The 144,179-nt window shown below is 42.4% G+C and overlaps 1 protein-coding gene across 7 annotated transcripts; it reads right to left on the bottom strand.

Moving 5' to 3' along the window:
- Nucleotides 1–33,872: 33,872 nt before the first annotated feature.
- fgfr3 (fibroblast growth factor receptor 3) lies at nt 33,873–109,075 on the bottom strand. Of its 7 annotated transcripts, none has more exons than XM_034111315.2 (18): nt 108,992–109,075; nt 104,189–104,408; nt 79,902–80,165; nt 76,900–76,965; nt 67,511–67,683; nt 55,629–55,752; nt 55,304–55,494; nt 50,048–50,192; nt 49,228–49,400; nt 46,451–46,599; nt 46,021–46,142; nt 45,158–45,310; nt 44,882–45,072; nt 44,224–44,346; nt 43,728–43,798; nt 40,483–40,620; nt 39,788–39,893; nt 33,873–39,101 (listed from the first exon to the last, which is right to left on the bottom strand). In XM_034111315.2, exons 2-18 carry the CDS (start codon nt 104,328–104,330, stop codon nt 38,937–38,939), a joined length of 2,496 nt encoding a protein of 831 aa, XP_033967206.1. In that variant the 5' UTR covers nt 104,331–104,408; nt 108,992–109,075; the 3' UTR covers nt 33,873–38,936. The 7 variants fall into 7 exon arrangements, with proteins under 7 accessions (XP_033967206.1, XP_033967208.1, XP_033967211.1 ...); XM_034111317.2 differs by having other exon boundaries at nt 67,511–67,680; nt 76,912–76,965; XM_034111320.2 differs by having other exon boundaries at nt 45,158–45,268; nt 67,511–67,680; nt 76,912–76,965.
- Between the last annotated feature and the right edge of the window lie 35,104 nt (nt 109,076–144,179).

Below are 144,179 nucleotides of genomic sequence, written 5' to 3'. Positions count from 1 at the left end.
TCCATCTTTCTACATTGTTACAAAAAGACAAGGCTAAGAGACGTATACTTTTTAAGTTAATTATTTCTACTTTTATACTCTACATTTTGTCTCCAGTAAGCTGATAATAACCCTCATAGTGAAAGTACCACCTGTCAATCAAACACCATGGACGGGACTCTTTACTCCATAAATGAGAGGGGTCTGCCTGCAGACCTCCACTCTCAGAACAGTTCCGGAAGTGCACGCTAAGAATTCCAAAATAAAATCACACAGTAATAAAACCGGGGAAAAGTGAAAAAAAGTGTCCGAAAATAGGCACTCGTGAGGCGGGCAGAGTCCCCTGTCAACTCCCGTTACATTCCTCCATGGTGTCATTTGAGCGGGGGGGTCAAAAGGGCTTGACCAAGGCCGACCCAAAGTACGGTGGGCGGACTCATCACCTCCGCCAGAGGCAGTGCTTTAGCACTGGATATGTCCATCGCGCGCATGCGCAGCTCGAGTACCAATAACAACAAAGTCACCTGTGACCCACGTGACACCGGCTATATCAGCCGATGTCATCAGAGGATCTGTTCCTTTCATCTTCTCGCTGCGCGAGGGTTCCGTGGCTACATTTTTGTAGCCTACAGCGTTCAGGTTTGAACGTTTGATCTGAGGGATTTCTCTGCAAACAGCTGGCCGCGTGCAGCTTCACGACTGACAGTCGGAGCTACGGGTCGTTAACGCATCCTCCAGGAGCTGTGGCCGGCTGTGCGCTGTGCAGAGCCTCGACAGACAGGTTTGTGTCAGCTTGTTGCTGGTGATGGCTGTGTTCCCGCACCCTCTCCCAGCCACGTTGTCCTGATTACCGTCTTATTTTTTGTGGCTTAGACTTTCTGGTGACGACAGTGTTCCCGCTTCCTCTCCCATAAAGTTGCCCTTATGCTCTTTTGAAAGTTCTGCTTGTGGCGTTGTGCCCGAGCTATCATTAGCATTTGAGTCCCAGCTTTGGCTGCGTCCCTCATTCAATTTAGTATGGAAGCCCAGAGGGTCATACTTTAAACCCGTTTTTCGTTTAGATGCAGAAAGTAAGGTAAGTACTTTCTATTTCTTAGAAGCTATTATTTGGTCTTAACATTTGTGTTCTGACTTGGTCGCTTGATTGTTAGCAGCAGCCGCTTGGCTAACACCTTGCTGTTGAGCTTAACTATTAACTCAGGGCAGTGCTCCCGCTCCCGGTAGCATAGGGTTTGATTGCAGTAGCGCTAGATCGTTGTATTACTGCTCCTAGTACTAGACTCCTAGCACTAGGATGATATGCAGAGAACATCTTCACGGCGGGTGCTGTGTGCTCGGCATGTGCGGTTACTACTGTAACCAGGCACGGTTCTATGCGGGCTGTTCTCTTTCTTAGAAGCTAATTATCTGGTCTTAACATTGTGTTCTGACTTGGTTGCTTGATTGTTAGCAGCAGCCGCTTGGCTAACACCTTGCATGTACGGTTAAGCTTCATTATTTAACTCAGCCGGTGAGGGCAGTGCTCTCGCTCCCGCTCCCAGTAAACGCATGGTATGGTTGCAGTATCTCAATCTCAATCTTTATTTATTTATATAGCACATTTAAAACAACCTTCGGTTGACCAAAGTGCTGTACAGGGCAGACAGTAACTACAATAGTGAATAACCCAATGGGAGTACGATAATAAAAACAATAATTAAAAACATAATAAAAAGCACAATAACTAGAAACATATAAAAAATAAATAAATAAAAAACACATACAAATATAAAAATGTAATGCTCAACTAGTATTAAAACCCAGTGCAAAGAGGTGAGTTTTTAGCTGGGATTTAAAAAGTTCAATAGACTCAACAGTCCGGATATGTGCTGGGAGGCTGTTCCACAGTCTGGGAGCTGCAACACTGAAGGCCCTGTCACCTCTGGTTTTTTTCCTGCTCCGAGGAACCACCAACATATTCTGCTGAGCTGAGCGCAATGCTCTAGCAGGAGCATGGCGGTGCAACAACTCAGACAGATAATGTGGTGCCAGTCCATGCAATGATTTAAAAACAACAAGTAAGTACTTGAACTGGATCCTGTAACTGACAGGAAGCCAATGAAGGTCTGCCAGAACGGGTGTGATGTGGTCATAACGTCTCTTCCCAGTAAGAAGGCGTGCAGCCGCATTTTGGACCAGCTGCAGGCGACGGATCAAGCACTTGTCAACACCAATATAGAGGGAGTTACAGTAGTCTAAACGAGACGTGATAAATAAGTGGATTAGCTGTTCAAATTCCTTACTAGGAAGATAGGCTTTTACCTTCCCCAGAAGCCGCAGCTGGAAGAAACTTGTCTTGACAACTGAGCTTATCTGTTTGTCAAATTTAAAACAGTTGTCAAAGATGACTCCAAGATTTCTGACAGAGGGACGGCTGTAGGAGGCTAAGGGGCCGAGTACACTATTAAAGCCATCCAGGAGTTCAGACTGTCCAAATATTATAATCTTTGTCTTCTTTTCATTAAGAGTCAAGAAGTTGATTTCCATCCATGATTTTATGTCTTTCAGACAGCTAAGCAAGGCAATCCTAGATTCCTTATTTGCTGTTATAGGCAGGTATACCTGCAGATCATCTGCAAAGCAATGGTAAGAAATGTTGTGCTTTTTAAAAATGTACCCCAGAGGTAGTAAATACAGACTGAACAAAATGGGGCCCAGGACAGAGCCTTGTGGGACCCCATATGCTAGTGGGGCTGCAGCTGAAGAATACTGGCCAAGATGCACAGAAAAGGTCCTTTCTGACAGATAGGATTTAAACCATTTTAGGACGTTACCTTTAATACCGACACACAGTTCAAGGCGTGATAACAAAATGTGGTGGTCAATGGTGTCAAAAGCAGCAGACAAATCTAAAAGCACAAGCACAGCAGAATTCCCAGAATCAGCAGTTAGAAGAAGATCATTCAAAACTCTTAGAAGAGCAGTTTCCGTGCTGTGGCGTGATTTAAAACCAGACTGAAACTTCTCTGATATGCAGTTTAAAACAAGGTGTGACTGCAGTTGTGCTAAAACCAATTTCTCTAGGACTTTAGACAGGAAGGGAAGCTTAGAGATAGGTCTAAAGTTGGAGAGAACAGAATGATCAAGGTTCTGTTTTTTGATAAGAGGCTGCACTACAGCATGTTTAAAAAAGGTTGGAACGTAGCCTGAGGTGAGAGAGATATTTATCAAAGTTAAAATATATGACCCAATAGTATTAAAAACGTCTTTCAGTAGTCTGGGAGGAATACTGTCAAAGGGGTATTGTGAAGGTTTCAATTTTCTAACCACCTCAGATAACTCGGACAGTGAAACCAGGTCAAACTGCTCGAAGATAGCTGAGCACACAGGAGACACTGCTGGGTCTAAGGTGAGAGGAGGAGGTGAAGATCTGATGGCCAAGACTTTATCATTAAAGAATGAAAGAAACTTTTCATATAGAGTAGGTGATGGCACAACACAGGGAGAGTTACAGGGATTTAAAAGAGAATTAAGAGTGGTAAAAAGGAACTGGGGCCTATTTCTGTTTTTGGACACAAGATTTGAAATAAAACGAGTTTTTGCACATTTAACAGCCCTCTGATATTCGCTTAAACTGTCTCTCAGAATCCCCAAGGAGACGTGAAGTTTATCCTTCTTCCATCTCCTCTCTGTCCATCTACATGCGCGTCGCAGAGCGCGGGTAGAGTCAGTTAACCACGGTTCAGTCACAGGTTTAGGGTGTCTGGCCGTGAATGGAGCGATCAGGTCCAGAATATCCGTGCAAGTAGAATTAAAAAGGCTGAGAATCTCCTCAGCACTAGCATCACAAGAGTCATTTAACGTGGAAAGCACAGAGTCATTAAAGGCAACGGAAAACTGTGACGCTGTCAGAGGATTCAGCGCACGTAGGCGTCGCTCCGGAACGCACGAGTCAACTTGAGAGCAAGGCAGCATCATAGTAAATAACACAGGCAAATGGTCCGAAATACCAGTGTCACAAATGTCCCTGATACAAACATCTAAACCATGAGACAACACAAGGTCCAGTGTGTGTCCCTTCTCATGTGTCGGACCATTAACCGACTGTGTAAGATTAAAAGAGTCAATGAGATTCATAAAATAAACAGCACACATGAATATTAAAATCGCCAATAATTAAAAATCGATCAAAGTTCAAGATAACCCCCGCTACAAAGTCTGAGAATTCCTGAATAAAATCCTTATTGAACTTCGGAGGGCGATAGATCAAAGCAACGAGCACTGGAAGTGGTAAGTGTAGTTTGAAAAGTTGCAGCTCAAAGCTGGAGAAGTTGTTCAACGGAGTTTGACGGCAGTTAAAGCTGGATTTAAAGACCGACGCCAGCCCTCCACCTCTACCGGTGATCCGCGGGGTGCTGATGAATGAACAGTCAGGTGGTAGAATCTCCGAAAAAGCTGTTAACTCACCAGCAGGAATCCACGTCTCCGTCAGAAACATAAAGTCCAAATCCCGGGATTTAAAAAAGTCATTAAGCAGGAAAGTCTTGTTAGCTAGCGATCTAGCATTAGCCGCGTTCACACTGCGGTACTTTTCCCACAAAGGTTCATGCGAACTTAGTTCATGATCGCGTTCACACCAAAAAGAGCCGGTACTAAAAGTAGTTCATGCGAACCTTTTTACCACCTCGAAAGTCCCTGCTATGCGGCTTTCACACCAGCGCTTTTCAGTTTCTAGCTCCGAGCGGGCGCTTTTCTGGTTCAGCTCCGGTTTCCCTTTTCAGCTCCCGCTCTGTACACACAGAGCTGCCCCTGCTGCGTCATGACGTCACCGTTTACATCAGGGGTGCCCAACCTTTTTTGAACCGAGAGCTACTTTTAAAGTTGCCAGTCTGCCGAGATCTACCAGTCCAAATAGAGAGGAGTAGCCATTACTGACAGCCTACTACCAGGTAAATACACACTTCTACTTGTATACAACTGACCTTCGTACGATTAATACTTCATAAAATACTGCAGATCCTTTATCTTACCTCTTTCTAATCTACACACATACAAGTATTTAACTGAAGTTACACAACAGAGTTGTTGATACAGAGTTGGAGTTTATTCACACGTCACTACAGTGGGTAATGTTTTCAAGAAACATTGAACAGTGCTGCCACATATGACACAGGGAAAAAAGAAAAGACTCTGAACCCTTTCTTTGCCATTATATAAAAATAGTGTTGCTACAAAAGTATAAATGAGGCTTACTAATAAGACAACTCAGATCTGAAGCTACTCAGGAATCTGCTGCCAAAGTGCAATAAAAAAGACAACATTAATAAAATCAAACCCTTTTTTGTTGCATTTTAGTCGAGTATAAAAAGAAATGCCTTTTAAAATAGGATGCAAGCAACACTAGTTTCTAACCCTGAATTGATGGTAGACTATAATCAATTTAAGTTTACATTCTAATACCATTTTGTACAATAATTATAATGAATAAGTTCAAACAAACTAAAACTTACAGCTGATTAATAACGGTATCTAACTTGAGTTTTTATTATATCAAAAACCTGTTGAAATGCTACTGTTATTTTCACTGTCCCCAAAAAGCGCATCGCAGCCTCCAGGAATGCTTCTTTCACAACTTCGCCGTCTTTGAAAGACTTCATGTGTTTCGCAAGAACGTGACTGACACGATAAGATGCTCTGGAGCAGCCTTGCTCTTGTTGTTGGGCCTGGTGAAAATGGACTGCTGTGCATTTAGCTGTCTTCTAGTCCTTTCCGGTCCCTCACCTTTTGGGAGCGTGGGGCAGAATTGGGAGGGAATTCCGTCTCGTAGCGTTTGTGCACTGTTTTGAAATGCCGGTCCTAAATGACCCTTCTTCGATAAAGCCACGCTCGCATTGCATTAGAATAGATACAAAAATAATCATCCTCCCACTCGGAGTGAAAATTATATATTTTGGGCTCTTTTGCTTCTGCCATAATTGCGGTCTTGTGTGTGTGTGCGGACTGTCACTCCTGTTGACACGGACAATGTCAGCGAAATAGTGCCCACTGCCCACCAGCCACGCCCCCACACATGGGGTCACGCCGGCCAATCACAAAGCTTTGGTGCGTTCAAGTGCATTATTCTGGCACGGGAAGATTATGTTATAGGACATTAAGATCAAACAGAATATTGTTGTTCTATTTTTAGACACATCTCGGGATCGACTGGGAATCTCCCCGCGATCGATCGACTGGTTGGGCACCCCTGGTTTACATCTCTGATTTGCTCCTCAACGGCAGCCATTACGGCGCTCACAACAACAACAACAACTGCATCGGGTCGATGATCGTGTTGCTTTTAATCACACGAAGCCAGAATAAATTGAATAACGACTTCTCCAACCTTATACTTTGCTCCAGAGTGCCGTGGTTCATTGTTTATTAATGTGTTTCTGCAGCATTTACCGACCGCTGCAGTATTGGCTGCTCTTCCACGGGAGTTTATTCTCCCGTTAGCTCCCGGTTAGCTCACACTGCAGCGGCCGCTCTAATGTATTCACTGTCCGACTCACACAAGCAGCTGGTGCATATCCCCAGTTCCCCTTAGCCTAAGTGAATGTGTGTCAGTCTGAATTGAAACTGTTTGGTATCACAACGCTGTTATGAAAGTTTCTCTGGTATACAACGGGTGATGTTAGCATAGCAACCGAAGCTAAACTGACTACTTGCATCCGATAGCTCCAATAATACAAAACAACACGTCTGCCTCTCTCCACAATGATCGATAACAGTGAACGGATGGTCAAAGTAAGGTACAAATAAATAGAATCACACGAAGCCTGGTTAGTGTTGCCTGACTTTATAAAGTGTGTTTATAGGCACTACTGCTTGTAGGCAGGCATAACAGTGTTCAGGGGAGGTGGGTTTAGTTTCCTGCACGCCTCGACGTAAGAGAGACGTAAGCGACGTCGCCTCTTAGCTCTTGCCTCTGGACCGACAATTTTTTGGAGCTGGAAATGAAGCGGATTCCGGAGCTAAGAGCCGGCGCGGCTGCGGTGTGAACAGGAAAACCCGGCGCTTTTCAGGCTCTAGCTCCGAGCCGGAGCTGAAAAGGCGCTGGTGTGAAAGGGGCACTAGAGAGCAGGGACTTTCGAGCGGCTCTTTTTTGAGAAAAGAGCTATATTTCTGACTGGCTGGGCGGATTGCAAACCACGCCCCGTAAAACTCCCAAAAAGTTTTGTGAAGCCGCCATTTTATTATCCTCGCATTAGCATTATTAGCATTAGCATTAGCCCAGCGCAGAAACGCAGAGAGACTAATTTATGGCAACACAAAATAAAACATGGGAGCGGTGGAGATGAGGAGGTGTCGGCGTTCTGGCGATTTACTCGGAAGGCTTCAGTAGAAGCTGCTGGGACTCCCAGCAGCTTCTACTGAAGCCAGTCCCCAACTCCGGGGACTTCCGACCGGGGACTTTGGGCGGCAGTATACGCCGTGAAGTGGTTTGCAGCCTGCCAGTAAACCCAAAGCAGAAGAAGAAGAAGAAGAAGTGACGTCAGCGGCTTCATTTGCCTAATCCACCACCAGGGACTTTTTCTGGTGTGAACGCGATCTGTACTTAGTTCATGCGAACTAAAGAGTTCGCATGAACTAAGTTCGCATGAACCTTTGTGGGAAAAGTACCGCAGTGTGAACGCGGCTATTGATGAGTGCCAGGCGGAGAGTAAGCTCCTCTCTTCCCGGTTTTTGAGTAAAATCCAGTGGGCGAAGGTGTCTGTGATCCACGCCACCCCTGCGTATCCGCCTGGGGAAATTAGCCTGCTCCGGTAGGCTCACTGAGCGGCCATCCGGAAAGATGTGGAGGAGCCATCTCTGCCTAGTCATCGGGGCAGCGTAGCATCCACTGCTATTGAGGCCAGGGGGCTTTCCACGTAGAGAAAGCAGGTAAGCCCTGATCCTTACGGCTTCTCCGCCCCGCTTTCCCCTTCGTCTTGGGCGCTTCCTCTGGGGGATGGCATATACCTGGTGGCGCAGGTATGTCGGTATGCTTGAAAGAAGTGGAGGAGGAGGATTCGAGGTTGGCTCTCCCAAACATTGCTTTAATACCCCCTCCTGAAACGCTTTGATTTCCATAAGCGACTGGCGGTCGTAAACTAGTAGAGCAGAGACATTTTGACAAAAAACACAAAACAATAAAACTACTAGAACTAATAAAAGGCCGAACAGGCCTGGGAGACGTCTCGCCGTGCACACTGCTGGCGCCATCTTCCTGTTTTGGAGTATCCTGTTTTGGAGTATCCTGAATGAGGAGCAGTAGTGCTATATCGTTGTATTTACTGCTCCTAGTACTAGACTCCTAGCACTAGGACGATATGCAGAGAACAATCTTCACTATGTGTGCTGTGTGCTCTGCATGTATGGCCATTAAGGAGGATTTCATCCTCCCAATATTATATTGTCTAGTGGGCAGCCGTTGGCTGACACTTTTAGGCACCGGCCACAGTTACTATTGTAACTAAGGTGCTAAGCCGTAAGTACTGGCCATAATTACTACTGTAACTACGGTTCCAAGCTGTGTAAGTACTGGCCATAGTTAATACTGTAACTACGGGGTTAAGCCGTAAGTACTGGCCATAGTTACTACTGTAACTACGGTTCCAAGCCGTGCAAGTACTGGCCATAGGCAATACCGTAACTACGGTTCTATGCTGTGTAAGTACTGGCCATAGTTACTACTGTAACTACGGCACTAAGCCATGTAAGTACTGGCCATAGTTACTACTGTAACTACGGTTCCAAGCCGTGCAAGTACTGGCCAGAGTTACTACTGTAACTACGGCTCTATGCTGTGTAAGTGCTGGCCATAGTTACGACTGTAACTACGGTTCTAAGCCGTGTAAGTACTGGCCATAGTTACTACTGTAACTACGGTTAGATGCCGTGTGAGCCCTGGCCATGGTTACTGCTGTAACTACGGCTCTGTGCTGTTCTCTTCTTTAGAAGCTGGTTATCTGGTCTTAAACATGTGTGTTATTTGACTTGATCTCGCTTGATCGTTAGCAGCAGCCGCTCGGCTAACGTCTTGCGTATACTGTTAAGCTTCTTTATTTTACCCAGCTAGGTGAAGGCAGTGCTCTCGCTCCCGCTCCCTCTACCGGTAATGCGGATGTAGCTACATCCCTTTTTCTGTTCGGCGAGTAGTAGCACCGCTCTACTCTTCCCGTTCAGTAGGTAGCTGGTGAAGGCTGTGTTCCCGCACCCGCTCCCGGTTACACTGCATCTGGCGTTCGTCTCTAACTTAACCAGTGAAGGCAGTTCTCGCCCACACTCCTGGTAGACGCCAAACGGCCTCGTTTTTCCGTTAAGCAGGTAGCCAGTGAAGGCTGTGTTCCCGCACCCGCTCCCGGTTACACTGCATCTGGCATTCGTCTCTAACTCAACCAGTGAAGGCAGTGTTTTCACCCCTGCTCCTGGTAGACGCCAAACTGCCTTGTTTTTTTGTTAAGCAGGTAGCTGGTGAAGGCTGTGTTCCCGCACCCGCTCCCGGTTATGCTGCATCTGGCATTCGTCTCTAACTCGACCAGTGAAGGCAGTGTTCTCGCCCCCGCTCCTGGTAGACGCGGAACTGCCTTGTTTATTCCGTTAAGCAGGTAGCTGGTGAAGGCTGTGTTCCCGCACCCGCTCCCGGTTACGCTGCATCTGGCATTCGTCTTTAATTTAACCAGTGAAGGCAGTGTTCTCGCCCCCGCTCCTGGTAGACGCTAAACTGCCTGGTTTTTTCCATTAAGCAGGTAGCTGGTGAAGGCTGTGTTCCCGCACCCGCTCCCGGTTACGTTGCATCTGGCATTCGTCTTAGTTTAACTAGTGAAGGCAGTGTTCTCGCCCCGGCTCCTGGTAGACGATAAACTGCCTGGTTTCCGTTAAGCAGGTAGCTGGTGAAGGCTGTGTTCCCCCACCCGCTCCCGGTTACGCTGCATCTGGCACTCGCCTCTAGCTCAGCCAGCGAAGGCAGTGTTCTCGCCCCCGCTCCTGGTAAACTGCCTTATTTACTAATCCAGCTAGGTGAAGGCAGTTATCTCGCTCCCGCTCCCTCTGCCGGTAACGTGGGTGTAATTACATCCCTATTTCTGTTGGGCGAGTAGCGGCGCGGCTCTACTCTTTCCGTTAAGCAGGTAGCTGGTGAAGGCTGTGTTCCCGCACCCGCTCCCGGTTACGCTGCATCTGGCATTCGTCTCTAACTCAACCAGTGAAGGTAGTGTTCTCGCCCCCGCTCCTGGTAGACGCGGAACTGCCCTGTTTTTCCGTTAAGCAGGTAGCGGGTAGGGTTGCCAGATACTGACCATGATCAAAATCGATTATTCGGCAGCGCTGGCGAATAATAATTGATTATTCGAAACCCCCCCATGGGAGAAAAAAAATAAAGGAAAAAAAAAAAACTCAGACAAAAGGAATTCCGTTGTTTTCTTTACTGGAACATGTTTAACAGTACAAACAACAAACAAGCATGTCATCACAACGACGTGGCCTTGAAGTGAAGTTGGTAATGGGTCTTTCTCTGTAACCTCTTTGGCGTGCTTCGCACTCAAATGCGAACGCATTGTTGAGGTTGAGTTGTGATAGACCAACGTCTTTTCGCAGAGCTTGCATTTAACTTCCTTTGGACTTGTATGTTCGAAGTAGTTCCACAAGGAGGAACTCTTTTTACCTGCCGGCTGCCGCTTTGTTCATCTTTAGTCGCACGTGTGAGGGAGAGGGGGGGTGGGGGTGGGGTCGGTGTGTAGCGTGCTGCAGCAGCAGTCTGCTCTGCACGCAGGCTTCCTCCAAGTTTACAGTAAAACAAACTGGTGGTGTGACCAATGGCCATTTACAATTATTAATACTATTACTATTATTAGCATATATATATTTATATATATTTTGGTTGAAACTAAGCAAGAAAAAAAAAAAAAAACATAAATAATAAAAAAAAAATATATATAAATAAAATCGATTTTTAAAAATAATATTCGATTATGGAGACTGTAACGAATATTCGAATAATCGAATAATCGCTGGCATCCCTAGTAGCGGGTGAAGGCTGTGTTCCCGCACCCGCTCCCGGTTATGCTGCTTCTGGCATTCGTCTCTAACTCAGCCGGCAGTGTTCTCGCCCCCGCTCCTGGTAGACGCTGAACTGCCGTGTTTATTAATCCAGCCAGGTGAAGGCAGTGCTCTCGCTCCCGCTCCCTCTGCCGGTAACGTGGGTGTAATTACATCCCTCTTTCTGTTCGGCGAGTAGCAGCAACGCTCTACTCTTTCCATTAAGCAGGTAGCTGGTGAAGGCTGTGTTCCCGCACCCGCTCCCGGCTACGCTGCATCTGGCTACCTACAGAATGGTTCATTCATATAGCGCCTGTATGGCTTCTCTTGAGCCCGAGGACGGCCACGACCGCTGCCCCTCCTGCCTCGGCCGCCTCTGGCGGTCAGTGGGGACGAAATTCGAGCATCTGAGGGAGGTTCTCACGGTAAACGCCTGCATGAGCTGTAGCTGCATGCCTCGGGTGCTCAGAGTGGCTAGAATCACTGAGGTGGAACGTCTGGCAGCAGCCAACAGACACCTCTCCTTGTCACGTCCTCCTCCAGATCAATTCGGCCGTTCCCGGCTCCCCCCAATAGAAGGACTAGAAACAGGCTGTCTTCTAAAGTGGATCGGCTAGCTGCCGATAGGGGCATGATGTAGGGCCTTCAGCCTGGGCCCGGTGTAGGGGCTGCTAGCGGGCCGCCTGTCCCCCCCCCCCCCTCCTTCTGTTGGCGCCCCTCCTTCGGTTGGCGCCCCTCCTTCGGCTGACGCACCTCCTTCGGTTGACGGAGAGTCCTCCGTAGCGTACCAGTCGAGCCAGGGGAGCTGTTTAGGTCAGCTGCCCTGGAGGCACTGGAGCGTGCCGCTCAAGCTAGGCAGACCAGGCAGCAGCACTCGGGTCCTCGCAGACCTGTGCCCACTCCCAGCAGGCCCAGGGGCCGCTCTAGCAGCCGCACTCAGCCGCCGGATTACAGGGGTGGTCTGCAGAGGTCTTAGCGGCCCACTCAACCGCCTCCCAATGACTTTCGTGCCCCATGTCGCCCGCCTTCCAGGCGGCCTCGTGCCCCAGAGCCTTACCGGAGCCCCCCAAGAGGCTCCAGGGTCCGGGGGGCTGGGCCCTGAAATACCGGGGGTGGTCGGCGGCTGCTTTCCCAGCAGCAGCTCAGTTTCTGGGCAGTCTGGACTTCCGTCCCTTGGGTGGTTTTCACCTTAACCCAGGGGTACGGACCACAGCTCTGGCCCCTAGCCTTTGGCTGGGTCTAATTGACAGTCGTCAGCGATCCGGCAGGGGCCCTACCTCTGGGCCAAGAGTTGTCCGTCCTTCTATCCAAGGACGCAATCAACCCAGTAAGACCCTCTGCTTAGCCAGGGGGTTCTACTCGGCATACTTTCTCGTGAGCAAGAAAGTCGGCGGATTTCGCCCGATCTTGGACCTCAGAGGAATCAACAGATTCCTGAAGGTGCTGCCATTCTATATGCTGACTACTGCATACGCACAGGTGGAGTGGTTCTCAACCGAGGGATGCCTACTTCCACGTGGGCCGGGCAAGAGGGTGCCTTATATTCTGTTCCTCCGGCCCTTGGGCAGACTGGCAGCTGCCTCGGCTGCTGGGCCCTTAGGCCCGCTGTCGTTGCGCCCCATGCAGATGTGGCTGAATAGCCTTCACTTGGACGCCAAGTGGCACAGGCACAGGGAAGTCAGGGTGTCGCAGCATTGCTCCACTCTCCGTCACGCTGGAGGGGCAGGGCCTATCTCCTGGTAGGCGTGCCCATGGACGCCATCCCATCCCGCCAGGAGACCATCACCATAGGTGCATGTCTCTCAGGGTGGGGTGCAGTGCGGCAGGGCAGGACCGTTCAGGGTCAGCGGTCTGCCCAGTAGAGTGCGCGCCAGGTCAACGTGCTAGAGCTTCGGGCCGTGCAGCTTGCACTTTCTACCCCAACTGGGGGGCAAGAATGTGCGTGTTCCTTGGGGACAGCATGTACATTGTTGCTTAGACAACAGTCCCTTCTAGATAGTGGACGTTCTCACTCCACTCTGAATTTATGTGGCTGCGATTCTGCCCGACATGTTCGGGTCGACGGCGCCACGGCGGGGTGCCACAGGTCGGTGTCCCTCTTTATGAGAGGGGCTTTACGGCAGCGTCCCCCTTGCACCCCGAGGGCTCCGGCTTGGGACCTGCCCTTGCTGCCGGATGCCCCATCATCTCCTCCCTTCGAGCCCCTGGCCCACGTGGGGCTTAGGTGGCTGCCCACGAAGGCAGCATTTCTGCTTGCCATAGCCTCAGGGAAGCGAGTCGGGGAGTTGCATGTCCTCTCCATAAACAATACATGCCCGAGGTGAGACTCTCAGGCGTTGCCCTTTGGGCAAATGTGGCATTCCCGCCCGGGGTCCTTCCACAAACCCACTTCAATCAGCCTGCCCAGCTGGCACGCTTTGACATTCAGGAGTACGGCACGTCGAAGTTGCTGTGCCCTGGGGGTGCCCAAAGGGCGTATATCAAGGCTACTGCCTGTATACGGCAGGAGGAGCAACTCTTGATTTTGCCCTGGCGGCACTAAAGGAGGTTAAGCCCTCTAACCAGTGGCTGCCCCACTGGGTTGTCGATACCATCTCACAGGCTTAAGGGGCCAGTGGCCGCCCCCCTGCCATCAGGCTGAGATGCCACTCTACAAGGAGCATCTCAACATATTGGGCTGCCCTGAGAGGGGTGCCCCTGGAGACCATCTGCGCCGCGGCGTCGTGGGAGTCTTCTGGCACATTCTCCAGTTGTCATCAGGTCAATGTCGCCACTCCCCATTCTTTGGGCGTGGTCCTTTTGCCGAGCTCCGCTGCTTCCAGTGGTGAGCAAGGGCTTGGATTCTTCATGACATTGTTGGTATAAGTCATCCAGTGCTAAAGCACCGCCTCTGGCGGTCAGTAGGGACGAAATAGAACGATAGTTACGGCTGTAACTACGGTTCTATGAGTCCCGGATGACCGCCAGAGTTCCCTGTCACTCAAAATTCTTGTGTGCTCACGAGAAGATTCGGGGAACAGATCCTCTGACGACACCGGCTGATATAGCTGGTGTCACGTGGGTCACAGGTGACTTTGTTGTTATTGGTACTCGAGCTGCGCATGCGCGCGATGGACATATCCAGTGCTAAAGCACCGCCTCTGGCGGTCATCCGGGACTCATAGAACCGTAGTTACAGCCATAACTATCGGTCTGCACTGGAACTGTCCTGAGCATAGATATATATAAACACTAGATGGCTCATGGGAGATTTTCCAGCGTAGCTGACCGGCCGCCATCTTGCCACAGTCAACAGTTACTCTGATTCGCGTTATGGTAGCTGTTGTAAGGTGAGTGATCTGCACAAAAATACTCTTAACTCGCTGAAATCTTGACTGATTTACAAACGGTTTGGTTTATTATAAACATTATTAGCATGGTTATGATACAGGATGCTTGGACATGTTGAAATTGCAGCTTTTCTTTGTGTATCTGGTTGTATTTATTAGCTAGCTAATAACAAGAGGCTGTGAGTGAGACCTAGTATTACAACGTTGACCCAGCAACTTTACACCAGTGGGAGAGGCAGCACTGCTCTTTCTTTTCAACATAACTTAAGTTACACATGATTTCAAGTGGTTTGGCTTGTTAAAAACATCTTGCATTATGATACAGGAATTTGCTGGCTTTGTGTTTACAGAAGTACCTGACTATGCCGGACTTTTGTGCAGCCTACGGATGCTCCAATCGCCGCTGTCTGCAAACAAGAACCCGTGGGATCACCTTTCACGTGTAAGATATGACAATATTATGATAATCGTTAATTACTTAGTTGATGTATGTACATTACAAGTCCTGCTACACAGGATCAGTGGGGCTATGTGAGATAATAGTATTGCAAGATTGTTGTTGACCCAGCCTCTTTAGAATATGTTGTTACCATTTCTTTACACAATTTTTTAATGTTTCTTTTGGACACCTTTTGTATTACTCTTAGTGTGGTTGTCTTATTCTTAAAGTAGGCTATACATACATGCATACATACCAAAAATATGATAATTTCGGTGTGTATTTTTGTCCTTACCCTTAATGTTAAAGGAAAGAAGGGAGGAAAATGTTGACAATAATTTATATATCTGGCTACCTTTCTCATGTTTTTAAGGTTTCCCAAAACCGAAGAGAGGAGGAGGCAGTGGGAACTCGCCCTAAGAAGGGACGGTTTTGTTTCCTGTGACAGGACACTGCTCTGCAGTGAGCACTTCAGGAGTGAGGAATTTGACCGGACAGGGCAGACTGTCCGGCTTAAAGATGGTGTTGTGCCAACAATATTCAACTTCCCAGCTCATCTTCAAAGGGTATGTGTATCATTGGCCAACAACAATTCAAGGTGTATAAGATTGATATATAAATATGTGATTAAATGTCACGCTTTAGTTTTTCTTTCTGCAAGTTTTGGAATAAATAATGTGTTGTGTATTACAGCACATTTTAAACACTCAACATGTCTTTAATCTTTATTTTAGCCGGAAGCAACAAGAAGCACAACCACTTCAAGAAGAGCGGAAGATGAACCTCAGCCTAATGTTGTGAGGATTCTGAATGTGGCCAAGACCAGAGAGATGGTCATTGATTTCAGGAGGGTGAGGACGTCTCCTCTACCCCTGTGCATTCTGGGAGAGGATGTGGCTGTTGTGGAGGACTACAAATACCTGGGAGTGCACTTAGACAATGGGCTGAACTGGAGGATCAACACTGACGCTGTGCACAAGAAGGGATATTAGAAGAAGGATATTAATTTCCATATTACTATTATTTATATATTCGTATATTTTGCCAAAGCAACAGGGAGCCACTGGAGAGAGGCGAAAGAGCCGCAAGCGGCAGGGCACTGACCACCCATATGCATTGCCTGCTTGCCCCGAGGCTATAAAGGCCAAACTCAACGGAGCCTCAGCGAGTTTGAGGAAACTGCAGCGGGAGAAGACCAATGCCTTGGCGAGAGAAAGGAGGGCCAAGAAAAACATGCAGGCTCTTCTGGAGGAACTGAAGGAGAAAAATCTCATAAACGAAGAGCTGAAAGACGAGCTTGAATGCTACTCAGGTAAAATAAAAAATATTGCATTGAATATTTTGTGTATTTTATGTTCTTTGTTAGACTTCCTAGTTACTATTAAAAGGAGATATACTAAATCACTTTTGCTAATTGAATTTCAGATCTTCCCGTTCACCTCCTGTCGAGGCAGGGTGTAGAGTACACCAAGGCCCAGAGAGATTTTGCTCTTACGCTCCATCTGCATGGTCCAAAGGCATATCACTACCTGAGAGACACTCTGCATATTCACCTCCCACATCCCAGTTCATTGCAAAGGTATTCTTCATGATGTCTAATTTTAAACTACATTAAGCACTACAGACTGTATTATCAGGAATGGTTAAACTTACTGATATAACAGCTCATGTCTCATGCTGATACATTTTGATATTGTAGCTAGTTTTAGTATGTCCAGTGTCTACAATAGGGACTGGGTAAGTGGTTAAATGGCTACTTTTTAATTTTACTAAGGTGGCTGAGCTCTCTTGATGCCAAACCTGGTCTCAACCAAATGATGTTGGACATGCTGGAAAGACGGCGTCAGGAAGATGAGGCCAAGTACGGATGTGTCACTCTGATGCTGGATGCCATGGCCATCAAAAAGCACGTCCAATATGATCCTCAGACACAAACAATGTCTGGATTTGTGGACATGGGGGATCGAATGAATGAGACTGACATTGCTTCTGAGGCTCTTGTGTTTATGGTGGTTGGGCTTCAAGGTTATTGGAAAGCTCCAATTGCTTATTATTTGACCAAGTCCCTCACACCAGAAACACAGAAAGAAGAGCTACATCATCGTCAGATAAGGGTGGTGTGCATGACAATGGATGGTCATGCATCCAATGTCAGTATGTGCACCCAACTTGGGTGCCATCTAAAAGGAAACCCATGTGAGCCCTTGAAGACCCATTTCCCACATCCAGTAACCCATGAAAAGGTTTTTGTTATGATGAACGCTTGCCACGTGCTGAAGCTGACACGCAATATGTTGCAGGTACATGCTGATTATTGCCTATTTTCTCTGGTTGACTCTATTCTGCTTTTTATACATTTTGATGTATGTTTGTATTTACATCATTGTTGAGAATATGGTGCTTTACATTTGACGTGTGCTAGCAGTGAATACATATTCTGATTCTGCAGGCATACAGCCCAATTAGAAGCATCACCGGCAGCATCAATTGGAGGTACATAGTTCATCTGAACAATGTCCAAAAGAAAAGTGGACTACATGCTGCCAACAGAGTCACAGATAAGCATGTGGACTTTGCTAATCAGAAGATGAAGGTATGTTTGTATGATGATTTATGAATAGAGGGCCGCAATAGAAATAGGCTCTAAGACTTTATTGTGTTTTTATCTATGGTGATGATGTTTGTATCTTAGCGCTAATGTGCTCTTCATTTGAACTATCTCCTTATAAACTCAATCAAGGTCTCCCTGGCTGCTCAGACTTTGAGTAACCCTGTGGCAGTGGCGCTCCGCACCTTGCGGGAGATAGGCTATGCAGAGTTCAAAGACTGTGAGGCTACTACAGAATTCATTGAGGTAATACAGCTAGGGATTTGCATCATTGACCAAAATTCATTTCCCAATATTCTACTGTTCTTAACAACATTTGAGCGATTAATTGAGATATTTCAGATTTTAAGTTTTCACAAAAACGTGAAAACACACCGCTTGTAGATCTTCTGTTTTTGTTATTCGATATATAACACAACATTAATACATTAACATTTTAATTTAATGGCATCGAGAATGATTAAATATTTATGACCATCCTCAAATTCAACAATATGCAGTGCAGCAATTTCATTTTAAAAAGCACAGCCACAGAGGAAATATAGTTCTATCAAGCTATTCCTCATACTTGGATGTTTACTATCTGATAGCTGTTGACACCCAGTTATGGTGATGATTTCAGTGCTTCCAGTTAATTTAGATATTTGTTTATAGATAACGGACAGGCTGTTTGACATATTGAACAGCCGCAATCCCAGAGCCAAAGGGTTCAAAGCCCCCCTTGGTTCTAGGAATTGGACAAGCACCAGGGAGTTCTTGTCAAGAGCCAAGGGGTACTTGCTCACTTTGAAGATGGAAGATGGCACACCCCTTTACCGAACAAAGAGATGTGTTTTAAAATAGTGAATGTTCTGTTGGTGATGCACTGATACCATTTTCGCCCCACACAAGTATAAGTCCAACTACTCAACTTTTCAGTAGTTGCCAATACCCAGTACCATTTTTGTATTATTGATACCAATATATAATAATATACCAATAACTCAACTCTACCGGTTTCAGTGCATCCCTAAAGTCCATGACATAAGTTCACGAGATGCTCTGTTCTCTTGTTTATCATCAAGTTTATGTGATTCTCCACTACTTTCTGCATCGAGTTGAGATGCTCTGTTGTCCTGTCTGCATCGAGTTCATAAGATGCTCTGTTGTCCTGTCTGCATCGAGTTCATGAGATGCTCTGTTGTCCTGTCTTCATCGAATTCATAAGATGCTCTGTTGTCCTGTCTGCATCGAGTTCATAAGATGCTCTGTTGTCCTGTCTGCATCGAGTTCATGAGATGCCCTATTCTTCTGCATTGAGTTCATAAAGTGGTACGTATTATACACTATCTTGCTCCAATGTGTTTGCTGTCAGCAAATTTGTCTCTGTTCCTTTGTTGTGTTCAGTTTTTGTTCCCCCAGATGCAGGTGTCAAAATGGTATGTATTGCATGGTCTGTATGTTCAGTGGTGAATTAATTTAAGCAGGTTTAGTGTCCTAAAAGTAATTTTAAGCATCCTAAAACTCACATTGATTATACTTTTAAGATCAGGGATGCAAACTAGTCAGCTTTAGGGTACAGTTCCCTTTCCCCCCCAAAATGTAGCAATTAAGTGAATTGTGTGAAATGTGTGATACAGTCTGAACTGTATGATAATGTCATTCAACTTAATTTATGTGGAAAAAGATCATTCAGGCGTTGCTGGTTCTAATTTGTCATTTATTTATTTTTAAGCATAAAGATATATTGAATATCTGTGTAATATACTTGTATATCTTGTGTTTTTTTAAGGTGGCTGGAATAACAACCCTAATGCCAGCCAGTTCAAATACATCTTCCGGAAGCTGATGGCCCGGTGTGGGGTTGTTAAACCAAGCAGCAAAGGTAATGTGACGGCACAGGATGACACGGAGTCCCTACCAGCTGTAGCAATGTCCTCTGCTGCCCAGTCCTACCACATCGACATATCTACAAACCTGTCAGCTGTAGATATGTCCTCTGCAGAAGAAGGAGAAGATCTTCCATCCCCGTTTGCTGACATTCCTGCCCTTGTACATGACCACAGCTACCTTCCCACCCGCTTCGATGGTCTTGTGGACAACGCTCTTGTGTACATTTCAGGTAGAGGTCGACTGATAATGTATTTAGCTTATAACCGATTGTGCCAATAGTCAAAAGCTGCGGTGAAAACGATGGGCGATTAATCGGACAATAGTCCAAAAAAAGAAGTATTCACAGACCGTCAAATTCTAATTTCCCCATGCTTATTAATTATTATTAATCAGTCTACCTCTAATTTCAGGATTTGTTGTGCGACGGACTTTCAAGAAGCTGTCCTGTGATGTCTGCCATGCCAGCCTGGTGACGGACGCTGCATCAGCCAGTAAGGACAAGAGCTACCACCTGCTTACTTTAAGAAACAATGGAGGCCTGGTGATTCCGTCTGAAGGCACAGTGAGTGTTGTCAGGGCAGCAGAGTGGGTAATTCGCCAGGCATCAGCAGATTCTAGACCAGGGGTCGGCAACAGGCGGACCGCGGTCCGGATCCGGACCCAGACGCCGACCTATACGGACCCGGAGCTATAATCAATACATTAATAGGGGATTTTTCGGCTCCTCCCGCTTTTTTAACGCTGATTTGGGTGACTTGTGTAATTCGTGGAGAACCGAAGAGTTTTCGTTTTGGGGGTGGGGGGGGGGGCGAGACCCTCCGTCAGTCTGACTGACGGACAACTTCTCACTTCAAAAAAGAAGAAGACATCTAGACCGCAAAAATAATTAAACAAGCGAGAAGGCCTACCTGTTTTTCCTGGCCAAGGACAGGTTCCTTGAACACAACATGAGCGTAACGTGTCTTCACGTGGTATATGAAAGGAGTGCTGACAGAGAGCACCGGAACGCCGCTCCAGCCCTTAACATATTGCAATACCCATAAAGAGCCGTACACATGCCGCAGTGTTTGCGTGGCTGTGTCTTTAGTTGTAAGCACAGTGGCGATCTGTTGTTATTAGCATCTGGTTAGCTAGCTATGCTAACGAATTTAAAGCGCAACCAGGTGGAAGAGAGCTCTCTCCTGAGAGGCTCAAATAACCTCAGCTCAGTGAGGTTAAGGCACACCTTGATATGATCAATAGAGTTATTAATGAGACTAAATGAAAAACAGGTATAAAATACTATATGACAGTAACAAAAAAGTTGTTAAAAATAACAAGAATAGAGTTTAAAATGGGAGTGATTTGTAAAATATCCAAAAAGAAAAATATGCTTACAGTTCTGTTTTATATGGGTGTTGAGAGATGTATCCATAGATCTCTTAATGTTGCTCTCAAAATGTACCAGATTGATGCTTTTAACTTCAATATTTAAAAAAAAATCTTCCCGGGGGAGCATGCCCCCGGACCCTCCTAGAGGAGGTTAGGTCCCACCCACTTAAATCATGTTCACATGGATAGGATACTAAATACATTTGCACACATCTTGTGTCCATATCTTTCTGTTTTGGTGGTCATGCCACACCAGCACATGCATGCATGCATGCGTGAGTCATGGGGAGATATCTGGATTGGTTGCTTTTTCTTTGCACAGCATGAAAGAAAGGCCAAATGAATGGGCTGTGATTTTTGTTTTTTTAAGCAGAGGTTGAGTTCAATCATTTGTACGGCCCTCAGAGGATGTTGTAAAAATTGAAAGGAAAAAGGTTCCCACCCCTGCTGTAAATAATAATAAAACCCCTTGATTTATAACTTAACATCTCTGTCTCCTATTGATCTGAGTATATTATAAAGAATAGCCAGTTAATTGAAGCATTATAGCACAGGCCTTTGTCAGATGGTATATTACGCTGTTTTTTTTCTGCTTCGAATAGTTCTCTCTTTTTTCACCATACCTGTGTTTGCATCACTGTAACCAATGAGCACCTGCAGGTGTATGAGAATGGCCCTGACACCATTTCAGCCCAGATTTACAAACTCCTGGCAGGACAAGCTCCAGCTCAATTCTTACACTGAATTTAAAAAAAGTGAGTGAGGGACTGCAATATAAGAGGGAAAGAAAGCGAAACTTTAAAACTGTTCAATTGTTATGATGTGTAAAGACTGATATTGTTCTATAATCGTCTGAAACTGTTAAGTCAAGATGTGAAACGGTTAACAAAGAAAAAGGGACTCAAGCTGCTGCTACACTTTATTTTATTTATCTAAAATTAAGCACTTTTAAGATGCACATATTTTCAAAAGCTATTTTATTTATTTTCTCTATTTTATTTGTAAATGCATCCCGAGAGGAACATTACACATATCCAGAGTATTTACTGTATAGTTCAATGTTAATTGACAATAAATATTGTTATTTTTGAATTGTACTTTATTTGATTGGCAGTCAGTTGTTGATTACATGCAGACGTTGATAAAGCTACAGCTACTTCAATATATATCACACTAATTCATGAAGCAAGTTAGACATGTTGATGTTCCGGACCTTTGCATGGGGAGATTTTCTCTAACTGGACCTCGTTGAATTTTAGTTGAAGACCCCTGTTCTAGACGATCACAGCCCATCAAACTGCTAGAGGTCCTCTACATTGTGCGGAAGAGGATAGGTCCAGAGGATGTGTTTTTGCTCGGGGAGCACATTGTCGACACACAGTATGGCATTGACAGTCACCACCATACACTGTTGCCATTAGTTGTGTCCCTGTGTTTTAAGCTAAGGCTGCATCACATTGCAAAAATAACTACTCTGAGCTTTCAGAGTGGCAGCATGAGACAGAAGCTCACAAAAACAGTCCTTTTCAAAGGGCATTAGCTCCAACTGTGTGTGCACATGTGTTACGTGCCGTAGTGGGTGCTTGTGTGTCTCCCTCTCTTTCCCCCTGATGTTTCTTCTTCTTCTTCTTTGTTTAATGGCGAATCGCTACCACTAGGAGCATATATCGCCACCTACTATGTATTTATTAAATCTTCATGTTCCATGAGACGCAGCACTATGTTCCCCACATATGTTTATGTTTGCTCAGTCTAATAAACCCTTAACATGGTTGTGAAAGAATACCAAAGCTGAGGCTGGACGATGATTGATTGTTGGTGTGCCATGTGTCACTGTGTGTCTTATTGGTTTTGTGTTATACTGTATTTTATTGTGTGCAGCTGGTCCTTATCTCCAAGACACATTTAAAACAAATAACCTTGAACCTTGAAGCCCCAGCTCTCCCCACCTGCTGCTTCCTACATCCCCTCCACACCACACCAAGTTGTTCTTCTTAATAATACATTTATTTTGGGGGGCCGCCTTTCCCAAGGACCCAAGGACACCTTATAGGGAACAATTTAAACAGTGGATTTTGTGATATATCAGCCGGGGTGAGACAAGACAAACCACAAATGGACTACAGAAGGACACAAAAGGACACATGGTACAGTTTATATTATTCTTGGTCTTTTTTCAATAACATATTTCAAAGGTTCTGGATTTGTTTACAAATCTAGAAACTAAATACAAAACTAGGATGATATGAAGATCTCATGTCAAAAATAATTGTGATAAATGAGACAGAACTGGCCTGTCTGTGAGCACATTTTATGTTGGTTTGGTTCTTCTGATAAAGGTGTGAATATCTAAATAATATACCAACATATGCTATTGTCATTAGTTGTGTCCCTGTTCTTCAAGCTAAGGCATTGCTAAATTAACAACTCTTGGCTTACAGAGTGGTAACATGAGACCGATTTTTATATATAAAATATAAATGTATTTTAATTTTATAATTTATTTTAAATATTAACAATATAATAAAATTAATGGAAATATATACACCGGCAAATATTTAATATAAATACCTTGTGTGTGTGTGTATAGCTATTGCTTTATCTGATTAATGTTATTTTCATATGAAAGTCCATGATTATAAGTATGCAGTATCATAACTACATCTTTGATGTTTATAAAAAACCAAACCGTTTGAAAATTGGTTGAAAATTGAGCAAGCTATGGTTATTTAAATAGTAAACCATAATGTTATGAATGAGAGAACTGCCTGTAGCAAGATGGCGGCCAAGTGGCAACGTCGGTCTCCATTGGCCAGCAGCGCGGGTGAGTCATCTAGTGTTTATCTATGGTGGAGGTGTCCTGAGAGTGGAGGTCTGCACCGGAACTGTCCTGAGAGTGGAGGTCTGCACAGGAACTGTCCTGAGAGTGGAGGTCTGCACAGGAACTGTCCTGAGAGTGGAGGTCTGCAGGCAGGCTCCCATGCCATAAATGGACTTCCCGTCGATGCATTTTTTTCCCCTTTGTTTTCTTTTGTTATTGTCCTCATTATGTTATTATGTTCTGTAGAGGGCTCAAACTAATTTAAATAAACCTTTAACTGAACATTTATTTGCAAAACATCACATGGTAATATTTTTTGTTTTGTTTTTAAGAAAGAAAATGATTGATCAAGAATATAATCGAAAACCAACTGTTGCTCCTCTGACAAACACCCGAGAAGACCCCCGCTGTCAGAGGGGCAACCAAAACCTAAGCAGCAAACAAACCTATGTTGGTCCCTAAACTATCATCAGGTCTATTCCTGCTGCTCATTGGGACTTGGGCTCTCCAAGGAGCACTGAAAACCGGATTGTTTTACACACACCTGTTCCTGAATGTCACTCGGCTACACGCCTGTCTCAGAGGGAGCGCAGTTAATCGCTGATTTGGCACACTTACAGTCACAACATACCAAGGTCCAGTTTCAGGAGAACACACACACACACACACACACACACACACACACACACACACACACACACACACACACACACACACACACACACACACACACACACACACACACACACACACACACACACACACACACACACACACACACACACACACACACACACACACACACACACACACACACACACACACACACACACACACACACACAGACGTCCGGCAGTGGCTCAGTCAGTAGGGGCTTGGACTATGAGCCGTAGGGTCGCCGGTTCAAGTGCCCGACCAGACCTAAAAATATGGAGTGTGGACTGCTACTCGGAGAGGTCCCAGTTCACCTCCTGCCCTGCTGTGGTGTCCTTGAGCAAGGCACCAGACATCCAAGCCCGCCTTAACCTGCCATCAGGCCCTGGGGCTAACAAATCAAAGTCATTTATAGCCGGCAGGCTCTGTGATCGCACTTCTCCACTTTGCTCTACGCGTTCCTGGTCCTCTCCTCCAGATGAGTGACGTATCGGGCCTCCCTCATGTATTTGTCCGGTTGCCGTTGGCTCCCCTCCACGTAGCAAGTCCTTGTCGTCTTCTCCATTTCCTCCAACAGATAATGTGCCTCCTGTCTGTTTTTCCTCTCCCACTTCTCCATCGCTATCAGAACCAGACGGCCTACTTGGCCCCGCGGCCGGCACCGCTGCCACTCGGTACAGAACTAATCTGTCCTTCCTCCTCATCCTGGCCTACAGGTTTAAAATAACCTGTAGGCTTCGGCATTTGTTATAATAGCTGCTTGTCTCGAAACTCCTTTTCCCTCAACAATTTGTTTTTCCGAGTGCCACTCTCAAACTTTTTCTTCTCTGACATTTTCTCCTAAACAACCTTCATCTGTCACTCAATCACTCACAATTTGAATAAGTCACATGTGAAACATATTCTCATTCTGATTGGCTGTTAAGTGGTGCCCACGGACTGTTTCGGAGTCATCATTTTTGAGAAAAATCGATCTGATTGATTCGCGGAGCAAATGATCAAAATAGTATGGAGGGAAAGATATTTTCGTTTGAATTACTGGTCTGGGGGAAGTGTGTGTGTGTGTGTGTGTGTGTGTGTGTGTGTGTGTGTGTGTGTGTGTGTGTGTGTGTACGTGTGTGTGTTTGTGTATTTTTGCGTTTGTGTGTATTGTGTTTGTGTCCCGGGGAAAACACTCACGAGAAACACCGGCTGTTGTTATGCCTGCTGTGACGTCAAGTTACTCCGTTCTCCGCTTGTAATTATGCCGTTACAAGCTGCAAAGTTGTATTTATCATCTGAATTTGCTGAAACAAGTTTAATATTCTGAAAGCCAAGACTTTGTTTATTTGAAATCAGATGAAAACAAACTGTAACGGACCCTGCCGTGTGATTACTATACGCCTTACATTCATAATTTCAGCGGAGGAAGGGGGAGCGGCACTGTGGAAGAGCAGAGTGGCAAGTGAGAGGCGAGCTGTCATCTTCCCTTTACAAGCTTCAAAAATGTATTTATCGTGTGATTTTGGAAATAAAAGTTTCATATTCTGAAAGCCAGGACTTTGTTTATTTAATATTTGTAAAAAACACACGAATGATTTGTTTTTTGGAATTTTTGTATTGGCTCATGATAGGCCCCTGGGCTTCAGCCCAGGTCAGCCCGTGCATTAAGGCGGCCCTGCGGACATCCCCCTCCCCCCCCTCACTCCCATTGCTCCCCGGGCACTGTACAATAGCTGCACACTGCTCCTAGTACTAGACTCCTGGTATGGGTTAAATGCAGAGAACACATTTCACCGTGTGTGCTGTGTGCTCTGTATGTGTGACCATTACAGAGGGTTTCATCCCTCCCAATTGTATTTTCTATGATGAGACAAGCAGTCCAGCAGCCATATTTGATTTTCCACTGAAAATTGCCTCACCAAAATAACTTTAAACTGTGCAAAACACATAAAGCTGCGTTTTCAAAGCCAGGCTGAAACTTGCAATTATTTTCAGTTGTCTGCAAAAAAAAAAAGGGGGTAATAGTTTGTATATACTGGAACTCTTGCAGCTTTGTGGCTTTGACTGAATGGGAAACAATTAAAGTGCTTTTTGGCAGCACATGAAGCCAGACGGCGATACCAATGGCAGAGCTTTTCAGCGAGTGAGGCCCCTCAGCTCGGTCTGTCAGGAGGCATGACTGAGAATCTTCCAGAAATCTCTCCTCCTGGACTCTGGGACAGTTTCTGCTCCTCCGTTTCTCATTTCCTCTTCAGTTCAGCAGCACAGTGTACTTAGCAACTTTCACAACGCTACGTTCCTATCATTGGGAAGACAGTAAGTACATAATACTTGTTACAGAGAACCAGTATACTGCCCACAAAGAGGAGACTGATGATGGACCAATACAACTTTGATGCAGCTCTTAGGTGACGGATGGCCAGTGTTTCTGTTCCAAGGGCCCTACTGTATATTACCCAGCTTTATATCCTCTCTTGTTAAGCCCCGAGCCTGTTTTTCAGGTCTCAGGCTCGAAAATGACATTCCCAGAACAAATGACCATATCTTCCCTTCTAAAAGGGTTAAATTAATAATCTTGTTTCTCAAAGCAAGGTTACACCTGTGAGTTGGATGTAGAAGTGTCAGAATCAATATATATGTTTTTATTTGAAAGTAAATTCAGATTGAACACAGTAAAAAAAATGTAAATTATTGTGTCCGTCCAAAAAAATAAAAATAATATTTATAGTGAAAACCACCCTTGAATGATGGGATGGTAGACTAAAAGCTTTAGCAATCCAAACTACAACATATAATAAGTACCCTGTATCAAGATTGATGCAAAACAAGTGAAATGTGACCTTTTTAGAGAGATTTAGCAAAATAAAACACTTCTGGGGTCATTTGGGTGGATTTTCCATATCTCTGGCCCCCCTTGGTCGATTTTGCTGATTGACATCTCTTTCTAACCGTCAGAGCCAATGGAATCGAGGGGAACTCCCATATACTCCTTATTTGGTAATGTGTGTGTGTGAGACTGCCGCATAGCCAAGACCGGAAGCTGCGATAACTCTGGTGCTACCATTAGCAGCTAACTTTTACTCTCCGATTTTTACATACAAATGTATATGGATTATAAATAAAAAAGATTATTACCCAGAAACATTATCAACCTATGGATTAACCGATTCAGCCGCGTTTTTTCTCGTTTTAATGCCTTTGAACCAGTCTTTTGATCAGATTGACAGCTACGGTGAGACGATATCCCGTAAAAGCTCCGTAAAGGTACGTGTTGTGATGTCTGTGTTTGCTTCTCCTGTCAAGAGTTCGGATCACTCAGTGATGATATATATACCTAAATAATCTGTGGAACCTCAGCTTTAATCGGATATCTTGTATGTGCAGCTACGATAAGTAATAAGGGTATCTTTTATCTTGAGTTCTGTGCCAAAGTGCATTAGCATTTTTCGCTCAGGGGTAATTTAGATGCTTCTTATGAGACTTGTGTTTTGTTTTGGTAAAAATGGTTTGTATCGTCAGTTAGCTGAGATTATTCCCGTTAATCTGGTATAACACATTAATAGGTTCTTAAATATTAAGATCCCCTGAGACACAAAACAATAAATACCCGCTGGGGACATTGGGGCTTATTATGCAACCCAGTCTCATGGCATTTCGTGTTCACCAACACGATTTTTAATCTATTGATTCGTGTTCACCAACACGATTTCCCCCTTTTTTTCGTGTTGCACAGCACAATTTTAAAAGCAATATATTTCTACTGGTAATGTGTTTCGTGCCTGCAGCACGTCTTTTTCTCCGGTCGGGTCATGTATGACCGGAAGCTGTGTGGTTCATAAAAACATGTTCTTACTCAATATCAAGCCACAATCATTGCTTTTATTTTAAATCGTATAATTTCGGACCTTTTTTGCCATCTGTGAGGAAAATAAATGGGGCTCAGAGCCTCAGAATACTGAAATCTGTATTTGTAAATCTTTTTTTCCTTCTAATTTGTTATTCTTTTCAAAATAACACACTGTTATTTACTCACCAATAACACACAATTATCCTTGCTTTTATTTATTGGTTTAATTCCATAATCTCGGGCTTTTTTGGCGTCCGTCAGGAACTGAATTTCAAAATAAAAATAACCGGAAACAGACGTAGGCCTATAAGGGACATTTCGAGCATCATTGCGATTGTCAACATTTCTGAGTTTAGGATGGCCGAAGACACTACACTACCCATAATCCCCAGCTATCGTTTAGAACTACAGTCCCCGTGATTAATCTTCAAGCTCTGGGATTGGCAGTGCGCCAAGTTTACGCCGAGCGTCAAACAGCTGTTTGAAATGGAACGAAACCACGCCAGACTATCCAAAACTGGAATTGAACGCCCCCCCCCAGAACTACACATGCTGGCTATTGTGTTTCGCAAAATGTTCTATGGGACGTCTCCACTGAACGTTTTCGTTTTTCCCACAATTAGAAGTTGCCAGTATTAAACACATTGGTGTTAAATGTAAAACATATAATTAATAAATGGGTGAAAATCGCTTGTGTCCATAATGCGCAGCATTAATATATACCCACATGACAGCTCATTGTTACTTTGTAATTCTACTCCACTACAATTCAGAGGTTAACCTGGTAGTTTTACTCCACTACACTTATTTGAGTTACTTTGCAGATTCTGATTAATGATGTGAAATATAAACAACCCTTAAATCAGACTTTAGTTACACCTGAGTAAAATTCAGGTAAGGTGATTGTCAAGTGCCAACAATCAGGAGAGATATTTGATAGTTGGTGCTTGAGAAGACTAAACATGTATCTGCAATTGACATGAATGGAAACGAATAATAAAGTATATTCATTACTCGTTATTCTCTACTAATAGTTAATTAAAGACTGTATATTATGGCTATTTTGCACATCCCTTTCAAGATTTCCAAAGGTTTATTGACATATCATATACACAACTAGGTGTAGTTATGCAATGAATGAAAAACTTGGGTCACAGCCGGTTCCTCAACAGTGCATTACAAGACATCTATCACTATGTGTGTACCACCACCATTAAACTGTCATATTCTGCACATTTCTTATTCTATCTACATACATAAGAGTATAATTCATATGTATATTAAAATAAGTGCTTCAACATAGTTAACATTGCAGGAAAGCAATATATTAGACGTTAAGTACTTTGTCAGGCTTAATATTTATCTGTAGATAGATACCCCCAACGTTTTTTTATTATTTAAAAGAAGACCTTAATCTGTTATTCAATGTTTAAATAAAGGTTAATTCGTTTTGCACCTCCTCCTATTAATATCTTTGTACATCCTGCACTAACCTGTTTTATTGTAGAGATCAGTTATAGTATCTTCTTGATTTTTTATATTCTATATTTCTATCACAGACCTTCTACTTTCCCCCTATGAAAGTATGTACTCTTCATATTTTTTTTCAATAACGTGCTTTAACCACTAGGAGGTGCACACAAGGTACACACAGCCATAATAACTTTGTATTATTAGTGTAGGACACTTAAGTATGTACAACATCTGAAGATGTGTAGTTTTATTCATGCTTTCACATAATTGTACAGCATATTGCTATACTATTTCAGACTCAGACTATTTACATTCTTACATTCAAAGAAAATCAGTAATATCTTTAAAAACTACAAGTCCTTTTATATCAGCTGTGCACCGTTATGGTGTAAATATAACCTATCTATGAATTAGATCAAATTTAAAAGTCAGCCGAATTAGTGTTGATACTGCAAGGAGACGTATTGTGTGAAGAGAAATTGAAGATGTTGTTTAATTGTTGATATATTTATGATCCACGTCAAGTATTCAGTTTCGGCGGCATTTCTTCAGTTTTTTCAAAGGTCTTCTCATCAGGGCTCTATAAATACAGAACTACGGCAGATCTGTAATATGTAATGCAGCCGAACCGTGTATTACAATGCCGTTATGTGATGACTTTCAAAGAAAAGAGCACTCGGAATTAAGTATTATTTTATTCTTTTAAAATGTTTTCCGGATTTCATATAATATAAACACCAAATCCCAGCATGCATTGCGGCTAAAACATCCAATCAGCGAGCTTAAAACCATAGCTGAGGATCTTGGGTAATCGCTCGAAATGCCTACGTCTGTTTCCGGTTATTTTTATTTTGAAATTCAGTTCCTGACGGACGCCAAAAAAGCCCGAGATTATGGAATTAAACCAATAAATAAAAGCAAGGATAATTGTGTGTTATTGGTGAGTAAATAACAGTGTTATTTTGAAAAGAATAACAAAGTAGAACGAAAAAAAGATTGAAAAAATACAGATTTCAGTATTCTGAGGCTCTGAGCCAGAGTCCTGCATCGGGTCGGGTACCCGCGGGTACCCGACGGGTGACCCGCAAAAAAGGTGATTCGCGGGTGGTATTTTTCCAAACGCTTTTTTCCGGGTTCGGTTCTGGGTAAAACAAAGATGATGCGGGTCGGGTCGCGGGTGTTGCATAATAAATATATTGAAATAATGATAATTTAGTTTAATGTTTAAATCCTCAGACCTCTCCCCCGCGGGACCGTGCATAATCATAACCTCTGCAGCACATCAATCTGCTGCTGTGCGCGCCACATTCTAAATGGCTGAGGTGAAGCTCTCTAGCGGAGAATACAGCATTTTCAATAACACTTCCTCAAGAGCGAAACCCAACGTCTGGGAGGCTTTTGGTTCCTAGATGAGAAAATAACCAACATCCCACGCTTTTTGAGACAAATATGCAACTGCGTGTGTTAATAATTGCACGTTTTCACTGCTCATATATAGGCTATGCGGGTTCGGGTCGGGTCGCGGATCTTGTGCCGACGGGTCGGGTCGCGGAACTAATTGGCAATATGTGCGGGTAGCGGGGCGGGTTCGGTATTGCACGTCGCGGGTGTGGGGCGGGAGCGGGTCTTGAAAATTAGACCCGTGCAGGACTCTGCTCTGAGCCCCATTTATTTTCCTCACAGACGGCAACAAAAGTCCGAAATTATACGATTTAAAATAAAAGCAATAATTGTGGCTTGATATTGAGTAAGAACATGTTTTTATGAACCACACAGCTTCCGGTCTTCCACGACCCGACCGGAGAAAAAGACGTGCTGCAGGCACGAAACACATTACCAGTAGAAATACATTGCTTTTAAAATGGTGCTGTGCAACACGAAAAAAAGGGGGAAATCGTGTTGGTGAACACGAAATGCCATGAGACTGGGTTGTAGTATGACACATTAACAAGACCTGCAAATGGTTTTATGTTCTCAGCAATGTTTGAAGGACGCATATTTGCAGAGGTTTGGCTTGCTAAAAATATTTTCTGTTTGTTTTCTCATCATTGTACATTTGCATTGCTTTCATTGGTGAAAGAAAAAACAAATGCAGCCTTTTGCTATAAGCAGCCCGTGTTGTCATTTCTTGAATAAATTGACAGGACACAGCAAGAAGAAAGTACCCCTAAACTTGGTGTATCATTAACATATCAATTTATAGTTACTGTGGAGCCACACCTCCTCCTCTCCAGCTCCTCCTCCTCTGGTCAGCTAGAGGTGGTTTTAAGGTTGAACAGCAGCCTAAAGAGGGAGTTTGATACCCGGCAGCCAATGGGTAGCAGAAAGGGGAGTGGGGAGGAAGAATTGGGGGAAAAGAGAAGGAGAAAAAGGGGGAATGGGAAGGAGAGAGGAGAAGGAGGAGGAATGGAAAGCGTCCACCAGCGCAAACACCTCTGAAACAGAAACATCCATTTAGGAGGGAAAACAAGCCCCCCTCACAAGACCTCCATGAATGGACCACTTCAGCCGGCAGAGGAAGTTCCAACGAGGGGCAGGATGTTCCCCTCCTCAGGACACACTTGAGACGGGCTGAGGGCCAAAAGCTTGAATACATAGACCCCTCTCTCTCCCTCTGACACTGTCCAGCTTTGCACTCCCACCCGGGGCCGAGTGGCTTCAGTATCCCCACAAATACCCCCTCCCCGCAGCCTGCTCCTTCCCCTCCCACCAGCCGTTTACTGAGCCGCAGCCAGCGAGGCGGCGAGGGAGGGCGTGGAACTGTACTCAACAAACAAAGACGGAGGGGTAAAGACTTTCCGTGATTAAAGAGCAGTTAAGACGCTATGAGAGGCTAATTTGTTCACTGTGGGACAGAATCAACAGGAAGTGGGGGCAAAAATCTGTGCCGCCTGCATTTCCTGCTGCAATTTAAAGGAGAATACTGCCTCTATTTAGAATTATAGCTCCTATACCTATATCTAAATCCAATTCCGGTTTTACCTCAATGCATCTTTTATGAATGTCATCATGTAATTGCATAATTATTTTTCAATTGAAATATGATGAGCAGGAAGGAGAGCTTAGGGAAGTGATGAGCCATTCGCAGGCAGGTGTGTGTGAAACAGAGAACCAGTAGATTACCCAAGTATGCTAAATGCCTAGAGATTGATAACAACATTTTTTGTTTGAAGTGACTTTCATAACACACCCACATGAGACTACAGTACTGAGTTAAGAAAATACTTGACTTAAAAGAAGATACTTGGCAGATCAGAGGAAGTATTTTTCTGGAGTTCTTTCTGGTTGCCTTGAGCCCAGTCGTGGTTCAGGTAGACAACTTTCAGCTGCAAGTTAAAGTCTTTATTCAGGAAATAAAGCCTTAATGTGGCTTCCTTTTGTTTACATGCACGGCCAGAGAAAGATACGGTTGAACGTTCTACTACTAAGTTGATCTTTGAGCCAAGGTTATTTTTAGTCATACTACTTGCATGGCTCTGGGGATGGTCCGCCCACAACTTTATACCACACTCAAAATATCTCAAAAACTATTGGTTGGAGTCCTGTGACAATTCAGTCCCCAGATGACGATTCCTAGCATCTTTGGGGATCCCTGGACGTTAACTATATCATCACCATGAGGTTGACATTGAGGACATTTGGTTCACGACTTCTAGTCAGAACTACCTCAGGAAAAATTGTTATTTGTCCAAGACTTTGGCTTTGGACTAAATTAGGAAATTAGGAAACGGTTTTTTTCCTACCTAAACGAATACTTCACTCCCAAAATGATCAATGAGTAACCCTAACCCTTTATAGAAACAAATAGAACACCTGCACAAACAAAAACGTTTTCAGAAAGTTCAGTAAGGTTTATGACGCAGATGCATGTGTTTGAAGAGTAGAGAGCAAACGATCTGCTTAATGAGGCTAGGAATATGTGGACCTATCTCCATTATTTACTGTGAAGTCATGGCAGAAAATCTAAGTTTTCTTAAAGAATTCAAAGTAGCACGAGGTAAACAAATGATTTACAAATGGTTGTTTTGTTGATGAGGTATTCCCTAAACATTAGCATGTTTGCATTTAGCTCCAAGCAGTGCAATGTCTAAGCAGTCTCACATTACAGCAAGCACGTAGACAGTTAGTCTTGTTACCATGTGTGCCATCCATGTCCAAAGCTTGTTTGTATTCAGTTTCACCCACAGTTAGTTTGTGTAGAAGGAAAACAAGCTGCCAACTCCACGGCCACGCTGACAAATAGTTCAGACAAAACAAATCGAGACACTTTTGCAAAATAAACTCACTGTTGTGTGTATTCTGTGGTATTTGAGTTTCATCTCATTTACATAAACTTCCAAAAACTTCAGATTTCTTCACCAAAGTGTTTGGGTTTTTGTTGGACTTGTTTCCGTCACAGGATATGTTTGTTTTTCCAAATGCATGCATCTCAGTGATAGACAGAGCAATGACAGCAAACGCTATTATAACATGTTTATTGAAAACCTTTGTGACAGCATAGTTTGTCAGGCACAGAGAGAGATAGAGAGTGTTGTGAAATTGTAGTTTGTCCCCTCAGTGGGAGATGTTTGCAGAGAGGGTTCTTCGTGGTGGAATGTTACAGAGCATTCATCATGATCAAAACAGGTACATTGCAACAAACAAGCATGAAGCTATGAATTACAACAACTAAAAAACTCACATAATGCCAAATGGTTAGTTTCACCTTTCTATGTTAGAAACATGAGTTCAGAGGGACGGACAATTAATTGTGTGGGGTTGGGGGAAAAAGGACAAAACCTGATGTGGATTGCAAAATGAAATAAATGTATATGAAAATCATTTCCTCTCTATAGTTCTTTCAAAAATAGCTACATAAAACTCTAACTCAGCAACATAAAAGCATATTTCAAACTATAAATTAATCTGCACTAACATTGTTGGGTCAGAACGGCATGACAAAATGAAAATGGGATGAAAAACCGTGTGAAACCAAATAAAATCAATAAAAACATGTGAAATATGAATAGTTGATATCCCTGGAAGGACAGGTGTATATCTGTGACACCAAACGAAGCCGAGATAACAGCCCTCTCCTCCCAATTTCATTTTCAATCCTGATTTTTTTCTTTTGTTGAGCAGAAAGAGAATAAATAAGTCAGTCAGAGTAGAGACAACAGGTGGGTAAAGGCCGATGTGTGACTGTACATACAGTAAGAGTCGCTCCCTGCTGAGGCCATGCTGTTTAATCATTCGATAGCAAAGAAAACATGTTCACTCATAAAATAAATGTGTTGTTTTTAACATCTGTCTGTTGGGCAACACGATACTGACATATTTGCACCAGACTCAAAAATTAAACCTCCACATTTTCTGTTTTAGAAATTGGTTAAGCATCAACTTAACTCAAAGGAAATGTTTATATATCGCTTAATATATTTCATTTTCAAGAACACAACTGTATCCTGTGTTTCTTTCTGTCCGATTTCAGTGTCGAAATATCATATATCAAAACGAATACCGAGTGTGAATCAGTGCTAATGTTAGAAAGCTTCCGATTGGAATTGATTGGCCGTATCTTAGCAACACTGGCTTTCAATCGTTAGCAACAGTTGGGAATAGTTGCCATGGGAAAGCCATCGGACGCTTGAAGATCTTTATTTCATATTTCTTTACATTTTGGCAAATTGGCCCAATTAAAAGTATGACGAATTGGCTCAGTTCTAGTTTGTCATGGATGTACGTTAGAATAGTATTACTTTGTTACTTAATTAAACTTAAAAACAAGCCAATTCTTTTGGAGCCATGAGGGATGTCTTTTATCAGGTTTTCTAAGCAGATTTATGTAAATGTCTGAGTCTGACATGCGGAAAAACCTACGCTTCATATTCAACTGTATTTCCTTCTTCCTTAGTAAAAAGCTGCCACTTTGGAGATTTGTGATTTTAATAGGACGGCAACAATCCATAAGCCAGGACATCCTTTAAAGGCTCAAGATAAAGTTTCATTTGTTTGAAAATTGCTTTGAATTACCTCGAGGAAAGTCCATCATTTCAGGTCTTGGCTGCGATTTTGTCTATTATAAAAGATAGAATATATTGCATTTTGGAAAATACAGTGCTTTACTTTTGCTGCCATTAACAACACAAATGTTAAAAACAACACATCCTTTTAAAAATGAAGAACAGAGAGACAGAGGCTCAGAGTCAAAGAAAGCTTGATAGAATAAAAAAAAAGGCAAAGGAGGGCATCCAAATAAAAATAAAATAAAAGGATAGATGAAGACGGAAGCAAAGCCTGATGGGGGGCATCAGTATCTGATAAAAAGACTACTCTCATCATCATGTTCTGGCTCTTTAATGAAAAAACACTGAAAAGCTATGAATAACAAATACTTTCACCATAGGGAAAGCTTTTACCCAGCATGGAAGAATAAATAAAACAAAACAACGTTTCATTAGATCCATCCAACCTTTACACAAGTGCCTTTTTGTCTTTCAAAGGCTAATACTTACATACTTCCAGAGAGAACTGCTTATTTTATCTTTTGCAAATTATACAATCAAAACATGGTCAAAATAAATCAATCTCCTTTTTGTTCGCTAAATGATTCCAGGCACTTCATAGATTTGGGCCAAAACTGCACTCAAGACAGAAGTAACAATAACTGGGTGTAACCTTTCACTTCACAAAGGCCTTGTTTTTGTGCATAAACCAATGAAAAATCACATAAATTGGTGCTAAAAATTAAAAATCTCCCAGTGTAGGAATAGAAATAAATACAGATTTTTAAGTACTTTAAACATTGGTGGGGATTTCATTAAGTACTGAGACAGTCTTGTTGGGTAATTACAATAAATGTCTCTGCAACAATTCAGTTCACACACTAGAATAAGGCCATTGCACAGTAAAGTGTTGCCACCGTTTCCATTTAGCAGCGAGTGAATCGTGTTTCTGAACCCTTCGAATGTCTGCTTTTCCAAACGTCGCTTTCCCTTTTGTGACTAAATTCAGACTCTGTAAACGTTTCAACCCTTTCACTTTCTTGGGGTCAGCTGGAGAAACGACTGCATACAAAGAAGGGGAGATATCCATTTGGCAATCCTTCCCTGCACATGTAACCTCCGCCCGCCTACATTCCACAGTGCAGCGTTCGGTTCAGAGATCTGATGAACTCGGAGAAATAGACTTTTAAGACTAATTTGGCACTTTTGCAAACTAAGCTCAGGATCCACCACATACTTCAGGGTAAACAAACTGATATATACTGTTTATATAATATATATATTCTGCTGTTTGACTCGTAAGTCGCACAGCATGCCTTCATTTCAGTATTAATACTATAGAGCAGCGATAAAATCTCAAGCGTATGGGCAGGTTTTTCTCTCTCGAACAAACGGACATAACAGCTTCACACCTCTGCCTTCAAGCTGATATTCTAATCCACAAGTGTTTTGCTCAAGGGCACCTTGACACCGCATGCAGCTTGTTAGAATCCACCCTGTGACCTTTCCGTTAGAATAAAAGAGTTGGAAGCCTTCAGAGCTACCTTTAAAAGAAAAATATCCATCTATCAATGCTTTAACTCTGTAAAAGATAATTGTGAAGGTGCATTCCTGGGTCCTTTTTGTCATATAATGTATTTTGCAGGTCTCCCTCGAAAAAGAGATCAATGATGTCAATGGGATTTATCTGTATAAATAAAGGTTTGAAATGAAATGAATTCTTGGGTGTTAAAGGTCAATGTCAGAATGTGGTGTTGAGGCTCAGAAGGAGCGATAATCATCAATTATGTGTGATTCTCAAAAAGGAACAGATCACGGTTTGCGCCACTGACTGGACTCAAAATCCCAGAATGCATAGCACAATAATGCAGATTAGGTTCGGGGAGAGCCATGTCATGGTCAATTTTCTTTGTAGTTGGTGGCTCTTACAACAATGTGGGTAAAACTGGCATGTTTTCAAATTTCTCTAAACGCCACAGGTTCAAACATCTTCTTGACTAACGGCTAAAAATCATTCTGGGAAATGCAGTTATAACTAAAGTTGTGTCTATTCTCAAATGTAATGACATTACAATGAAATGAAACATTAGTCGAAGGATTTTTCCTTTAAAAGGCGGCTGAGGTTCTCTGAAGGCTCTTCATGTTTCACAGCAAATTGTTGTGGGTGTTCAAAATGTCTTAAAGTACTTGATTCGTACTAAAAGGCTTCTCTGTACATATCTTGAAGCGCTGCCATTTCTTGCCCAGCAAGAGCTAATCGTTGCTTGATATTGCAAACGTCAACTTTTCGAATCAGAATCTGAACTCAGCGGAAACGTCCGGCTGCCCTTCAGCGGGAGCCTTCAGTTCCCCAGTCCTCCTCTGGCGGTCGAATCACTCTCCCGCCCAATAACCATCTTCTCTTCTCTTATACATTCTTATTTTCTTTTCAAAAACTGCCCAGAAAAATAATAACAAAGATGGATCTAAAACCAGAGGAGTCTGTGAAGAAACGTTGCAGTTCTGTTGTAAAATAAGTTACAAAAAGAAATAAAATCTTTGCGTACAGTACTAAAATCCTAAACTAGACCTTTCCAACTTAAGAAACCACATGTTAAGTCTATAAATATCTTTACAAATATACACGTTAATTATTCAAATAAACCTTTTCTGTATCACTTTAAATGATTAAATGTTTTACACTTTCATGACAGTGTCTTCTAGATTGCTTCCTAAAAACAATACTTTAAGAAAATGTAATTTTTTGTCTTTTAAGTACATGGCTGTAAACAGCAATATGATACATATTTGCATTTATATATTTACAATAAATCATTTTTCTACATACATAAAGAACAAACTCCAAACCTTATTTGACTAATTACTGAATGGCCCTGAAACTTCGCCTCACGCTTGATGAGGACTTTGTTTCATGATCATCACAAAACCTTTTTTGTTTGTCGGGATGCTAAAAGGTTGGACAGATGAGAACAACACGTTACATGCTCATGGGATCCTCTCTGTCGTTGAGCTCTTCTGTAATAGAAAAGGGTCTTGGGAGGAAAGAGTCCCATCGTGGAGTTGATTCTGGCTTTGCTGGTTTCTTGTCAACGGATTCCCAAACCTTTATCACGATTCGAGGGCTCCGCGCAGACGAGGGGATACAAATCTGAGGTCCTCGCCTACTGGATCGCAAAGCAGTCACTGACCAATGCCCTTCACTTCCTCCTCTTATATCCATTTTTAAAAGTCAATCTCAGGAGGTCTATTCATCCCAGTAGGCACGGAATGGTTTCACCCAACAGATTGTCCGTAAGAAAAGACTGGCCCGAGTACAAAAATATAATTTCAGAACATGGTTCAAAAAATAATCCTTCAATGTTTCCAAGAGTCTGTTAGGGAGGAGGAGGAGGACAAGTCAGTCAAAGAAGATTTAAGACGAATCGAAGAGCTGAAGCACTGTGGAAGTATTGCATGCTGCAAATCTCGAGGAGTCACTGAGAGGTTAATCGCAAACTGTGAGAGGAGGTGAAAGTCCAACCCCCTCCCCAAGCTCAGATTTTATGTCCTGATAACCCCGTTGCTGGGGAGCTGTTTGGGAAGACAGGGCTCTTCAGGCAGCACTTCGTGGGCGAACACAGAGTCGTCTCCCGAGGAGCAGGTGCTGTTCGAGTCCTGGCAGGTGGGCGAGTACTGCTCGAAGGGCACCGCCAGGTCCAGGTACTCCTGTCAGAGGAGAGGGCAGAGGTTAGACCGTCAATCCTCTCTGTGGTCACATAAATAAGCGAGGAATTAAATAATATTTCCGAATCATCACCTTCTTTAGAATGTTAGTGGGTTCAACAGAGCATGATACTAAACTCTCACCACCGTTTTATGATTGTATTTCCATGCGTTTCTTTCTAAACTAAGTTGCATATTTATTTGACATCAGTGTTGTTCTACAGTATGTGTTGTTTTTTAACCCTGACTTGTTTAAATAACACAATACTGTTAAACAAAAAACCTCCCGTTTTAAAGACACAGCTGAGCATGTGTTTCAAACATGTTGAAGTCTTCATCGATCAAAATCCCTTTCTTTTCAGTTTTTATAAAAATATTTAAAAAAACATTCATGTTGAAATTGGCGCAATAAATGAGTTCAATCAAATACGATATTAGGCAAATAGATCTCAAAACATATTTCTATAGAGCTAAAACCTTTCCACATTTCCAGAATATATGGCTGTTCTACAATTGACTAATCCTTTAACTCCTGAAATAACATGAATAAAGTTGCATGAATGACTTTAAACGATATAACGTGTTAGGTGAGGCTTTATGAAAAAGTTACAATGGTCCAAGGTGAAACTCCAGGTACATTTTGTGTCCTTCCTGTTGTGAGTGAGCAGCCGCTGTGCAGAGAGACTTACGTCGGTGGAGGTCATGGATAAAACCCGGTCGTGATCTTCTACCAGCTGTCTGAAGGTCGGTCTCTGCGACGGCACCGCGTGCCAGCACTCCCTCATGATCATGTACCTGAAACAACCAATATCAAGCTTCAGTTTCTCTGCATTAAATATAAAATATTAATCTACAACAGGCTGATCGCAGATGGACAGTTTCCAGCGTGTAGGTCTACTTGATCTGCAGCTGGAGGCTGATGCTCTGCAATTACGGTTCAAGCAAAGTAAAGGCTCATCATTTTTGGTTTTTACTATTTTTCATTTTCTCCAGCTGCAAGACGACACCGCAGTTTACAGTAATATAAGACATCTTACGATAGCCACAGAAATAAGGAGAAACAGAAACGAGCTGCTGATGTATGGTGATCGATGGATCTCAAAGTACTTATGTCATGAATAGCTATGCTTAAGCATTTTAAATCAGATTTAATTTGACATTTTAATGTCTCCAACCTCAAATTCATGGGTAATTCAAATGTACTAAACGTTTTTGCACATTTTGAAGGTAAGTTGTTGCTAGTAAACAAAAATAAATGAGTACAGAATGCATACAATCTCCTAACGTTAATGCACCGAGGTATTTAGAGGTCAGGTTTATCTGCACTAAGCGCCTCCTGCTACATTTCTTCCTATAACTGACTATAATTCAGAAAAACACTTACAGTTCATGCGTGCAGTTGGCAGGTTTGTCCATGCGATGTCCCTCCTTCAGCAGCTTAAACAGTTCTTCTACTGGGATACCGGGGTACGGCGAGCCTCCCAAAGTGAAGATCTCCCACAACAGCACCCCATAGGACCACCTGAACACACACACACAAACACACACACACGATGAATACAGATTTAGAGGTCAAACTGCACTCATGCCCTGAAGCAGTCAGGAGGTGTGTTCCCCAGATAAACAGATGAATCTGGTTTGGGGGGAAATATTGATTCTCAATAATGTTTACTGCGCTCAATTTAAGATTGAAGTTGACATTCCTATTGTCTCGGGCACTCAATATACAATATTTGTAGAAACTCGTCCTTCAAAACAAAGGAGAAGTAAAAAAAAAAATGAAGAATTAGAATAGAGATTTTCCTTTTTTTAATAGATACAGAGGTGAGATGACTTGTCCACACAGCGTTGAAGCTTGCCGGCGGGCGTGTCTGAAACTCGACCAACAACCAATCACATGAATCTCCCGCCCCTGACACACAAGCAGCGGTTTGATTGGCTAGAGCTTGTACTGGCATATGATTCGATTGGCTGACGCTTCTGCCGAGGCTTCAAAAGTTGAACATTGCTCAACTTTTGCAGCGAGCCATGCCAGCAACGCTCCGCTACGCTTCCCACAATGCAGTTCGGCAAAAAGTGACGTCACCCCATTCAAAGTGAATGGTGAAGCTTTCAACGCACGCCGCTGTGTGGACGGGCCGTTACTCAATTTGCTAATTACTCTATTTTTCATTACAAACTATGAATTAAAATATTGTTGGAGACTATTTTCAGACCGTGTGAGTATTGTGTGCAGAAGGACGTGGTAATTATGGGATTGAGGCAGAAATAAAGTGAGTTATAACATACGTGACCTAGTTCTAATGTGTTATCAATACTTTTTGGAAAACAATGGAGCTCTATGGAACAGTCGAAGAAGATATAAGGCTATCAAATATTGCCATCTTTATTCATTAAGGGCTAATCTGCACAAATGTATACAAATAATACACATCGACAACTGTATACCAAATGAAAAAAGCTCATAGTATACCAGCAGTATATTTGCTTTGATGTATCTTGCTGGTGTTTCATCAGTTTAATAAAAACATCACTGTCAGCATCCTTTGAAACTGGGCCAGTATGAGCTGCAGCGTAATGTGAAAAACACATGCACACATATCTCCTTGTTTTTAATTAAATCCACTGAGTCTCCAAATGTGGATGTAAAAACGTGGCTTTCATGCATTTTTTAGTACCTTAATTGGCCATGCTTGCTCAAAAGGACAGTGCACTCCTAAGAAAATATATTATATATATTTGGTTTTAAAAGCTTAGTTTTAAAAAAATTGGAAAAAGTCTTTGGCAACATAATGTATCTCGAGGAGCACAGTGTTTCCACAAACACCTACAAGCAGTGACCTACATTGAGCACAAAGCATGAATAGAGGAACTTATTCTGCTGTATCTACAGTTACAGTCCAGCTGCTACTGTATGGTGCACCTCTAACCCGAGCCCTCCTCTCTCTTTCTGTCGGTCTTTGTGGCAGCAGCTCCAGTGAACTGCTGCATTATTCCTAATCAGATAATGGTGGTCTATTAACCCAGTGTACTATTGTTCGCCCGTTAGTCCTCTGACTCAGAATCAGACCCCTCCTCCAGGAGCCCAGTGGACTTAATCTAATTTTCCACGCTTCGGTCCAGAGGGCTCGCTAGACCTCCATCCAAACGGCGAGAGTGAAAGAGAGACATCAATATTCAGAGGTAATAAAGGGGACTGAGGAGAGAGTTGGGAGTTAAGAATAACCGCCGATGCAACTGAACTCGACGTGAACAAAGGACATCTTGAGGGTCAGTTTAGGTTCAGGACCGTTTCAGAGGCGACCACAGGAATCAGTTTCTGTTCACTGCTAAAAATGAATTTTCATCATCTATCAGGCGGCTAATAGTAACAGGCAATCAAGATGTAAACACTTCATTATTCATTGGCAGCAATAGACTGAAAATGAAGGAAAACATTTGTATAGGACATTTACATTAGGGTCATATATGAATATAGTAGAACTTTAAATAAGCCTGGTATCTACATTTTTAAAGGGAACTCGAGTCTAAATTGTGTCTCGATCGGAATCATAAAGGCATGACGCACATAACTTTCGGATGCACAGTTGCTTTGCACAAATAAAGTGTAAATTCCCCAAATAAATGGCTCCGTGAGAGTTCCTACGGCAAGTTCTGCCTCGAGAGCTGCCAATGCTTGGGAAGCGGCATGAGCCGAGATGCCAATGGTGCCCCGAGAGCTGCAGTACACACACCTTATTGTTGTGATTGTGTGATAGATTTAAGTTTAAATGTGTTTTAAGTGTCTGCCGTCTGCTTCAGAGTAACATATTTCAGGAGAAACGATCACAGGTCAGAAGTCAGGGTCCCCCGGGGTGTGTGAGAGTAAACTGGCTGCGGAGTGACTACTGTATAAAGGGAGGAGGAGGTTTGGAGGCAGGGCTGACTGCAATGCAGACCTGCTGAAACAACAGAGCGGGCCGGACTCTCCGCTCGGCTTGTTCCCAGTCTCGTGTAATCACACAGCGAGCCCGCGTTGACAGGGGCCCGTGTTTGGCTTGGATGGCTGCGCTGGGGACACAGCGTCTGGCGAGGAGCGTTTTAGCTGGGGGGGGGGTTCGGCTACTGCAACACAGATTGACTTTGTGACCTCCTCTCCTAATCGCGCCTTTATTCTCAGAGGTTGTAAAAGGTGAGTTTGTCTACATTTGAATTGCTGCGGAAAAACACCCCCCGATTGAACACCTTGTGATACATCCACGGATTGGATTTACTCGTATCAAACGTGATGACTCCATTGACCCTCTTATCTGCCTCTGTTCTCTGGATTTGCGCTGACAAAACAACAGCAAGTTGTGGAGGCTCTGTTGTGTTTCTGTCTCCCTCTGATCTCCAGTGGGCGAGGAGAGAACAAACGCAGTGAGGAATGCGGAGCCACAAGAAGCTCAGGATTATCAAGTGAGTGCAGGTGACAGCGAGCAGCAGATATTTGGTAAGGGAACGCTATGGTTCCATATTCACACGCACAAACTCAGACTTTTGATGCTAACGTGCTCAGTCACGATATTTCAACACCCGGATTCCTTCAGTGTACAGCAGCTCCACATGACTGGGCTGGAGGCATGCGACGGCTGGTTTGTGCAAACTCACACATCGCTCTGGTGCGTGTAGACCCGGTCGAACAGAGCCTCGGGAGCCATCCATTTCACGGGGAGACGACCCTGCAACAACAGAGGCACAACAGAACCGCTCGGTCAGCAGAACCGTTCTGTACAGAGCAGACGCAAAAACATGGACCCAAAATCACAGAGTTCGGCTCCGTCCTGCCGTGACACCTTGAACTTCGGCTCGCCTGTCTTAGAAACCACAGTCATTCACAAGGTTTAACGTTTTTAGAATATAAGAGTTTTTTTATAACTCTTTGGACGCATCCAGCCTGGTAAACTGAACTCTACATGCTTGGAAATCATATGAAAAGTTTATTTTAAATCAAACAAACTATTTATTTTAAGAGCTGTAGAATATGTATTGCTAGGCAACATATCCCTGATCTCACAATCCCTTCTCTTTGTGCAAGGTAAAGCTTAACATAACTAGCCATTTCTATTTTCTTTCTGACAAAGAGGCATTCAAGAATGACACTCACGTTCGTGGTCTTTTTGTAGTAGTCTATATTGTGCACATCTCTGGCGAGACCGAAGTCGGCGATCTTCATAATGTTGTCCTCTGTCACAAGGACGTTTCTGGCCGCCAAGTCTCTGTGGATACACTGAGGGAGGAAGAAGAAACGCATCAAACACACGGCCACACAACAAATTGCACAGACGCAGACACACTCCTACAATTGGAGGAGTGTGCCATTGTCTGACAACTGAAACAGCATGCTAACCAACAACCTTGAAACTTTAAACTGTGACATTGTGTCTCTTTTTAAAGCATCTGCGCAGTAATTTTCTTCCGTTTGAAACTCTGAACTTTAAAACAAAAAATTCCTAACCGTGGTTACGACCTTCAAAGTGTTTCAATCATTGTGATTCAGAAATGTTTCCTCTCATTTTAGCTAACCCTAACCTTACCTGTCACTCATTCTTATTTAACACCATACACCAAATCATTTATAACAAGCTCAAATAGATTAAGTTACAGTGCAGTGTAATATATACATTGTTCTTTTGATTGATACCAAAAAACTTTCTAATTTCTGTATTTTCTTAGGATTAGCATTCCTCCAGGCACAGATACTCAGCTCACTGAAACAGCATTTGTCTATCAGCATTAGAAAACACAGCGTCATGGTGGCTGACCTTCTGCGAGGCGAGGTACTCCATGCCTCGGGCCACCTGGTAGGCGCAGGACACGAGGTCTTTGAAGGTGAGCTGCTCGTCGGGGATCTTACAGGTGTCGAAGGAGTAGTCCATGCCCGGCGGCCGCCTCGCCCGCAGGTACTCCCTCAGGTTGCCCTTAGAGGCGTACTCCACCAGGACGTACAGAGGCCCTGAACGCAACACAGAGCACAGTGTCACTTTCAGCACTTCATATATTGTGTTAGTTATCTCCTCTGTAATGCGCTGTGGTCTCACCGTCCTGTGTGCACGCTCCCAGCAGGTTGATAATGTTTTTGTGTTTTCCAATCATCTTCATCATCTCCATCTCCGACACCAGGTCTGACAAGTCTTTATCCGTGGCGTCATCTGAGGAAAACAGAAAAGGAATAAAGAACCCATGATGAGGCACTTTATCCACAGGGACAAAGGATAATAAGTCATTCATTGTTGTCATCGGTTCATTCATTGTTTTTTCCAGTAAAGCAAAGACAAGCAGCGCAGAAATCAACAGAAGAAGACAGGAAGTAAACACTAACAGGAACAGAAGAAGAAGACAGACAGGAAGTAAACACTAACAGGAACAGAAGAAGAAGACAGACAGGAAGTAAACACTAACAGGAACAGAAGAAGAAGACAGACCGGAAGTAAACACTAACAGGAACAGAAGAAGAAGACAGACAGGAAGTAAACACTAACAGGAACAGAAGAAGAAGACAGACAGGAAGTAAACACTAACAGGAACAGAAGAAGAAGACAGACAGGAAGTAAACACTAACAAGAACACAGTATGGGCTCTGACAGCGTTTAGAGACTGGTGAATGGAAAGGTAAACTTGAACAGATTTGGACAGTTACAGAAAACCTCAATCAGTGCTGCCGTCATTTTAAGTCATGTTGGTTTTACAATTATTTGATATCAATACAATTATTTTTAAATCAATATTGTGAGTCAAGTCAATGGTTAATTTAATATTTAACCGTGTAATAAGTAGGATAATTTGCAGCAATGCAGTCATCAATGAAACTGCACATTAACCCTTAATTAAGCAGACGTATGAGATCAGACAAAGCTAATTCATATGTGTACAAAGATCATAACAGAGAGGTTCACTAACTAACCTTTCAGCATCTTCACAGCAACATCCAGCGGCTTGTTGGGCTTCTCTTTGTCGATGCCGATAGCCTCGGCCATCACCACCTGCCCGAAGCATCCCTCGCCCAGAGGTTTGCCCAGAGTCAGCCTGAAACACAAGAAAGACAGTCTTAGAGCTTTGATTTCTGCTGCTGGCAGTGTGGAGGGTTTTCTCACATTTTTTGTTTATTTCTGGATAAGCGAGGAGGAAGGTGTCGTGTTGACCTTGATGAAATGCGGCTCAGATGTTTTCACAGTGCATGATGTTTCAAGGACAACTCCACAGTGTCTGTTAGCTGTGAAATATGTGGCTTGGCAGCATGAAAAAAGCCACAACGCAAGCACCGTGTTTCTTTCTTTCTGACAGGCGTCGAGACAACAGTGATGAATGTAGATCCGTGGAAGCATTTTTCTTACCGTGTGCGAGGAAACTCCCATTTGGGGTCGGAGGGCAGCTCCAGCTCCGAGACGTTGGCCAGCATCGGTCCGTCGCTGGAGGAGAGGCGGGCGATCCGCACCAGCGGGGTGTTGGAGTTCATGGAGGAGTTAGAATCCAAGGACACCTGCTTGGGTGCAAAAGACAGACTGTTATAGACTCTGAACAGGACGAGATGATGTGTGTTAAAACAAACAGACAGAGGGGAAAGAGGAAGCCTTACATGACCTCTGAGCCAAAACTGAATATTTTATTAAAGTATAATAACCTTGATATGAACGTTTAAGTTAGCATCAAATCTTAAACTGGATAGTAGTTTTAATGAGGTAAAAATATATAAATATTTATCAATATGGGTAATATTTCAGTGAAGTCTTTGGATCACAAAATATAACAAAATTCTCAGTTTTTATATAAATATGCCAAGATTATCTTATTCAATACAAGTATATGAAAAATACTTATTTTAAAGTTAATCTAATGCCATTGCCAGTGCATTTTTCACTTTTTTGTTTAAGTCTTATTGGTTTTATAAGGGGCCAATAACCCAGAAATTGCAATAATAACTAAAACAAAAAATGTTAAATAGTAAAATACTAATGTTTTTGAATGTAAAACGGGCCAGAGTTAACCTCCATTTAAACTTCAACAAGTAATCACATTTAAAAACTGCATTAATGATTGAGTAAGTTTAAGATGGAATGATTTTTCGGTAATGACAGACTGCAAACGTCCCGTATCTCAGGACCAAAGTCAGAGCACATTCGGCAGCTCTGAGTTTTTCTGAGAAACAGCCTCTGACACTGGCGGTGACTTTTACAAACAGCCGGCCCGTGGCAGTGCAGGAGGAAGCAGGCGGAAACAAAGACGAATGAAGGAGGGAGCAGAGGTGGGCGAGCGAGAGGTGGCGTGGACGTCTCCATCCATCAGCCAGAGCCATTTCCAAACTGCTGCCAAGCTTGCGGGCCCGTCATCCCACCACCATTTATCTGACTGCTGAGGGGGGTTGAGGGGGGGGGGACTTTTGATGAATCTGTTTGTGTCTGCCAGCTTGGCCGCTTCAGGTGGGGTCCTCAAACAAACATGTCCACTTACCAGACCCCTTCGTACACTTCTCGGAGCAAAATGAGAAAAATGCTGTGAAGCTTATACAAAAAACAGCCCGACCACAGTTTTCAGAGGCATGAAAAGTAATATCTGATAGAACATGCCAGGGGGTTTACGGGAGGTTTACTCAGAGTTATGAAAAAGAAAGGAGAGAACCGGGAGATTAGCTTTACAAAAACGAAGCAAAGATTACAGAAAAATGCAATAAGGCCTTTCAATGCACTACCTTATAAGAGCATGTATATAAAAGTAGCGGAACAGAAAGATTTAGAGGTTACAATTAGAGCGTCTTAAAGTACCTACTATAACCGGCTATTATGGAAGACATAATTAGAAATATGGATTATTTTTAAACTTTCCAGCTAAATCCTGACTTTTAACCGCCGTGTTTGTTTTCCAAGAACTGTGTTATGACTTTCGGCACTATTTTCCTTTCTAAAAATGCATCTTTTTGCCATTTGAGGAGCACAACCCTTCAATTATGGAGCTGGAAAGCTGGAGCTCACACAGAACAACCACACAGTGACTGAGAGACTCCAGCAGGGTGGAGAAACTCGTTATATGCATCCGCAGTGCAAATGCAAGATAGACAACTTTCTGGATCACAAAGATTGCAAGAACCCAAAGAGTCACTCGGCACTGCCTGAAGACGTTATGTTTTCACACTGTACCGTATGCGTTTCAATGTAATTTAAAACTGTATTACTTTGCTAACCAATATTGTAAATAGTACACAGCGTTGACATTTTCTCAGTTGTAGGCTGGCCTGCAAATAAAACATGTTTTAATATTCTGATTCAATAGAGATAGTTTATTTTCTATTTAGTGTAATTTTCAATTCAAGTGCAATACACTTGTCTAGATAATGCTGTGACAAAATAATTTCCCAAATTGGGATCAATAGAGTATATTTAATCCAGTCTATAAAACAGCGATCAATGGCACAGATGAAAGTCCTTTGATGAGAGTTAAGCGCATTGAATAGAGGTGAAGATGAGGATGAAGGTTTATTAATTAATGTGGAGCTCCAGCAAGATTTTAAAAAGCACTTTGCCTTTGTTGGACATTTCCTAAAATCCTCAAGACTTTCGTTTATTTCCTATTTTGGTCTTGAACAGGGCTCGATTGATCTTGTCCTAGTTCTGTTTGGACTTGGATTTGATCGTGGTTCATCCTGAACTCCCGAGAGACAATGCCGTGAAGACTTCTGCCGTCTGTGGCGATGCAGCTGCTCCGCTTGATGTTTCTCGCCAAACAGTTCAGGGCCGAGTGTGCATTACACAGTGAAATCTAAAGTGAAATCTAAAACTAATACTGACAGTCACACGAGGGCATAAATATCCCTTAGCTGAATCTGCTCCAAAATAAATGTGAACACATGTCAGCAGAGTGATGCCTTCCAGCGTCCGCACAACGTCATCAAACCAGCGGGACAGCGAGACTCAGATAGACGCACAACAACATTCTCGATTTATACTCTGAGCTTGTGTGAGTCCTGAGCTGCACTCAATTCTTCTTGGAGAATTACCGAGATTTCAAAGACAGAAATTGCAAAGTTATTACAAGTTAAGCTAAAAGCTAAACTAAACAGACAGGTAGAGAAAGAGAGGGGGGGAAAGTGTGTTCGAATCTTGTATCTACTTTCTGTTACCTGTCTCTTAAGGGGGAACTTTGACAGTTTCTGCACGGGTGGCGTTAGCAGCGTCTTCTGTGTCGTCATCCTCATGCGGCAAAGCACAACGATGACCAAGGCGAGGATGAAGAGCACGCAGCCCGTCACGTAGATGAGGATGTCTGCGTAGTAGTCCTCCTTTTCAGCGCTGACTGCTTTGGCAGGAGGAGGTCAGAAACATGGGATGTCAGATCAAATACAAGCACTGAATAATGCTAACAACTATTCTTACACTTTTTATTGTTACCCTTTCCCAAATCTAACCTTAGCAAAAATGACTTCTTATTGATTGAAGAGAAATGTTGCTGTGCTTAGTAGCATACTTCACAACATTATTTATTTTGTATGAATAAGATCTATAAATCAAACAGAAACAGATCAGTCAGCTTGTAGTTTCATTCTGCAGCAGGTAATTGCACCTGTGAAATGCTTCTTCGCAGGGAGGTAATTACTGTGTTGAACACCTCACAAAACAAAAATGTCTTTAAATTGCCCCGTTGCCTTGAGACATTTAAACAGATGATCTGCTCTGATTAAAAAGCTCCTTTCAATGGAGGCTAGATTACATGTTCTGCTCATGCAATTAAAGGGGGCAATGACACAGTTCTAGTGCGTTTAAAGTGCGCCAACAAGTAACAATCTTTCACAATGTACGATAATTACATAAAAAAGTGAACGATTGTGCTACTGAGAAAAGCAACATAAAAGTACAGTTGCAATCACAATTTCAGCGAGTTTTTAAACATTTAAGGTGGAAGAAATGGACGAGAAAAGACCCGCAGAGAGAAGAGGAATATACCTGGAATCACCGTCAGCCAGGCAGAGTGGTAAGCATAGCCGATAGAGTTCCCTGCCAGACAAGTGTACTCGCCCGCATCCTCAAAAGACACATTGCTCAAGAAGAGAACCTCTAGCTCCTTATCTGTAGTGTTAATACCGGCCGTCTGTGGAGGATCAGAGGGGGTAAAAAGATGGAGGGAGAGAAGAAAGAGAAGAGATATCATGAGCCCAAAGCTTCTTAGAGGAAACACCAAATACAGGGTGCAGGAAAGGAAAGGACAGGAGTGCAGATTTGAAGGCAGTGCTGCTTTTCTTCTGCTGACACCAACACCTGAAAAACACCCAAGCTGCACCGTCACCAAGCTGCGAAAAAAGCCTGCTGGTTTAATCTAAATCCACACACAACCTGAAAGTTGTCACACTGCGAAACATATCCTTCTTATCAAAGTAGTCTTTTAAGATCTGAAAATGAAAATGTTTGACATTGCAGCAAGAAAAGTTTTGAATTAACTAGTTCCAAGAATTGTTGTTAAAATTCATTTTCTTGAATCCAGTACAACAATCTGCTTTATTCTGGCTTCTTACAAGAAACTGGCACTAGGGTAGAAAGGTTTTGTAACATGTTGAATTATCTTGAAAACTGTTTTTGATACTCTTACCCCAATGCCAGATGTTATCCCTTATTTAAGAAACCATACATTTAACACTCACTATCAAAAAAATACTTATTTAAGACGTTACACTTTGCAACAGACAATGGAGATTGATAGTTTTCTCTTATTTGCTGCTTAAACACGAGTGAGTTCAAATCAAACCAGCTTAAATTCTGCCTGACACCAAAGCAAAGCAGATCCCTTCACCAGCAATTATGGCAGCTCAATGGTGTAACGGCAACATCAAACTTGGAATATAAGATGTTATTTTTCAATGTTTTTTAGCTATATGCATTTGTATCTTTTAAACTTTAAGACTTTTCTTCTAGGGGTACCGCAAGGATCAACTCTGGGCCTATTGCTTTTATGTAAAATGTAATTGAAATGAACTACCGTGAATAGCTTGTCCAAGATTTTTGTTCACTTACATAAGAAATAATATAAACATTTTTAACAAACATATGTTTAGTATTAAAAAGACAAATACTTACAACCACTAAAGACACAGTATGGTCAAATAACCTTGAAATTACTCTAAAATGAAGTCCCTGCTGTTGTGGCTTTTCCCCTTTGACTAATGGTTAGTGCAATGACCAGTGGGGGAGTTTCAAACCAGTGTCTGATTTGGCTTTGTAGGGGGTTTGGTGGTGGGGGTCTCTTACTCCCAAGGCCTCAGTAATTAACAGTGACATCCAGACCCAGTCATGAATCAGAGTCCTGCTGCATGCTCTCATATAAGGGCACATTAATACAACTGGAGAATGCACTCTCAGTGAAATCAATACCACTGTGTGTTTGGTTGTCGAGTTTTTTTTTTTTTTACATGGGTTTTATATTATGCGTGTGTAAAAGTGGTGGGCCGGAGAGCGGGAGACTTTTTTTTTGTCGCAGTATTTAAAAGGTGTGTTTGTTATTGATTGGGGAGGAAGACAAAGTGGCACTGGATGTTAAAATGGATCGGAGCTACTAACTAACAGAACGGGAGAATATAAACTTAATTCCTAGCAGAGGAAATAGTGTGTGTGTCAGTTAGCTCAAGTGTGTGTAGATCTGTTTTGTTTTTTGTCGCAGTGATTAAAAAAAGGTGTGTTTTTTGTATTGATCGGGGAAGAAGAAAAATTGCCACTGGATGTTAAAAGGGATACTAACTAACACAATGTGAGCATATAAACTCAAATCCTAGCAGGGTAATGTGCGTGTGTACAGTGTGTGTGTGTGTGTGTGTGTGTGTGCGTTGTCCTATTAGCAAGCCAGTAAGTCTATCAAACCCACAACCGAGAAGAGCCCCGCAGAGAGGAGACACAGCATAGCATCAAATGTGCTGAGGTGGCAGTCCTTCGGAGCTCAGGATTTACCTGGTTTGTGCACCATGAGCCAGAAAGCGTTTTCCGACCTGCCTACAAAGTTTGAGGCGCGACACCAGTACTTCCCGGCATTTCTCTCTGTCACGTTGGACAGTTTCAACTTACTGTGGGCCTCAGTTTGTCTACTGTCAAAACTCTGTAAAGGGAAAATGTAGAGGCACGGTGAGGCCTTTACAGCAAATTCCTGCAAGAACGCATGTAGAGAACATAGATGCAAACCTGGAGAAAACATACACACATATACACACACACACGGTGCCAGTTTGCGAGCTTAAAAGCATGAAACACATACACAACGTCTAATAATCTATTTGGAGATTAAAGGCATTACAGTATGTCAATCTTACCGAAACGTGTGCGCTACGTTCCTTAACACACACTTAGACTTGCTCACACACACATTGCTCGTGACAGGCACTCCGATAGAGAAACTGCAGATGAATAATTAAACGGGCTAAGCACAAAAGGAGAAAACATATCATGTTTTATGGTTGGTTAATGAACATCCAGGGCTCGGCTCCAGACGCCCTCCCTCTCCCCTCCCCACGCTGGGCCGAGCCGCTCATCGTTAACTCTTTTTCCAGGCATCAAAAGAGCGATTCAGGCATTTCTCAAAAAAATAAAATCACGCATGACCCCCTCCTCCCACCCCCAGCTGTATTTAAGTTATACGGTGTATGCCACACATGAGATGTCGCTGAGAGTCTGAATGAAATGTGGTGAGAGTGTAGAGAGAGGCACACACAGATCTCAGTAAATACTGTTTCAATTATGTGGTAGTCGAAAATAGAGCGTGGAGCCGCGGTCTAGGCTTGCTTTCCCCCCTCTTTCTCTCGGCCTGTCTCCCTCCTCCTCTTTCTCCCCATCTCTCCTCCCTCATTTTGCTCTTGTTTGAGTCACTTTTTTTTTTTTTTTAAAGTCGCGACGGTAATCTGATTTAGAAAACATTTGAATAACACTGCCAACAGGGCTGATGACGTCCTGATCACATTTTTACTTGGAAGCTTTATCAAAATGATATTTACTTTAATTTAAGTGTTTAATAGCTCATTCTGGTAGTTTTATTTAGCTAAATACTGTGAATAAGAGCCTTTTAAAGGAAAAGTTGGTATTCTAGTATTTTTACCTTTACATTTTTTCAGTTGCTATGCTATGCTATGCTAAGCTAACTGACTGTCAGCTACCATGGCAATACACTTGATTAAACATATTTCAAACTGTTCCTTAGAGTTGAGGTGGTTCCTCTAACGTCATGTTTAATGTGTTTTCCTTGATTATTGGGAAGCGACCTTCTACTTTGGTGCCAACCGTTCACATTATAAATATATTTGATATTCTTTCTAGTAAATGATTTTCTGAAACAGATTATGAAGCCAGGATCTGCTGGGGCGATGAGCGTCACTCGTGCGCATGAAGGTTATTAATTAAGGCTTCAACAGCAAAATAATCCATCATTGATGCAGCCAGGTGTATAACGGAGTACTCTATTCTAACTTGATATCATTATTTTTTAACTCGCTTCAAGTCACTGCTGAATAAAGTAAACCTTTGTTTGAAAGCTCAATCTATCTTTTAGGAATAGATGTTATGTTACTGATTTAATGTCTCCTGCTTCGCTCCTTTTGTTATTTTTCTGTCTCTTTCTCCCTGCTCGTGTTTCTATTTCATCCCTTCTTATTTCTCTCTCATTCCTTCTGTCTCTGCCTCTCCATCTTTACCCACCGCTCTGTCCCACATTCCCTCTCCCTGCTGACTTTGCCCTTCCTTGTATTCCTTCACTCATTTTTTCCATGGCTTTTTTGGGTGCCTCTTCCCTCTCTCCTCCTCCTCCTCCTCCTCCTCCTCCTCCTCCTCCTCCTCCTCCTCCTCCTCCTCCTCAAACCACGCGACGCAGCACATCTGACGGCAGCGCCGGTTAACATAACCCGTCTCTCTCCCTGTGTTGCCGCCACCACGGCAGTTAACTTAGTCCAAACCAGATGTTTGTTTTATTCCCTCGCTCTCTTGAGAGGCAAAAAATAAGAAGAAGGGAGACGCAAAATAAGAAAGCAAAAGGCCTTTTTTTTCGATGGGAGTCTTCCTCTGTTCACCCCAAATAAAATAAAAACACGCCTCGCAGTGGGTTTAGGGTGGTGTCCTCCTCGGTGAGGAATGCTTTCTACTCTATTCTTGAACACCAACACAGCCTGAAGAGGTGACGAGACCTCCAGCAGTTTCTCTTTAGCAGGAGCAAACCCTCCTAAGTCTATATGAAGCCTTCCCCACTGTGTTTATTTAACCTTTATTTCACAAGGGAGTGCTTGGGATTGAGAAATGCCTTTTAAAAGAGCAACAAGATACAGCTCCAGGACAACCTGAGAGGCTGCAGACAAACAAAACATGTATGACAAAACATCTGAAAAGTTTACCCAAAAACACTTGATTAATGCAAAATCAATATATAGATAAACGTCAAACTCTTTCGCAAACTTGTGTATGTATAATTGAAGAGTTTATTGTAGGAAAAAGTGAACACATCGGGTTCAATCAACAACACCAATCAATCGAAGTTGATTGAAGCAGGTCTAGCCTCAAAATGTGACCTTTAACGTGGATTAAGGCTTTTTTAAGGGTGCTCCTATATCATAAATGTTAGCTTTTGTTTGTTTTGTCTTCTGCATTTTTTTTAGTTTGCCCTTTGGCTAATCTTGCAGAAAATCGATATAAAGCTGTTTATGTTTTTGTTTCTCCTATTATTTGTTTTGAAATCCAATAAGTAAAGTTCAGGACTTTTAACGTAACACATATCTGATGAAATACATTTTTAAGAAATGTAAATGTATAAAATTAGTGACATTTATCATGTTGGTAATTCTGTTGTGGTCCTGCTATGGAAGTCAAAAGAACAAATTCCAGCTTTAATGAATTTAATTTACATAAACGAGTTGCCTACATTATTCAGGGCAGTGCTACGATTAGGTGTTAAAATGCAGGATCTCCTGTCAAAACTGAAGCAGTACAGGTGCCACGATCAGAACATCTGTAGTGTGATTTACGGTCATGTTTTTTGGTTAATGAGTGAACGTTTTCTCTATATGCTGCAGTAAGTGCAGGTGAGGCTTTTCCTTCCCATAATGAAGGTGTTGCAGGAATGAGCTCTTCAATTATACGCTGCAGTGAAAAGAGCCTGCGGGCCCTGCAGACCCTCCTACTGTAAAACTCATTACACGAGACATTTAGGAGGGATTCACATTAGAGGTGTGTGCGCCGCAGACCCACCTTCAGGATGTTGACGTAGGGAACGCCGTCGGCGCCGTAGCGGCTGCCGTTGACCTCCATGTGTTTGAGCCACTGGATGTGCGGCTGGGCGTCGCTGTACACCTTACAGTGAAACTCCACGTCGCTGCCCACCACCACCGACTGATTGGCTGGGAGGCCGGCCTGCAGGATGGGTCTGTGGGGGGAGCGCTCTGTCGGAGAAAGCACGGAGTCATGAGTCATGCTTGGGAATTATGCTGTAGAAACTTCTCTCTGGTGTGTTTTTAGCGCATGCTAATGTATTCCTTGTTTACAGAAGCAGAGTAAATGAGTGAGGGCTGTTTACCGAGCACATCCAGTTGGTAGGTGTGGGTGATGGCGCCGTACTTGTTCTGCACCACACAGGTGTAGTTTCCCCGGTCTGACGGCACGGCGCTCTCCATCACCAGACTCCACTGCTGGTGTCTCAGCTGGGGGGGGGGGGGGGGGGGGGGCAGAGAGGAGGGGAGATGTCAGGATTTGTTGTCATAACACAGATTGATGTGTGAGGACACGGAGCTCTTTTTTCAATAAATCTCAGGGTGAGCTTAGTGTGTCCGGACTGATAGAAGACTGCTTATTATTCCATCTATGATAACATGCAGTATCAAGTCAAGGTTATTAATAAGATTAGATGAGATGTACTTTATCCAAAATTGGGATTTTTCTGTGTTACAGCAGCATAAATACATTGCACATGAATAAAAAACATTAAAGAAGCTAGAAAGATGTCAATCTATAGAGTACGTAATATAAAAACATACAGAATAAGTCAGAAATATACATTGAATACATAGTATACATTTTGGGATTTATAATCCTTAACAAGAATAACACGGGAGCAGTTTGGAAGATTAGGAAATATGCAACCAAGATACACTTAGCAGATCCAGATCAATACTGTATACTAATTCACGAGATGAAGCTGAAATATAAGCAACTCTTTCCACACAAAAAACCCAGTATAACAACTTAAAATAATTGTGTACTGGTTGACGCAGGATAGACGTGATGAGCAGACTTTTTTTTTTGACATGGACAACGTCTTGATGGGAAACATCTCGGTGTGCCCACAGACAACTGAGATCAAAAGGATTCCGTGTGGAGAGGAAAGTCCACTCTGGATCAGATTTTACATTTTACACTGAAGAAATGTGACAGGATCTATTCAGTAATTCTCAAGATGAAAGATTGCTCAACACGCTGTAAAACAAAGATGGACAGGAGCCTTAAAAAAGAATGCCAAATATTTGATTTAAACTACCGTACTTTTTGGACTATAAGCCGGGACTTTTTTCCCCATTTTTTTTGTACAGCTAACGGCCACTAGGGAACCTCCTAAATCTATGGATTTTACAGGTACAATTAACCACCTTTAACACTATGGGCTCTATGACCGGTCCGCGCCCGCCACCTTTAAGCGGCGGGCTCCAGCAGGAAAAGCTGGAGGCCGGAAAAGAGTGAGACAGGTAGCGCGCCAAAGTAAAAGTGGAACCGAGAGACAGAACGAGAACAAGACAGACGGACAATTTAGCTGCTGCGGCTTATATGCAGGTGCGCTTTATAGTCCGAAAAGTACGGTAATTCATAGAAAAATACCCGATCAATAAATGGGATTATGTTGATGAAAAACAGCTCAGAAAGTCTCTTGGAATCATTGTCACCTCTCCCTGCAGCGATGGCAGGCAGCCTTTTCTTTCTTCTTCTTCTGCACCTCTAACATCGGTACCACTGTGCCAGTCAAGAGCAATCCTCTCCCGGAGAGTCGAAGGGTACATTGTGTGTCGTAATTGAAAGCAGGTGTGGCCGCAGAAACAGACAGATAATAACTTGACAGATTCAGAAGCTGCTCAGAGGCAGAGAGTGAGCAGCACAGCGAGAACACAGAACCTGCTACGCATCGCTGGCAGAGTCTCCACGGGCCGACCTCCACGGCGTGAGTGGAAACATGCAGACGCTCGCTGCTGCGAGACAAGCGTGGATTGAACTCCTCCGAAAGAGGTCAGAATGACTAAAGACGGGAGTGCGTGATGTCAACAAAGAGGCTTTTCAGGGTGGAACACTTAACATCACCTGCGTAGGAAAATGTGCCGACGCAGAGTGTTTTCACAAACATTTAACCCCACGCGTTTAGGTAGGAGGCCAGCCATTCACAGAACGTATATATTTGTAGGTTACGTCCCCCCCCTCCTCCTTCTTTTTCTCCCTCTGTCTTACAGTACACACTCCTTAACTCTCTCTTGGAGGCACATGCGGAAAATAGTGTAACAGTGTAAATATTATGCCTGTGTGTGCTTTCTGCAGTTGCATGGTAACGTTGAGCAGGCAGCCCACTCCACGCTGGCAAATGGTTTTTGAGAGCGGCTGGCTCCACCCAGTCTACCCCTCTCAGAGCCGGGGAGTCAAACTGAAGTCAATGGCGGCTCTCATGAGCAGATGAGTGACGCCTTATGCTGCGGTCGCTGAGCCCGGGGAGAGGGGGGGGAGGCGAGAAAAGAGGCGACGTATGAGGAGAGAAGGAGGTGGTAAAATACGAGCTGAAGTCGATGCTCTTTCGAGGCCAAGACCACCAACAGAAACAGAGAGAGACTGTGATCAGAGTTATGGTTTATTTAGGCCTCCATATCATAACAAAACCTCATTCACTGACAACTTAAAGAAGGGAAAGTACATTCACTTCTTCTGAGGTGCTGGGCTATCCAACTTCTTCTGACAGCTGTACTAACTGTGCAGATTCGGATTTAAATTAAACTTCTTATGACTATGGTTGCTGTCAGGAAATAAATCTTCTTTGTTGCTACTCATAGTGTCACAGCCTGTTTTAGCTCAATGTATTTCTAATACAATCTGCAGAGGAGTATTTCATACTTAAAACAAATCTGCAACAGGAAAGTCCCCAAACCAGAGCTTCAAAATGAATCCGGGCACACTTTATTGCTGTTTTTTTTATATTAACAGTTGTTACAATTTGCATACCAGCCAAAAGTAATAAGCAATTTTGTGATGCTTTTTGTCTTAGACTTGTTGTTAACTTATCTTAAAGCAAGGTTTAATAGAGAAAACAACAAAACTCAACTTTATATAAAAAGTTGTAATCATAAGCCATCACTATGTCTGTCACACACGGGAACAGTGGCCACTTTCAGCAAAGTTTCATTGTCCTGTCTTTCTTTTCACTTTGGACTATTACTGCCTCCACTATCACAGCTGCTCAAAGTGTTGATAACCACGAGAGAAAGGTATTCCTCCACTGCACATTCACCCAAATGGAATCACATGTGTGTAGTAGTTATTAACTTTGAGTGACATTTCCAATCGTATTCCCCTCTGTCTTCCCCCTGACACGTTTAATAATTGTCTGCATGCCACTTGCTTTAATGACCATGTTACATTGGCTAACCCCTGTTGAACCTGCAGCATTAGTCCCCGAACGTGATAATCCTATCCCATCCAATCATGCCAGATTCCAAACAGAATTACATTATTAAGGAGCTTACGTTAGAGTCATACGAGGCTTTAAAGGTTTTAGGGCTTTGGCTGTGAACCTACAGAAGGGCACAAGCCATGGGAATGGACAGGGGAGTTTGATACTGCAAAAAGCATTTGCTCAGAGGAGAAAGGAACGGGGAGCAGATTTGGATTTGCATTGATTTATGATGCATGATATATCTTGAAACAAATGCATTTATCCGCTTCTTTTAAGATTTGCTCTTGCCTTACAGAAGCTGCCAGAGAAGTTAGCTCACCCTATTGGCAGATTCTTCATAAAAAGAATCCACGACTCGACTGCCAGCCTAAATGGTTCATAAGCATGCAGACATTTTATTTTTTGCAGTGTAGCAGTTGTCTGAGAAAACACAGGAAGCTCTGCTCTCTTTATAGTCCAAACCCTCCGTCTTCACCTCGCAAAATAGCCCTGTCAGAACCAGTTACCAGAATGTATGACTGTGTCAGAGCGGAGCAGCGGCCCGGATCTGCGCTACCGTCTAATTTCACCTACGGAGAAAGAGGAAATAGATAGAAGAGACCCTAGGGGCTGGTTATTAACGCTGGTAAAGTTTGTGGGTCTTTTGACATGGGGTTGGCTCTACCTGGCATTGCATCATTGCATCTCATCAAGATGAGAAGAGCGTAACATGTGGAGTGTGCAGGAGGAAACCAAATAAACAAGATAATCTCTAGTGTATTTGGGTAAAGCGACAGGGGAGAAAGGTGAATGACGATGGAAGTGATTAAAAAAAGGGTCCAAAAATAATCTTGCAAAGTGTAGCAATTCCTACGTGGCCTACAGAGACTCACAATCAAGGCTGTGTTCAAACTTGGCACGGTAAAACAAGGATTTAAAGTGCTTAAAGTCTTAAAAAGTAAGTGTGAAGCCAGTTAAAGAGGCCTGCCTTGGAAACCTGTCAAAATGGGGTTTGGAAAATCATTTAAGCGCTGGGTTAGAAGATACACAATAATTACATTGTCAACTTTTGTCCCGCCGCAGTTTAGCATGAACACAATACAATCCCTTGCAGCATATGTGGCAGCATACAACAGCATTGGCTTTGGCTGTCAAAGGCTCAGGCCTGTTCAATGGGCTGGAGACACACCCCTCTCCCCACCTCCCATCTGATGGCTCAATAGACGGGTGAACTTTGACCTCTGGGCCCTGCCCCTCTATAACGGAGGAGGCTTGGAGCACCACAGTTGTCTGGGGAAGAAGCACAAAGCTCCGGCACATCGCCCTGATGGAATTTAATTTCCAATTTTACCAATGAGCCGCACATCCTATTAACCGTGTCATTTAGTTTCAACAAATGTACCGTTTGGTTCTCCGTGTTGCATTTCAATAGACTTACAAAGCGCATGTAAGATAGAAGCGAATGTCTTAACAACCTTTAGCGTGCTGAGAAAAAATATACTCAGAAGACATTAGTGCACAGCTCGTGTAAAGCTGGATAGTCTGAGGGTTTGTCTGATTCAAACTTGTAGGAGTTATATTTATACAACTATGTACTATACACTTTGCTGTTAATCTCTTTCAAAACTACAAGCATTTGTCCCACGATTATACAAGTCACTGAAATGTTTTCGCTGGGAAGCTGAAGAAAATAACAGTATAGATGACATAAATATTATAATACAATATTACAAAAATATATAAATAGATTTAAGAAAAAGGCTGAATCAAGGAGAGGTCATGGTTAAAGGTGGTTTGTTCATGGACAACTTTAGGTTCCATATGCCTTACATAATACTTTCCTTTGAGTTAAAGCATTAAAACGTTCAACTGAAAACAAGCCGAGTTACTGAGTGACTTATTTTCACCACTTTCTATGCAGCACCTGTCATTGAAAGGTCCTTAAAAAGTCCTTTACACAAAGAAAATACTGCTCAATATAAAGTAATTGGATCTGATGAGACTATATATATTATATATATATATATATATACTGTATATCCTATTTCACACATGTTTTAGCCCTGTACATGAGACTAAACCCCGTGTTGAAAGTGATGTATTCAAGGAACAAAGAGGAACACAGTGCATTCTCAGAAAGGCCACTTTCAGGCACTCCAGAAAGAAGGTGGGTAATGGACCCTAATGGTCCGCTCACTAAGTAACTTTCCCTCACACTCATCTGAAGGCACTCAGAGTCAACGACACACTGTGCTGAGTGGAGAGGACTCACTTCTGCTGCAGCATGGATCAGTTAGTGAGTCACTTAAAGCCACACACACTGTCCCAGCCCTGAGGGACGCCTGACAAATCATCCCATCACCAATCTTTAAAAAATCTGACACGGTCCGCTTGATTGAGAAATTATCCATGTCTGTCAAATAAAAAATGATCTTGTCATTTCCATACGGCTGCCAGAGGAAGACAGCTTCACCTTGAGGACCTGTTGGAGGAATAGAGTCTTTAGAAGGCCATTGTCAGGCTGTCAGGACTCTGGAAGCCCCCCGTCTTCCTCCAGCCCTGCAAGATGAACTCATCACAGGAAGATGTGAGGAGGGGTGATGAGGGCAGGGACACGGCGACACTGAATGCACCGCAGAACATGTCTTCTCTGGCAACAGATCGCTTTCTGTCCGTCTAACACAATGACGATTCAATCTGCAGCCGTGTTTGAATACTTAATACAAACTGATCTTTGGGTACCTTTTCGCCTAAAGTGACCAACCACGAGTTGGAGTCTGACAAAATAAAGCATCTAGTGAACAAAACATTCAATCTATGTTTCCCGCAGCTTCCACAGCACTATGAGTTTTTCGAATAATGTCAGAAATAATGCCAGATGGCAGTTGAGCAGCAGCCGTCTTGTCTTTAAGGACAAAGACAGACGAGCAAAAGGGTCATCTACAGAAAGGAATAAATAATCAAGGCGCCACACAGTGCACAGTGTGACTGACAGGTGCTCTCTGGGAAAGGCAGTGCACGGACACTCACAACAGGACGAACAAGAGGATCTAAATCATAACCATGTTAAAAATGAGGTGACAATGTAGTGGTCTTAGAAACATCACTCAACCTAAAGTGAGATCATGTGACTTGATTTTCAGCCTGTGCATTTACTGATGAGTCTTTAAGATATACTTTTTAAATGATTGAGCACCATTGCCAACATTTCCTTCACTTCCATTGTTCTGGACTAATTTCCTGCAGGGTGGTGGAGCTTGGGCTAGCAGAGGTTGAGACGTCGGGGTGGGTGAAGCCGTTACCCCTGACCCCTCTGAAGCCGGGCCATGTCGGGGGTTTGTCTGTCACCCAGCACCCTGATTCTATAGAGGGTGACCTCCGTTCACCTCCCTCAAGGCCAACAGCGGCCACATGGTGTATGGATGACTTTAAAACAGCTCCAGGACAGGAGAGGGGGTGGGGGGTGATAACATCTCGATAAATACACAGCAGGAATGTCTCAATAACTGCCACCTCCAGTCTTACATCTTCATCAATGGGAGACATGATGCATGTGCAGTGATTAGTATTAGACTCTAAGACACATATCTAAAAAACGAGAAGATTTTCTTGATGTAAGATTAAGCTTTAAGCTAAAATCGTATGACTTAAACATTGCATAAGGATGTCCGAAGCTACAGCAATGTTAAGTAAAGGCGCTTAGAAGCATTAAGTATGCAAGTTATAAAAGAGCAAAATGTACTGAGTCCCAGTTTGCATGTCCGCAAATTAAGGTAGGAATTTAAAGAATGTTTATTATTTGGTGATTTAGGAAAAACTGACCCCTTGACCCTTATCCATACCAAAAATAAGACACGTTAATTTAGGGGGACCATGTGTATGTGCAAGAAGAGCAACAAGGCAAACACGTTTTAGTTGAGAGTCTGATTGTGTGCAGAAAAGCAAATGATAATGAAATGAAAACATAATTACATAGCAGCAGTAACAAAGAACTCTCCGAATCGACCACCAAGCTGACATACAGAAACAAATATATAATGTCCCAATAGGTTGGACACCGAAATACTTTACGGCACCATTAGAGTGCCATCACTTTCAGCATGGGTGGCCACAGTGGGAACTAAACCCACAGTACAGTCGGTGCCAGGCTCGACCCGCTGAGCTATACAGAGCGGAAAATGTACAGGAATTTGTTTCGGCGGCTTGGTGACAACTTAGTGTCACAGCTCACACTGACAACACCGTTACAAGGCCAACTGGACCTCACGCAGGGTTGCCAACTCTCACGCATCTGGCGTGTGACACGTGCTTTCACTCTCAATCTCACGCTCTCACGCTGCCCAAACTATTCTCACGCCAAAAACAAGAATACCGAAGACTAGAAACGGTTTTGAAAACTTTTGTCACGTAGTGATCGTCTTCTCAATAGGACATCTTTGATAATGTCTTCTGGCCAATCAGAATCAAGATACCGGCGTGGTGTTGTTGCAGGAAGTCCCGACGGAGAATACTTTTGCTGTAGTACATCTCTATATGTCGATACAACATTACGTGTTTTTAGAAATCAACACGTAATGAAATAAGACCCCACGGTTTGATGGTTGATAGGTGGGCTGTCTTTCGTTTTGACACACAGAACAATGGGGGCTTTCCACCCTTATCCACAATGTAAAGTCATTCACAGCCTCTTCCCTCTTCTCTCTGTGAGGAGCAGCAGGTTCAGCTTTCAGAGCAAAGTAACAACAAACTAAAATGGCATTCATTTTTTTTCAATATCTCGTGTAGTAATAGATGTATTTATTTTTCTCAAGAGAGTACCAGAATGTGTATTTTATTTTAGTATTTCAAAAATCTCCTGGGGGAGAATCCCCCCAGACCCCCCTGCAGGGGTTGGGTTTTCAGCATGTCAGCTCTTTCACCTGTGGGTAAATTGCAGGATTGGCTCCAGGTCGCCCTTTTTATTTACTACAAGACAAATGTGCCTTTTTATTTCATACAGTTCAATTTGGATTGAGACAGGGAAATAATCTAAACCTCACGCGTGGCATTGCACTGTCAAGGGGAGTGTATGTAATTACATTGCAAATACTGATTTCAGCCCCACCACTGTATGGGTTAGCCCTACCATAGATTACCCAACAAAAACACTGGAGCCGCCACTGCCATGATACCTCTCACGATAATTAATTTTGTTGGATACATTTTCCCGGAAATGATTGTGATAAACAAACATGTGTTTGACTTTCATTACTGAATGAAACGTTGTGCCCTTTATAGTCTGTGTCCAATATTGTGTATTTGTCTATACACTCTATATATCCTATATACATACTTGCCAACCCTCCCTATTTTCGCGGGAGACTCCCGATTTCATTGCCCTCTCCCGGTTTCCTCCCGGGGTCATGTTTCTCCCGCATTTCTCCCGCATTTCTGACTAAATCAGATTTACTCAGGACTGTTTCCACTCGGACTGTAATACAGCTACACCATTGTTTGGTTTCCATGGTAGCGCGTCTCTTTAGCAGCGCGCGCAACTCAAAGTCTGAGAGGGTAAGGAAGATAGTCACAGAAAACTGAACAAGAATCGACAACGCGACCCTCTGCTCACTCCTTTCCTGCAGCCCACACATATGCTCCATCAAGGATGGTGCTACAGGCCGCAAGGCAGTGCACTTACCACTACAATAAGCTTGTTAATGTTAATCTAATACAGCTCCGGCGATGATCCACAAGCACCCCCCCCCCTCCCCGCGGTGGTTTTGAAATGCTCCCGATTTCTGAGGTCTCAAGGTTGGCAAGTAGCCTATATAAGGTCCCGCTGCTGACACGATAGCAGTCATTCCGTGCGCATATGTGTAATTGTCACTCCAGCCAGGTACCCAAAGTTGGCAACCCTGACCTCACGTATGCTGTAAAGGCTTACCATGGATAGTCAGCTATACATATCGCTCGCTAATTATACATGTATCGTCCCATAGGATAGCATGTGTGTATGAAATAGCTACTGCTGCAGAGAGAAATAAACAAGCACTCGAGACATTATGCTGAATATGCGGACATTAAAATATCTTAATACTGCATCAGTTACATCTTTATCATGTCCTTTAATGTGTCATTGGCGAGTCATTTTCCATGCTAAAAATACCTCTTTAGGATTAAAGTCAGTGATTTGGTGAACAGATTGAATAAAGGGCTCTGATTGGTCAGTCTGGGATTAAACCAATGCTAACAATGCAGCTGCAAACTTTATCATCAGCAAATTCACGCATACTTCACGCATACTTCACATGCTAAAAGTTACTGTCAAGGAGCCACTCCAGAGTCCTGAGGGCTGGTGACAGGTGTGTGTGTGTGTGTGTGTGTGTGTGTGTGTGTGTGTGTGTGTGTGTGTGTGTGTGTGTGTGTGTGTGTGTGTGTGTGTGTGTGTGTGTGAGTGGGGACAGAGGGAGGGAGACAACTGCTGTTGGTCTGCTGGGAGCAGATGTTGGAGATCTCTGTAAACTGTTAATAGCTGCAGGATCTCATTACATTTAACTCTTTAAATGCCAAACCTCCACTGGGGAGAAAGCATATCTCACCGCCCTAACAACCAGCCTGACACACACTCTTTGCTCTGCTGGAGGAAGAAGATGTCGTTTTCATATCAGAGGATAAAAACTCACTACTTGCTGCTTATTGTCTTTATAAAGCTTTACCTGACTCAACAGTGCAAACATGTTTTGAATGCAAACAAACCAATGTTTGCACTAAAAGTGTGTAAAAATAAGTACTGACGGCAGCATATTTACAGGTATTTCTCTCCCCTCATCAATATTTAATTAAGATCATGTAAGGAATAGATAGAAGGCAGATATAGACTCATGACCCTGGAAGGTTTTACATCTCCGGGCATCATTTTTTAACTTATACATCATTATTTTTTAGTTTATTTTGAACCAAAACACACGTTTTGACTGTTTGAATTCCGATGTTCTTACCGCACTAAATTCGTCTTTTAATCCCGCAGCTCAGGGCCATTAAACGAACACAAAAGTAAACCAAGCCCTGTTACTTTAAGCAGTGCCATTCCACATGAGAGCCCAGTGTTTAGAGTGAATCCGATGACACAACTGAGTACAACAGCTGTTTGCAGCACTGCATTACTGTCAACATCCAGCTAACACGCATCTCTGTACTTCTGCGTTTCCAGCACAGCAGTTTGACCCCTTCAATTTATTTAGCTCAGTTTAGCCAGGGCTAAGAGCTTCCTGAGTCCTGCTGGGAGCATCCAGCCCCGCGGTGCGTTCACTGACCTTCACTTTCTGTGAGAAGATTTCAGAGCATGAGGGCTCCGTCAGCCCTTTGCTTCACACTTCTCCAGTTATAGCAATTCAGGCCAGGGAGCATTGCAACACTCTCACTGATCTACTGATAGATACCCAGCAGCTCCACTGGACGAGCAGGGGATTAAGATGCCTTGCTTAAAGGCACTGATGGTCGCTCAACAGATTTTTTTGGAGCCTCAATTTGAGTCTCTATGGCTGCGGCCACACGAGGACGAATTCGGTCGTTTGCGTTACTGTTGAGTGTCATATAGACCGTTCGGCCACACGAGGACGACCGAATACGGCACTAAACGACTGAGGAAACGACAACGGGTCCCAAGGTGGATAGAAAGGCATACGCAACTCTCTGGGGGGTCAAACGGCTCCGTGTGTGCGCCCTATCCGAACATTTTCAGATCACTGATAGTGATTGCGCAATAGCCCCGCCTCTCCCCACCTCTTCTGCTCACCTCCGCTTACCCCGCGCCATTGCTGAAGTGTTTCGCCACCAACAACAACAACAATGGCGGATCGCAGAGTTGCTATCGTGCTCCGGACGCTATTGACCATGCTACAGTTGTTTGTGCAACATCTACAGCAATAATGATGAGGCAATAGCCCCGCCTCTCCCCACCTCTGCTGCTCACCCCCACGTCAAAGTAAACTGCACCCTGAATTCAGATTATTTATCTTTCTCTCGCGAGTGAAGTCTAATCTGACAGGACGGAGACACGCAGCTCTGCTCACCTGCAGCTCCTCCCGCTGCAGCAAAACACACACTTCAAGTCAGATCATCACCCTTAGCTATTTTAATTACCTCTCAAACTCCCTAAACTAGTTATAAATATGTTTATTTTTACTGTCGGCCGGGTCACTCATTACTGGATGAGCTGCTGCATGAGACAGACACTGACGCTGTCCGAAGAGAGGGAGGAAAAAGAGAGGCTCCATGTATTTTATTATTATATTATATAGAGTCGTTATTCATTTGTTTTAAGGCTCAATAAATAACAAAGAAGACCTTTGACCGGCACTTTTATCATTTTGTCCGGAAGATTTAAACTTTAATACACGTTGCTTCTGTTTGCTCCGCGATGAGGCGCATCCCATAGTGAGACATCGAACGGCGTGTTATGAATGAGAACTCTGCCCGGTTCCCTCGTCCCCCACCGCGGAGAATAAACAGAAGGGCAACCATGACAACCATGCTTCTTCGCTGCTTTTGTGGAGGAAGTTACAGCGCCACGTACAGGCTCCTGCATATGTACTGCAGCTTCTCCAGCGGTTGGAGCCAAACGGAGCGGTCTCGTGTGGACAGACACTATCCGGATACCTATTGCGTGTGGACGGAAGCTTGTTTGCGATTGCGTTTGCGTTAATCCTATGCGTTTAGCCGTTTTCGTCCTCGTGTGTCCGCAGCCTATATCACATCCCTGATCTTCTAACCTTTAAGTGTTAACATGTTTGAAGGTCTCTCACCTTGATGCCTCCCATCCTCTGCTCTCCCTTGAACTCTTTCCCGTTCTTCAGCCAGTGGATGGTGGGCTGCGGGTTTCCTGACGCGGCGCAGCGAAACTTTACTGTGTTGGCGGCAGGAACAGCCAGCAGCTTCTTGTCCATCCGGTCAGCCCGGCTCCAATATGGAGCTTCTGCTGAGAAACACAAAACAGGTTGTTCCGTCAGTCATGGAAAAAAATATCATTAAATTGATACTTTTATTAAGTCCTGACATTTCCCCTGAAATCATTTGATATAACTCTCTTATCATTGGTGACACATGTTATGTAACACAACACATGTCCAAGTGAAGCATCAATTTAATTCTCAAGTTTTTTTTTTGTGCCTGTGTCTACTTTAAGTTGTTGAATTGTATCGTCCGATGACTCTTGTTAAGGGTTTGGGTTATTTTAAGGGGGTTATTAAAGTTATTGAAACAGAGAAAAGTAGTTTCATATAAGCAAAATCATCAATCATCACATTATTGAATGATTTCATACGAACCTCGAGTCATGTCTCCCTAGTTTATTCTGAAGTCTTTATAAGAAAACTGCAATTCAGTCTAAATCCTGACCCTTTAAATGAGACAATATGCAAGTATCGCCTCCAAAATGTTGCAATTGTTTGGTAGCTGGGAACAAGTCCATTCAATTAATATAGTTATTTGATAGTTCCAAGTTAAAAACTTAAAAAGTATTGTTTGTGGCTTAAATCCGACTTGCTTTGCAGAGACTTACCACTTTTTTATTCTCAAAGATCGGCCCCCAGTTTTCCACTTTCTGAAATATTCTTAGATCATAGGAATTTTTGGAAAGACCCTCCAGGAATTCATAGTTACATGTTTTTGTAATTTCTGAAAGATGGGACAGACGGTACAACTTGCTGCTCTGCCCCATCTTCAAATTGGTCCATCTTGGATGAGTTATGCACTTCACCAGAACAGATGTGAGGTTGTGGTTTCCTATAGAGGTCTTCCCTCACCGCTCTAATAAACAACACCCAGTACCTGCGCCCACTTTCCCCCAATGCCAAGCTCGATTCTCTGAAGAAAAACAGTAAAGATGTGCAAACGGTGTAAAACACAGTTTGACGGACGCTGAAAGGACACGGGCTCGTGAAGCGTCCCGAGGACCAAACAAAGCTTATGATCGTCTTCCCCCGATAACAATGCAAGAGTTCATTTGAATCGCCCGTTCCTGAGAGTTTGGAAACCTGTCAGGGCGATTTATTGAGTCGTATTGAGAAGGAGGCGGACAAAGAGAGTGTAGCGAGTCAGAGAGGCCTATTGTTGCCGAGGTGTGGGTGAGGGCACTGAGGCATGGCTCACTCACTCTCTTTATTGGTCTGTGTGGACAAAGGCTGGGGAGGTGGCTGACCGGTCATCAGATGTCTCTTTTACTTTTCAGAATGCAGGAGCAGAGAGCGGAGCCAATTACCATCTCAATGTCTGCGCTTCTGTGTGTGTGTGTGTGTGTGTGTGTGTGTCCTCCTCCGAGTCTGTGTGTTATCCGACTTCGGGTCAAACGAGAGTTAAAAAGTCATTCTCACCCTCCAGCCACACATTTATCTCATCAGCTCAACTCAGGTGAGATGTCGATCAGAGAGGTGTGGCTTTAGAATAAAACACCAGTGTGGATGGACTTTGAAGAAGCAGCTGTTCTCATGCACTGTTTGTCGCGATACCAAGGGGACAACATGCACGGTAACTGGTGTTTCTGAAATACCTGTAAAATAGAACGCAAAGAGAGTGTCTGCAACTTATGTGGTTATTTGAACCCAGACAAGGACTTTTTTTTTAACTTAACTTCTTCCGTTGTTATTTTTACCCAAAATTTGACTTCATGTTACTTTGCACACTTTGGCAGTTCTTTTAAAGCCTAACATAGAACAGTCTTTCACATAACTTTGCCACATTGGCAGTGACCAACACTTTGAATTACACTTCACGTCATTTAGCCACTTCAGCAGTTTCTTTTATCCAAACTAAGATATACATTTCACGTAACTTTGCAACATGGGTGATGTTTAAACAGAAATCACAATATTTTCCTAAACCTAACCAAGCGAAGTGAAGACAGAAAAGACAATTTGACAATTGTTGCTGCAAATTCTTAAAAGAACGCATGAAAAACCAAAGATTAGCTTTTTGTTTGATACCAGTGTGTGTCTGTTTATAATACTGCTTTGGGTGTTCTGATATATTTCTGACGCACACTTCTTTGGCAGCTGCCATCAAACTTTGGTGTCCTCTTCACAGAGTAATTACAACCAGACCAGGAGAAAGATATTCAGCGATGAAAGACACAGACGTATCTTCTTAGAGAGCAAACAAACAGAACGTTACTACACTATTGAACTGACGGTAAACTGTGTGTGTTGACAAACTGTAATGAAGCGGCTGAGCACGCTCCCTGCTCGAGTTAGAGACTCCCCAGCTCGCTAGGGCAAACGCTTTCAACGTGCGACGCTCACACACACCGCCTCCACCTTAAAAAGGGAAATATCTGTAAGATTTCATTACTTCTCTCTCTCTCTCTCTCTCTCTCTGCTGTCTCGGCGTATTTGGAGCGACACTCTGCGCAGCGTGGGACAACCCTCCAAGGAGTCTGAACACATTGTTTTCTTGGCATGGTAATCAGCCACACACACACACGTCACACACACACACACGCAAACACACTCAGGCAAACACACACACACACGCAGGGTTTTTAAACAGTCTCTCTCCTGATGTGTGGTCCCCCCCCCCCCCCCCCCCCTCCTCCTGCTGAACTCAGCTGGGCCTGAAAACACCATCATGAGGACTTTTCCTGTCTGGATTCATTACCTCGTTATGGATTCATCCCGAAAAACACACACGATTTGTTTATTCGCTGACCCTTAAGTGCTAAGTGCTAACTGCTGTGTTACTGCGCAAGATCACATGCACATGCTGTGAAGTAGTCTGTCGTTTTTGGCAATAGAGTTGTGCTAAAAGTGTTTTTTTCTAATGCCGTCGTTCTTCTTTTCAATTTTTATTTAGTTTTATCCTTCTGCAAGGAAAAAGCTATTTGATATAATTTAAAACAAAGCTGGTTCATCTTTTTGTCTTTAGGGCATCTAAAACTGATGATGTTTTTACATTGGGACACTTATTCAGGAACTTTGCAATGCAACACGGTGCACATGCGGCCTTTTCCTTCAACAAAAACAAGTCGTATTTGAATTCAAATGCTGTAAAGTCCTGCTCTCAGTACGCTCGGCCACACAGGAATCCCATCCCGTTTCTAATTGGCAGGCTGGTATTTCCTCAGCAGAGGGGGAGTGGGATCTCCTCTGTGGGGACGGGGGGAGACCAGATACCCTCTCAAACCCTACAGGGACAGGGTCAGACGATAACCCTGCCCTGCATGGGTATGTAATCATCGTAGTGGAAAGTGCTTTTGCGTAACTTCTTCTCTCAGCAGTTACAGTGTCATGTCCAGTTGTCAGCTGCGAACTGAGGAGAAGGATCTCTCCGGGAGCCTAAAAATACACGACCGTGTGCCGTTTGTTTAGTTTACACCTTCTCACAAGCTAACTTACACACACGTCCAATACATATGTCACCCGGGGTAAAAGTATTACATTACATCTACCAGTATTGTGAGCCTCATCAATGATATGTTGGTAGTTTTAGCTAAAAAGGATCTGACAGCAACTATGAATCTGTATGATTGAATTTCTCTTCAAAGTTAAAGGAGATACCATATTTATTTTTACATTACTGCTGGCAAAAAGGTGACATTTCCAGTTTCTTTGTTTTTTTTAGCAGATTATATCAAAATTGTAACACATTGAAATGGAATTTGATGAGAAGCTATGCCACTGGCCAAACCAGAGATTGCTACTCTTTGGTGGGGATCATGACATATTTCTAAAGTGTTTTCTTCTTGCAAGATAGGGATAAACTATTGCATTACAATCTGGCATATTCATCCTGTTATAGTCCGTCACTTTGTGTACTCTAATGCAGATCCAGATGCTGATTCTAAACACTTTGTATTATTGAAATAACAACTTGAGGATTTTGACATTACAGGGAACAAGCTGTTTTTGTTAACAGAATAGAGTTCATTGTCTTTGCTTTGCAGTTACAAGCGATCACACACACGACCCCCGCAGCTCTCGATCACACTCCCTCTGACTCCTGGCTCTGTGTTTCGGGTCGGAGGAGCGTGACTTTGGCTTGCTATCAGCCCAACTCCAGTGCGGCAGCAGTTAGCTGGAGCGGGACACACTGCGGAGCGGAGCGCCACGGCACACAGTCCCTTCAGCGCTCAGACACCGATCCAGGGACAAGTAGGAGGAGGAGGAGGAAAGGTGGGGGGCTAATTGTGTAATTGTATAATTTGCCCTCACTGACGCCTGCGAGCACACGGGCAGATTTCATTACAGATTACACTGGGGCTCTTTGAAGGCCTGCTGCCCCCGAGGGCCTGCAGGGACCCAAGGCAAACAGAGCTGGAGGAATGGCGGCTCGGAGCAGCGTAGCGTGGCCCGGCGTCCGGCTCTCTGCTCTCCTGCCAGGGTAAACAAGGAGGCTGCATAGCTCAGGAGCACAGCACAGATTAGGCTCTGTTAACATTCCTCCCCCCGACACACACACACACACACACACACACACACACACACACACACACACACACACACACACACACACACACACACACACACACACACACACACACACACACACACACACACACACACACACACACACACACACACACACACACACACACACACACACACACACACACACACACACACACACACACACACACACACACACACACACACACACACACACACACACACACACACACACACACACACACACACACACACACACACACACACACACACACACACACACACACACACACACACACACACACACACACACACACACACACAGGAGTGTTTGTACCCTGCTTTTCACACTGCGAAAGATACTCACTTTAATAACTCGTATGTGCTTTTATTTGCTGACAGCTCTACATTTGGTCTTAAAACCTGGACCGAATGGTGACTTAGGATTTGTTCAAGCACTTTAAACTAAATATTTGTATTTGTATGTTACAATGGCCGTTACTAAAGTAGATTTCATGGGAGTTTCCTTGCTTGGTGATGTCATAATCAGTAATGATCTACACACTTTAAGATGGCATAACTTGCACTAACTTTGACCTTATTTGTGTGATTTCTGCAGCCGATATCAATGTCACAGTTTGGTTAAAACTTCACAGTTCGTCCTGTTAAACCTTGCCTTTACCTAAAGAGAAAATATACACACACCACAGACATGGCTGCCATTGTTCTGAACATTAAAGACAATTCTAGTGTCAAATTGGCCGATAATCTGATTTGTGCAAAGGAATTAACTTTGTCCACTTGGCAGGCATCTATCCTCCCTTCTCTGCTTTTTGCCAGAAGACCATCGGGGGAGAGAGCCGAGTGACTTCTGGAGGACGGTGGAGAATGAGCTCATGACTGCAGCAGCTTTCTTGTCTTTCTATCTGTTTGTCTCTGCTTTGAGGACAGTCAGCTGTGGCCAGCAGCATCATTTCATCTGGCAGCTACAGTGACTCAACTTCTCTTCCTTACTGCCGTCTTTTCTCTTCTTTCACCCTGCAATTTTCCCCCTGTCTCGCTGTCAATCTGCAAATGTTTTCCATCCCAACTCCCTCATTAATAGCCTGACTCGTTCACCATGCCAACATCTTTATTAACGTCCTCTCTGCATGTGGATGTGGAGGTTCTTCCGCTCACCGACAGGGACTCTCCGTCTGGCTGTGCGTTTCGTCACATGGATCCTTCCTGCTATAGCCGGCTAATTAGCGGTGGCTTAGCGCACATTAAGCAGCGATAGGGGTTTAACGTTTCTGGGCTAATCCCTCTCCTTTTGGCTAGGAAATCGGAGCCTTGTATGTCATGAGGTAGACTTACATGCAGAGATTAAGTCTGGCAGTCTGAGGCTATTTACCGGCATTCAGGATGTCTGCAGTAAGCCCTGCCACTGCTGCCACTTCGGCCCATTTAGAAAACACTTCAGGCTTTCACCATGAATTGAAGCTGCACATTAAAACACAATCAGGTTTTACATTGCAGGTGCAAAGCTTGTCCACAGCGACTTTCAGTACAGCAACGGGAAGCGCTTTGCATTGTAACTCTAAAGCTTATTCGCCGCTTTCTTCTATAATCTCCTTGCATCTCCTTAAAGAAAACGGCAATGCTGTGTGAATATAAAGATCACATGTCTAATTCTCCAATATCCAACGTGAGCAAATGCAGGGATTACATGTTGAAAGTGAGCCAAGACAAAGAATATTAACAGAAATGCCTATGTTCATTAAATTGAGTGCTACCAAATACTTTTAAAACCTACTTTTAGAGTCGTAAAATAAGAGGATTATAATAAAGGTGATTACTTATAAATCATATTTTTGCCCATTCTATTTTATTTAGTTTGTCCAGAAATGAGGAGAGAGAGATTGGGGATTAATACACGAGTTTTCCAGCTGCTCTTGCAATTTTATAAAAAGGTACAACTATATGTAGCTAAACCTAATGCAGCCCAATAGAACAGCCCTTCATCTACCGTACTTTTCGGACTATAAAGCGCACCTGCATATAAGCCGCAGCAGCTAAATTGTCCGTCTGTCTTGCTCTCGTTCTGTCTCTCGGTTCCACTTTTACTTTGGCGCGCTACCTGTCTCACTCTTCTCCGGCCTCCAGCTTTTCCTGCTGGAGCCCGCCGCTTAAAGGTGGCAGGCGCGGACCGGTCATAGAGCCCATAGTGTTAAGGTGGTTAATTTTACCTGTAAAATCCATAGATTTAGGAGGTTCCCTAGTGGCCGTTAGCTGTACAAAAAAAAAAATGGGGAAAAAAGTCCATACTTATAGTCCGAAAAGTACGGTAGGTTATAATGTGCAGTTGTCCCATCATTTGCTAGAAACAAAAACTGCTTTTTTCTTTCGTCAGTCGATACTTTGACAGCTTTTAATGATTGTAGCTGGATGACAATAGGTTGGGTGAAACACTAATGACGCCCCGGCGGCTTTTGGGCTGTTTAATAATCAAAGCGTGAGCCACTGTGTCCGTTTTATTTTGAGTTGAGTGTGACAACACTTGGTTTGGTCGAAACGTTTACAAAGAGGCTTTGATTTCGCTTGGGCGTTCACCTGTCACACCGTCACCAAAACAGTTCCACATTTTGCCTCTGGCACCAATTTTTACGAGCAGTTAAGTTGGACTGGGATTCAGTTCAAGATATGCTTGACTATCTGATACCGCCTGCATGCTTTTGGGTGGTTTTTACTGACTTGCAGTCCACTGTCACTATGTGGACTGGTCTAATGCAAACAGTGAGAGTGAAGTGAAGCATTTTTAACGGTATAAACATGAATGAAATCTAACTTTCTATTTTCTGCATGTTTTAGAGATGATGTGTCAGGCTCTATTGTCTCACACTTATCCTTTCTTTCATTACTTTCTTTTCCTCGCCTGTGTCTGACTGTCTCTCCGCTCACCATCCTCTGTTTCCCTCCATATGCCACAACAAAGGCAGCACAGTGATGCGTCTGGCTGGTCGAGAGCCCTCTGAAGGGCGGAGATGCTTTAAGTCTCTATGGAGTCATGCTAGCTGACAGAAGAGAGTGTGTAAAGCGGGCGCAGCCAGAAGAAGCCATCGCTCATTGTTCACCTGCACCTGAACTCAGCACGTCTCCGAATGCCAAAACAGCTCACATCACAACAGTGAGTGTTAAAGTGCCGCAGAAACACCGGCTTTTGATCTGTGCGATAGTGGCTTTCGGTATAGTGCTCTGGGGAGAGGCTTGAATACGAGCACAGTGAGCGGTTATGAGAGCCATATAATTCCAATTACAGATATAAAAACCTAGATCACACTCATAGAAATCTAATCAGTTGCATAAATCCAATGATTGTCACGTAATTGCCAATAAAAGCTCCCTTCTAAGCAATTTATTTAGCTCCTACAGACAACATCTTTTACCACGGTGACAAGTGTAACTCTATAATGCAGATTCACTGTGGACGACATACACACAAGAGGACTGTGTTGCGACAGCAAACACTCGGCAGAACTTTTCAACCAATTCATCATGTAATAAGGTTTGTTAATAAATAGGATTTGCCACACAATAATCCTTAATTGAAAGATATAGAGACTTGATAAGGAGTTTGTGAGAACCACCTGGGGTGAGGTTTTAGGTTTTGTGTGAAAAAACGTCTTTCAAACATTAAAACTATCCAAGATTAGAGGGTACACTTCAGTTATTTCTTTTTTTTTTTAATCAAATTACAGTTCAGTATACAATAAGTACATTAGCGTCCTTTTTCAAGTCATGCTGGCTGCCATTGCTTTTTTAAACTTATGTTTGATATCTGATGTTTGTACTGCTAAGTAACTTTTGTCTACGTAAAAAACAAAACGCATTCTGTAATTTTAACTGTGGTTTGATGATGATTAGTTTAGTGATTTAACCACATAGCTTTTAACATTAATAAAGCCCATATAAGGATACAATAATTATTTCTATAGCCTTTATTTAAAATCTATACTTCTTAATGTTCCCATTAAAGTTGTATAATAATGTCTAAATAATAATAAAGTTGTATGATAATGTGTAACTCCCTTCACTCTGACCCTCACAGCAGTTCACAGCTCCGGGTCACTCAGCTGTGTGTGGCACCAGGTGCTGCTCATTAGGCTTAACGACATAGTTGTGCTTCCTTAATGCAACTCAGGTTGTATTCTGCACATGAATAAACACATTCATTCTCAATGTGTAAGTCCTAAGAATACTGTAGCTTCGGGACAAAACTACTGGAGGATGCTTTGTTCTGCTTTCAGAAATGTAGAAGGACTGTAAGTGTCTTTTATTTTTACATTTCAATGACATGTTTTCAAAAAACAGCATAGCAGTCAATAAAAAAGCCACGCTAAAATATTTATAAATCAGCCTAGATCACAATTAAAAAGGGTAAGGTATTAAAAAACAACAGCTCATATCGAGGTCTCATAGGTGGTTACAAATATGGAACATTAGTTTGATGATTTGGTAGAAAAAAGTTTGGTAGAAAATAATATGAAGATTTATACAGTTCTTCCCATATTTAGTTGTTGCTACTTTGAGTTAAAGTTATTTTGTTTTGAGGGTTATTGGCTTTTTAGTTCTATACAATGTTGTTTATCATAAGCATACGAGTCCTAAAATATCTCTTTCGGCATGAAAAGTTTCAAATTAGTGCCATGCTGCTGACACTGAATGGCAATTTCACTAAAAGGATGTATTAAAAATAAAAAATGAAATTAAGAATTCACCATTTTCATTACCTGTATCTTCTGGGTCTTCGTCATAGTCTTCATCATCACCAGATGAGAGTGAATCTTAAAAAAAGAGAAATGGAGCCGATTTAATATTTCATTTTCAAAAAATGTTGAACAAATCTTATTTTGGATCTGTACTAAATCATCTGGACAAGTTTCTCATTCTTCAGACTAGCCATCAGATAACACAAAAAGTACATCTGGAAAGCTTGTAGCCCATTGCGAGAGGAAAATAGCGAGGGGAAAAACAAAGCAGGAATTGTGTGCCTGTTAAATGCCCAGTGGAGAATAAAGAGTGTGGGTTCACCACAACTTAATACACACACATAGCCTACGCATGAATGCATTTTAAAACTGACCTGCTCAATGAGAAACTCATGAATGAGTCTACAGTTCTCTGCAGTGTGGCGACTCGCTCAGAGATTACAAACAAAATATTTCCACAGACGCTAGAAATGAAACACACTGGTGTGTGTTCACGTGTGCAGACGGGCATACAAAAACAACTCTTTCTGTCTTTGCAACACACTCTGGCGCTAACAGTAAGCGTGTCCGATGACCTCTAATTATTCTCCAGATGCAGATACGAAACAGATTCACACATTTTCACGGCTGTGTTGTAATTATTTTTCAATCTGACCTCAAGTTTTGTGGTTCAGCTCCATGGGTCTGGTTAATGAGAGCCAGCTGCTACCTCGACAACCCCGTTAGTTTAAGCTGCTCCTGAAATGCCTGACTAGCAGCTTTTAGTTTCTATTATTTGACACCTCAATTCAACACTCCAGTCTCAGCAGTAGAAGCTAGTTAGACTTCACATTACAGTCTGGGTGAGCTTCATTATTGCAAAACAAACCAAAAAGTATTCTGGCTCTCAAAATAGAGCTAATAGATGAGTGATTTATGATATTATTGAAATCTGAACACTCAGACATGCTAGCAGCTACAGGAGGCTGTTGTTTAGCGTGTTGGCATGCTAATAGTAGCTAATTAGCACTCAACACAGCCAAAGTTAGAATATTAGCTTGAAGTATATAAACTTGATTGTACAAATAAAGAGTAATGCACTAAAAATGTGAATTATAACAACTCAACTAAAGTGAACAGTTCTTAGACATCTATAACTAATTTTATTAGCACACTTGCTTTGGCTGAAGCTAATCTACACCCATGTGTAAACAACAAAGCTATTAGGTCCCTACAAAACCTCTAACCAAAGTTACTCATTTCAATACACTACATTTTACATATAAAATACAAATAAAACATCTTTCAGTCCCTCACAATACAGCCCTCTTTCTTCCAACATGTGTACCGTGTGTGTTTGTTTTTGAGAACAAGATTAGCTTGCATATCTGCGCTGCCTGGAAGCCGTCCATGTGTTACATCTGATACCGTTTCTAAATATCTGACACCTTACTTAAATATTTGAGGGAAAACAAAACAGTCCATGTGTAATTTAGATGAAGCCGAGGCTCTGTGTTTGAAGTCGGGCAAGAGAACAGGATATTGCCAACACAGACTACTGTTTAAAGTCTGAGTCTTACAAGCCTACTGAATATTAAAATGATATTCACTTGCTCTGTGGTTTTTCTCCTGAAACATGCTGAGCTGGAAGCACATCAAGTTACCTCACCTCACGTCAATGAGAGATTTGTTTTTGCTCTTGTTTAAAGAAAAATAAAATCTGATTTATGAGCTGAACATATCTTGGAAAGGTTGGGGTACCTTCCTTTGGTGTTGGGACTGGGAGTGTGTTTGCTTGTGGTGTCCTGCAGTGTGGATACTGTGTGTGTGTGTGTGTGTGTGTGTGTGTGTGTGTGTGTGTGTGTGTGTGTGTGTGTGTGTGTGTGTGTGTGTGTGTGTGTGTGTGTGTGTGTGTGTGTGTGTGTGTGTGTGTGTGTGTGTGTGTGTGTGTGGGTTGATGGGGGGTGAACTCTCTCATTTCTTGCCACCCCATCTGTTTTCAATAATGAAATGTTTCGAGCTAATTGCTTTCTAATTAGTTGTCAATAACAGGCTCAGCTGGTGTCCATGAGTTTTATGGGAATAAAACGCCCGACTTTCAAGCTACTGCTCGCTCCTTTTTTACCCCCACACCCCTCTCCTACACAAGCTCTTTTTGCATCACACACTTGTTTAAGACGTCACTCATCCTCTCACCCTATAATGCATTTCACCTTTGACTGTGCATCAGGAGGGGGAATCAAAACTTGGCTTGGTGTTAGCTGGTGCAAAGCTGTGCCAGTATGATGCTGTGTGTAAGTGTGTGTGTGGGTGTGTGTAAGTGTGTGTGTGGGTGTGTGTCTGTGCAGCTTGGCAGACAGCTAACGGGGAGTTGAAACCGAGAAGGAGGAGAAAATAATCGAACTTTCCTCTTGAGCGAAGTTTTCACCGTCTTTCTTTGAGTCGGTATAAAAAGCTGTCATGTCTAGACATCACTGCTGTAATTGTTCCACTGTGTTTATTGATAGGAAATACTTTGATTCTTAGCTGTCTGTCAGACGGGCAAAGTGCCTGTTTCTATTGGAGCCCTGCTACTGACTCGAGTATCTGTGTATGTCCTTGGCATTAGGTCTTATTTAACAGGCATATTTCGGAACATGTGATTTGCAGATCTTACATCTTGTTCCTCATTTCCTCATTGCATGGAGATAATGTCTATATCTTTAGTTAAATCGTGTTTATTAGGATTATTTCTAGAGGCCCGTAATAAGGTCAAACGCGGCCATCGGGTTGCTCCCAGCAGTGGTTTTCAAAAGGATGGTACAGTGAAGTCAAAAACGTTGTTCCTTATCTTTGCATTAGACTGTTTCCATGCCACAAAAGGACAATCGTTTATGTAAAAACTCTCGGAATTGGCATTTAGACACAGGATGACATATTTGGCAGAATTTGGCTCAAATAAATGACAAAAGTATCTTGATTGTCTTAAGAATAAAGCAAGTATTGTTTCTGATAAACCATCAAATTATCTCATGAGCAAATATTCCATTCACCTGTCACCCTGACGGTGTAGTTGCTGAGCAGCGTGTTGCTTTGTGCGAGCCGACACGAATAAACGCCCGAGTCTTCGTACGACACGTTGATGATGCGCAACAACCTCTGGCCCAGCCGCGTCCGGTTGCCAGGAACCAGCCCGGCGCCGTCTTTGAACCAGACGACGGGCTCCGAGTGGTCCTCCAGGTCACATGATATCTCCAGGTTTTCCCCCATGCCCAGGACATGGTCCTCCAGGAACGCTGACTCACTGGACCCAGAGTCTGCAAACAAGAAGAAGACACAGTGGGGTCAGACATATGCTTTGTATTCCACACACCAATATTCTTCATATGATTTTATGTCTTTTTAAGTCTTAAGATTTTTTAATTAATTCTTGTGATTTGTTTTCAAATTTAACCTGAAAAACTTTGTGATAAAAGCTTACATTTTTGGAAATGTGTGGACTAGTTGAAATAAAACATTATAGGCTAAATAAGGAATCAAACAATCAAAACACTTTTCTCAGCACAGGTATACTTGTAGACATTTTGTAAATAAGGGGTTAGGATTTTGAATAAACAGCGTTATTTAGAGGCAACATTATTCACATGTTTATTCAGTATAAGAAAAAGACCCCCGTTCGTTCGGAAACAATGAGGCAGTCAAGCAGAAATAACCACCGACCCGCTGGCGTACTATCAGCTAATCTGCCTCTGGAAGTCTGAAAATTGTAACTTTTTATTCCAGCACGAAGATGGAGACAGATCTGGGCTGTGTGGAAATGAACGCCCCCCCTCCCTTCTCCTCTCCAACCTTTGCTAGCTCATTTACTCCACCAGCTCCATGTGCCAGCTTGGTTTGAGCCAGGGAAAAATCAACATGTTTACTGGCTTCGCTAAGGATGCCGGTCTCCGCTGAGGACGGGGGAGACATGGAGGGCACGTCTGGGTAAATAAACCGTGGCTCCCCTTGTGTCTCCTCATGTAAGAGGTGTCTTCTCATCCAGAAGTCAATTATACAGATAGAAACGTAACTACTCTAGTCGCTCAGGCAACCATTCATGCAAAACGCTACAAACACAAGGACCCTCATAAGCACACAGAGGCATGCATACCTCCACATATGCTAGCATGTAGCACATACACCCGCTGTGAAGGCTTTCAATGAGCTGCTCGGGCAACAGAGTACACAACACACTCGCCCATGGGAAAGAGAGTGGATGAGGTGTGGTAAGAGCTTGATTTATGACGGCAAATACACCCACTGTTGACCAGCGGCCTTGCTCACAAGCAGCGAACGTGAACGCAGCGCTCTCACAGACAGCCTCGAACTGATGTTAGGTGGGGTTGAAAGGCAAGGTTAGAATCAGACGATACAATCTTCTCGAGGAATACATAGTAGGAGATTTAAATAATAAATGGGCTCTTTCAGATTCTGATGTGGACCGTACAGGCGGACAGACGTGACGTTTATGTGGGAGAACCAGCAGGTATCGCTCCTTTGAAACATGTCTGTATATCATCAGTCGTCCAGAATCAAACTACAGTGAAGTTCTTCTTTGTACTGAATAGAGAGTTGTGAATTGTTTTCTCTCTTTTATTGCACCCATCCATTACAAATCCTGGAGATGTTAAGTCCATAATGTGCTTAATGTGGCTGTGCAGTTCTCTGCGTGGCCTCTGGCGTTGACAACGATATTTACAACTCCTCTTTTTGAGAGCAGAAAGGCCCATTCACGGGAAGAAAAACACAGAGGCGACGGTGCACAGAGCATAAATTATATCTGAGCATGAATGGCCCGCTACCTTTCGTGTATTACTTATGACCTCTGTGAAAGAAAAGGAAAAAATGGGGCTAAGAATATCTGCAGGTCTTAAACATGGGAAATCGAGCTTTATGGGGTAGATATAATAATCTCCAGAGACTCATAGCTCACTTCGGCTTTATGGAGCACGAGCATTCGAGCACAACCTCCTCTGGCAGCGTCGAAAACTATTTATTTGTATTACGCACTGCTTAAAGGGCTAGTTCACCCAAATTAAAAGAACATTTTCTCACGTCTCATTGTGTTGAACCATTCAGATAGTGTCAGGTTTTTTATTTGGAACTATGCTCTATATCTATTCAAAGCATACTGTGGTCTCTTTGGAGAAAAATGTGGGTTATAAAAAACAATTTATTTAATAAGGGTTTGTTCATAGCAAGGCTAGGCAATGCTGTGGCTTTGATCCTGGGAAAATAGATACGGGGAACGTTTGTTCACTGCTTGTGTGTTTACTCTGCCAGAGGCGACACAAATGCAATTTTCCTAAAGAACACAACAAAACAAAGATATTTCTCATGCATTGAAAACTCAATTTCTCACGAGCAAAGCGCCCTTTTTCAGTCACCAGCAATGACTAAATATTTGCCTTTGCTTCGGATCCTGCACTTTGAAATGCAGATTTAAATGTGATGGGAAAAAGCTGCTTTGAATAAAAGTGGTTCTGGTTTGAAAGACTTCCCCTTTGTGCCACAGCACGACCTTTCAGGACATATCTACCAGCCGCTGAGCTTTAGTGGAGATTGATGCTGCCTCGCTCGACCTTTTTAAGTGAACGTCCTGTAATGTACGGTCACAGGTTTGATCACAGTGACAGGAGACAGCTCTTTGAAATGTAGTCATGCAAGTGTGCTGCAAATATGCAAATAGATGGATTCCTAGTTAGTAAGTGAGCACTTTAAATTCCTGAAAAGAAAATCCTGTCACTGTGTGTCCAGCTGTGGAAAACTCAGTTGTTGAGCAGCTTTAAGGTGGGAACACGTGGAAGTGAATGCATGTTCAGTCACTCGGTCACCTTCCTCACATGTGAAGGAAGTGTAGCTTGAAATCAAACTGGGCCGATTTGTCTTTTGTGGTTCTGTGAATCTGACATTGAAGCTTAATGAACAAGAGTCCTGGAAAGACAAAAAAGGTCCATATTTTGATGAAAGTGTTTCAGAAATCCTTGAAAGAACTCTAGGTTTCCCCTGCAGTAAATTATAAACATTGTTTGCATTCTATAGTGTTTAGATAACAACCTGCTAAACAAAGTTCGATAAGTTATTGTGAATATTTACATTAAAAGTTCATTATTACTTTAAAAGTTGTACTAGCAAGCGGGTTTAACTTGGCTGCCAAGTGGTAAGCGCCTTGGCTATACTGTACAGTGGTTTTTCAAAAAAGATGGTACCAAGTAGAAAACAAACATTTTTTACTACTACAACTGTTCATGGTCTTAACTTTTGTTTGTTTTTCGAAGACAAAATTGTACACTTATTTAATGGAAACACACCGATAAAAACATTTAGACATCACAGGAAAAAGTTTAAAGGCAGACTCCCAAATAAATCAAAAATCAACTATTCAGAAGTCAGAGAAGAATATGAATCTGCATGATGTCTGATATTACTTTGCCCAATAATGGCCTCCCATGATAATGATACAAAATAATCATTACATTTGGTTTGATTAAAAACATGAATTTAAAGGTTTTGCCCTTTCAAATCCTTGTGTTTATATTCTTTGTAAACTACTTGATGACATGTTGTATCAAATTCATGAATAAATCCAACCTAAAGTTATTCTGAAAAAGCACAACAATGAAAGCTCAGCTGCAGCATTTTGGTGCAGTCCGGCCAGATATCAACACTGAGACATTCCCGCTGGTTTATCCGGTGTGGCATGTGTGAGCTATCAGCTGCCTGGTGTGTGTGTGTGTGTGTGTGTGTGTGTGTGTGTGTGTGTGTGTTTTTTTTTGATGGGGGTGGGAGCACTCTCACCGGAACCATGGGCCAGCTGGAAGCAATGTGTGATATGTGCTCTTTGAGTGTGTATGTAACTGTGATATGTACATGTGTGTGTATGTAAGTATCTGCGATCGCAAAAGAGAAAAAGTGTGTGTGTGTGTGTGTAAGGGTGTGTGTAGTACAGGCTAGGCGGTCACTCCATAAATCAAGAGGCCCCTGCCCTCCTGGCCCTTCTTACCCTCTCAGCTCAATATCATAACAAATAGCCCTTCAGAATAATATAAAGTCTCTCTTTGAGATACTGCGGCGCGCCGTACGTTAGTGCGCTGCATACAGACTCCATCTTTGCTGTCCGTCTGAAGAGGTTTATTTATCCTCTGCAAACTTCTCCAGGGGCCGCGGGCCGGCTGTGGCCCTGGGGATGAACATACCTCTGTGTAGGGAAGCCTTCTCACACACACACACACACACACACACACACACACACACACACACACACACACACACACACACACACACACACACACACACACACACACGCACGCACGAGGGATCCTGAGGAACAGGAAGCAGCGTGGACCAGACTGAGGAGCTGTCGCCATGGCTGCTGTCACATCAGGACACAGGGGGGAACACGGATGACGTTCGGCTCAGTCGATGCACTTAAATCCACTTTATCCAAGTAAAGTACATGTTATAGTGCCGGCAAAAAGGGGTTTACGACCACATGAGCTGACCATCTGTGGCTGCAGTGATACCAATGACTACATCCCAGATTGTATCTAACTTTTGGAAAAGGGAATGCGATACATGTGCTTTTTTCAGGAAGGATTTCTTTGAGAGTGAACTGATTTTGCTTAACACATGGGCAAGCAAAGCAATAATAAGATCCTGGTGAAGATCCTTAAAAAGGACATTGTCAGATTGAACATTTTTATGATTTTAAAACTCATTTCAAGTCAAATTTTGCCGATTGTCATTCAGTTGAACATTTTTACTTTTTCTTCTAGAGAAAATATGCAACGTGAACTGTCACTGCATTTTCAGCTTTTTAAAAAAACATATCTCTTGACTCTGACATTAGAGTGCTTGAGGTTGCAGCGGGTGAAAATGGAAAACTCCACATTAAAGTAGACAACTGTGAATTTTAGAGTAGATCCATGAAATGCTTAAGATAGTTTGGTGTCTGGGTGTGTGCAAGTTGTTTTCAATGAGTCAGCCTCCTCACAATTAGAGTGAGAAGACTATTTTCCTAAACGTCATATCTGTCAGTAAACAACTAAATTGAGGCATCACTGTGCTGAATACATTTTCTCATCGGAGGAAATCAATTCAGAGTTTCATCTCTGCGCCTAACAAGCAGGTCCTCAATATAACCAAATATCAAAAAGAAAGACATATTTGGCCAATCCTTTGATCGTACCGACTCTCCATGCTGATGTACGTTGCTGTTTCAGGAGAATGACGTCTTCTTGTTCTTCCAGGCTGCTTTGCATAAAGAAATGTACATGCAGGTTCAAACAGGCCGGCAAGAAGGATCATAAACAGTCAAATAAATGACAAGACTCTTTCTGTAGGGGAGCTTAACAGGTACTTTTATTGAGTAGAAAAGCAGAATACCTTTTTCAAGCTATATCTCCGCTGAAACCACTTCTGAAAGTGATGGATTCCAGATGGGCCAAGGGGACATTTATCTTTATCAAGCTCCCTTTTTTTCCTCCTCCTAACTACACTGAACTAATAATACAACACGGCCCATGTTTCCAACATCTGCACAGCGAGCTGTTCTCAAACCAGTGGCAAACATTTCAGTGACAAATGGCCTTTTTTATTGCAGGTAATTAGTTGCTTGCGTCTCCTTCTGCAGAGAATGGACTCTCTTTTCATTAGGAAAAAAGAGGAATAATCCTTTCCACATCACTTGGTGAGCATGTGTGTGACGTAAGGAGGTGTTCAGTGTTTCTGCACACAAATTGGTAAAAATCTATGCATGAAAATGTCCCTAAAAACGTTGGTTTGAGCCTGAATTTCGTGAAACCGGTTGGACAGGAGAAGTTTGGACCAAAGAATAACTCGTGTTTTTTGTAGATCTGAATAACAGGGTGGATATACAGGAAGTTTTACTTTTATTTAAACTGCAACTTTTTTTGCGCTGCAATCCAATCGTGTTGGCATTATCCGAAATCCACAGAAATATATATAAATGCATTGTTTGAATACCTCAATGCATAAAGATACAAACATGTTTTCGCTAACAAAATCACCAATATTGGAAGAAGGACTTGGGTGTATCTGAGGAGAATGTAAATGCGCTTTAGCGTTAGGTTCGCAATCTCCAAGTGCCCTTCTAGTTACCAAAAGAAAGGATGGCTAAAGCTTATAAAGATAAAAATCCAATTTGTAATAAAAAGAGTTTATCTTTTAAAGACATTTCCTGAGCAGCAGCTTCAGCCGGCGATGTCCTCCACAGCCGCCCGTCTGCTCGCTGCGGCCCGCCAACAGATTCTTTACTTCTGCTTCCTATGCTGAAAAACTGGACTGGCTGCCAACCATTTGGCACACTCAACACACCCCCAGACAAGCCAGCATCACATGACCTTCAAACAGGATCTGTGGAGCCCCCCCCAACCACCACCAGCCCCCCCCCTCCCTCCATAAAGAGCACATTTCTCTTCCTCCATTTCACAGCTATGCCTATTGTAAATCCTGCTCTTCCTGGAAAAGCTCCATCTTCTTCTTTACCCCCTCGTCTTTTCTGCGATGTGCAGTGAAACCCCCCTAATCTCTGTTTAATATGGTTTGGCCGGATGTAAATACCTTCGGACAATGCCCTTAATCTGGGCCAGCCTGACAACCTCACACCGTTGCTGAGAAGCCTGCCAGGAGAAGATGGAGAGCAAAGAGGGACGGCTTCGGCGGAGATCAAGGAGGAGAGGAGAAAAAGAGGAGGGTAGAGGGGGGGTTTCCCCAGCTTGTTGCCTCTATTCTTCGCCGAGTTGAGCCGCACTTTATCAAAAGAGCTCCTAAAATCAAGTTAAAGATAGACGTAGCCTCTAAACATCCCGCCCCGGCCTGTGCCAGCCCCCCCCTCCGCTCGGCTGCCCTAACGAGCATCGGAAGCTACTGTACATCCAGAGAGAGTCTTGGCAGCGCCCAATCGTCTTTGCTCCTTTTCATACCCTCATCATCACCCTCATCATCACCCCCACCTGCCCTCCATCCCTGCAGCCTGAGCACAGGGCCTGGGTTTGGTCCATGGTAATTGTCATTCAAAAGACGAACTGGCCTAGTTTCAATTCAACAGACAAGTGTAAGAAGCTCGCCTCACAAAAGCCAGGAGGGTCTGTGAAGTGTGTGTGGAGCCACCATACAACATAATCACACTTCCTTTAACAACACAGAGGAACCAATCCGATTACAAGGCGGCTTTGTGGACGTAAGAGCTTCTTTTTTTAGGCAGCAACTTGTTTTTACACTTTATTTTCCTTTAACAAAGAGAGGAGAGGAGATATTCTACGAGTCAGCTGTGCGGTGTATTGATTTAAGGTCAGTCTGGGAAGACCACATGATTTCACACAGACTTTGGAGGGAAAACTGATGCTCGATCAGCACTTCTGCATCCTGAGAGGCTTACTGAATCAGGGACGAGATTAGAAAAAGACAAACATCTCAAATCGAGGCGAAAATTAAAGTCGGTGCTGAAAGTTGATAATAAACTACAACACTTGAGAACAAAAGCAGTCAAAACATCAAGAATCTTACAAACTGTGCCTTTTTCATTAAGTACCATCCTACTCGTTAACTGGCTACATTTCCTGCAATGTCGTAAGTTGTAGAAATATTGAGACATTTATTTTATCACGGAATATACTGTCATCACTTGTCGCACAAATCCTTTTTAAGGAGACATGCAGAATTTCAACTGCAAATGATTTAAGTTAATGACAGATAACAGAGTGTTCCTTAAAGTTCAAAGTCTGAATGCTTCTTATCCAAAACCCATAAGACAAGAAACAGCTGATGGAAACCGCCTCGAAACAGACAGACACAGCACGAGGAGATGCCTGATTGAAATGTTAAACTTTGACCTCCGCTGACCTCTGGGGGGAGTTTACCCCACATCCACACATCCACAAACACACTCACACACACAACTTTTGATACTCCCCAGCTGGGATGACCTGCCCCCTACACATGTCTGGTGGTGGGTGGGATGGTGACAGTGTGTGTGTGAGAGCTTACAAAGACATCAGTGTCATGGAGTGTGATCAATGTAAATGAACACTTATTTTTTGGACACACACACACACACACACACACACACACACACACACACACACACACACACACACACACACACACACACACACACACACACACACACACACACACACACACACACACACACACACACACACACACACACACACACACACACACACACACACACACACACACACACACACACACACACACACACACACACCACACACACACACACACACACACACACCACACACACACACACACACACACACACACACACACACACACACACACACACACCACACACACACACACACACACACAAAAAAAAAAAGACTAAAGCCTGGATTGTTCTGCGTTGAGGTGTCGCCTCGGCAAGTCTGCGAACCCACACAGCATTCACTCTAAGAAAACTCTGACTTTGTGCTTTGGCATTTAAGCATTATTTTAGACTGGCAGCATGAATCTGTAAAACAGTTTGATCTGAATGGGGTCTGAAGGTGGAGGCGGGATCAGTGAGACATAAAGGCGTTTACTACTCTGTTTATGAAGCTGTTTATTGGAGTGGTGGGACTGCGTCTCTACGTGAAACCTGCTGTTGGTCTCAGCCGCCATGTGCTTCTGATCACAAACCTTTCCTGAGCTACTTCCTGTCTCGTACCGGACTGCTGCTGAACCACCAACCGCCTTATATATATTTTTTAAATGAACTATCAATCTTACTGATGAGGAATGTGTTAAAACAAAAAATGACTTGTTATTGGCATCTTGATTCTCCCCGGGTCTTCATTTGAATATGGTGTAACTGTTCAACGCAGGACCGGTGTGTTAAGAGTGTGTGTGTGCTTATGAGAGCAGGACGATAGCAGGAAAGCCTCTAATCCCATCATCCCTCCCTCCAGGACCTGCCTTCACTTTCAGCACAAACAGGCCACAGAGAGGAGCCTCTGTTTGGGAGAAAGAACAACTGGAGCACAGTTGTCCTGAGACATCTATACTAACACAGCCTGAACAATGTGCGACAGTCCTCTGGAACCAGGGCTAATAGGAACTAACTGAAATGTTATATAGCCAAAGAAAAACATCTGCTTCACTATTTGTGTTTGATTCCACTCTCAACTGGGAACAAAATCAAAGTATTGCAATGCTAATGTATCTTAAGAGAGAGTGTTAGCATTTCCAACGTGTTCACAGCAGGTAAGACAGCATGATGTATCCATGTGGCCACAGTTGTAACAATGTCTGTGTTTTACGATGGCCTACAGTCCCGTTTAATAGCTATTGGTTCCTTTGGAGGGTAATGCAACATTATGAGCAATTTTGAGACTCTAAAGTAAAGTGTTTTAAAAAAAGATGAGGATGTATCTTATGATTATTTTGACTATCAATGGATCTCTTCATATTGGATATTTTTTAAAGATTCATTTTATGACATTTTTCCCTTTAAAAAAAGGGAAATGTACACTTTAAGACAGAAAACAAAGGGAAATGTATACTTTAAGACAGAAAACAAAGGGAAATGTACACTTTAAGACAGAAAACAAAAGGGAAATGTACACTTTAAGACAGAAAACAAAAGGGAAATGTATACTTTAAGACAGAAAACAAAAAGGGAAATGTATACTTTAAGACAGAAAACAAAAGGGAAATGTACACTTTAAGACAGAAAACAAAGGGAAATGTATACTTTAAGACAGAAAACAAAAGGGAAATGTATACTTTAAGACAGAAAACAAAAGGGAAATGTACACTTTAAGACAGAAAACAAAGGGAAATGTATACTTTAAGACAGAAAACAAAAGGGAAATGTACACTTTAAGACAGAAAACAAAAGGGAAATGTACACTTTAAGACAGAAAACAAAGGGAAATGTACACTTTAAGACAGAAAACAAAGGGAAATGTTAAACGCAACAAGGCTACCTAACTGGAATTAAACCTGGGTCTATGTGGCAATTTAAAAAATAATAATAAAGGAAAACTGCAACATCATTTCAGCCAACAAAAAGTCACACGTCTTTATTGTAAGTTCTCCTTGTCAGCAATCAAAGTTGTTTAAGGCAAAAGATGATAATGAGCCGTTAAGAAGTCTGCAACCAAATGATGCTTACAAAGATCAGACACTGCTTCCCCGGATAATATAACCCAAGCTGTTGCAGAGTTAAAATAATCTGATGTTTTCCGATTCTGACTTTGCGGTGACACGCAGCAGATAAACAGGCGAACGCTGCGCCAGCGCCGAGGGGAAAGTTGTCACATGAGGGGAAAGTTGTCACATGAGGAAAAAATGCACTCAATTACCAGATGCACCACACTCCAAAATACCCTTTCATGGGAATTTTGAAACCATTTCTGTGCTGGGTTAGCCAAAACTCGACAGTCACAGCTCTGCTTTTAACGCAGCACAGCACCAAAGTCTCTCTTTCTCTCCTTCCCAGCGAGAAAAGCCTTCCATTACGCTCGGTAGACGCTACCAGGGTTTATTATTTTAGCTCTTCTGGCAAAATAACATAAGGGGAGTGAAGGGGTGAGACGTGGGAGGCATGGAAGCCGAGTTGGGTTTCAATATTAGACGTGTCAGCTGCCCTGGATGTGGGGGTGCTTTAAACATGTGAGGGTAAGAGTGGAGACCCTGAGCCTTTTTGAGCGGTGGAAGAGGTGAGCAAAGATTAGCCAGCTGAGAGAGAGAAGAAGATGAAGAAGAAGAAGATGGGGTGGCAGAGGAGGAGAGGGCTATCTATAATTATTATTCTTACATTGGCAATATTGTACAGACACAAGGAGGAGGAGGAGGAGGAGGAGGAGGACGACGATGAAGGCACAAAGTGAGCAGATGTGTGAGTGTGACCAGGAAGGAGGGAGAGAAATAAAGGGAAGAGGAAGGAAAGAAAGAGGAAGACAGAGGGACGAAGAAGATGAAAGAAACACACATACTAACTGTGACAAGCAAAGAAGGTGAACACACACACACACACACACACACACACACACACACACACACACACACACACACACACACACACACACACACACACACACACACACACACACACACACACACACACACACACACACACACACACACACACACACACACACACACACACACACACACACACACACACACACACACACACACACACACACACACACACACACACACACACACACACACACACACACACACGATGTTGAACACTGTCTGCTGGCTCTCTGTTTCCATTCACAGAAATGTAAATGGGGTGCAGCAGAAGCAGACAGCACAGCTCTGCTTCTGCTCAGCGGTCAGAGAGAGGGAGAGGGAGACAGTGTGGGAGGCAGGCGTGGATTAGTTTATAATAAATATATCGTGTTTCTTTACTATAAAAACACAAAAGATAACACACATTGGGACATAACACCGGGTCATAGATTTGAATTTAATAGTGAATGTATGTAAGAATAGTGTAAATGTGGTTGAGGGTTTAAGATGGTAAAAGAGAAACAAAGAACGGGTGTATGATAGTAAGATATGACAGGTATGTATATGCATGAGTGTGTGAGGGAATTTGTAATATAAATAGCAGCCGAAAGCCTTCATACAAAGAATGGAACTCAAAGTGCTTCACAATAAGTAGGTTTGCAAGCACAAACTCGCATTGGTGAGTGAGAGTGTTGTTTCAAGGACACATAAGATAAATATGCTAGTTTGAAAGCTTATCAAATACCTAAATACCTCTATATTCAATATGTTTACTATACTTATTTAATTTGCCTTTTTTATCTGTCCTTGTTGCTGTAACGGTACAGGTTTTTAATGATATAAGAAAACAAAGAAACATTTTGACATGAAAAGTGACAGCTAACAGCTGAAGTGGAACTTCAACCTAATCAAGTCGATGCGGTCTTATTTAAATAAATGGTGTTTTTCATGCTGTGCTAATCTTCTCATCCAAAGGAGGAACAACAGAACTGAGAGAGGAAAATAACAGATGAGCAAATAATGTAAAGAAACACCAGAAACATCAAATAGAAGCTCTAAGAAATTAAGCAGGAGACTGTGTGTGTGTGTGTGTGTGTGTGTGTGTGTGTGTGTGTGTGTGACTGAAGAGCCATTTGGGGTGTAGAGGGGGAGTCAAGGGGCTGACACTTGCATAGTCTCTCTCTGCCCCTTTCTCTGTGTGTGTGTGTGTTGGACTGCTTACAGCTCGGCACACAACCTGCCATCTGTTTGCCTCTGCCAGCAACCACACACACACACACACACACACACACACACACACACACACACACACACACACACACACACACACACACAACACACACACACACCACACACACACACACACACACACACACACACACACACACACACACACACCCACACACACACACACACACACACACACACACACACACACACACACACACACACACACACACACACACACACACACACACACACACACACACACACACACACACACACACACACACACACACACACACACACACACACACACACACACACACACACACACACACACACACACAGAGAGAAAGGGGCAGAGAGAGACTATGCAAGTGTCAGCCCCTTGACTCCCCCTCTACACCCCAAATGGCTCTTCAGTCACATGTATATTGGCTCATTTTGCAATTACCATCCATCGCAATTGCCATCCATCGCGACAATTCAATCAAAATTATGCAATTAAAGTAATGTTGGCCATAAATCCAGGTGAAGAGATAGAGACGGTGGAAAGGAGGGACATAACTTTCAGTAAAACACCATCAAACTATCACTTCACAGCACAAATATATTATCTCAGATTTAACTGCAGCTCCAGCTGAATTACCCACACCCCCTCCCTGCGCAGCCTCCAAAACCCGTCCCTCTGATACGACACAACAAGCCTCTTTGTTCCTCTCCATGTTTGCCTTATCTGCTAAGTATCCCAACAATTTCCTTAAGGGGAGATATGTAATTAAAAAACCAACCATATGTCATCACCGCTGTCAGCCCACGGACTAGGAACTATCATGAACTGCAGCCAGAGGTAGAGCAGAGGACATGAACAGGTGTGTGTGGGAGTGTGTGTGTGTGTGTGTGTGTGTGTGTGTGTGTGTGTGTGTGTGTGTGTGTGTGTGTGTGTGTGTGTGTGTGTGTGTGTGTATGTGCTGCAGAGACATCATTACACTGAAAGGGAAAGTGCAGGCAGCCTTCAAAGTGCTCAAAAACGATTGGATATTTAAAAAAAAAATTGCACAAAAAAAATGAGAAAACGATCACATAACTGAGAATATTTAAAGCTTTAAATGTGTTTGCATAAATGTTGAAAAATGCAAAGGTGAAAAAGAGACAAGGACTACTTTTTTAAATCCCAGTGCAGGAAAGGTGTTTGAGGTAGGAAATGAGCAGCACACACAGACACAGGTCCGTGTTTTCATCCATAATTCATGGAGTGGCACGCAGAGAGGGTTTCAAAGGGCATTAATGAGGTGTATTAATACATACATAGCTGTGGCCTGCAGACAAGATTCGTACGAAGGCCCCTCGCTGACACTGACCTACTGATCTACAGCTGTCTGATAATTCTTTCCATACACAGAGGAGGAGGATTTCACACTATGACTACAGAAGAAGGGAGAACAGTGACAGCGAATATATCTATATCAGTTTGCGTTTTGTAGTCAATCAATAGAGAAAACCATGAATAACCGAGTGGTATTTTCAATCCTACACTGTAAAATATTACCATGATTTCACAATATTTAGCTGTAATATTTTACAATACATTACTGTTTTACCACTTTACAGTCTTTACCTGTAATGTTCACAATATAATACTGTAATTTTGAATTTCACAGTGAAATCAATGCAGGCACAGTTAATTACTGTGAATGTACAGGATTAATGATTACCAGGATTTCACAACATGTTACTGTATTATTTCACAGTACAATACTGTATTCAGACCATCCTCTGTGATAACACAACAAATTAAGTGATTTTCTTGCTTTTATCGGCTTTAAATACTAATTTCTTTCTTTGGTGGTTTTACTTAAATTGAAAGGGGCACCGCTGCATGTGCCTTAACAATTTAAAATAAACTATGCAACATATACATTTATGTAAAATTGAAATTGTTGTCTTGGCTTATTGTTTTCAGGTGCTTCCTGGGCATTAACCCTGAGACGGGCTCGAAAGCCAAAAAGAGGCATGGCAATTTAAACCCCCATGTCAGCACATTCTTCAGAAAAATTGTTGACTTTGAGTGGATGTCTGTGTATGTGTTACGTGCTCCCCTCCTTGTTTTCTTGTACTCTCCAGCCGTGTTTTGGGTCCTAGATTTCCATAACACTGCACAGGTGCACCTGGTCTGCCCCTGGCTCCGCCTCTGCCCAGGTGCACCTGGTCTGCCCCTGGCTCCGCCTCTGCCCAGGTGCACCTGGTCTGCCCCTGGCTCCGCCTCTGCCCAGGTGTTCCAAATTCCACTCAGCCGTGTATATATAAAGAGAAGCTGGAGGAGAAGGATGTCTCGCCTATCCTAACGCCGGGAGACACGCTCCTTTGAATACCTCTTTGCCATTTTGAGCTGTAGGCCATATTTTTGCAGATGTGTTTATGTTTAGCCTGGAGGACCTGGTAGTCCAGTTTTCGTGGCTTTATTTTGTTTCCCATAGGGTTTATAATTGATTTCTGGTAGAGGGGGGGGGGGGAACTCTGGGTCCTACTGTCCGTGGTGTGGCTGCCTCAGGTTCTCTCCTTCTGTTTGTTCCTTGTGGCCAGTCCTCCAGACCTCTTTTTGTTTCCCGTTTCGCTTGTGTGAGCAAACGGCTGATTATCAATAAATGCTCGTCACCAAGTACCGGTTATTGCGTGTATTCTTTCATGTTGCGGGTCTCAGCACGAGCCACTACCGCGGAGTAGAGGTTGGGGCCGTAACAACATGTCCAAGACACTGTGAAATGCACTTTGCACATCAATGGAGTAATACAAAGTTAAAATGGGCATTTTCTTAGTTTTTCTTTGTTGATTGAGCAGCAGATTCAATTGTGTAGTTATGGTAAAATCCCAGTTAACTAGTCAGATGTACAATATAATATCGTATTATTTACATTTTTATATTTACAGTAAATTACTGGCTAATGTGTTGCATTATTTCTACAGTAAAAGTGTAAAAATACAGGTAATTACTGTAATTTATGTATGTATTACCACAGCTCTGTATCACAGTAATTTCATGGGCTTGGCAACTGTAAAGTCACAGTATTTAGTTGTACTTTTATTCTAATTTACTGTAAAATATCTACAGTAAATTCCTGTGAAATATTTACAGTACATTACTGTGAAATATTTATAGTAAATTACTGTGAAATCCATGCAACTAGTAGCCAGTAATTTACTGTAATTGTACAGCCAAACATTTTACAGTGTAGTCGCTTGGTTGTGGCACCAGGACTTATTTTTTAAAATCTTTAAATGTGATAGTAATTAATATCTTGTTACTTACGACACATTAAATGAGAACTTGTTTATGGAAGGGGTTAATAGTGTGACAAACAGTTATTATAACCTGATTCTGCATTTCCCCGAGGCTCTTTGGAGCGTTTTACCATGTTATTGGTAACTGATTGTTTTACTACTTTGGTTGACTTTAAGGTGACACGTTAATATCCTTATTTGTGTGACGTTATATCTTGAATTTGAACCCCTAATAAAGCTCAAATGGACAAAAGGACCGCCATTTTCACCACTTTGATGTTTTTTGTTTGAATGCAGCCTAATCAACACATTTAAATCAAGTTGTAGATGTAAGTGTAAATTAACCAGATTTAAAATCTAACCAGATATTCAATGCCAGCTTTCAGTACTTTAGGTTTTAATCTTCCGTCCTACAGACATGTTGGATTTTAGTCAGTATCAAAATAATAATAAAAAACAAATGTACAGTCAAAGAACTAAAACATCATGGTGTAAATGTTAGACCTTCTAAAGATTAATATACATATTTCTTTTTATAGTTATTTTTTGCTGTTAATCCTGATTGACTTACAGGAGTTGAGGAGAAGCATCCCGCTATGATCCCTTGTTTAATAATTGTGTTTAGTGTCTAATACCCATCCAACAGTGTCTTTAGTGTCTACTGGATTAAGTGCCTGATGGACTGAGGATAGAACAACCATTGTTCATCGAATGTTCATTCTCCAAAGCTTATTTGGCCTGCATGCTTCCCACGCTTGCCAAAAGATTTCTTGATAATGTTGCCAGGGAAATGAACATTCATGCAGAGACTCGGAAAGCCAAAGTGTTGCGGCCGAGGAAGAGAAACCGCTCTGAGTAACTTTAAGTTGTGATGAACGGTCCAATTTTCAAGAGACTCGTGTAAAGCCCACACAGGGAGCACCGCTCATTTACATAATAGGATGATTAAAGGGTAGTGATGTTGCCCCACAGAAAATTATACCGCCATCTTAATCGAGAAAATAACCTTTTTTATAATGGAGAGGCACAGCTTTAGTATCTATTCAGGAGTAAAAGCACAATGAACTCCAGGAGAACAAAGACAAATTGAGTATTTGCAAACAATATTACCGTTAATTACCTGATTTGCAAATATCTGATTTCATAAAACACACATGTCAGTATTCATCTGGTAATAAAGCAGTCATATTAATCAGATTTGGCCTTTCAACGAATAGGATTAGGTAATTGTAGTGTTGTTGAGGAATGTAGCGTTGGAACAGACAGGTATTCAGCATAGTTATTATCTATAACAAGATTTAATGGAGATATGTGAAGTAACAAGTCCTTAGCTTGGGACGAGGCTTAGCATTTAAATGTAGCTTAGCTTGGATGTGCAAAGGCATTGTAATCTATAGGCATTGCATGCATTAGATTCAGACACATTCTAGATCAGGGGTGCCCAACCAGTTGATCGCGGTCGACCGGTCGATCGCGGGGAGATTCCCAGTCGATCGCGAGATGTGTCTAAAAATAGAACAACAATATTCTGTTTTATCGTTAATGTCCTATAACATAATCTTCCTGTGCCAGAATAATGCACTTGAACGCATCAAAGCTTTGTGATTGGCCGGCGTGACCCCATGTGTCTGGGCGTGGCTGTTGGGCAGTGGGCACTATTTCGCTGATGGTAGGCTTGTTTGAGACAAGCAAGACCTGCGCAGACCTGCGCAATTGCGATCAACGTCTTGCTGGTGCGTTGCATGATGGTTAGTCATTTTGTCCGACTTGCTCTGGAGACTCGCCCACATGAGACTTTGAAATCTCGCGGGACAAAGACGCCCGCAGCCTTGAGAGCGAGGCGAGGCGAGTTGGCGCACTTGCTCTCCACGAGCTGCGGAAGCGAAATGCTTGATGGGAAACGGCTCGCTGGTATCTCGAGCTGAGCGCTCATTGGTGGTTTTTACCACGTGCTGCTGATGAAACTCTCCAATTGGCTGGCAAAAGTTTGTTGTTGTTTTGTGTCAGTTTTACGTCGTCACATCCATTCCCATTTTTCATCATTGTTCCACAATGTTTATCATCATGAAATTAATATCTATATATTTTATACTATACTTGCACTGCTTACCGTTTTCATACTTTATATATCTTAGCATATTCATACACACTGTTCATACTGCTCACAGGCTGATATCTAGTGTATTCATACCCCACTGTTTATTCATCATTTCATTCATTCTATATGTTATTCTGTAGATTGTGTACATTACTTTCCACTTCGCTGCTTGTTGCACCTGGTTAGAAGCTAAACTGCATTTCGTTGTCTCAGTACCTGTAATATGTGCAATAACAATAAAGTTTCTCTTTAAGTTAAACCAAATCATTAAAATAAAATATATTGTAATGTAATGATTTGGTTTAACCTTATTTATTGAATACATCATTTAAAATGGCAAGATTAAATCAAATTGCATCCATGTTGTACACATCATAAAGCTTAAAGTGGCAGCTAAAGAGTTAACACAGCAGCAGGTCTGTTCAATTCATGCTCATTCAGCTTCATGTGTGCGGATCTGAAGGGACTGATCATTTGTAGCCTGTCCACCTATCAGTTTTGCAAACATTAAGAGGGAGGAGCATTTCTATTACATCCACTTCATCTGCAACGAAAAACGCCAACGCAATTTCCGCCATTGCAAACCCAGCCAGTCAAGCCGACTCCGAGTCCGAGCTGTCCGACTTAAGACGAGCTTTTTGACACCTCCCCCGGCTGCGATCGGCTACTCTCGTCTACTTTCGAGGCGAGCCGCAATGTGTCTCAAACAAGCCTGTTGACAGTCCGCAGTGCACACACACAAGATCGCAATTATGGCAGAAGCAAAAAAGCCCAAAATATATGATTTTCACTCCGAGTGGGAGGATGATTATTTTTGTATCTATTCCAATTCAAAGTCCATCTGTCTCGTCTGCAATGCGAGCGTGGCTTTATCGAAGAAGGGTAATTTAGGAGCGGCATTTCAAAACAGTGCACAAACGCTACCAAAAGGGGAGGGGCCTGAAAGGACAGCTAAATGCACCAATAGAGTCTGTCTGCAGACCGCAGCAAGGAGGCGTTTCCTATAGGGGCGTTTCCTATAGGGGCGTTTCCTATAGTGAACGACGGGAGCCGGCTCTCGCCCGCGAACGAGACGTTTTTTGTTTTGTTTTTGCGGAGGGATCTAGATCGGCATGAAGGCGCAATGTGCAATGTGGACATTATCCCGCTTATTACACACGGCCACATTCTCAACAAAGTAACGACATGACTCCCAATAATAATTGAAATGCTTTTATGGATTTAAAAAAAGATTTTATTGATTTAAAAATAGTTTTTTGTATTGATTTAAATTGACATGCATCCGCTAAGAAAAGTAGTCCGTTGTTACTGTTTGAACTAACGTAACAACGGCAGGAACTGCTTCTATAGTGTTTTTGAGGAGCTTTTTGATTACAAAACATCGTTGCTTGCTTTAAAAGCAGCACAATTCATTATGTCAAACCTTGAAAGATATCCCTGCCCTAATGCCAAAAGTAACTGGCAACTATGTCGCCGTAGCTATGATGTCTATGTCTGGACCGCTGCGTAAAAAGGAGGGTTTCTGACCCATTACTTCTCTTCCTACTTTTTGTCCCCCTCTTCTCCCCGCTGCAGCCTAGCAGTTGATCTCAAAGCACGCTCCCCTCTCCTGCAGGGAGAAAAACTATATTTATATACTTTATATAGGTTGATACAGTAGCCCCTTTTTTAAATAGTTTTTATAGGTGTTGCCATCTGTTTTGTGTAGCGTGGTTCTACAAGCAAGTCAATGCATTAATTGGGTGGTATCAGAGAGTTACACGGGTCTGTAAATGCAATGAAAACAATTGGCCACAGCAAATAATTTATATTAAACATGTAATTTTTACTTTTGAATACTTTAGTACAAAGGATGTCTTGAATAATTTAAGTGATATATGTGTACACATATAAATCATTAGTCAAAACAGGGCTACATTTGATTTAATTAAAAGGTATAATATGTGGTAAACTGAAGAGCCCTTTGGGAGCCGAAAGAGCCGGCTCTTCTTGGTGAGCCAAATGATCCGGCTCAGCAAGAAGAGCCGGAATTCCCATCACGAGAACAATGACTTCTTCTGCGAGGATTTATAAAAGCAGCTGGATAAAAAAAGTTAGGAAACGCCCCTATAGGAAACGCCCCTATGGGAAACGCCCCTATAGGAAACGCCTCCTTGCTGCGGTCTGCAGACAGACCCATCTCAAATGCACAGCAGCCCATTTCCACCCGGCCCAACAACAAGAGCAAGGCTGCTACCAGAGCATCTTATCGTGTCAGTCACGTTCTTGCGAAACACATGAAGTCTTTCAAAGACGGCGAAGTTGTGTAAGAAGCTTTCCTGGAGGCTGCGACGCACTTTTGGGGACAGTAAAAATAACAGTAGCATTTCAACAGGTTTTTGATATGATAAAAACTCAAGTTAGATACCGTTATTAATCAGCTGTACGTTTTAGTTTGTTTGAACTCATTCATTATAATTATTGTACAAAATGGTATAAGAATGCAAATTTAAAATTGATTATAGTCTATTATCAATTCAGGTTAAGAAACTAGTGTTGCTTGCATCCTATTTTAAAGGCATTTATTTTTATAATCTACTAAAATGCAACAAAAAAAGGGTTTGATTCTATTAATTTTGTCTTTTATTGCACTTTGGCAGCAGATTCCTGTGTAGCTTCAGATCTGAGTTGTCTTATTAGTAAGCCTAATTTATACTTTTGTAGCAACACTATTTTTATATAAATAGTCTTTTCTTTTTTCCCTGTGTCATATGTGGCAGCACTGTTCAATGTGTCTTGAAAACATTACCCACTGTAGTGACCTGTGAATAAACTCCAACTCCGTATCAACAACACTGTTGTGTAACTTCAGTTAAATACTTGTATGTGTGTAGATTAGAAAGAGGTAAGATAAAGGATCTGCAGTATTTTATGAAGTATTAATCGTACAAAGGTCAGTTTTAATCAAGTAGAAGTGTGTATTTACCTGGTAGTAGGCTGTCAGTAATAGCTACGCCTCTCTATTTGGACTGGTAGATCTCAGCAGACTGGCAACTTTAAAAGTAGCTCTCGGTTCAAAAAAGGTTGGGCACCCCTGTTCTAGATGAATATAGCCTTCCTTTGCTTCCCTTTTAAACAATGTTCACCTTAAGATGAATCTTAAGTGCTTCCATTGGTGGGAATGAGACCATTTTCTGTAAACAGACATACTGTAAGGAGTGTATTTTTCACACTGAAAATCCTTCCTTGTGAGATAAAGGCTGAATAATGGCTTTATGTAAATTATGTGTGAGTGTCTTTTAACTGTAAATACTAGCTGAACACACACACACACACACACACACACACACACTTTCTGTCATAAGAATGACATATTTGCTTTCTTCTTTTTTGGTTAAAGGCTATACTGACCACCACACACACCCACGCTGTCTCTTTCTTTTTCTTACTCACACACACATATATAGACACATACAGTATACACACGTACGCACACAGACTCCTTTAATTTTTACACTCTCTCTTTTCATCTTCTTTTACTGCCTCCCTTTCATAATCCGCCTCTGCCCATACAGACATAACATTCACTTAACTGCAGACTCCAAGTAAGCCTGCCCTGAGACACACACACACACACACACACACACACACACACACACACACACACACACACACACACACACACACACACACACACACACACACACACACACACACACACACACACACACACACACACACACACACACACACACACACACACACACACACACACACACACACACACACACACACACACACACACACACACACACACACACACACACACACACACACACACACACACACACACACACACACACACACACACACACACACAATGTGTTGAATTTATATGTCTGCTGTTTCACAGAAAACTTCAGAGCAGAGGAGCCACATATTTCATCTGAGCTGAGGGGCACCGGCAGGGAGTGTTTGGTCAGTAAATACAGAGGGGAGAATAACTAACAGACACACACACACTCACACACAACCTCTGTTCTTTGTCATCAGTCTCTCAAATGGGTCAACTTAGCCTTTCAAAACTTTTTATTTTCCCTTCAAAGTTTGGAAATGCCACCAAAAGAAATAAACAACGCTGCGCCTTTACACAACATTATGGGGGACCTAATGGAAACACAGAATATCCTCTTGTACACATGCACACTCACACAAGAACTCAACAAATACAGAACAGGGGGTGACTTATTTAAGAGAATGTCTCCAAAACATGCGTACGATTGGCCGGTCATCAAATTCTTAAGATGACAGTTCAATAAAACAATAAAACAGTTTTGTAATAGTAATAAGGCTTTCCAAATGGCAGCACACGTACTTTAAATGTGTATTTACACTAGTGCTGTAAACGTTCAAGGGCACCTGCCAATGTCTGACCCTGAGACTGACACATACAAACAGAAAACACAGACCTCAGTGACAACTTTGCCCAGCGCTGTGGCTGCCGAGGGGAAATTGTGCCATCTGCCAGTAAACAACATCATTTTATCACCACTGCTCGTCCATCTGTGGACGTGGGGAACTCCCCTGGAGGCCATGGGGCCGCGGGGAGATGGGGGAGACGGGGAGGCAGAGACAAGCCGGAGATGCCCACCAGGCACAGAAACTGCTGTATGTGGGCTTTACAGCCATCTTTATATCCTGACTATAAAGACAAAGCACAAGCTACTGAAGGATATACAAAGATAATGTGAATGCTAAAGCTTAAGAATGTCAGAGTCAGACAATGAGATGACATATCAAGGGTTTCCAAGAAATGAATCTTATACAATTATTCCGTCTTGCCAAACTTGAAGAGGAACATTTAGTTAAAGGTGTATAATTAGATTTGCATTAGCTTTAATCTCATTCCTTTTAGATTCATTCTTCCCATTCTGTTTATTATGCATCCGTGGTCCTACGGGAATCTCCATCACATCAAAGATGGACGACACCGACAACATTAGGTTTTAAAATGAGGTTTTAAGCATCACAGAGATCTAAAAAACACCAGGAGACGTCTCTGATTGAAACATGGCCGTGCATCGTGCATGTTATCACCTGACCTCATCCTCTTCACATCAATGAATCATCACACATACATACACATGATAAACATGAGCAACTTGAAACAGTATATTTTTCAGAGCAGTATGCCCAGGCTGTATTGGCCGTGTCTGCATGCAGCGCAGGTAGACAGAAGGTCACAGCCTAACACCAGCCACCTCGAGGGGCTTAAAAAACATTGTGCTTTTTGGATGATGCTGAGCATGATTTGCTGCGACGGCTCTCAGCAGGGAAGGCAATCAGGCAGAGAATCACAACACGGCTATTGTAGCCTTTTGGTTTTATATGAGGGGGGACAGGGGGGCACACAGAGGAGGAATCCACACACAGGTACAGAGCTGTCAGATCAGCCTGAAGCAGAGCTGAGAGTAAATCTTTCTGGGCATAGCCACGTCAAAACTGAAGACAAAATGCAACCCTTTCAAGACTATGTGATATTTAAACATTCCTTCCAAAGCTGGGTTAATTATGCTTTTATTTCGCAAAGCCAATACCAAATCCTTACAATGCAGAAGCCTACAAGTGATTACAGTTCTTTTTTTTCTTGTTCTACGTGTTTTCTAGGTTGAACTTGCGATATTTTTTGCATGCAAGTCTCAGCCTCTTCAAAGTAAGTCAAAGTAAGTCTAACAGCAATAAGGTCAAAGTCAAGTCCAAAGTCCCCAAATCGGCGTCTCAAGTCCTATCTATAGCCCTGATAGTAGTACTTGATCATTCACACACACTTGCAAAGACAGTTGAGTCTATCCATAAAGTGCCCGGCTCCTCGTGTTTCTTAATGCATTGTTAAGTGTGTCAAAGACTTAAAAAGAAAAAGGAACGAAGGGGATAGGGAAACACTTTGCTAATGCCTCAACAAAAAAAAAGGAGAAGATACTATGCGGAGATTAAAGCAAATACAGTCAAAGTTTGCTTTGGACTGATTTCTCCGCCTCGAGAACAAAGAGGGAACATCGCACTAAGCTCAGCAAACCAATAACAGTCCAATTAAATCCTCGTCGTAAAAAAAGAAGAGAAGAAGAAAGAAGACTGCGCTACATTCGTAAAAACAATAAATGTGCCTTTTGAAATGTCCCTATTTGAAGTGATGAACACATTTATTTTATCCCTATGTCTAAGTGCAAAGCGGACTTGAGAGGGGAATTCTTCTGAGCTGCGTTTTTGTGCCACAAGAAAAGTGCCGCTTTAAGTTTTATTTTCTTACTCGTGTGAGAGAAATGACGCTGAATAAAAGTTTGAAACACAAAGCTATTCAGCTCCCAGTGGTGTAAAACTGAGCAAAGCAGAAATCCTCACATTGCAGAGGCTTAAAACTGTCAATATTTGGCATTTTTGATGATTTCAACACTGATAACAGCCATGTTCTCAAAGACAAGCGGTCAAATTCTTCAGGTTTGTTGAATTCTTATGGACTTTAAGAGAAAGCCGGTGAACAGCTATGACTTTAACACTTATTTGCTTCCTGAATGTACAGGCCAAAGCCGAATGTTGTGCCATTTTGTCCCGAAAGTTGTCAAATTGCTTCAAATAAAAGCAAGTGTTTTATGGTGACCGTCTTTTGGATATCTCTAAAGACAATAACAGGTGTTTTTTCAGCAGTGTTGAGAAACTGATCTTGTGTCATACCTGTGGGCTGAGCGGTGGGCAGCCGGGCCGGAGCGACGCACAAAGGCAGGAGGCAGGAAATCCAGAGTGAGCACCACAGAGCCGTCATTCCTCTAGAGGACGAGGTGAGACGCAGAGCAGCGAGGCCCGACTCAGACGACATCCTCCAATCGCATGCTGTCCAGCAGAAGGGCAGCCTCCAACGCCGCAAGAAATGATCCAACGACTCCCCGTCACTGACCTGGAAAACAACAACAAACATGATATTCTGGCTCGGATTTGTCCAAGGTTGTACTTGCGATCAACTCTGAAAAATGTAATTGTAAATTGAACACAGTACAAAGAAGCGCCTTGGGGTCTGCTCTGCACACGCTACCCTATGCTGACCTGACATTCCTCACAGATTTCAGGGATTACAGAGGAAATCCCTCTTCGCAGATTTTCTCGGAAACTTTCTCGGAGCACCTGATCGTTAAAATGCTTGGATTGGATCTCTGATATTGGAAAAGCTTGAGAAACCATTTGTACCGTGCACTTAGTCGGGGAATACAAGTTCATTAAAACAATCCATTAGCTTCGCTGCAACAGGAGTATCTGAAGAGTGAGAGAGATCACTTTATAAACAGACCTCAACAGCCTTCATTCCTTCGACATTACTCTCTTCTGCTTGAGATACTCTTCTGCATGGTTTAGCAACCGATTGACATGGATTTCACTGATCTTCCTGCAGGATGAGGAATGCCGAAGTCTACCGTATCAGTTGCCCAACGTGCCCGGCGGCTGGCTGGCAGCAGGAGGGAGCGTGACGGCTAAGGAGAGCGACGGCGGAGTGCACTGCTCTGTTTGCTTAAGCAGGGAGAAGCTGGAATGCACTGAGGATGGAGGAGAAAGCCCGAAGCGAGGTGCCCAGAAAGGCAAAGCACACACACACACACACACACACACACACACACACACACACACACACACACACACACAACACACACACACACACACACACACACACACACACACACACACACACACACACACACACACACACACACACACACACACACACACACACACACACACACACACACACACACACACACACACACACACACACACACACACACACACACACACACACACACACACACACACACACACACACACACACACACACACACACACACACACCACCAACTGTTCGATTACACTTTAGCGGCTCTGTCCAGCTTCAGAATAGCCTTGGCTCTGAGGCGTCCACCCCGATGAAAACAGACGCACACATCATTTCCGAGTGGGGCTTTGCTTCGGCACACAGAGGTGTATTGTACACACACACACAGTCCACAGAAAGGTTGTGTTGTCTTAAGTCTTAACAGTACTGTTTTTCTTTCTCTCAGAGGACCTGTGACCCACTCCTTGCTCAGCACAAACTGAGGCCCTGCTCTGTTTGCACATTATCACTCTCCAAACACAGAACACACGGACTGGGGGAACTTCACAGGACACATGTGAATTCATAAAGGAGTGCAGACACACACAGAGTGTAATCTAAACACTGCACCTATCAGGCTTCAGCACACTGCAGCCTTTTATGTTCTTCACTGTGCTCCTCTTCTCCTCTCGGCCCATCCTCAGCCTCTTACAACAGCAGACGCCTACACGCTGCTGCGGTTTGTTTATACAGCACGATAAGGCCTTCGCTCTCCGGGCGTGGAGGTAGCTGATTGCAGGCCTCGCCGATTTGAAACTTTTGTTTTCTCTGGCAAGCACAGGCGTACACACACATAACACAAGAATCGCAGCTTTTTTTACAGACACTTCACTTGGAGAGCTGACAAAGTCTCTGGAGTTGTTTTAAGTCAAGGCACAGATGTGTTTAGACAAGCATCGTGACAGACTCTCAAGCCATGTGAGAAGAAACTGAAAACAATACGGGCTGTTAGACTAATGTGGTGACGGGTAATAGTGGAGACTATCTTGTGAACAAAGTGAATCATTCAATATAAGGAGCAGCCTAGCGTTGCAACATGATTGATAGCGTGAAACTGGAACACACTAAACCCAGTGTAAGCGCAGTAGGTAATAAATGCCCTTTCTTGACAAAACAGCAACCTTATATGCTTTAGTATTTGAAATATTGGGTGATGAAATTCAACTGAGTACATTTTCAAACAAAGTGGACATGCCAAAGATCAGGAATTAAGTTTTAACAGACTCTGCAGCCACTTTGATTTCACTTAACAACCTCCGAAAGCAGAGAAGAAGAAGAGGAGGATCCCAAAGACCCAGCGAGGAGTTCAAAGCCTGTAAAGTGTTTTCATGCTAATATTTTCTTAGAGCATGAAGGGGAAACACTACCACGGCTATACATAATAAATGAACATTAATCATGCAGTACTATCCTCACATTGTGATAGCTCCGAGGCAGAAAAATGCTTTAACCGGGGTTCAAATCCCTGTCATCCCTCTCCCCTGTGTGAGGATCAATGCCAGGCGGTCACATGCTAGTCACACCTCTCCAGAGTGTCAGTAATCTTTAATAATTAAGCCGGAGAATCAACAGCCGGGGCAGGATCGACTTTGTCATTTTGGGAAAAGGGGGATTAGAGGTTTTTGGGAGAGCACAAGTGCAAACAGCAGCCGGTCGGAGGGCACATGGAATGAGAGCTAGACAGATGCACAAGTGGGTAATCTTCCTATCAGTGCCTCCTTATTCTTCTTCTACTCCTGTATTAAAAGTTATCCTACTTATCTGCTCGTCACCTTGTCTCCCTCTCTTTGCCTTTATCACACACCACCACCCTTTTTCAAAACACACCCTCAGGTGAGAGGAGATATTGATCAGCACGGAGACAGAGAGCATTTTAAAGCCGTCGGAGATACAGAGAGACTCCGGGTGTAAAGCTCACCTCGGGCTGTCACTCAGACGGGCGGCGTAAAACAGATAGTAATGTAGCCTGACACTGCACATGTAAATGACTACACCCGTCCCAACATTTGTCCTCTGGACTTCAGAGTATGTAGACAAACAGGATCATTTGGACACTTAGTGCTTAAGAAAACTCTCTTATACATTGTGCACATTCCAGCAGACACCATGGGGAATTTAAAAGTTATAACTTTGTATCTGCCTCAGACACTTTATAAGATCTTGAAGTGTTATTACACTGAAGCTATATGGAGAGAAGGGAAAACCATTAACCACTTATCTTCAATGTTACAGGCGCAGCGTGAATACATAAGTTACAACTTTAAAAAAAGGTATACAATACTTATAATTAGGCCCAATAAAGTGCATTATTTAGTATAAGAGACATATTCCTACAGGTATATAATAAGATAAATCTGCTGAAGGCCAGATAAGGTTACTGCTGAAACACTTATATGTATTGGAATATTACAGTGAATTAGTGTTTGAGAATGAAAAAGATTAGCCGGTCTGATTACATTAGACAAGTTGGTTCTTTTCAAATGCATTTCTTCCCTCTTTATAAAAGAGGTCCTCAAAACTCCACGCAGAGGGATGGTCCCCGGACAATTTGAGTAATGAAAAGAGGCAATCATAGTTTCATTTGGAGCCCAAATGTGTCTGCGGCTGCCTCAGATTGAAAACTGGCATGCATTACTCGGGTCAATAGATACAATTAATTTGCAGCATTAGCCAAACCATTATGATCTGCACTCTTGTTGTTTATGGCTCCCGATATTTAATAGGCTCAAGCAATGCAAGTCCCAAATCTCATTTCAGACCCCCCCCCCCTCCCCAATGCTATAATCCTGTAATTTTCACCGTTTGAGGGTTTGACATGATGGGAGTCAAAGCTGAGTGGCCAAAATCACCATCTGAATCCCATTGAAGCGCATGTGTTTGAAGAGGGGATGACTGATCTGCTGCGGAGGAGAGAACCGCACAGTTCGTTCATTCAAAGGGAAGTGGAGGGAAAAAAAGATGCTGCTTTCTGGAGAAACTTCAGAGATGATCAGAGGCATTAGGAAGAGCGGCTCTGTGAAAGAGGCTGATGAGTAATTCATATGTCTGCTGCTAACCAGAGAACACGTCACTGTTGCAGCGAGGAGAAAAGGCGTGTTCGTCCTAACGAGCAAAGGATGGCGATGAAAGTCAATATTTGACTTTTTGACAGTTAAATGATACAGTCGGTTTGATTGACGAAACATTGAAACCAAGCTTTTAAGTTGCGCATCTAATGGATATCCTCAAATCATTATGGAAAGATAACTCGTGCGTAATTTCACAATTGATGTGCTTTTACACGTTTTCCCTTAGTTTTAGTTTCTAGAACTGAAAAGAGGAAAATATTTCAATAAAAAATCTTCAAGCAATTTGATTTTAATTTTAAATGAGTAGAAGGGCTACAACAATTGCCAGTTCCAGAGTCTTTATCAGTCCTGCAGCGTGCGTAATTTCACTATCCTGCGCCACACGCAGAGCAGCCTGCATTAATAAGGTAGGCTAATATAAATACGCACAGAAAACTCCGTCTGCATACAAGGACCGTGACGCACCGATTGCGCACAGACCGGGACCAGGCAAGTTGTTCAAGCGGCAGCACCTGTGCTATGGTTCGGACCGTGGGGCTGTTCCTAAAGCTCCACGCTGGCTCACACGCACTGTACACACTCCTTTATACCACACGGCTGCTTTACGCTGAGAGACTGGATGGCTCAACCCGTCTGACTCGCACATCTACAAGGAAGTGGAAATATATATTTCATTCCTTAGAGAAGCTGCAAGTGTTGTTCACGAATAATAATAGCCTAATATGAATACAACTAATAATAGGCTAATAACAATAATAATAAAACACTTACCCAAATTATCACGTTTTGTATCCAAAATCTCCGTCTTTCAGATGTCACCAAGCATTCAGAAGAAGAAAACCAAGCTTTATTCTCCAGTAAACTTTATACAAATCCACAAAACTACTTTAAAATCCGTTAGTCCCAGAGCTTTGGGGAGAAGTTTGGCGACAGTGGAGGGAGAAAAAAGTCAGAAATCTCTCTCACGACTTGACAGCGAGAGTCCTCTGCTCGGGCACCGATGGAGAGAAAACCAACTTCTCCACTAAATCCTGTTCTACCCTGCGCGCTGCTGTCCAAAGTGTCCAAACCTCCAGAGCGCGTTCATCCTGCGGTGCACCGGGCAGTGTGTAAGTGTGGGTGTGTGTGTGTGTGTGTCGGACGCAGTGATAACGGACCCTCGCTCGGATCCAGCGCGGATGCCAGTCTGTGTTTCGTTGCCTCGGATCAACCAACTCGGACTGGTGGCTCTACTCCGCCGGCTGCCTGTGAAGTAGGAGCTGCCGTCAAGAGAGAGTTGCTAGGAGACAGGAGGAGTTCCGGTTTGAACCTTCAAAATAAAATACGAGCTGGTGAAGTAGTGATGCAATGCTTTGCCTTATACTGGAGAAATGCCAAATATATTTGAAGTGGAACATGTAGAAAACACAAAATACATTTTAACACACATTTAACTGAAACATCACAAACTTTTTGAATATATTGTTCAAAGCAATGTGCAAAAAAAAAGTATGTGAAAAATACGAAACCTAAGTGATTGCTTCATTAAATAAAAGCCATAGGTTACATATAATAAAATAAGCCTCATTCACATGCATCGCAATTAAGCCATCAAGAGGAGTCGCATACTCGCATTGTGCCACGCAGCCATTCAGAACATAGCATAATTTTATTTTGAAGGCTCTTCTAGTTTTCATTATGTGTGCGTGTGTGTGTGTGTGTGTGTGTGTGTGTGTGTGTGTGTGTGTGTGTGTGTGTGTGTGTGTGTGTGTGTGTGTGTTTCATACTTGACGCTCGTCTCCAGTCTCGGTCCGGGATGCCTCCTACCTACGTGCTACGCCGGGACACACAGCAGCAGAGGGGGGAGATCATATTTTTGTGCGGCGCTCCTCCGGGGCCGCTGGAGGCAGCAAGACACGGCTGCTCCAAACGTCACATGACCCAGCTCCATTTTTTTGGCCCAGAAAAACTAAATCAAGCGAGACGTTATTGCAGAAATCCAAAACTGCTGAATGAACATAAATACAGTTTTCAATCTTTACAGTCAGTGTTGGCCAATGTTGGGTGTGGGAACCACAAAGGGGACCTGGAGAAGCTCTAGGTGGTCTTAGCTTTTAATGCCAATCTGAGGAGTAGGCTACTACACACAACTATAGAAGGTCTAGAGGTATTGTGAGGAGAGAACTCACACGTCTCTTTGGTTATCTTCATGGGCGCCATTAAAGGATAAAACCCAGGAGGACTCAGGGGCCCGGCGCTGCACAGGGGCAACATGTCATGGATTAGAGATCGTGTGTGTGTGTGTCAGAGATTTTTTTGAACTTTTCCCTTATGGAGACGCTCATCACCCCCCAGAATATGAACAGACAATTAAAATCAGTGACCGAAGTTTCAAAATAAAACTTTTCTTGCACCATGTTTGTGGCTCTGATGGATAAGAGTGTGTGAAATTCAGATATCTTTTTCCAAAGGGATATGACAAATGTCTACACCTCTTTCTGTGAAATAATGGTTATAGTTTCTGTAACCAACAAAGCTTAGAGGACAACTGGAAAGACTAAAATAAAAGTAGCTTTTAAGTCTTCTGAAAAAAAAAAAAAGAATGAATCAAAAAGTTTAGGCATTTAAAAAAGTCTGGCCAACTTTGTCAAACATCATTCTATTTAATCGAATGATGTTCACCAAAATAGTCTGATCGTTTCTCGTTACTAAAGCCTCTCTAATTGGTCAAATGCTGTCATTATTGAACATCTAGTAGTGAATAACTGTTACTGTTTTCAAATGCTACAAATAATTGTTATCAGCTAATTGCTCAAACTGTTAACGTGTAAATGATGTTATTGTTTCCAGTCAGACAGCCTTTTAGCAATCAGCTCAAAGCAATGTTTGACCAGTGAGCCCTAAAGAGTGCTGAGTGAACAGTAAATTACCATTAACCACCCGTTTATTCTGCCATATACTTCAGCCTAATTACTGCTGTCAGGACAGAGGTGATAGCTGCTTTAAACAACACCAATTACCCTCATCTCTTAAATTGTGTTTTGAGAAGGCAACTTTATGATGCCATAAAGCGGAGCAGCCCTCTGCTAAGGGACCGGGGAGCTGGTGGAGTGTGCCGTCATCCGTCTGTGTTTGTCCAGGAGAGTTTGTCCCTCACTATGAGCTGTGACAATCCACGTCAACACGTCATAAATAACAATACAAGGAAGAGCATTGTCAAGTGGAGAGATCTATTCATTTTATAAAACTGTAAATTGAAATTCTTAGAGTTTTTAATAGTTTTTCAGACAAAACGAATACCCCACATTGGGCTTCAGGAACTTGTGATGGGCATTTATTTTTACTCTTTTATAGACTGAACCACTAAACAGGACACCTCATATATGTTTATGAGGTGTGACAAGTTAAAGAATGATTTTCTCTTCTCTACTGTTTCATTTGAATAGTTTTAGGAGGCCTGATGAGGAAAGGTAAAGTACATTTAGTCATGTAGTCAAAAGCAAAGTATAGAAAAAAGGCTGAAAATGAGATTATTTTAGAGCCAGTTAACCATCCCCTCAACCTATTGGGTTCACCTGGTTCATTTCTTGGACTGTGTGCTGGCCTCTACGTTGAGCCCAAATGGTTCATCAGTTAATCATTAAGGTGGTAACTTCCAGTTTCACCAATACAAATAAATACCACAATGGAAATTGATTCATATTTACAGTTTAGTTCGTTTAAATGATATAATTTGGCAAACATGAGGTGTCCAAACGTTTTTTTTTAGACATCCTCATTGGTGCAGCCATTCAGCTCATTCAACAACACTGCCAGAAGTGCTCTTAATGTACGGTAAATTCCTTCACACATATCCCACTGCCTACAGGTGATGGTGCTTCAACCTCCTGGGAAAGTCAAATGGAGAAACAACAAGCAGTTGTGTGTGAAGGCCGGACTCGCTGACCCTTTGGACTACAGTGATCTGTGAGAAACGAGGGATGGAGGGGGGGGACAAAAGCCAGCCGGTCAGGAGGAGAGGTCATACAGATGGTGAGAATGCTCAGTCAGACAGCTCGAGTACTGATGAACACACACACACACACACACACACACACACACACACACACACACACACACACACACACACACACACACACACACACACACACACACACACACACACACACACACACACACACACACACACACACACACACACACACACACACACACACACACACACACACACACACACACACACACACACACACACACACACACACACACACACCAAGAAAAACAAAACTCCTCTCTGCACCCCCTGCAACACCCTTACTTTTAATCAACACACTCACATACACACATTCCTCAACCCCCCACCCCCCCCCGCCTTGCCCTCCAGGGAACAGATCAGCAGGAGATGAAAGGTGAGGTCTTGCAATTTAAAATGGAGTTAAAAATTAAACAACAACACGACAGCCTCAGAGTTGAGTTTGGTTACTAAGCTGCAATGATCCTTAAGAGAGGGAAACATCAATAACTTGAAATCCTGCATATTTTCACTGATAACCCCTTTAAGCAGAGTCTGGTAGCATTGACTGTTTTCTCTTGTTGCACATTGCCTGTGTGGGCAACAACAACCGATTGACTCGCAGTGGCTTTGTTGTGTACGAGGTGGACAAAAGCAGCAGGCTAATGATTAACACGAGTGATTCTGGCCGGACAAAGACGCAGCACAAAGGGAAGGAGCTGATCACTGAGGCCGCTTCACACTCCACTAGATGCTGCTCTCTGCTCTGCACGGCTGACCCAAACACAACAACTGCTGCAGTTTGTCTCCGTCGACTCGTGACACACACACACACACACACACACACACACACACACACACACACACACACACACACACACACACACACACACACACACACACACACACACACACACACACACACACACACACACACACACACACACACACACACACCACACACACACACACACACACACACACACACACACACACACACACACAGTATGCAAGTGGTTCCCATCACTGGGGTCGGACCCCTTCAACAGGTCATGGGATGGGTCGTGAGATGATTTAGGGAGTGATTTGTTACGCTTAAACTTTAAAAAGGTTAAACAATGCAGAATTACAGTGGATCACATCAGGAATGATCAACTGGTGGTGGACATGGGCCAATAAACACTTCCTGAATAGCTCTGACTGTAGAACAGATAATTATGAGTTACGTCAGAACAAAGTTGGAGACACTCTGCTGCTTTCTTAATAAGTGGTTCTTGACCAACTGAATCTTGTTTGCAGAGTCGGACCGGACCACATTTTGGTATTGGAGCTTTTTGGTTTCCGTTTGTAGTCTTAGTGGTATTAACCAATCACATATGAGCAGGCTTTGTTTGGATGCAGGTAAATAGTCCACGTGAAGAGCTAAAGAGGCGCATTGGCCGAAACGCAATCTTGGATGTTGCCCTTTGATTACATGCGATTTTCTCTTTGCTAACTGCGATGTTGGACTAGGAGCCTTGCGGTAAAAACAGCTTTTTTATGGTTACCTCACCTGCTAGCTTGTGCGCAATGTAGGTCAGCTGACATCGAGTTTAAAGTTGGAATAATTTACATTTTGACCACAGCGACAATTTTTAGCTTGTGTCCTTTCATTATGGACTTTTTGGCCTTCTAGTACAGCGGAGGTTAATTATAGCACAAATTAGCCAGTCAATGTTCACCAAAGTACAACGCAAGAGTGTTTCTGGAAAACGTAATTTGATATTTTGTATACCCTATTGGCAGATATTTAATCCTAGCACCAGCAGGGTCTTTGTATGTACGAATGTTTTGCTTGTTGGTGGGGGATTCAGTATGTACACATATGCCAATGTAATCATTCACATATATGCATGTGTGCAAAACAACCTCAGAAGACGGGTGATCCATGGAGCCATGACAGGGGCTCCCATGTAACCACAAATTGCGATGAGCACCCACACCTCAGAATGAAATGACCTCAGCAGGTTAGAAGCACGATGTGAGCTGAGCTGTGCGCTTCGGCTCTGCGGGGGTCCAGCTTTATGTTTGTCTTGACTCACCGTCTCTGCTGGGTGTAACGGCCTCGGAGCCTTTTGGAGGAGAGGGTAGGGAAGTGAGCCAGTCTGCCTCGTCTGGTGCAGTCGCTCCCATTACACTTCTGAGTTGCGAGTCCATTTTGCAGCGAGGCTCAACGTTTTCCTCGCTGTGAAAGAGGACGGCTTGTTGGTGAGGGCGCAACACAGTTTGACAGCTTGACTCCGCACTCCTGGTTGTTTGCTCAGAGAAATATATCTAAAGGCTGAGGGAGAGTAAATCACTCGGGCACTGGATCACTGTGCTCAAAACCCCCACAGTAAAGCCCCAGTTAGGCTTTCCACACGAAAATTAGCCAACACAAAATCTCGATGACGAACCGTTTGATCTTCTATACGCCATGCGGGTTTCTTTTGGAAGCCACAGATATTCCTGAAGCTTCTCAAAGTTCTTATTTTGTCTGGAAAGACAACACTCCCAACAAATGCTGATGATGTAACCCTTCTGCCGTTAGGACAATTGCGAAACTCATGTTCGTCGATCATAAATCAGGTTGTTCTCCATGTGGCAATTACCAAACTGACTGTACGTAATTAAGTCAACGACTTAATTTCACAAAGGACTCATCGTACCTTGTGATAAGATTAAAACCTGTACTTAAATGGTGATTCATTACAAAACTTGGTTGTCGATTTCAAATGATTGCCCCCTCAAAGAGACGTTTTGATCTACCGGGGATTCAATCACATCACCAGTTATGCAGTCTTCAATTGAGTAGCGTCTAGAGAGGTACATTTGAAAGGATGTTTCTTCAGATAACTGCTGCTTTATATTTAAATGCGGAATTCCTCCTTGAAATGCCTACAGTTAAGAATAGGCTATAGGAAGTGACAGGGTTAGGGTTAGCAAGGGTTAGGGTTAGCAAGGTAGGCAATGCTAAAAAACTAAATTAAACAGGGAGTTTTGTGGCTTTTTCCCTCAGTATAAAGTGCATTTGTAGGGCTGATATAACAATGTTGTGAACATTATCTTACTTTGCACTCTTTATTTGGGGAATTAAAACCTCCCGGTGCGTTAAAAAACCCAATCATGTGTTCCTCAGAGTAAATCAAAAGATGCTTGTTAGCCGTTAGTTTGGCACAGAATGAAATGAGATGCTAAATCTTGTCTTTGTTGTCCCTGCACACAAAGGCTGGTTGTTCTACGTCCAGAGCCTTGGCACACTTTGTCCGTCTCCTTTTCCAACTTTTGCTCTGATTATGAGCTGAGGTGTAAAACTGGGAGTCAACAGAGCAAACAAAACAAACCCTCAGCTGTGTTTACATTTGCTCGCACACAGAAACACTCTAAGATAGAAAAAGCAGCTTTTCTTACTTTCTACAGACCAGCATCCCCTCAACAGAGAAAAGCCACTGTTTACATGGGATACACTACAGAAACACCATGCCACACATATCCATTTATATTTAAACTAAACTCTCAGACTGAAATCAAACAAGAGGCAACACTCCTTGTGAGGCCGGAGAGAGCGAGCTGAACGTCTGGCTTTGAAATGGAGCGCGAGTTGCTCTCTGTGTTTGCATGGCGGCAAACAAAGATTTGTAGAAATGGGTAAAGAAAGCTGAATCAGATAAAAGAGGAAACATTTTCGGGTAGATTTATCTTCCCAAGCGGCCTATTTTTAATCTCCGCACAGGCTTAAACACTTCAGTCTGATCAAACAAAGCAGCGTTAGCTAATCGGTAGACCTGAACGTCAAGTGATATCTTGGTTAAATAGGCAGCTGCAAGTGTTTGGCAAGAAGCAAAGGAGAGAAAAAAAGATATTGAAAAAATGCGAACCTCAGCCTGCTGTGTATCAGCTGCTGTGTGGCTGGAAGAGTTGGCCGGCTGCTTCACTGCCAGCCAGACAGTGTGAAAAAAAAAACCTTTATTCAATCAAGGTGGGGATGGTGGAGTCTCAGATCTGTGCTCGGATCAAAATGTAGTATTCTCTCTCCTCAACACCCCCACAGTCAGTTTAAAATAGATCAGAATATGAAGTGCAGAGAAACTTTGGGATTTTAGCCTTTGCAGACCATTTACATACAAAAACCCATAACACACCTTCCCCATTTTATTGTCCCTTGTTTTTTTGTTTCTCCCTACTGCTCCAGTGCTCTCGTGTTTTATTCTTTTTTCAACTTATTGTAAAACAATAGAGATATTTGGAGATTTTTATCATAAACAAATTAATCTGTACAACTTTGTTTTACTTTTGTTCTTTGTTCTGCAGCATTAATGTGTGTTAATGCTGCTTTTAACACACATTTGAGTTTTTCACAGTTCAGGGGTGACAGGAGGACTTCATGTTCCAGAGGACGGTCCGAGACACACGGCAGACATCAGACTATACTTCTCCTCTCTATACAAACATACATTGAACACAGCAGTGAGCCGGCACGCAGCCAGAACAGTATACAAGCTCTTCTGTTGAGGTTACATAAACTCAGCTGTCTCTCCTCCTCGCTCCGGGTCATCTGCTCCTCTCATAGCGTCTCGGTTTCATCTGGCTAACGCTCTGATCACACGACATAAACGCTACATTGGTTTTGACACACAGGCATCTGGGATATGCATTCACCTGAGGCGACTGCTGATGCAGTGACAGCGAAGAGGGGCCGAGAGGTGGAGGCCCCGCGGTGATGAAGATAAGCTGTGGGAAAGTGCAGTCAAAGAGGAAGATGGATTTCACTGTGGAAAACCTTGTGTAGTCAAAAGGCTCCTGGAAACACATATCTGTAGATTTCGAGATGTTATTTCCAGTGAAATGTGTTGTTTAAATGGTGTACTTCTTGTGTAACACAATCACTCTGCCTCTATTGCTCTTGGAGAAAAATGTTAATAGTCAGGTTTGGTGTCAGTCAAAGAGTCAACGTTTTTTTAGCTGCAATTTCATGCCAACGTTTAGCAATAATAGAAAGAAGAATCCAGGATGGTAGAGGCACAGGGACCATTTTCACACCAGCAGTGTGGAAATTGCAGCTAAAATAGACCAGAATTCTAAGTAGAAACAGCTTGAGTCTTCAAAGACCTTCAGTCCACTATTCTGTGCTGTCACAGCCACTCAGGGACACCTCAACCTTTTTAAAATACTCTATATTCATGAAGGATAAAGAAAGATGTAACTGCATAAGGTTATGATTGTGAAATTCATTAGCAACTTTACTAAATAAACCAAACTTTTAGCATGTATCTAAAATATGTAAAGATTCCACCTTTCGTAACATAATGAACTACGAAGAAATCTTTTACTGAAAAACTATCAGATGAAAATCAGAAATCAGATTAATTCCCATTAGGAACCACGTTTATCCTATTTTGCATAGACTATTGCTTATACAGTTCTATATCACCAATGATTAATGATGTTAATCGCTGACACATATTTTGTAAAAAAAAGTGCCATCTAGATCAGTATTTTTCAAAGTGGGGGCCCCGTCCCCCCGGGGGGCCGCCAGGGGACGCCATGAAGGTCACGCAAAGTTTGAGGGAAAAGGGAATTTTTTTTAAAGTTGCATTTTTGTTGTTATGTTGATGCATATCTATCAATCTCTGTGTCCTTTGATGCCAATCTTTTAATATTTTTTAAATCACACGACCGCCCTTCAAGCCAATCAGAATCGATCTGCCGCTACTGAGTGAAAATCTGCTCAGCTTTTGGAGCAAGTGAGAGCTAGTGAATATTTCGCTCTGCAGCTGGATGAGAGCACTGATGTAGCAAATGTCGCAGAATTGTTTGCATACATCAGATTTATTTAAAAAGACAACTTTGTTGAGGAAATATTATTTTGCAAAGCACAGGAAGGTATAGGACCACAGGAAGAGACATTTCCCAAGTTTTAGATGAGTACATCATCTCAAACGGACTTGACTGGTCTCGTTGTGTGGGTGTGTGTTCAGGTGGGGCAGTGGGGCTATGACAGGCAAAGAAAGCGGAGTGACAGCTTTGATCAGGCACAAGGCCCCAAATGTAGTGGCAACGCATGCATGCTCCTTCGCAAGGCACTTGTACACATCATTAAAAAAAAGGGTTAAATTGCAACAAGGGGCCCCCGCCAGAGGATAACGCTATATGGGGGTCCTTGGCATGGCAACGTTTGGGAACCCCTGATCTAGATCGCACACAATTTAATCTACTTAAATATTTAGTTAGATCTAAGGTGTTGGAAGTGAGAAAAAGGTCTAGATCGAGATTAGGAATGTCTGTAGCTGACCATGCCTACAAAAGCTGTTTAAACAAAAGACATTGCTTACAAGTGATCGAAACGTAAGTTATGTAACTTTGTATCACACAGTTTTCATTCAGGTAGCTGCTGAAAAATACTCTGATTATCCACACTTCAAAATCACGTCATCAACCATGCAATATAGGAACAAATTAATTCCAGTTACTTCTCCTGGTAATTGTCCATGACAATCTCGACTCTTGACAGTGCAGAGTCCTCAAAGGTGTAACATGTACACCTAACAAATAGGAGCTATAATGAGTGTTACTCACATTGTGGTACTATGAGTATCAGACGGACTGATTTAACAGAGAAAGTGTCATGATCAGAATTGCTGTCCGACTGCCACATGCGAGTACTTCCCTGTTCCAGCCTGTTCTGAATACAGATTATTATTCATGTTTAAGGCCAAGGATCCTTCTCTCTGTCTGTCAAGGAAGAGGAGAGCAAAGGAAAGCTAAAGACAGATGAAAGGCTATTTTCTGCCCGTTTCTCATCCAAAAGCTATTTTTAGCCTGCTGTTTTTTTCATAACCACTCCCTCAGATTCTTACTAACATCAAAAAGACACCGCTACAACCAAGGGCTTGAAAGGAAGAGTCAAGAAAGAAGAGATGGGTTTCAGAGAGCAGGAGAATATGCATCTGCGTGTGTGTGTGTGTGTGTGTGTGTGTGTGTGTGTGTGTGTGTGTGTGTGTGTGTGTGTGTGTGTGCGTGTGTGTGTGTGTGTGTGTTTGTCAAAACATCGACACATAGCGCAGAGATGATCAAACAGGTGGGGGATGGGTGGGGTTTGGCTAGTGGCAGTGATGGAAGTAGATTTACTCGATTACTGAATTTAAAGGGGACCTATCATGCAAAATGCACTTTTGTACGTCTTTTATACATGAATATGTGTCCCCGGTGTGTCAGGGAACTCACCAAGTGTCAGAAAACACAACCCTCTCTCTTTTCCTCCATACCCAAATCTCTAAAAACGGAGCTGCAACGGATCTGATACAGACTGATCCAGATTTGAAATATCTCTGACGTCAGAAACGAGGAGCTCCGCCTATATGGGCAACTCTCCACCTATCAGGGGAATGAGAGGTTGCGTGGCATGGTAACAGCATGGTAACATGATGCTCGTGCCTCGCCCCCCTCCTTTGCAGGGGGGCGTGGTCAGCTGCAGATCATTTGCCACAGAATCAGCCCCCTGCAAATCCAGGGCTGGAAAAGAGCAAATAGAGCGAAATGAGGCATGGCTAAAATGCATGATCTGTTTGGTAATTTGAAAAAAAAACTTCACAGACATGTTTTATATAGGTATGGCCCTACAATATATGTTTCAAATATAGCATGATAGGTCCACTTTAAGTAACCATTTGAGGTACAATGAGTACTTGTTTCTGTGTCAATTTATGCTTCTACTCCAACAGTTTAAGGGACATTTTTGTAAAAAAACACTTTTTTTTTACAGCTTAAATGGCTAATTAGTAATTACTTCAAATATTGAGATTTGTACACACAACATATGAATAACTTTTAAAAAATATGATGTTTTGCTGTAAATAAACCATCCCAAATTATATTGACAGACCTGAAACAATGAGTGGGGTGACAATATATAAATTGGTATCAGTTCTGCTTATTCTTTAAGTACTTTTTTTGTGTAAAACATATCACGGTTCTTGCTTCAAAGATGTAAGGATTGTCTGCTTTTCCCTTTAAATATTTTAACTTGTTTTTTCAAATTTCTTTTCTCGATTTACATTTTCCTGATTATACATACATTATTTAACTTCAGCACCATTCACAATGCATGACTATTACTTGTTATGGAGTATTGTTACAGCGTAGTATTAGTACTTTTATGTTAGTAAAGGATCTGAATAATTCTTCCACCACTGGTTATTGGGGAATAAAGTGGTGCCGCTTTATCCCATGATTCAGTTGTGCTGCAGTGGGGCGTCCTTTCAACTACTGCCAGTTCTTAACACATGAACACATTAGAGAATACGTAGCCTTCATCTGACAAGAGATATTTTCTCTCTCTTTCTGTCTCTGCTGCATCCGGCTGTTTTAATGACTGTGTGGGAGGGCGGAGAGGCGGATCTCTGACCCAGGTTTCTCTTTTTTATTTTTGCTCGTCCACTGGATTGAAAGCCCGGAAACGTGGGAGGAGAGGCAGAGGTGGAGGCGGGGGAGAGACTCACACGGCCAGTCAGACCTGTTCCTAAAGCCCAGGTGAAGCAGAACACACACTGCACCTCCATGACTTAAACGTGATTTACTGTGTGACAATCTAACTCGATGCTATCTCACCTGTGGAGAAGTGACACAAGGCCTCGTTGCTCCATGGCTGTCCACACAGGTGTTTTGTCAGCACTGACTCTTTAATCACTGTTTAAACTGAAATGAAATACATAAACAGAAACATAAACAGAATGAAATACATGAATCATGACTGAGTATTTTGTCAACCGTTGTAATGCTACCGTTTGTTTGACCTCCCTCATCACCAAAATATTGGTATCAAGTGTGTCATTTCAGAGCTCAGTAAACATACACCATTGAGTTGTTCTAATACAAACAACTTCTGCCTCCATTAGTAACTCTAAAGGAACTGCTTCACAATGCATACAAGGTGCTATCTTAGCTGCTAACTTAGAAGTTAGCAGCTATGGTTATCTGCAATAAAAACCGACCATTGTAATGTGCTTATACTACAAAGGGAGGAAGTTGAGGAGTTTGTCCATAAAGCAGGGTTTGGAGATTGTAGGTGAAAACATTCAGGTCTTTTCTTTGTATACATTTTGTTTTAGAAAACTCAAGTCCTTACACGACAAAAAGACTGTAGTCATTTGGTTTAACCCTTAAAACATAAATTAGAAGTGGAAGCAGCATGTTGTTATAAATATAGTAACTAAAATGTTCCTTTTTCAGCCAAATTATGTCTGTGAATACCAAAAGACCATTTTGTCGCCATCCCACAGACAGACACTAGTGACATTTTGTTTTGGATAAACCATCTGGCTTCCATTGACAATGATACTTTTTGTTTATATTATTACTTAGTAATCCATTTTATGGTGATATAAAGTGTTGCATAATTCAAATCTACATCTGTGTTGTGTTTTTTTGGAGTTCCACAACATTTTCTGGGACTGCGTCGGAGTCTCATTCACTATCCGAGTGACTTTGTCTTGGCTTTGTTGGCAATCTGTTCAAACAGAATGCCACTGATCTTCTTATGACATTGATGTGTAAACAATGGGAAAGGCACACAAATCAAAGTTTCTGTATGCATAAAGAAGCCATGAGTTTGCATATCATGTATAGAAGAGGAGTGCTGCGAGGTGGCTTCACCTGTGTTGCTGCACCTGGCGAGGAACAGGGCTGTGAGGGGGTGTTGCTGGCAGACGGCAGGTATGTCGCAGCGTTGATCAATCATCACTTCACTGCAGCTGGCCCCGGTCTGTCACATAAAGGCACAGGGATACCAAGAGACAAGCTCTCTTTACAAGATGTTACACAACAGATAGTAAACGCTCCCGTCAGTGAGGCATTCACACAGCAAGCGTTTTGTTTAAGGCTTCATTGTTCGTAATTGGCATTAGTTTTTATTTGTAGTGGTTGATTAGTTTATGGTTGATTTGTCGACAATCAAAAACCTCAGTTTCATGTTCTCATTTGAAATCCATAAATATGTTAAAGCTGATGTAGCTCAGGACACTCTCAAATACCCTCTTAAAAAGAAATGTTGGAACAGAAAGGTTTTCAGTCCAGTTAAAGTATGAAAAGCTGTGTGTCTCTTGTGAGACAAGTTACTCTTTGAAGTTTTTTACGTTTAGATTCCATGTTTCCATTCATACAGTACCTTCATAAAAAGTTATTTGTTTAATTTGTTTTCTTTTGGTAGATGTTTAATGTTTTTAAAGAGTCTTTGTGTTATTTTATTTATTTATCATTTGTGTGAGAATTTATGTAAAGTATTTCACAAGTTAGTTTGCAGGTTGTGGCTCCAAATCTTTAAATTGATAACTCGGAACAAGTATATATAACGCAGATCTGTCCTCAAACATGAAGGGGAATGTAAAAAAAAGTAACAAAAACACCTTGTGCAACTATTTTAACCGGCTGATGTTGGCAAGAGTGACAAGCAAAACAACAGAGCCTTCATTGATTGGTCATAGTCTACTCAGATGTCCATGTATTGCTTCATCACAGCTATGTGATAACCTCAACAGTTATCTACCCAGACTTTGAATGTGCTACAGTGTTGAGATCCCATGTGCACATCTGTTTGAAAGCACATGCAAACACTGAACCCATGCTGGTTACCATCTCTGCTCCCACATGGAGGGAATTTGCCAAGATCAGCTCAGCGCCCCTCCACTGCAGCAAGCGCTGAAAAAAAAAGAGCAAAATGTGCAGTCTGCACGTCAGTAGCTACCCCGAGGCCCCTGGATCGAACGCTGGGGCCCGTCAGCAAATTCTTACAAAAATATGTGACAAAAAAAAAAGTTTCTGGAAGCGAGAATAAAAGCCAAACAAGCCCTGTGATACCTGCGCGTTCTGTTTTGGAGAACCGCAGATAGCTGAGGAATTTGCCTAATTCTGATTAGCCTCCCACCGGGTTGCCTTTCTGTTGGTCACTGCAAGGTAACTTTGATTCAGTGGTTTCTTTAAGTGTGTGAATGGGGCAGGATGGGTGGGAGGGTGGAGGAGAAAAAAGCCCCTCGCCGCTCCACAGCTATTAGCTCGCTCTCCTTTCACCTGTCACACATTGGTGACTTTATTCCGACTCAGCCGGGACCCCCTGGCAGATATCAGAGAGATCATCTCCGTCTTAAGCTAAACGACTCCAACAAGCGTCGCGGACCCCCTCCCCCTCCTGTCCCCAGCTGACCCCCGCGACCCTTCGGCACCACGGGCCGCCCGAGGATCAAGAGGTCTGCGGAGGAGTGGTCCTGGGAAGAGAAGGAGATGGGCCGAAATGAGCTCTGTCATGCAGAACACTGCAGGAGGGGGAGGTGACGAATACACACTCCCACCCCCAGCAGATATGCACACACAGCTGGGACAAAGAGTGACACACACACACACACACTGAGATTAAAAAAAACAATCCACAGCAATCAAGCTCAGTTATTTCTTCCTTTCTCACACTCTTTCCCTTGTGATATCTCCATTTTTTTTTCCACACACACACACACACACACACACACACACACACACACACACACACACACACACACACACACACACACACACACACACACACACACACACACACACACACACACACACACACACACACACACACACACACACACACACACACACACACACACACACACACACACACACACACACACACACACACACACACACACACACACACACACACACACACACACACACACACACACACACACACACACACACACACACACCTGCAGGATTAGCTAGCCTTTGTTGGCAAAACACAAATTACAAGTCTTTTAGCAGTGACTCCTCCCCCCTCCCTACAAGTAAGTGAGTGTAGTGTGTGTGCATTCATACGACAAGGAGATAGAGTGTGAGTGTGTGTGTGTGTGTATGTATGTGTGTGTGTGTGTGTGCAAGCATGTACATGTATGCACTGCTTGCTCAATATGATGCATGAACGAGTGCACAGGGTTATACTGTATGTGGGTGTTTTAGTGCTTGTGTGTCATGCAAATGCAAGAAGAACAAGTGTGTGTGTGTGTGTGTGTGTGTGTGTGTGTGTGTGTGTATGTATGTGTGTGTGTGTGTGTGTGTGTATGTATGTGTGTGTGTGTGTGTGTGTGTGTGTTTGAGTGTGTGTGTGAGGGGGGGTGTGGAGTGTTTTGAAGTGGGGGGTTTTGTTATCAGTCCCAGGCCAGCAGAAAAAACAGGCGTAACGGAGGAGAACAGGAGGAGCGAGCTGTCAATTAGAGACGTCTCTTTTAGAAACCGCACTGCAGCCGAGTTTGTGCTGCTCTCCGTCCTCAGAGGGTTCAAAGCGGTCAGACTATACAACCAGCACAGCCCTTAGTAGACCCCCCCCTCCCCTACACACACCACAACACAGACTATATCACCCCTTGATGCTAAATACCAATCAACTATGTGCAATATGTGCTATATATGCAATATATATATCGTTAATAACCGTGTAATTTATAACTGGCTGCTAATCCTTAGAACCGTTACAAAGTGTGTTTTTTTGTATTTTGTAAATCGTGTAACTTGCTGCAGTTAAATACCATCAAACTATGTGCTATTTGTGCAATATATACATATGCCATTAATAACTAATATATACCTGGCTGCTAAATCCTAAGAACTGTTACAGGATTTGTATTTTGGAAAGTATTTTTATTTTATTTTTTTTAGATTATATTTTTTATTATATCATAACTTAGTACTTTTTCTTAACATACTGTAGGTAACATTAAGCTGTCTGTGGCTCTTTCCTGCTGTAACGATGCAAACCCCCCACATTTCCCCCAATGTTTCTTTTCAATCTCTGTGTAGTTACATCTGCAGTTTTCACAAATGATGAAGCTGTGGAAGAGTTGAAGGTGGCTACGCTGCAGGCTGTTTCAGTCACTGTTTGCAATTTGCCTTCTTTCAGATGATGACACATTCCCAGTCAAACTGCTGAGGTTCAACACAGGCCCATTACTGCGCTCACTCTCAGGTTCAGGTATGTGCTGCAGTTACCTAGCTGGTTTATTAAAAAGAAAGGCACAGAACTAAACAGGACAGAAAACAGATTGATTTGCATTTGAGTCATAATTACATTTTTGTATATTTATTTATCAAATAGTAGCGTAGTTTAGTTTATTTATTTATAGTGTCGTGGACAGTCCCCATCGATGAACTGTCATGGTGTAAATGGTGCAGCTTCAGCCGACATGGCTAATTTCCAGCTGTTGTCCCCGGCCAGATGGTAATAGACAGACACCCTTAAAATTACAATATATCAACAGCATTAGTTATAAGAAAATATATAAAATAAAATAAAAAGGAGGAAAGACAAGTAGATACAGGTGTGAGGATAAAAGAGAACTATAAACAACACACGTTACTACATACAGTACATGTCACATCAAAATCACATAACAGAAACGAGGGGCAAGTAGGAATGAATATTATTCAGAGCGATGCTCCTGCAAAATATGAATATCATCTGAAATATTCAATGATACTTTACAAGTGCATTTAAAAGTGTGTGCAATTATCTATCTACAGTATTTTCTGCCTCTGGTTTCGGTCACATTTCAGTTATTTTATTAAAAGTGTTTGCATCTTATTTCAAAGCACTCCTTTGTAATGAATCCACATCTATTTCACAATTGTTGCCTATTGCTTTCTCAAGGCAAGATTTCTCATCCTTGTTTCCCGTGAGCGTCCTTCAGTAACCTCTCCCGCGGCTAAAACAAGCGGAGGAGTTACTGACTATTGATCTGTATTGATCAGAGAAGGAGCTCAGTGATCATGGGGGCAGTGAGGTCAAGAGAGAAACATACCCAGTATAGAAAGGTGGTTGTTCTTGCATTCATTTGTGCAGGAATATTGGATTTGAGAGTAGGTCCCGCTCTTTGAAGGCAAGGCGAGTTTATTTAAATAGCACCTTTCAACACAAGGCAATTCAAAGTGCTTTACACAAATAAGAAAATGGCATTTCAAAACAGTCATTAAAAAGCAAAGATAATAAAATAAACATTAAAAGAAAAATTATATGAATACAAGTTACAGTGCAGTTTAAGATGTGAATAATTCAACTAAAGTCATCAGTGTGTCTCAAAACAGTTAAGGGGAGAGATTTAAAGCAAAGACAATATGGATTGCCATACATACCATACATTATTAGTTCAAGTCCGAACCATGTGTGCATTCAGACTTTTCACTTCAACTTGTGATTAGTTTTGATGCAGAACACTGGATATGCATCTTTGCACATTTTTAAGCTAAATTTGCCACATGCATTACATATTTGAATTGTATGCCCATAAATCAAGTCATTTGATCCTCAATAAACCACCAATAGGTTTATGAGAAAGGTTTATTTTTTAACAAAACCGTGTCCATGTGCAGCTTGTTCTTCTAAAAACAAGTTGCCATACAACAAAATTGCATCGTCTATCATGTTTTAAAGGGACACGTATTCCATCCTGGGTTGAGTTTGTCTTTGACCTATCACAATATGTTCCTAATTAAAGCCCTCCGAAGTGTGTATGGAGGAGGTCGGGGTGGATGGATGGTTCGAACAAACACGGGACCTTCACCCTCGAGATCGATGTTTGTGTCTCTTGAGAAACCAAAAGTCAATGATTCTTTTTTTAAATATACCTCATGACAAACATACTTGTTCCAACACAAACAAAAAACACAACACACTTGTTTTGTTGCATTGTTTTCAATTTACAATATTAACCACAGCATAAAATCCATGGTTAAAAAAAAAATCAGGTACACTTTACGACTGGCGAGTCTTTAGTAAGGGATTTAACGAGGCATTTCCCCCATAAAATATGTGCAGATCCCTAGTCATAGATTTCACATTTTTTAAAGTTGTGAGGTAAACAGCTGTTAGAGGTTACCCCCTATAATCAGTTAAGCACTGAGGTCAGCCGTGTCAATATTTTCCCATATATGCCCAGCATTGTCTCCTTTATTTACCTTCCCTCTCCCCTTTGGGAATAGCATTCCAGCTTCATCTTAAGATGGCCCTAGATCACTTAAGCCACCGACCATATGTCATAACTCTGCATGGGATTAGGCACATTCTCCTCTTTATGGGTAACTTGTGGGAAAGTGTTTGCAGCGCTGGACTACCAGTGAAACAAAACAAACAACAACCTCTTTTTTATCAAGCCTATTTTCAAAATTGCTTAATTTGTGATAAATAAAATATCTTAGATTTGGGCTAATTTAGCAACAATAAAGCCTCCTCTGTCTTATTCTGACTCATAATGCAAGATAACAAATATGAGTGAACTTGCTTGTGTAATGTTATTCATCTATTAATAACTGCATAGCCACACTGATTTCATTTTCAAGTGGCTCAGTGTTCCATACTTGTTTTGTTTAGTCTCCATCGTTGTTGCTAAGAGCTAATCTCCGTGGTATTTCTGTGCTTTATTCATGTGTCAATCAAACATAATGGGAGCTACTGTACACAAGTCTTGCTTTTGCCTATTATGAAAAGCAAGTTTCATCAGTTCCTTTGTAACATTAAGTCTGAGGTAAGTACAGACGCAAGAAGTTTACAGCAACATGTGTACAACTTGTTAATTTAAAAATGATATTGGTCTTTATTAAAGTAATAGTGTATTGCGTGTGTTACTTCAACCAAGACAGTCTCAATATCCCTACAGTATATCAACTTTTAACTTTTTTGTTTGTGTTTTTATGCTGATCTTGCAATATGTTACATGAACATATTTTTTGGGACGAAGATACAAACTCATAATAGCAAGAATCCTAAATGTGCATTTCATTGCTACTACATAGGCATTAAAGGGGCCCTATTATTCTCATTTCCAGAGAAATGCCTCTGGGGTGAACTTTGGGATTTTAGCCTTTGCTGACTATTTACATGCACACAAACTTATATAACACTGTAGGAAAGGGAAAACCCCAACAAGCACAATAGTGCCCCTTTAAATGAATGTGACAGAATAAAGATATTTTGTTTAATATGATCTCAGAGAAAAGGGGAAAATGAACACTAGCTGTATTGCAGGTGCATTCAAACTTGGGAAGTTTTGCATAGTCAGTATCATTCCGTGCAAATAACACAAAGTTACGTGTTTTGACGGCAATAAGGTCAACCAATTGGGATGATTAATGCCCCGGCCACACGAGGACGAAAACGGCTAAACGCATAGGATTAACGCAAACGCAAAAAAGCTTCCGTCCACACGCAATAGTCATCCGGATAGTGTCTGCCCACACGAGACCGCTCCGTTTAGCTCCAACCGCTGGAGAAGCTGCAATACATATGCCAAGCCTGTACGTGGCGCTGTAACTTCCTCCACAAAAGCAGCGAAGAAGCATGGTTGTCATGGTTGCCCTTCTGTTTATTCTCCGCGGTGGGGGCCGAGGGAACCGGGCAGAGTTTTTCGCCAGTCAGCGTGTATTAAAGTTGAAATCTTCCGGACACAATTATAAAAGTGCCGGTCAAAGGTCTTCTTTGTTATTTATTGAGCTTTAAAACAAATGAATAACGACTCTATATAATATAATGATAAAATACACGGAGCCTCTCTTTTTCCTCCCTCTCTTCAGACAGCGTCAGTGTCTGTCTCATGCAGCAGCTCATCCAGTAATCAGTGACCCGGCCGACTGTAAAAATAAACATTGTTATAACTAGTTTAGGGAGTTTGAGAGGTAATTAAAATAGCTAAGGGTGATGATCTGACTTGAAGTGTGTGTTTTGCTGCAGCGGGAGGAGCTGCAGGGGAGCAGAGCTGCGTGTCTCCGTCCTGTCAGATTAGACTTCACTCGCGAGAGAAAGATAAATAATCTGAATTCAGGGTGCAGTTTACTTTGACGCGGGGGTGAGCAGCAGAGGCGGGGAGAGGCGGGGCTATTGCCTCATCATTATTGCTGTAGACGTTGCACAAACAACTGTAGCATGGCCAATAGCGTCCGGAGCACGATAGCAACTCTGCGATCCGCCATTGTTGTTGTTGTTGGTGGCGAAACACTTCAGCACTGGCGCTGGGTAAGCGGAGGTGAGCAGAAGAGGCGGGGAGAGGCGGGGCTATTGCGCAATCACTATCAGTGATCTGAAAATGTCCGTATAGGGCGCACACACGGAGCCGTTTGACCCCCCAGAGAGTGGCGTATGCATTTCTATCCACCTTGGGACCCGTTGTCGTTTCCTCAGTCGTTTAGTGCCATATTCGGTCGTCCTCGTGGGGCCGAACGGGCTATATGACACTAAACAGTAACGCAAACGACCGAATTCGTCCTCGTGGGGCCGCAGCCTTAGACTTCACTCGCGTGTATGTCCATATCGAGAGAAAGATAAATAATCTGAATTCAGTGTGCAGTTTACCTTGACGCGGGGGTGAGCAGCAGAGGTGGGGAGAGGCGGGGCTATTGCCTCATCAATATCAGAAAATGATCGTATAGGGCGTACACACGGAGCCGTTGGACCCCCCAGAGTGTTGCGTATGCCGTTCTATCCACCTTGGGACCCGTTATCGTTTCCGCAGTCGTTTAGTGCCGTATTTGGTCGTCCTCGTGTGGCCGAACGGTCTATATGACACTAAACAGTAACGCAAACGACCGTTTTCGTCCTTGTGTGGCCGGGGCATAAATTAGACCAGCATGTGAAGAGTCACGTCCTTCACCCCAATTATGATGGTACAGTGTAATGATTATAGCAGCAGGGAGCAATAAGGAGACAAATTCCCCCATAAACCAGTTTTCGTGCTGCATTTATGTAACACATCACCTTTTATACTGTACAACCTTCAAAGCCTGATGGAAATCAATGCTATACATTATGAATGCTGCAGATGAAGATGAAAAGCAGCATGGCTTCATTTGTGAAATGTGAGGACGGCTCGTTGTTGGGGTGAAGCTTTACACTTTGACATTCAGTGATCGTATGAAAGCGCAGATGTGATCCTATGGAAACCATCGAGGATTGTTTACAGGAATTGACTTTGAAAATATGCAAATAGTACGATGATCCTGGCATGTATCAATTTAGCTGTTTAATGCCAATTGTGTATGGTGGGATATCTGTGGATTAGATGTTTAAAAGTGACAATGCAGGATCTTCAGTTTATTTTTATATTATTTCATTGTTTATGTCCATTTATTTTTAGTTAAAGTGCTCCTTATTCACCACTCACATGCATTACATCATTTTTTTCTTCCAAATATATTTTGAGAATAATTAATCTAGGTTTATTGAAAGAAGAAACATATTATATTTCAATCTTGAAAAGTCCAGTCACCTGCAAACATTTGTGTTAAGGTACATGTAGTACAGGGGTGTCAAACTCAATTTCATCGCGGGCTACATTCGCATAATGGTTGCACTCAAAGGGCCGGTTGTAACTATATAAATATATAATATATATAAAATAATGTATTACATTACATGATTGCCTCTGAATTGGATTATTATCGGATAGGGTAATAACTTAGTAATTAACTACTGAAAGCAGAAGTCCAGGGCAAATAATTGCAAGTCTCTTCAGTGTGCATGACGAGATGCATTGTGGGACATGTAGTTTATGGGCAACCTGCTTCTGGAAAGTGGCATGTAACCGTATAATAAACGTATTATATTCTTTGCAAGCTCTTGCGGGGCCACATAAAATGAAGTCGTGGGCCGGATTTGGCACCCCTGATGTAGTACATAAATAAATGCCGAAACTTGAACAATGATCTAATAGCTAACTAAAATGTATTCTCAAGACTAAGCCTGCTGAGCCACCACCGCATTAGTTTTATCATTGACAGTTTCAGTCATTTCCAGGCAAATTTCTCCCCATTTTGCAAAACATATTTTTGTTAACGTCTGTCTCTGCATCTTTTTATGAATTCATCACAAAGTGCGATGAAGTCCACAGTATTTTACCAACATGGAAGTGGATCTGAACAAAGCCCTTGTTTAAAGGAATGGTATGCTCATGACACTCATTTTTTAAAAATTATCATCCGATAAAACAGACCAGTCTCTGCCAGTCTGGCAGAGACTGGTGGCCTTTCCATATAGCGTAGTACCGGCTAGTGTGTATTTTACCCCAGTTTTTTCCGGCCCCATAAAATCGTGATTCTATGGCCAGGGACAACGAAGCTGAGTATGCTAAACTAGAGAGGGAATCGCTAGCAAGGGTGGTACTACATGCATACATATAGTATCTTATATCATCTTCCCATTATACACACATGCATTTCCAAACATTTGGACTACCTATGTTGCAAATGTATTATCTTTTCAATTTACACACGGCATCTATTGCACGTCTGTCCGTCCTGGGAGAGGGATCCCTCCTCTGTTGCTCTCCCTGAGGTTTCTCCCATGTTCCCTTTAAACTGTGGGTTTTCTTCGGAAGTTTTTCCTTGTACGATGTGAGGGTCTAAGGACAGAGGGTGTCGTATTGTCATACTGATATGTATGGATGAATTCCCCCATCCAATATCTTCACATTGGTCAAAACTTGTTCCTCTGCTGACGAGTCCGAACTGAAATACCCCACCATATTTCCGTGTGTTGACAAAGTGAACGCATGGATGACGTCACGACCATCACGTGACTACTGAAAATGGCAAACATGGCGGCGGCCAGACGGAATATACAGGTCTTGATAAAAAAGAGCTATAAAATCATTATTTACCGGGGAATATCGCTGATTTCTTCAGGGTATGGTTTAAACATAACGTTTCACTAAATACTGAAGTTTTGATTAATTATCTAATGAGTGGACCATTCCTTTAAATTACACACACACATATTTATAAAAGGTCTGTTACAGTATGTTTCAAATGGGACTCTGTTTCAGAGATGTGGTAACAATAACAAGAAGTTTCTTGGAGCAGAGTATCGGGTGGATTCAGTTAAAAAAACACTTCTCTTTAAAGTATCACTTGTTTACCGGTCTATCAGAGACTTCAGAGGCAGCACAGTGAAGAATCTGAGACATGCATTGTGAAGCGGAGGTGGAAAGCAGCTCAGAGCTCGGACCGGATATGTGACAGTCTTTAGATTCTTTGTGTGTTGAATACTTACTAACCCTGGGGGACGAGCTGCTACCTTCACAACACCCACTCACCGTGTGCTTAAACAACAAACACCAAGAAAGTTTGTGCAAGGGGATCATGACAGAAATAACTTCCTTACTTGTGGATCAAATGACCGGATTTGTCTTGACACACTTCCCTGCAAACATCAGGAGATGAAAAAGTGTCTGCACTTCGGTTAGCTCAGATAAATAAATGAACGATTGATTGTTGAAACAATGGTGCTAAAGCTGCAAAACAAAGCATTCAAATGATTAGGGATCTATTTCTAGCTCGACAAACAAGTGGGCTTCATTAGTTGATTGTAAAAAGTGTCTCATTAAATCAATCATGAGGATAATACTCAGAATCAATGTCTCACTCTCTCAGCGGTCCCCAGGGCAATGGTGTGATTAACAATGGCGGGTAAGCCTAATTGGAAATAAACCTAGAGAAAAATGTAAGGATGATTATGTTGCATTGTGGACGGGGTTCATGGGATGGCAGCTGGTGGTTACCTTGGAAACAACAAAGGATGGTCCTAACAGGGTGGATATTGTGCTTTAATGCAGTTAGGTAGAAATGAAAAAAAGACGATGACAATAAGGGTGGTGTTTAGTGCTTTCGACGTCTTGGTATTTCTACAAGTCTACCTTTGCACGTTATGTATTTCTGGCTGTTCAAGCTATTGAATCAAGTGAAATGAAGTTATTGAATGCAACACAGCAAATATTGAACAAAGGAGATACTATAAGACACCGTAAAACCACATGTTTCTTTTACCGCATTTAAAAGGAATAATATTTGGTAAATATCTTTATGAAGATGATCTTGCCAACCATGACGATGAAAAGGTCTATGCCGGTTAGCTTAGCAAAAAGACCTAAACAAGAAGAAGAACAAATACATTTTTTCATAAACTGTTTGTTCTTATACCGATGAATTTGGAAATAAATATTCAATTGCAATTATTTCGAATAATCTGCATATATTGCATAATGATTTATAATATAGAATATAAGACAATGAAGAGGCTTCATATTTACGAGGAACTGTACCAAACTAAGATTCGTCTTGGAATACAAAGCACTTATATACTAATAAAGGACTGGCTTATCTAAAGCCAGTTGAGTAGCACTTGAAATGTTTTTGCTCTTTGAAACCTGATGTACTTATATGATTCTGTTTTCTTCAAGTTTGTATTTTGTTGGTCGAACGCACTTATTGGAAGTCGCTTTGGATAAAAGCGTCAGCTAAATGCAATGTAATGTAATGCAAAGGCTAGGACATCTCTGAAATACTATTCAGAATGTTATTTTGACACATACTTTGTGTCATAATACCACTTCAAAAATTTTGTTTCATGCAATTTTGAGTACATATTTTGAATTAGATAAACTTTTAATTCATTGTGTGTGGCTATTTCTTTGCTTGATGCTGTGACTTCCTGTAGTTTGCGAATAGTTGTAAGGTGATAAGCTATCTTGACCTCAAGATTAGTTTTACGTTAATATCTGATACTTCTTGTCCTTACTTCTAGCAGGACAGGTAAGACTTCGACAAACACTTGAATTCTTTACCCAGAATATCTGTGTCTGTGGTGTAACAACAGTCATTATAAACATGACAACAAGATGATACGTTCCAGGACATTTTGCATTGGTCTATGTTTGTGAAGGAAAGCACGATATGCTGTCACTTTGAGCAAATTGATTGTTTAAAGGAGTGTGTATGAGTCCAAATGGTTACCTGGAATCGCTGTGTGTCTGTACTGACTTATGTGTACTGACTTTGCATTTTCAATGAATTAAAGAAACTATGCTGTTACATTCCTGTGGTTTATTTAAAGATGTATCTGTGCTCGCGTGGGACACAATTGCTGATTCGAAGCTGGGTCAGAACCAAAACGTCCCATGGATCATCCATCATCTGCTAACGGGACGACACAGTAATAACACCTCAGCGGACCGGGCCTGATCGTCTGGATAAAAACGGATCCAGCTGTACCGGAGCTCACACTGCTGGGGACTCTTCAGTCAGCTCTTCTGTCTCCATGTCTCTGGATCTGTCTCAGTGTTGGTGTCTACTCTGCCTCTCTGTTTCCCTGCCTCTGTCTGCCTCTCAAAATCATAAAGTCATAAATAATGTTCAAAAGCATTCTTTGAAAGCAAGCTCAAAGTCAGTCAGTCCACCCTTCCTTTTGTTTCCGTCTCCATATAAATATATATATTTATCTTCCACCCTGTCTTCTCTTTTTATTGTCTGGCATGAGTGGACGTTTGCCCGCTTTCATGCTCCCTCCCGATGTCAGAGATGCTATATTGCAGCCCAGTTAAACACGGGTTACTATGTCTGGTTAGAGGTTTTGTTCGCAGTGACACCCCAGGCCGTTCTCCCTGAGCCCAAACATTTTGTGTTATGACTGCTCAAAGCAGGGAGCGTAATTACTGCAGCGTAGTAACCTGAGTGTTTGTGTGGGGGCGAAAGGACTGCATAAACACAGACATCACTCTAAATAGGTCGCATCCAAAATAGAAGACCGCAAATAAACCAGAATAATAGAAAGAGCTCTGAGAGCCCTTCAGCGTGAACAGCACTAGATGCAGAGTGCTTTAGATTCACAACTAACTCATATAAAAGCCTCCTGCTTCTCTGTCTCTTAGTTTGGCTTATTTCATTTTGAAAAGTGATGTAAACGGCAGGAAACAGCAACAGACGCCTGCGCTGTATATGGTTAAACATCTCCATCACATTATATCGCTGCAAACATATTCTAAATAGCATCTCCCTCCAAGTATGCACAATCTTACAATACACCTTTCCCAGCCAAACGAATTGGAATATGTTATGTTTGTGAGTATCATGTGAACGTAAAAGCTAAATAAAAACCTACTTGGAGAAGGAAGTACTCTATGAACATGTTTAGAACAAAAGGCCATATTTTACATCCACTGCCAAAGTTCTACAACACCATATTTTAACGTTAACAAAAACGTAAAGCTTGAGCCGTCTTTCTAAGATCAATAATGAGAAGTGTGTCCATGCCTTCTTAGCTGATGGAGACATATCCAGAGAGACTTAAAACCAACAATTGTGGTAAAAAATGCTCCTGCTTAACACTGAATAATGCAAACGATATTAAGTCTTTATCTACTGATCAGTTTAAAAAAAAAAAAACTGTACTTTGATGTGATGTCACAAAACAATAAAGAAGAAACACTGAAATAGGTTTTGGCTCTGTGTTTTGATTTTAGGCTGCAAATGATCCTAAAACCAACCCCAAACACATGTGCACTTTCCCATCCATTACCATGCTACGTTTGAACATTTAAATAGGGCATTTAAGGTATTACTTCACTATTTGTAAATCTGGTTTCTTCAGTGAGCTATATTTCATGTAAACCACCTCTGCTGCTGTTGTGGGTCGCACATGTATTTCCTCCCCTGCTCCCTCCAGTAGCTGAGGCTTGCATTCTCACGGTAGCTTGTTTTGACAGGAGTTCCACACTCCAGACGGACCGAGTATTACTCGACTCCAGACCTCCTCCTCTAAATGCGCTGAGCCTTGCCTCAGAAACCCTATTAGAGCTTTGAACAATAATCTTCCTCCCTTTCCACCCCCTCATCTTCACTCTCGCCTCCCCGCTGCCCCCTCGGAGCCCCTCGCTCTCAGCCAGACCTTCTTGGTTTTGGTCAAAAAAAGTGCAGCGAGATCCCTGGCGCCGGGGTCCGTGTGTTTTCACAACTGCTTGGCTAAGCGCTAGGAGCTGCCTGTTAGCGCTGCTCTGTCCACGGCTGAACGCTTAGGACAAAAAGGATCTTTGAGAAAGATCCTTAGTGTCAGCCAGTCCATCCACCTCTAAACCCCACAAGTATTATGTTTCAATCCTGGTGGATTTACTGGACTGAGTGACTACTGTTCAAAGATAGACTCAGTCTGCCTCTGAACTCCGTCGGTAAGTTGTTTTTCCTCTCCTGTGCCTTTATTTAGCCAGCGTTCATCCAGGCAGGGCTGCTGAGCATGCACCCTCATTTTGAGAAACGCCTTCCCTCATATTCATCCATTTAAACTCACGTTCACACCTGAGCTGTGTCCCAATTAAAAACTACAATACCGTACGACTTTATTATATAAGATAAGGTTTTATTGTCAGATTCAGTCTGGAGTTGTTCCTGCATCACAGCAGCTCCAATTCCAACATCAACAAGGACACATTTTAGGTTTACTTGGTGAAATTAATATTTGTATTGCACAGTATCAGTTTCAACACTATGCGGGTTAATTGTGTATACTTGTTTTTTGTAGCATGATTTGGAGCCAGAGCTTGTGTTTCAACCAGTTTGTGTAGCGGCTAACGAGCATCAATCTAAATCACCATGGCAGTAGAGCTGCATTACTCACCTGTGCTTGTCAGGTGTGTTACTTGTGGTCCCAATAACGCTCGTCTAACCTGCTCAGATAACCTATCCCCCGAGGGCTTCACAAAATAAATCCAGTTGGTTGTTGTGCAGACAAGGGCAGAGGTTAGTAGAGTAAAGATGTCAAACACAGGGAGTGGCTGCAAAATAATTAATGTATATTGCAAAGCCACACAATGCAATAGAGGTTATGTGGTGACGTAACTTTTTAATGGGATAATCCTCCTTAAAGGCACCGTGGCAAAGCAAACCCAGTGGAGCTCTTATACCGAAGGGAAAAATAAACAAACATTGGAAAGGAAATTCTCTGTGTAAAGTTCCCAACAGGCATCGACTTTCCTGGCATTAGTAGATACTGTATGTGGCTTTGAATGCCATTTAAATTAACTAATTTAGTCTAGTTCAGAAAAGTGTGTGCTAGTGGATATCCAGACCACAACTTCTTGGTGCGCGAGTCGGATTTGAGACGTAACAATTGAGTTGAAATGAAGAGATGGGATCGTTTATCTCTTTATTGTATTTATATGCAAAACCTTGGTCAGACAATTGTCTATTGGTTCTGAGATTCCATCGAAAATTCCATCGGAACTTATTTCTGGCAAACACATTTTGAAGTTAGGGCCTGGATTTGAACCGGCTTCTCCGAAAAAAATCAACAGTTTATATTGTCAGGTTTAAGAATCTGTCAACAACCTATTCAACATCACATGCAGTGGTTTCATCAGTGTTTTTTCCCTTGACATACAAGTGAGTTCATGTCAGTCCATGTTGGCTGTGAGCCATGTGGGGTTGGCCCACATGTTTTAGCTGAATCATCTCGCAGGTTAATAATCACTGTGTGTTCACCAGCCTCTTCTTCTGCACCTGGTATTCATGACTGAAGTGGACTTAAGATAAAATCAATAACACAGTGAGTATATGTCAGCTGGGGTCACTTGCAGCTTGTGTGTGTGTGCATGTGGCTCTGAAACGTGCAAGCCACACAATCTCACACCTACAGGTGCACACTCCCAAACACACATTAATCCACCCACCCGCCTTCCCTCCCAGCATTCAAGGTGTGCCAGAACGATCAGCAGAGAAGAATTACAGCAACTCACTTGGGAGACAGCAGAAGAAGAAGAAGCTCATTGTGCTGCCACGCCATCGGGCGAAGGGACCGAATGAGATGAGCACAGATGTCAATCATGCTCCGGCTCAGCTGCAGCGACATTCCCCTGCAGGTGTGACATACCAGCAGGGAGAAATAATTAACAGCGCAGTGAAGCGTGGCAGCCTCTGATGGGGTTTCTGCACATGGAGCACGGGTGGTTTTTGCCACTTGCTCCTTAGTTAAGTTTAGCGCTCTTTCTCGAGGCGGCTGCATACACTCTCTTCTCATTGGTAACAATTGAAAACAGTTGATGGAGCCTGGAAAAATAAACCATGTAGACACAAGCCCTTATTGCTGTATGTGCTGCAATGTCACAGCATACATTTACATCCTGAATTGGAAGGGAAACCCCCAAAAGGACCCTGTTATTATGTTTATTTAATCAATCCAGATTTAAAAACACCTGTTTTACAGAACCATTTTTAAATTTCACTGGGATCAGATTGAACTTCAGGCTACCTTTTGGAATTTGGAAATACATTTAAAAAAAGGGTGTTAACTGACAGTTGTATTAGGGCCTTTTAGGTGAGAAAATCCCGTCATAGATCAAGGCTCAAAAGTCTTTGGTTATCCCAAAAGCTCTTCGCTGGCAGTTTTAGCACTCATCAAACCGGCACTTGACAGAAAACACTTAAATAAAATACTTGCTTTTAAAAGTCGACATTGGTAATAATTTTTTTTGCAAGTCCAAGCATGTTGTATTTCAAAACGATGGGACGCCAAGTCTGCTAGCAGAAGCTGTTTTTCTTTTTTTATGAACACAAACAATAAAAGGAGAGTGAAACTGTCGCCCGCACTAATATTCACACCCAGACAACACCCTGCAAGTCACACTACCCACGTCTCTTTACTGTAAATGCCTGCGACAACCAATTACTCTGGGAGTGTTTCATGAAGCCAAATGTGTGGCTTGCACATACATGTGGGCTGGCAGCAGCAGAGGCTTTTCAAATATCACATCGCACAAGTGAGCTATTATCGACTCCAAAGATCTGAGGTTTCTGGAGAGCCTTCGGGTCATCAGAAATCAATGGAACCGCTGTTCCTATTTGTTGTCAGCAAGAAAACAATCATTAACATGACACTCCTTTATCCTCTGCTCAAACTAGTCACTGTAAGTAAGTAGTCCTCATTTTCATGTCTGGAACAGATTTAATAGCCAAAAATAAGAATTCGGGGAAGGGAAAATGTATAATTCATAAAGCATATATGGCATTCATGGGAGACAAGCGATATGGAGCCTTCCTGGAGCTCTGCAACTTTACATCTTCCACGTCTTTGCCTGCCTGGAGGTGTAGCTGCATGTTCGCTTCTCAAAGACCCTCGCAGCGACCAATTACTCTGCACTTTAGCTGACGTCCTTAATTAGAGGAACTAATGTTTGTCTATGACTCCAGCAGCTGAGGATCTACCAGTCAGCCGTGGCTGCTCCTGGTGAGAAAGCATATTGCTTCCAACCAGTAAATTAACAAGGCCCGTGTTGAACTAATAATCTGCTGTTAAAAGAAATATCATGAGCTCACAGCGAGAGTGAAATACAAAAATAGAGAGGACGCAAGAGATAATGCGCCGTTATTGCTATTTTGAGGTTTTTCCATCACTGGACAACCAAAGACATACATTGAAAATACACATTAGGCACAGTGCACATATCATATCAATAAAATCAAGATGATTATTCTGGATCCGGGCTATCCTGGAAGCTTCATGTGACCATAATAATTCATAAGAGAGAAATAACAAACTTGCATTACATTTTTGAGACTTAAACCATAGGTCAAATGTTTCCTTCAGCTTTTTCTACTGCACAAGCTGCATTTAAAAATACTTTAAAAACATCATTACTTATGAAGTGTACAATGACTGATTAATTAAAATACACATTTCATCATCAATTGTAAGTGTTTATTATATACAACCACATGCAAAAGTGTGATCCATTGGAGGTTTAAAAAACATCCAAAAGTATAATCTTCAAATTGAAAGAGGAGCAAAATATATCCGAGGGAGATTGCACCACATGAAAGGTACGTCAGTCTTGAAGTAATTGCATCTGTATGTGCAGTGAGTGCTGGCTCTGAAGGAGCCACAGGCGTCATTGCTCTGAAGCCTTTAGCCGTCAATGCTATCATTCATAAGGGGCTAATATATGGAAAGTAGTAGTATTTAAAATCTCTGAAAACCAGTTTCTTAATGTGCTGGAGCTGAACGTAAAGCTTCGGTGGACAGGCCAGAATGTGAGGAAATACTAATACAAGCTGAGAACAAAAAGCACATAGAACAAATATACCAAGAGCGTGACAATATTACTGCTCAGGAAAAAAACATTGACTATGTGGTCATAGGTAAAATGGACTTTTATTAATCCCTCGTGGGGAAATTGTTTCTCTGCATTTGACCCATCCTAGTGTTAAGGGCAGTGTGCTGCCATTTTGAACGGCGCCCGGGGAGCAGTGTGGGGAACGGTGCCTTGCTCAGGGACACCTCGGTAGCACTTGGTCTTGCCGGGACTTGAACTGGTGTCATGTTTTCAAACATGTGTTTTCATCATTTTACATTTTAGCTTGCAGGCCTGACATCAGTTGTTCAGAAAATGAATACACTGCAGCTCTGCATCAGCTCTCTCTCCTTTTATCTTGTACTCGTTACATTCATATTGCTAAACAGAGTGGGGAACACGCTACCATCACCTGAGAGGAAAGACATAAAAAGAACCAAAATATATAACTAGAACATGATGCACTCCAATGCAATCGTCTTTATTTCACTAACCTGCATTAAACAAAGGGCTGAACAGGCTGGAAGGGGGTAATACAATCAGCCTTAAATTGGGCTAGTATATAAGATGGATGACTTGACACTTTCAGTAAGAAACCAATTTGTCTGTGCTGGTGTCACTGAGTAGTTTACAGTATGGATTAGTAATGAATCAAGCTCTTAGGCTGCTTCAGATAACGTACAGCATTCGTGTAGTTGAACACTGCAGGAGCTCCGACAGTGTTGTTCTCCTGAAAAGCTTCAGATCGTGTACAAAGTCTCAGCGACTGAAAGCTTCCTGAAGGTTTAAACTCTCTGGAGTTTCAGTTGAGAAGACGGACAGACTCTGTAGCTTCTGTGTTAACTCAGCTTTGATAAATGGCAGAGATGCAGTGCACTGTAGACATTATTATATAACTCAGGTGCAATATACTAGAGAGCGTTCTAAGACTGGAGATATGTTCATCTCATATTTCTCTAAAACTTAAAGAAGAACTTTCAAATCACATTTCCAAACCATATTCCTCATGCTGTGGACATCACAGTTTGAGGACGTTGTTTATGTTGACAAACCTGCTCTCTATCTGGATTTTTTTTTTTTTTAAACATACATCTGCATTTTCAATCTAAGTGTGCACAAATCAACTGCCATCAATCGTTCACAATGAAGGCTGATCAAATGCTTTTGGGAGTCAATTTCTCTATGCATAAATGACCAAACCAGAGAAGTGAGTGTATCACTAAAGTCAAAGGACTGTATTTGTATTTATGAAGTGCTTTACTGGACTTTGAAACGGCCAGTCAAAGCACTTTAACCTCATGTCAGCATTCACACAAACACTCATACAGGAGCGAGAGGCTACTTCCCAAGTGGCCACCAACTCATAAGGAGTGAGAAACATTCTCACACACTTTTCTGTATCTTGCAAAAGGAGACATTGTCATGTTGACCAAGGGGGTCAGTATTCAAACCAAAGACCCCCACATCTGCTTTGCTTTTTTACACTGAACAAAACAACGCTAACACAACACTGCCCAATTGTACAATATTAGAAAGCCTACTGGCCAACTGAAAGAATAAGAAGCTTGCTGTGTAACACAACAGCATGTTGAAACATCGTACTGGTCCTACCTTTAACCGAGACGTCCATCTGGCTCAGATTCCATCTGTCAGAGCCACCAAGAAGGAATTCGGTGATGAAGCAAACTCCAAATGTGGGCAACTTATTTAAAGTAATTATAATTTTGTAGATGGCAGTATGCTTTGCAGCAAGACCATGATATCATTCCCCATACTGCCAAACTGCACCGGTATAAAGAGCAGAAATATAAAGGCCCCCGCCCTAGGTGATACCAAAATAAGGGGTGCTATTTTCACAACTGTAGAATTATCAGAATACTTATTCTTACTTAGAATACCATAACAAATAAAAATGACCATCAATCCATTAACTACATCTTATTTATTATGAAGACACGAACCATCTACAAACAAGCTAACAAACATGAATCTTACATTTATTCAACACCCCCACCTTACTCATTTTGGGTGTAGCCCCTCCCGGAACGATAAACAGGTGTTGGTTTCCCTGGGAATCTTTTAATCGCGCCCCTGACAGTTGGACACAGCAATCAGAACACAGGTAAAGGTTTATTACTTGATTCGCTGTTAATTGTTATATCTGTTAACATTAACGCTACAATAACTGCGTTCATGACATTTCTCTTGGTAATACTTTTTGATTGGTCCACGATAAGGTCGCTCCGCTGATCTCACGGTGTAATTATCCGCTACAGGTGCGCCGAAAATCCACCCACCGACTTCTACAAATAACAACATGAGTTCAGATGGCCTGCAGATTTAACAGCATCCAAACAAGGTTTTTAAACGCAACACTCGCTTTTTATTCTACGAATGTGATGTTATTTCCCTGTGCAAAGCATGATACAATACCCTACTGTGACTTAATACGCATATTAATAATTCACTAATTAGATCTCAATACAACCGTAACGGAGACGAAAATCACTTCCGTTTCACTTCCTCTGCGGCAGGCTTCTTGATATGTAGACATAATCAGAGTCGGAAGAAGTACTCAGATATTGTACTTAAGTTAAAGTAGAAATACCAAAGTGTAGGAATACTGTTACAAGTAAAAGTCCTGTATTCAAAATGTTACTCAAGTAAAAGTAAAAAGGTATCGGCATCTGAATGAACTTGAAGTAAGTACTTATTATGCAGATAGGCACTTTTCACAATCATATATATTATGTTTTGATTATTAATCTAGATTAATTATCCTATTTATCATTAATCTATATCTGCAAAGTATCTACATAAATGTATTGGAGTAAAATAACCATATCTACCTCTGAATTGTAGTGGAGTAGAAGTACAAAGTAGCAGAAAATCCCTCAAAAGTGTACTTAAGTAGGCTACTGAGTAAATTTACTTAGTTACTTAGGAACACTGGTTATAATCAGTTGCATGAATAAATAATGCCAACCGATAAATACAAAGGTTTCAAATAGACCCCGTGATCGTCATCGGCTAATATTGCATCCGCTGATCTGTGAATCGATAAACCATAATAGTGTGTTTTTTAAACATTCTAATGACAAAATGTATTTTTTGTAGTATATGTTGTTTCTATAATAACCCTCATGACCACTCTGAAATCAGAAGAAGGACTTTACAACTCCAAATGGGAATTCAAAGGAGCATTTGAATGCATATAAGGTGATGTTTCCTCTAATCTTTAAACGGTTTTGCCCCTTATTCTGCTGTGTCCATGTCAAGGCTTAATAGAATGGAATAGAATGTAGTGGTGGGTTATTGTAGACTATCAGTGAAGTTGTGTTATGTGAAGGCTAGTTATAAATAATAGAAAATGGAAAATTACAGGTAGACATGAAGGTAGACAGACAGGGTTCCATTTTGGCAGGCACACATGTGTCAGGTAGTCGGAGACAGATGAGCAGGGAGACAGGCAGACAGTTATTACTCTTACTGCACCACTGATCAGCAGTAATTATCTTTTCTGACCATGGGAAGGCTTCCTTTAATGCCTCCCTCTCCGCTGACAGCTCATTAATCTCCAGCAGCTGAGCAGACAGAGCCGGGCTGCTAAACAGCGGTGCACAAACCTGTTCCGACAACATACATACATACCTGAGACATGACAAAAATAAAATCACTCACACTGTGTTACCTAAAGAGGCTCAGCCATACAGGAGTTTACATACATAACTTTATAAGAGCCGACATCTCTGATTCATAGCAGAGGAATATCTTTGCTTTCTGCTTGGAACAGGAGAAGATATTTTGAGATGTTGTGGGAGTGAGAACACAGTGATGACTACATTATAGCTTATAGTTTGAATCAAATGAAAAATGTATGGCGAAAGTTGATCCTCTCGTCTTTTTGGTAAGTGCAGGCCTAAAGTGCTTTTGGCTCAATGCAAAATACAAGTGCACAAGGTAGGCGTTGTGAAGAGTTTTATTACAAGTTGAGGCAGTAACAAATTAAAACAGATTAAACCGACAACAGAAACGGACACCAAAATATGGT

Source organism: Pseudochaenichthys georgianus, chromosome 22, assembly GCF_902827115.2.
Source record: "Pseudochaenichthys georgianus chromosome 22, fPseGeo1.2, whole genome shotgun sequence".
NCBI lineage: Eukaryota > Metazoa > Chordata > Actinopteri > Perciformes > Channichthyidae > Pseudochaenichthys > Pseudochaenichthys georgianus.
Note: the sequence above shows the minus strand (reverse complement) of the source record. Positions and strands in the feature narration are given on the sequence as shown.

Bases quoted from the DNA above. Each gene is read 5' to 3' on its own strand.
- fgfr3 (XM_034111315.2), bottom strand. From the start codon at position 104,330: ATGTCGTCTGAGTCGGGCCTCGCTGCTCTGCGTCTCACCTCGTCCTCT. The intron at 67,684-76,899 runs GTGAATTCTTAA...TGTGTTTCTCAG, and splicing joins AGATACAGGTAATGAAAATG to CAGAAGCTCCATATTGGAGC. The intron at 50,193-55,303 runs GTGGGTCTGCGG...GATCCTCCACAG, and splicing joins CCTACGTCAACATCCTGAAG to ACGGCCGGTATTAACACTAC.